The 134,678-nt window shown below is 44.5% G+C and overlaps 5 protein-coding genes, 2 long non-coding RNA genes, 2 other non-coding genes and 1 pseudogene across 18 annotated transcripts; 6 read left to right on the top strand and 4 right to left on the bottom strand.

Annotated features, from left to right (window-relative positions):
• The first annotated feature begins 1,778 nt into the window (after nucleotides 1-1,778).
• LOC138429556 (uncharacterized) lies at nucleotides 1,779-6,336 on the top strand. The gene is made up of 2 exons (XR_011252832.1): nucleotides 1,779-1,923; nucleotides 2,337-6,336. It is a non-coding gene; the product is annotated as an uncharacterized lncRNA (long non-coding RNA).
• A 1,965-nt stretch (nucleotides 6,337-8,301) lies between these two features.
• On the top strand, nucleotides 8,302-17,751 carry LOC138429557 (uncharacterized). 3 transcript variants are annotated; one of them, XR_011252835.1, is made up of 3 exons: nucleotides 8,302-10,569; nucleotides 11,288-11,398; nucleotides 14,834-17,751. It is a non-coding gene; the product is annotated as an uncharacterized lncRNA (long non-coding RNA). The 3 variants fall into 3 exon arrangements; XR_011252833.1 differs by having other exon boundaries at nucleotides 9,826-10,569; nucleotides 11,288-11,383; XR_011252834.1 differs by lacking the exons at nucleotides 8,302-10,569; nucleotides 11,288-11,398 and adding an exon at nucleotides 11,445-11,616.
• AZGP1 (alpha-2-glycoprotein 1, zinc-binding) lies at nucleotides 14,766-19,480 on the bottom strand. Its single transcript, XM_069571224.1, has 4 exons — nucleotides 19,108-19,480; nucleotides 16,936-17,196; nucleotides 15,937-16,212; nucleotides 14,766-15,303 (listed from the first exon to the last, which is right to left on the bottom strand). Exons 1-4 carry the CDS (start codon nucleotides 19,238-19,240, stop codon nucleotides 15,008-15,010), a joined length of 966 nt encoding a protein of 321 aa, XP_069427325.1. The 5' UTR covers nucleotides 19,241-19,480; the 3' UTR covers nucleotides 14,766-15,007.
• An 11,602-nt stretch (nucleotides 19,481-31,082) lies between these two features.
• Nucleotides 31,083-39,787, top strand: GJC3 (gap junction protein gamma 3). Its single transcript, XM_069571225.1, has 2 exons — nucleotides 31,083-31,158; nucleotides 36,141-39,787. Exon 2 carries the CDS (start codon nucleotides 36,142-36,144, stop codon nucleotides 36,970-36,972), a length of 831 nt encoding a protein of 276 aa, XP_069427326.1. The 5' UTR covers nucleotides 31,083-31,158; nucleotide 36,141; the 3' UTR covers nucleotides 36,973-39,787.
• Nucleotides 39,788-39,994: 207 nt separating this feature from the next.
• TRIM4 (tripartite motif containing 4) lies at nucleotides 39,995-60,401 on the top strand. Of its 5 annotated transcripts, none has more exons than XR_011252825.1 (7): nucleotides 39,995-42,610; nucleotides 47,818-47,913; nucleotides 48,591-48,821; nucleotides 49,828-49,850; nucleotides 50,106-50,203; nucleotides 55,988-57,483; nucleotides 59,152-60,401. XR_011252825.1 is itself a non-coding variant. In XM_069571186.1 (6 exons), the coding sequence occupies exons 1-6, from the start codon at nucleotides 42,218-42,220 to the stop codon at nucleotides 56,572-56,574; spliced, it is 1,428 nt and encodes a 475-aa protein (XP_069427287.1). In that variant the 5' UTR covers nucleotides 39,995-42,217; the 3' UTR covers nucleotides 56,575-60,401. The 5 variants fall into 5 exon arrangements, 1 of the variants encoding a protein (XP_069427287.1); XR_011252826.1 differs by having other exon boundaries at nucleotides 55,988-57,455; nucleotides 59,178-60,401; XR_011252828.1 differs by having other exon boundaries at nucleotides 55,988-57,455; nucleotides 59,183-60,401.
• TRNAV-CAC (transfer RNA valine (anticodon CAC)) lies at nucleotides 44,608-44,680 on the bottom strand. Its single transcript has one exon. It is a non-coding gene; the product is annotated as a tRNA-Val (tRNA).
• Nucleotides 60,402-67,548: 7,147 nt separating the features above from the next.
• Nucleotides 67,549-84,513, top strand: OR2AE1 (olfactory receptor family 2 subfamily AE member 1). Of its 4 annotated transcripts, XR_011252831.1 has the most exons (4): nucleotides 67,677-67,812; nucleotides 70,888-71,465; nucleotides 71,576-71,720; nucleotides 84,265-84,513. XR_011252831.1 is itself a non-coding variant. In XM_069571221.1 (3 exons), the coding sequence occupies exons 1-3, from the start codon at nucleotides 67,743-67,745 to the stop codon at nucleotides 84,351-84,353; spliced, it is 711 nt and encodes a 236-aa protein (XP_069427322.1). In that variant the 5' UTR covers nucleotides 67,633-67,742; the 3' UTR covers nucleotides 84,354-84,513. The 4 variants fall into 4 exon arrangements, 3 of the variants coding, with proteins under 3 accessions (XP_069427321.1, XP_069427322.1, XP_069427323.1); XM_069571221.1 differs by lacking the exon at nucleotides 71,576-71,720 and having other exon boundaries at nucleotides 67,633-67,812; nucleotides 70,888-71,439; XM_069571222.1 differs by lacking the exon at nucleotides 84,265-84,513 and having other exon boundaries at nucleotides 71,576-71,932.
• Nucleotides 84,510-84,614, bottom strand: LOC138429831 (small nucleolar RNA U13). The gene has a single exon (XR_011252919.1). It is a non-coding gene; the product is annotated as a small nucleolar RNA U13 (small nucleolar RNA).
• An 11,543-nt stretch (nucleotides 84,615-96,157) lies between these two features.
• On the bottom strand, nucleotides 96,158-129,029 carry LOC138429537 (cytochrome P450 3A28). The gene is made up of 13 exons (XM_069571179.1): nucleotides 128,688-129,029; nucleotides 123,917-124,010; nucleotides 122,041-122,093; nucleotides 119,691-119,790; nucleotides 116,297-116,410; nucleotides 115,946-116,034; nucleotides 114,494-114,642; nucleotides 107,755-107,882; nucleotides 106,598-106,664; nucleotides 103,379-103,539; nucleotides 100,739-100,965; nucleotides 98,283-98,445; nucleotides 96,158-96,683 (listed from the first exon to the last, which is right to left on the bottom strand). Exons 1-13 carry the CDS (start codon nucleotides 128,756-128,758, stop codon nucleotides 96,576-96,578), a joined length of 1,524 nt encoding a protein of 507 aa, XP_069427280.1. The 5' UTR covers nucleotides 128,759-129,029; the 3' UTR covers nucleotides 96,158-96,575.
• LOC138429819 (small nucleolar RNA SNORA70) lies at nucleotides 124,578-124,677 on the top strand (annotated as a pseudogene).
• Nucleotides 129,030-134,678: the final 5,649 nt, after the last annotated feature.

The raw sequence follows: 134,678 nt of genomic DNA on the forward strand, positions 1-134,678 counted from the left end.
GGCAAGTTTGATGCCTCTATTTAAAAACAGATAAAACTGACACTGAGCACAGCTTAGTCCTCCAGGATGGACGCCCTTGGGGGCGGGGCATTTCTGGTCCCTGGACAATGCTGTACCACAGATAGAGCCGTTGGGAAGGGAACTTACTTGAAAGAGCAACCATTCCCGCCTTAGTTTTACTTCCGGTCTTACCCGTCCAACAGAAGGACCACGTGGTCAAGAACAGACCGTGATTACAGAGCTGCTTCCAGAAAGAGGGTGTTTTCATGTTCCAGTCGGACCAGGAGAGATAAGTGATAGCAGGACAGAGCAGATCCAGGAAATAATGTTTCTCTATCCATTGCCTCAAAGGAAATTGGAAAACAGTGTGTATGAATCACTTCACTCTTGTAAATACGTTTATTCCATAGATGGGGTAAGAAATATCAGGGCAGTCTACAGTAAGGACAAAATCCCAAGCAAAGGATAGAGTTTTAAAAATGGCATTCTTGGCACAATCCTTCCCATTCGTCATTTTAAAGACATATTGTGGTTGTTTAGTTGCTAAGTGGTGTTTGACTCTTTTGCGACCCCATGGACTGTAGCCCACCAGGTTCCTCTGTCCATGGGATTTCCCAAGCAAGAATGCTGGAGATGGTTGCCATTTCCTCCTCCAGGGAATCTTCCTGACCCAGGGATTGAACCCATCTCCTGCTTGGCAGGCAGATTCTTTACCACTGAGCCACCAGGGAAGCCCCTTTAAAGACAAAGTTTGATGAAACTTTAGTTATGTTCGAAGAGGAACTTGAAGCCTGCATAGAAATAAAAACATCATCCTTTGCTTGGGGCTTTGTCATTATTACTGCAGACTGCTGTGATATTTTTTATCCCATCTATGTGCAAGATTGCCAGGAGAAATATCAATAACCTCGGATACACAGATGACACCACCCTTATGGCAGAAAGTGAAGAGGAACTGAAGAACCTCTTGATGAAAGTGAAAGAGGAGAGTGAAAAATCTGGCTTAAAACTCAACCTTCAGAAAACGAAGATCATGGCATCCGGTCCCATCACTTCATGGCAAATAGATGGGGAAACAGTGACAGACTTTATTTTCTTGGGCTCCAAAATCACTGCAGATGGTGACTGCAGCCATGAAATTAAAAGATGTTTACTCCTTGGAAGAAAAGTTATGACCAACCTAGACAGCATATTAAAAAGCAGAGACATTACTTTGCTGACAAAAGCCCATCTAGTCAAAGCCATGGTTTTTCCAGTAGTCATGTGGGGATATGAGAGTTGGACTGTGAAGAAAGCTGAGTGCAGAAGAATTGATGCTTTTGAACTGTGGTATTGAAGACTCTTGAGAGTCCCTTGGACTGCAAGGAGATACAACCAGTCTATCCTAAAGGAAATCAGTCCCGAGTGTTCATTGGAAGGACTGATGCTGAATCTGAAACTCCAATACTTTGGCCACTTGTAGGGAACAAGGTATAAGGAAGGTTGAGAAGTGCTTGCAAACGAGACTCTCAACCAGGGCTGAACATTCTTGCAAACGAGATGTTCAGCTAAGAATCCTCTGTTTGTTCCCGTGGGAAAAGAACAATTCTTGCACACAAGGATGTTTCTCTGATTCCTCAAAAGGAACAGACCCAGGGACAAAACGGATTCTAAGTTGATAAGGAAGTTCCCCCAAACAAAGTCTTAGCTGCAGTAAATAAGTTAAGGTAAAGGTTATCTCGCCCTGCGCCTGCGCACTGGATAGTCGCTGAGTTATGGTGTTTGGCAACTTGCCCTGTAGATTGTTGTGCAAAAGATATAAAGCAAAGCAGCTGTAAGAAGCAAAGAGTTAAAGTAAAAAGATTCAAACCACTCTGCAGTGTTGGTGTTTCATTCTGTCGCCAGCATCTGGCACCCAGCGCGGGGCATGACGGAACCGAAAGGGTAAGCACCCCGGGGCGAAACGCTGAAAGGGGAACTTCCGAGAAAAAGAAAAATAAGAGAAAAAGAACAGAAAAAAGAGAAAAGAAAAAGAAAAAACTATGGGGAATTCCCCGTCTTTAAAGTCACAATATATGGAGCTGGTTAAGGGGCTCCTGCATTCTGTAGGAATTAAAACGTCTCCTCGCCGCTTGAGTGAGTTGTTGTGTCTTATAGAGCAGCATTGCTATTGGTTTCAATATCAAACAGAAGTACAGCTGAATTTGAAGGAATGGAAAGTGGTGCAGAAAGAGTTAAGAAGGCAGCATCAAAAAGGAAACGTGATTCCTTTAAGGCTGTGGACTCTATGTAGCGCTGTAACGCAGGCTCTAAAATTAATGGCTGCTGATAGTGAGGCCGTCTCATGTTCTCTTAAGAAGGAAGATCTCCTGTATGAAGATGTGCCTGTGAGTGAGGAGAAGGAAGGCGAAGGTGAAGGGGGGGCTTCATCTCGGCCTCTGCCCAAACCTCCGGATAATAGTAAAGATTCATCCATCGAGACAGATAGAGATGTGAGTTCTGGGGAGGATTCAGATTCTGTAGAGGCAATGACTACTGCCTTTCGGAAGGTTTTATCAAATAAAAAACGAACTTCCAAGGCTGTTAAATCTTCTGCACCACCTTACGCATCCCTGTTTCCGGTGGCTGCCGACAAGGCTGAGGTAGGGAGAGAGAATCAGCGATTTACATTTCCTGCTACTATGTTCTATGATGATGATGATGATGATGATGATGATGATCTTCCAGCGCCCCCTGGAGGTTTTGTGGATCCACCTCGCCTCTTTCCCATTACACGTCAGCATGATGCACCGGCGGGAATGATTAATGTTCAATATATGCCTTTGGAGTATAAATTTTTCAAGGATCTTAAGGCCGCTGTTTCTCAATATGGTCCCCAGTCTCCTTTTGTGTTATCAATGTTAGAGAATGTGGGAACTTCTAAATTAATTCTTCCTCTTGATTGGGAATCTATAGCTCAAGCTGTTTTAGAAGGATCTCAATGGTTACAGCTTCGTAGTTGGTGGGAAGAAGAAGCCCGAAAACAAGCTAGGATTAATGAGGGACAAAATCCACACGGTCCCTTAGAAGATAAGTTGATGGGAGAAGGGCAGTATCGAGCCTTGAGGGAACAAGCTCAGTACACCGATCAGGAATTACAACAGATGCGTCAAGTTTTCTTAAGGGCGTGGCGTAGAGTGGTACCTAGTGGACAGGCTCAACCGTCTTTTGTGAAAACTATACAAGGTTCTAATGAGCCTTATACAGATTTTTTGGCCCGCCTTCGGGTGGCTGTTGAACGGACAGTCGGTCGAGATGAGATCTCAAAAATTTTACTTGATACATTGGCATATGAAAATGCTAATCCAGAATGTAAAAGGATTTTGGGACCTTTAAAAGGACAAGGGGCTTCTGTGGCTGAGTTCATAAGAGCATGCTCTGGGGTTGGAGGAGCTGAACATCAAGCCTCTGTTTTTGCAGCAGCTTTGGCAAAGGTTGTGAAACCTCAGAGGGGAGGAAACTGTTTTAATTGCGGGAAGCCAGGACATTTTCGAAAAGATTGCAAGAAACGAAAAGATGAGCCCCAAAATGAGCGATTGCCAGAAAAGCGACAGCCCCCAGGTCTTTGTAGGAGATGTGGCAAGGGAAAGCACTGGACTCAGGAGTGTAGATCCAAAACTGATCGGGAAGGGAATCCCGTAAGAGCCCCTTTGTCGGGAAACTTCCCAGTGGGCCTGAGCTCCGGGGGCCCAGGATCAGTAGCGGGAGCTCCTTGCCAGTTTCCTGCAACAGGTCAATGCCAATCTCGACAGCCGGTTGCCTCGAATGGTGCTCAAATGATGATTTCAGATTTGAAGCCTGCTACATTAGGTAGTGCAGCTGCAGATCTTCCATTAGCTGAAAATGTTCTTTTATCCCCAGGAGGAGCTGTTTATAAATTACGGACTAATGTTTTTGGCCCATTGCCAAGAGGAAATTTTGGGTTAATTTTGGGACGAAGTAGTGCAACATTAAGAGGATTGATTGTATTCCCAGGAGTAATTGATTCTGACTATGTCGGGGAAATTTTAATTATGGTCTCTACATCACAAACTCTTTCTTTACTGGCAGGGGAACGGATTGCACAACTTCTCTTGCTACCTTATCACCCATTTTCTGCATATTCAACTGAGAGAGTCAGTGGTTTTGGAAGTATGGGACAAAGTATATTTTGGGAAATGCTTATTAATGACTCTCGTCCTTTAATGTCACTGATTATTGAAGATAGACAGTTTGAAGGATTAGTGGATACAGGAGCAGATGTTTCGGTTATTTCTCCCCAGCAGTGGCCTAAAGACTGAAAAAAAGAGAAAAGTCCTCTTGTTTTAACAGGCTTAGGATCTGTAGCAGATGTGTGGAGAAGCGCTCAACCTTTGTCATGCCAATTGTCTAATGGAAAGAAAGTATTTATTTCTTTTTACATTGTTAATATACCTATTAATATCTGGGGAAGGGATCTTTTATTTTCTTTAGGAACAACGCTCACCATCTCGTCGGAAAACTTGTAGCCACTGCTCTGATTCCTCGAGCTCTCCCATTGAAATGGTTAACTGATGTCCCTAAATGCGTTGAGCAGTGGCCGCTTCCAAAAGTGAAGCTCGAGGCTTTAGAACAATTAGTAGAAGAACAGCTTCAATCTGGCCATATCAAACCTTCCACGTCTCCTTGGAATTCTCCTGTTTTTGTCATTAAGAAAAAATCTGGTAAATGGATAATGTCGACTGGTTTAAGGGAAGTTGACAAATGCATAAAACCTATGGGGGCTTTGCAATTAGGTCTCCCTTCTCCTGCCTTGATTCCACAGTATTGGTCTTTGATGGTTTTAGATTTAAAGGATTGCTTTTTTACTATTTCTTTGCAAATAAAAGATAGAAATAAATTTGCTTTTACTATTCCAGTGTATAATCATGGGCAGTGTCGGGTAACCTTACTATATGGACGGGAAATTTTACTTTGAATATTAATGATCCTAAAGGGCTATTTCAAGTTCATTTGCTTATTAATAAATCTTACTCTGCTATAGCATGTGTAAAATTTCCTTATTCTTTACTGTATGGGCAATGGATTTGGAATGAAATTTTGGGAGTTATATCATGTTCTGACTGTAACTTGACTCAATGTATAAACCGTTCCTGGTGGGAAAATGTTGAAAACAAGTAATTACTCTTTGGTCATTGTGAAAGCACGGACTGAACTTTGGTTGCCTGTTAATCTTACTTGGCCTTGGTCGGATTCTTTTGCTGTCACTCATCTTGTGAATGCTGTACAAACTCTTCTCCATCGATCTCGAAGAATGCTTGGCATTGTCATCGCATCAATTCTCGCCGTGGCTTCAGTAACAGCAACAGCAACTGTGGCAGGTCTTGCTTTGCATCAAGGCCTACAGACTGCTGATTTTGTCAGGAAATGGCATAAAGATGCTCATTTATTGTGGCAACAACAGCATGATTTGGACTCTCAATTGGCTACTGATGTATTGAATTTACAACATACTGTTTCCTGGTTAGGAGATCAAGTGACTGTGTTAGCTACAAAGAGTGTGTTAAAATGTGGTTGGAACTCATCTCACCTACGTGTAACCCCTGTTCCTTTTAATATGAGTGAGGGTTGGGAAAAAATGAAAAGGTCTTTGGTGGGACACCAAAATTTAACTGCTGAAATTATAGAATTGGAACAAACCATATTGTCAACTTTTAGTAAGACGCTGCCTAATATTCTTGGTTCTGATATACTGAAGAGTCTTCAAGAAGGATTAGATAACCTTAATCCTTTAGGGCATATATCTACATTGTTAACAACATCCTTTGTAAACTTTGTTAATTGTTGCTTCATGTTTTATTGCTTTTATAGTCTACTGGCGCTAGCGAAAAGGGAAACAATTGAAAGAAGAAGCTTTGCGTATTCAAGCGCTTATTCAGCACCTGCAAGAAAAGAAAGGGGGAGATGTAGGGAAGAAGGTATAAGGAAGGTTGAGAAGTGCTTGCAAACGAGACTCTCAACCAGGGCTGAACATTCTTGCAAACGAGATGTTCAGCTAAGAATCCTCTGTTTGTTCCCGTGGGAAAAGAACAATTCTTGCACACAAGGATGTTTCTCTGATTCCTCAAAAGGAACAGACCCAGGGACAAAACGGATTCTAAGTTGATAAGGAAGTTCCCCCAAACAAAGTCTTAGCTGCAGTAAATAAGTCAAGGTAAAGGTTATCTCGCCCTGCGCCTGCGCACTGGATAGTCGCTGAGTTATGGTGTTTGGCAACTTGCCCTGTAGATTGTTGTGCAAAAGATATAAAGTAAAGCAGCTGTAAGAAGCAAAGAGTTAAAGTAAAAAGATTCAAACCACTCTGCAGTGTTGGTGTTTCATTCCGTCGCCAGCACCACTTGATGCAAAGAACTGACTCATTGGAAAAGACCCTGATGTTGGGAAAGACTGAAGGCAGGAGGAGAAGGGGGTGACAGAGGATGAGATGGTTGGATGACATCATCGACTCGGTGGACATGGGTTTGGGTGGACTCTGGGAGTTGGTGATGGACAGAGAGGCCTGATGTGCTGTAGACCATGGGGTCACAAAGAGTCGAGATGACTCAGCGACTGAAATGAACTGACTGATGTAGTAAATGTAGTTTTTCTTTTTAAGCAAGCTTCAAGTTCCTCTTCAAACATAACTAAGTAAATAAATATTTGTACCAAACCATGTCTTTAAAGTGGTGAATGGGAAGGATCGTGTCAAGAATGCCATTTTAAGGTAAAAGGCAAGTGATGAAAGATACGGAACTGTAGCAAGGACATAAAGTGGGAGCTTGTGCACCCTTGTGAAAGGGTCTAATGTGGCATAATTTAATGGGAAACAGTGATGGCAGGCAAAGACAGTGAGCGCACAGTTCCCTGAGATGGTGAAGCCTCATCAGACGTGCCCTGCAGCCTTAACTCTTAGTTGCTACACAATCCACAGGGAGGGTGGATTCCGGGGGTGGGGCTGGGTGGTGGAGGGTGAAGAGAGGAGGCGGCAGGGTGCGTCCAGCCATTGTCCATACACAACATCTGGAAACTGAACCCTGGTAACCTGAGAACGACCCGATTTGTGTATACTTTGATCTCATCCATACAGCAGCCTAGTTTCTGATACTTGTTCATCTCTGCAACAGAACCACAACTATCATCCATCATATCCTCTCCTGAGAAATTCAGCAAAACGTAGCTTGAGACATTACAAAAGGACCAGAGGGGAACAGTGACCCGATAGTCTTAGCTAGACCATGACAGACAGCTTTAGCTAGACTACGTGTTTCTGGACTGCGAATTTGCTTATGTGTGCTTGGTAAACAGTGGAACTATTAATATGTTAGTATAAGGTGAAGCCCTATTGTTTCAAATCCAAGTTTTCTCAGCATGTTGCTGCTTTGAGTTGCTAAAGCACCAGCACCTGCAAACAAAGCACTCTGAGGAAGCTGAACTCGGCAGCTAAGGGCCAGCCAGGAACAGGGCGCGGCCCTTCTTCCCTCCCGTCAGCTCCTGAGGCCACACGCTTTGGTTTAAGGCTTATGCACACTTGTCCCTGTCTTTGTGTATCTGCCCGTGTCAGCCTAACGCTATAGCCTCATCTTTCCTCATAGCCCTTCCATCAGGCTACCTTTCCCTTTTATTTAAAAAATTTCCCCTAGTTTGACTGAGATATAATTATCAGTGTTATATTAGTTTCAGGTGTACAACATAATGATTTAGGTACATATTGTGAAATTACTACAATTAGTTTAATTAACACCTGTCACCTCAGTTAATTTTTTTTTCTTGCGATGCAAACTTTTAAGACCCACTCTCCTAGCAATTTTCAAATATACAGTATAGTATTAACTATAGTCACCATGCTATACATTATATGCCCAGAATTTGTTACCTTATAACCCAAAGTTTGTACCTTTGGACCACTTTCACTATTTTTAGAAATCTCTAGAACAGGATTTGTGGCCACACATTCTTTAATCTCCACTACCTGCAGAACAAACATTTACAAGAACGGGTGTGGAAATATTTACCAGTCTCTCTACCAGTCTCCCCACCCTTCCACCTTTGTGCTTTTGCACCAGCTCTATCTGGAATGCTCTTGGCTGGTGGGGCATTTCCACAGCTCCTCCTTCGAATACCACCCCCTCTGCAAAGTCCTTCGGATTTGATCTCTGCCCCCAAGCTCTGTCCCTCTCCATCTCTGGGTTATGATCTCACCTTGTATCAACAACACGTCAGTTCCCTTGCCAGGAGCATCCCAGGTCGAGAAACGCAAGACTCTAGCCTGATTTTTATTTCCCCTACACAGGAGAAGGCGATGGTACCCCACTCCAGTACTCATGCCTGGAAAATCCCATGGACGGAGGAGCCTGGTGGGCTGCAGTCCATGGGGTCGCGAAGAGTCGGACACGACTGAGTGACTTCCCTTTCACTTTTCACTTTCACGCATTGGAGAAGGAAATGGCAAACCACTCCAGTGTTCTTGCCTGGAGAATCCCAGGGACGGGGGAGCCTGGTGGGCTGCCGTCTATGGGGTCACACAGAGTCGGACACGACTAAAGTGACTTAGCAGTAGCACACTCAGCTCAATGCCCGGCTGATTAAGTGTATGTGGAAAAAAAGAACACGGAAGGTCGAGGGATCCAGCGTGCGTTCTTTGGTTCAACAACCCGACTTTCCACAAGGTCTTTTCAAAACGAGCTTCCATGGACAGTGCGAAGGACTTAAGAGCTGGCGGCGTCGGCCTGAAGCCCGCAACTAGGCAGGTTCCAAGGAGGCTTGAATGAGGGCGTCACAGCGTGGACCTCCCTCTCCCCGACGCAGTCTTTGTAAGTTAATGCCAGCGAGGGGCACAAAAGGAGCGCAGGACCCAAAATGCCGGAGTGGGAGGGGAGATGTGGCGACTGCGACTGGCCGCCGGGGTTTCTTCAGCCCCACAGGCCGAGACTCGCCCTGTGGGACCGGGAAACCCACACCTTCATCCTCCCGGGCGCAGGGATACCGGACCTCACCGCGCTCGGCCGCAGAGGCGTGCAAGGAGAACTGACCCCCTGGGGCTGCCGTCGACTGCGAAACACAAAGGCCGGAAGTACGTCAGCGTCAGCCTGGGCTGGCGCCCTCTCTAGGACCCTGGAGGCCCCACAGCTCAGTGGTTCTCCAGACCCGAAGCTGGTGGGCGGAGGGATCTGACCTGGGGATACCCAGGGTGTGTGCCCCCAGGGACGGCAAAGTGGCTCGCAGGAACACATTCGGAAATCGAATCCACAATTTACGTGTGGAAGAGAAACTCCACTTAAATGTATCCCGGCTTGTTTCAGCTAAGGGCTTTGAGCACAGAGGATTAATATCCTAGCTCCCTCAAAGGACGAGGATAAACAGGCCTGCAGAAAGCGGAGCAGAGCTCAGGGTCTTTCAGTGACTGAATGGGTCAGAACGCGGACTTGTGTGTGCCACACGGTTGGTGCACTTTCTGCTGCCAGGATCTGCCTCTTAACAGAAATGACTCCTATTAAAACAAAAACTTACTGCTTTCAACATGGTAGGAAACACGGAACAGTTTCAAAGCTGTTGATGGCGTGTGTGAGAACTCAGAGAAGACATACCCCAATACGATGGCTCCTATAAACCACCCCTCTCCCCCAACACAAAAGAACAAATGTTAGCAAGCATGTGGAGAAATTGGAACCCTTGTGCATGGCTGGTGTGCCTTTATGCAATGGTGCAGCCCCTGCGGAATACTGTATACACGAACAACAAAATATCTGAAAAAGAAAGAGATAAAACAATCACATTCACAATAGCATTAAAAACAATAAAATATTAGGGATAGATTTATTGAAGAGATGAAAGATCTGTACGCTGAAAACTATAAGACTGATGAAACTGAAGAAGTCACAAATAAATGGAAAGATATCCTGTGCTCATGAACTGGGAGAATTAACATTAAAATGTCCCTATTACACAAAAAGCATCTTTGAATCAATGCATTCCCTACCAAGATTCCAAGAGGCATTTTTTCACAGAAATAGAAAAAATCCTACAGAGACCCATAATCCAATGGAACAGAATCAAGAGCCCACAGATAAAATCAATTGATCTTCAACACGGTTGCCAGGAAGGGTCAATGGGAACAGGAGTCTCCCCAGTAAATGGTGCTGGGAAACTGAGTTTCCACCCGCAGAAGAATGAAACTGGACCCCTGTCTTACACCACTCACAAAACTATCAATAACTCGAAATGGTTTAAAGACTTAAATATAGGACCCGAAACCATAAACCTAATGAAGAATACACAAGACAACACTGGTCTTGGCAATGATTTTTTGAGGATGATACCAAAAGCACAAGCAACAAAAGCAAAAATAAACAAGTAGGACTGAATTAAATGAGAGAACTTCTGCTCAGGGGAAAACAGAGTCTACAAAATGAAAAGGCAACTTAGGGAATGGGAGAAAAGCATTTGTAAGAAACTCATACAACTTAAGAGCAAAAAACCTAGTAACCTGTTTACTGTATATTGGACAGAGGACCTGAATAGATATTTTCCTAAGGAAGACAGACAAATCCCCAACAGGTACGTGAAGAGATGCTCAGCATCACCAATCGTCAGGAAAATGCAGATCAAAACCACAATGAGATATCGCCTCACATTTGTTATAATGGCTATTATATATACATATATTTAATATAAATATTATATATAATATATATTAATTATATATTATATATATTAGAAATATAAAAGAGATAACAAATGCTGGTGAGGAAGCAGAGGAAAGGTAACCCTGGCGCACTGTTGGTGTGTTAGTCGTGTCCTACTCTTTGGGGCCCCATGGACTGTAGCAGTCCAGGCTTCTGTGTCCATGGGATTTCCCAGGCAGGAATCCTGCGGTAGGTAGCCGTTTACTTCTCCAGGGATCTTCCCGATCCAGGGATTGAACCTGTGTCTCCTGCATTGCAGGCAGATGCTTTACTGTTGGGGCCACCAGGGAAGCTGTAAATTGGCATGGTGACCATGTAGAGCAGTATGGAGGTGTTTTTAAAAAACTAAAACTACAATATGATCCAATAATCCCACTTCTGGGTAGATATCCAGACGAAATGAAATCAGGGTCTTGAAGAGATACCTGAGTTCCTGTTCGTTGCTGGATTATTTGCAACAGCCAAGTATGGAAGCAGCCTAAGTGTCCACTTAGGGATGAATGGATAAAAACGATAAAAACGCATCTTCTTCTAAGACGTGGGATCATTCAGCCACGAGAAAGGACATCCTGCTATTTTTGACCATACAGATGGGCCTTGAGGATATTGTGCTAAGTGAAGTAAGGCAGAAGTTTCTGGAGTCAACAGCCATCCTGGATTAAGCTCAGCTCTGCTGCTGTCCTCAGGTTCGTTCATCTTGAGTAAGGATTTCCTTCCTTTTTAAAGTTGAGTAATATTCCTCTGGGTAGATCACATTTTGTTGATCTGTTCATCCTGTGATGGACCTTTGGGTTCTTTCCACCTCATCTTTAAGAGGGAAATGACATGATCTTGCTGTGTGGTCAGAGCACTGAGGATGGTCAGAAAGGAGGCAGACTTGGGAGGACTGTGAGTTCCCGACGGAGGTGCAGCAAGACAGGTACAGGCTGCGGGGAGGAAAGGGCTGGACTCCACACAGTTTGGTGACATCCTTTCATCCATGGGAATGAAAGGGAGGGGCGGGAGCCCAGGGTCTTAGTTTGGGAAGTTGGGAGGAGACACTCAGAGAAGAAGGAGCAGAAGGAGGAGAGAAGGATGGTGAAGGGAAGCGGTTTTGCTTTTCTTTGGGGATAGGGTGGAGCAGGGAAGATAATGCTGGAATTGGGAGCAGGGAAAATAATGCTGAAATTGAGACATCCAGGGTGCAATGTTTGAGGATAGGAGTGAAAATGGAGTAAGGTGACCCCATAATTATAAAAGGGACCAACAGATACGGTGGAAGAGAAATGTCCTCCTTTCTCCTCTCACCCAGAACTCTCTGCCAAGCCCTGCACGTTCTTAAAGCTGCTGGGAGAACCTCTCCCAGCCTCTTAGCTGGACATATAGTGCCCTCTCGTGGCCATTACATGCAGCTGCAACTGAGCCTGCACATCCTGAAAGCTGCAGTTGTGGCCCATTAGCCTAAGAAGGAACTCTGACCCTTATGATGGATTTTAAGATCCTGCACATAAGGACTGGGTACTCAAAGGTCCAGAGAAGCTAACTGCCCCCTCAACATGTGCCATGACCCTAGGAGGCAGTGTGGGACAACAGAGGAGACCAATAATGGGAGGTTCACATCTAACTTAGAGGAGTCCTATGCTTTTGGTATAAATATTATTGTTTATTGGAAAGCATTCACATAGAGGGAGCCTCCTAAACACAAGGCGGTGAGAGTTCCTTTATCCCTGTGGTCCCTTGAGGGTGGCAAGGCCAACATCGTGATTCTATTATCTTTCTCCGCCAGGCCCCTTCCATAGCCCCGGCTCTTTCTGAGACCCCTGCCTCCCAATCACACCCATTTTCGAGGCCTGGGATTTAACACTGAGCAGGCCTGGCCTCTTATGAGTGTGGGAAATCTGAGCAGCACTCCCAGGAGCTCTGATTCCCTCCTCACCCCCGCCCTCCTCCACCAATTAGGAAAAGTGCTGTGTCCATCCTGATCTCTGGTATGTGAGTTTTGAGGTGCCCAGAGCTGGCTGCACAGCCTGGGGATGCGGAGCAGAGGAAAGAAGGGGAAGAAGGCAGCACAACAGAACCCAGGGAGGTGGGCTCCACTGAGCTTTGCTCATGAATCCTCAGCACTCTCCCCTGTCCTGTTAGGTACAACAAACCACCATCTTTTCCTGATGGGGAGGGGCCTCCCATGGCTTTGAGTAAACGGTGGCCTGGTTCTCAGAGCTCCGGGTCTCCGGCTGAGTCCTCTGCACAGATGGAGCCCAAGCAGCCTTTCCTCCTTCCTCTCCTCCCTCCGTTCTCCTGGGACACAGCATCCTCTGCCCCATTGCTCCAGCCACGCGGGTACCAACTTGCACTCAGAACTCAACCTCCTGATCTTGTCAGAGGGTTTGCAGGCTGGGTCAGGGCGGGTAAGGAGAGGATACTAAAAGGAAATAGCTTCGATATGTCTGATGATAAGCCATAAGGTCTGATTGGCTGGAACTGCAAGTTCTAGCCTTGTTCAGCCAGATGGAAAAGGGCATTAGCAGAGAAGGTATTTCAGCCCTATATCCAGTTGGTGTCTCCTGCCTAACTCGGAGCATGCCATCCCTTCACTCCAGCGGAGGAGCTAGCCCCAGAAGAGTCCTCCAGAGAGGGGTAAAGTGGTACTTAGGGACTGAGGAACTGCTGACAAGGAGATAGCTTGTGGCAACGAGCCCCTCCTGGGGTGGGACATCCTCAAACTGCACTTGAAGATGGTCCCACCTGCTGGAGAATCTGTTGGTAGGTCTTTGCTGGGTGGGCAGGAGGTGGCTGTGGCAGGACCACGCTTGGCTCTCTGGACCCCTCCTTCCTCCCTGCAGTGCCCAGTCGCTGCCAATGGCCACACCCTGCCCTTGGGTTGCTTCCCTTTGTCAGGATCTTGCCACCCTTATATCTTGGCTGTCTCATACCCAACTGGTATGAGACAATCTTTTGCCTCTTCTTGGTAAGCTGTCTTAGATTTCCCCTGAAATCTGAACCCCTCCAGCAGGTTTCTCTGGGTTTATCAGCAGCTCTGTGCCCTCTTCTTGTCCCCACACTTGGCCAGGACTCAAGTCTTCTGAGGTTTCCTCCCCCTTGTCCAGCCTGGCCCATTGGTCCTGCCATAGGTGGGGTGGGTCTCACATTCCAGTTGGCCTCAGCCCTGGGCTGTTCACGGGGACCCTGGGTCTCCTCCTTGATCTAAATATTTCTTCCTATCACATGTTATGCTTTGTTCCAGTCTCATAATGTGTTGCAATATCAATTGCTACATTTTTACCCTTTTGACTAGTTGGATTTTCTTTGTAGCCCTCCTATTGGTCAGACTGGCCTTTTTTTTTTTGCACGGGGGTGGGGGTGGGGTGTGTGGGGTGGGGTGTGTGTGTGGGGGTGTGTGGTATCACATAGACTAAAAAAGCTACTTCTTGGCATTGATTTTCAAATTGGATCAAAGAATTAAGAAAAAAAAAAAAAGGAGAATGGTCCTTAATTTTAGGTTAGGTCAAGAAGGAGAGGTAAGCAAGTGGGCTCAGAATTCTGCAGGCAGGGAAGGATCTGTCTAAGGAGCTCAGCTTGGAGGACTGACTCAGTAGGAAGTGGGAGGCTGAGGCGGGGCTGTGAGGGAAGGTCCTGCCTGGGCAGGGGAGGCCTGGTAATAAGATTAGGTGAGTTCTGCTCTGTCTTTGGGTCTTAAACCTGTGGGTGGGGGTGGGTGACACAGTTAAAAAAAATAAAAGGAGGGAGGGAGTCCAAGAACAAGAGGGCCGATTCTGTGTCCTGGATGGAGTATGTGGTCCCAGGCCAACAAGGTGTGGGGAAGGTCCAGGAGCTGGAGTGAAGGGTGGTGTCTACCGGGAGCTGGACTGCTGGGGAAACAGGTACAGAAGAGGCTTGGATTTGTATTAAAGAGACTGCAGAGTTCCACGGCCTTGTGACCACTGGCGACATCCGCAGTGGGCATGCGTGAACAGTGCCCCTGGGACCAGTGGTCCAGGCCATGCTATGGTGGTGAGACACCCAGTAAACGCTAAGAATTTCAGATGAATCCAGTGCGCGGAGAGGCAGGACTAATGACAAACTCTCACATTTCTAGAGCACTTTGCAGTTTAAAAATAATCATTCTATAAGGCGATGATGCTGATTTGATTTTGCAGATTACATAATGGGTTATTTGCAAGGATGGTTGGCCGTGAGTCGGCTCAGCGCTCCGCATTCAAGTCTTCCCTCTCAAATCCACCACCCGGAATCCACTGCCGTCCCCTAGGCCTGGCCCACGATGTTGACAGCGGCTCGTAGCGCCCACCTCTCTCATGGCGCAGAAAGGGTGACTATTTGGCTTGCTGCTGTGGGTCCCACGGGATGGTGAGGGGCTGGGCCAGGCTTCTGTGCTCCACCTGGCAGGAGTAGGGGGCTTGGTCCTCAGAGGGGACCCCCACCACCACCCAGGACTGGTAAGTGCCATTGCCACTGGGGAGCACGTCGCCCCCTGACTCAGCCTCCTTGGCGTCGCCTGCCCGAGTCCATTGCAGCCCAATGCTTCGTGGGTAGAAGTCGTAGGCCAGGCACTTGAGTGTCCTCTTGTGCCCCGGAGCCGCGTGCCCGGTGACCGACACAGAGGGAGACTCTGTGGAGGGACAGGGTGTGGGTGCCGAGGGCTCGGAGTCTCCCTGCCCACGGCTCCCCACCCCGGCATCAGGGGTGAGCAGGGCTTCTCCTCGAAGGCCAGGGTCCCCCGCCACCCTTCCCGAGACCCTTCCCCACTGCGCCAAGGGCCCTCTGTGGCCACGCTCTTCCCCGCCCCGCTTGCAGCATGTATGACTTCCAAGGTCAAGAAGTTGTGAACGGGCCAAACGTTTTTCTGTTCTCTCCCCCCAGACATCCAAAACGGGCTCTGTGCCCCCCACCCCTGGCCTCAGCCCTGCCTCTTAGTTCTGTCTCGGGCTCCATCCATCCACCTCATCATCCTTCCGACCCTTCCCTGCTCAGGGCCGCGACCCTCTTCCTCATTGCTTCTCCAGTCAGCCTCAGCTCATGCCAGCCGATCCTGGTACCCTGTTTCCATCCTTGCGGGGCAGGCATTGCACACACCTGCCTTCTCTCCACGGCCAAGCTGGGCGGTGGCATCACCGGGAGAAGGGACTGCAGGGTCTGCCTGGGACAGTTTCCTGGGCACCCACCTGCGGTTGCCCTGGTCTTTCCCAGCAGAGCAAGGGGAGGTTGGGGCGAGGGAGGGCGGGGCGTAGGCAGCAGCGGGTACCTCGTCGGTCCAGGTGGGTCCTGCTGTAGGGCAGGTACCTCTGCAGCATGCCTGGGCACTCCTCTTCCAGGTAGGCCTTGGCCCGCTGCACGTAGACTGCCTCTGCTTCCCACTTCCGCTTGGTGTTCTGAGCTGCTGGGTCCAGAGGGACCCAGGCTGGGATTTCTTTGTCGAACTTGATGAAGTCCCGGCCATCGTAGGCGTACCCCCAGAACGCTCCACTGCTTTTGTTATTCCGGAGCCCACAGCCGAATGCTCCCTGAAAGGTGTGAGACCCTGCGCCCTCCCCCAGCCCCGTGAAAGTCAGCCGGCCAACCAGGCATCAGATATGCCTAAAGAGCTCTTCGTCTTGCACGATCTGCCACCAATAGCCTAGATAGCAGGGGCTTCCCTGGTAGCACAGCAGTAAAGAACTCGCCTGCCAATGCAGGAGACACAGGTTTGATCCCTGGGTTGGGAAGATTCCCTGGAGAAGGAAAGGGCAACCCCACTCCAGTATTCTTGCCTGGGAAATCCCATGGACAGAGGAGCCTGGTGGGCTACGGTCCACGGGGGTCGCAAAGGGTCAGGCTGGACTTAGGGTCTAAACAACAACAATAAGACTAGGCAACCGAGCAATGTGTCCATGGTCAAGTAGCTCCTGACTGGGGGAGCCACCGCGTGAACCCAGGACGCACCACAGGCTGCCTCACTCTCCACCCCACATCCCTGGGCAAGGGTGAATCTGGCACACAAAGAGGGACCCGCCTTGGATGGATGGGGGTGTGGAAGGGAGAGCTCAGAGGTGGCCGGATTTGTCCTGACTCGGCCCTGGGAGTGAGGATGGGGAGTGCAGGCAGGCAGGTGAGTGTGGGATGCGGGAGAGGCATGCAGAAACTGTGTGTTTCCGCTTGTGCTTCCTGATCCTCCTTTGGGAGGGCCTGCTTCCATCCCGCTCACAGTTGCGGGGCTGCCTCTTGAGCGGAGCCCCTGCACCCCCGCAGCCCGTGGTCCACTCACCTTCTCTGTCCTTGTAGTAGTCCATGATGTCGCTCAGGGTCTCCATGAAGATGTCCTCCCTGGCCCTCTGAAGGGCGCTCTCCTTCTCCCAGTCCTCCATTCCTTCCACCTGGCTCCACGGCGCCAGGGGCTTGGCCCTCCTGCCTTCGCTATCGTAGTGGAAGAAGGGCTGGTCATTGAGGTAGGCAATGGCCTGGAAGCTGGGGAAGCCCTCACGGGGCTTGGACAGCCCGGTGTAGAGGAAGCTCAGAGAGTAATTCCCTGTGAAAGACGAGGAGGACTTTGAGGAGGAGCGTCCCTGCAGGTGAGTCTGGTGCGGGGCAGCAGGGCACCAGGAAGGGAGGGCACTGGGCCTCCCCTCCTCAGCTCTGTCCACCCGCTGTCCGCCGCAGACCGCCGGAGCCTCCCCAAAGAGAAGGGGCAGCCTTATGTCCCAGGGATGACAGTTCAGAGCCCATTGTGGGCCTTCACTGCATCTTGTCTTCTTGACAAATAAGCAGATTGTATCTCTCAGCCTCCTTGTAGGTGTATTGGGACCAGGTGGTTGAGTTCTGTCAAAAAGAAGTGTGAGTGGGCCTGATATCTTTTGGTCCAAGGCCCCAGGGGCTGGTTTGCTCCATCTGTCTCTCCCCCTTTAGGCGATGGCTGTGGAGGCCACAGGATGAGACAGAAGAATCCCAAGATGTAAACGGGCTGGATCCCAGAGTCATCCTGTGGAGGAGACTGCCTGATCTGTCTTCAGTTTTACATGAGGACGTGTCTGATCTGTATTCAACTTCACATGAGCAAGAAATAAATATCTCATGGATTAAGCCACCCCGAACTTTGTTACTGGAGCATAGCCTAGTCTAACCTGACAAATACATGTAGTTAGAAAGTGTCAGAAGGAGAATTTGCTAGAAAACTCAGGGAATGACCTAGAGTAGCTTGGTACAGGGTAAGACCAGGATGGATCTCAGAATTCCCAGGGCTGTAACTTGCCTTCTGGTGTGAGGTGGAGACTGGGAGATGGGGGAGCATTCCCACAATCGATTCCATAATTGATTCATCCTTTATAACTTACACGGGTGTTAATCATGTTGGAGGTTCTACGGCAGAATCCTAGTTCAACTATTATTTTTGCTAATTAGTTTCTAAATGTGATGACTGTTTAGCTCAATAGACCTCAAGTAAAACAGATTACCCTCCATAACGTGGGTGGGTCTCATCTAATCAGTTGAAGGACCCAAGGGGAAAGACTGAAATCCCCTAAAGTAGAAATTCTGCCTCAGGTTGCCTTCAGACTCAAGACAGCAGCATCAGCTCTTCTCTGGGTCTCCAGCCTACTGACCTGTCCTGCAGGTGTCTGACTTGCCAGCCCAGCCCCACAGCTGTGTGAGCCAATTCCTTAAAATAAGTCTTTTTCTCCAGAGTCCTATTAGTTTTGTTTCTCTGGAGAACCCTGACTGATACAGAGTTTGGTGTAGAGGGTGATTAACATTTTAAAGGTGATTGATTGTTGTAAAGTTAACATAAAACATATTTCTGGCAGCTCATACAATGTAATGGATTTTAAACTTGCACGGTTTTATGTTATGTTTATTAATCCTGAAATTCTATATGCCAGGGCCAGACTCATTTTGCTGTCCTGGAATAGGCCCTTATTCCTCTCAAGTTCCAGCCGGCTTCTTTCCTAGTCACCCGCCTGCCTGGCCCAGAGGAGTAATATCTGAACCGTGGAGTGAGAGATGAATTTTCTTCTGGAACCATCTCTCCAGTTAATCTGCCTTCACATCTGCCCCTTGGGGTCGCTCTCTCTCCCTTGAGTCTCAGACAGGTCCATCCAGTGGTCAGAGCGAGGAAAGGGATGAGAAGTTCTGCTGGTGTGGCTCCTGCTTGGTTCGGGCTATGTGACCCTGGGCAGGTCACTCCACATCTCTGGGTCTTAGTTTTGTTTATCCTGTAAATTAAGAGTTTTAGATTCTGACTCCTTAAGGTCTTACTTTGCCTGAGTGCAGAGGCTCCCTGAGTGCTTTTGGAAGTGTGTGAGTTGAACTAGTGAGCAGCCTGGGACACCCGTTCCTATGTACCCTTGAGAGTCCTGGCCACCTGGGGACCCTTCTTGAGCCCATCCGTCCAGTTCATTGCCTCCCCTCCATTCTTCTCCAAACCCACCCCTGCTTCCCCACTCACCAGCCTGGGTCTCCTCGGGGGCTGCAGGGCCCAGAAGTAGCAGCAGGAACAGCAGGACAGGCACCATCGTGCTCACCGTCCAGCTGGAAGGTTCTGGACTTCCCCCGGTCCTGGAGCAGGCAGCAGACAACATGGAGAATAGAGCCAGGTGTAGCTATGGGAATGGCTGGGCTTTGAGCCTGGTCAGGGGTGGGGCCAGGGAGGGGCGGGAATCCACAGGCCAATGAGAGGTGTCAGAGAGGGCTGCGAGTGAGAGAAGAGGGTGCACAGGCCTGGCTGGGAGGGTCTGTGCTCAGCGAGTCTGCAGACCATCTGAACACGAGAGCTGAGACGGCTGATCTGGGGACCAGGGCTTTGGGCACCCCAGTGTGGAAGAATGCCAGTGGGCTGGGTGTGTGTGTGGCAAGTGGCAGATGACTAGGGCGTGTGTCATCCTTCCAGCCTCTCTGACCTCCCCACCCCGGGGTTCGTAGAGGGAGCTGGGTATTGTCAAGCTGCGCTTCACCCTTTCCTGCTTCACCCCTCCCCGTTGGTGGCCCTGGGTAGACCCCAGCCCGGGTGTAACCCCCTCCCCACCCCACCCACCCCCGCTACTCTGCCGGAGCTCTGCCTCCTGGCCTTCTATGCCTGGGGGAACCCCAGCATTTCCATCGGGGAAGCGGGCACAGCCAGAGGCCCCTTGTGCAGCACCCCCAGCAGCAGAACAGGCGCACGTGGCCCAGGCTCAGGGGAGCAGCTGCTCTCTCCCTGGACACCGACTCAGGGGTCAGTGAATCAGAGAAGCAGCCGCAGCAGACGACCCGTCCTGGGGGTCTTGGTGGCTCCCGGGGGCAGTGGGGCAGCAGTAGCCCCGGGGGCGTCCAGGTTTCCCTGTGGTGTCTGGTGGCAGGACAGGTGTACCCAGGACCAGTTGCATAGTGCAGTGCCTGGCAGCAAGAGGACAATCAATGAACATTTAGGAAAACAGATCAATGGATCCGTGAGCGAAGACAAAAAGAGAAGGCACCAGACCTACTTGCGGGGCACTGAGGCCGACTTGGTGGAAACGGATCGAGCAGTTGGGCAGTGGGATGGTAAGTGCAAAAGGGAGGCTTGAGTCAGAGTTTTGGGGCACAGTCCTGTGGGCGCCCAGTGTCCAAGGAATGAGGCACATTCCTTGATCGTGTCTTTTCAGTCTCCGTCTGTGTTCTCTGCACACCCGTCCCTCTAGGTCAGTAGTTCTTAGTCTTTTATGCCGTCTACTCAGGCTTCCCTGGTGGCTCAGATGGTAAAGAATCCACACACAACACGGGAGACCTGGGTTTGATCCCTGGGTTGGGAAGCTTCCCCTGGTTGAGGGCATGGCAACCCACTCCAATATTCTTGCCTAGTCCTGTCCCCATGGACAGAGGAGGCTGGTGGGCTACAGTTCTTGGGGTCACAAAGAGTCAGACACGACTGAGTGATGAAGCACAGTACCGCACAGCCACCTACTCCCTTGCTAGTTATTCTCAAGATAATTATTATTTTTTAATGTTAAAATTTTATTTATTTATAAAAGAAATTTTATGATGCTAAAGCTGAAACTCCAATGCTTTGGCCACCTGATGCGAAAAGACCCTGATGCTGGGAAAGATTGAAGGCAGGAGGAAAAGGGGACGAGAGAGGATGAGATGGTTAGATGGCATCACCACTTGATGGACAGGAGTTTGAGTAAACTCTGGGAGTTGGTGATGGACAGGGAAGCTTGGTGTGCTGCAGTCCATGGGATCACAAAGAGTCGGACACGACTGAGCGACTCTACTGACTGATAAAATAAATTAAAAAATTTCCTTCAAGGTAAATTTTTTTTTTTTGGCTGCTCCATGCAGATATTAATTCCCCAACGAGGGATTGAACCTGAGCTCTCAGCAGTGAGAGCACAGAGCCCTAACCACTGGACTGCCAGAGAATTCGCAAGATAATGTTTAATGCATAAAATAAAACATAGGATACAGAGAAAGCCCATCACATGCAAAGGCAGGTTTTCCCATGCACTCCTCGGGGTTGATGGGCTGTCTGCAGTGGGGTCTCTCAATACAGAGGAACACGCTCTTCTAGAAGGGCTGAGAAACTATTGAGAAGGAGGTAATTTGTGGCAACGAGCCCCTCCTGGGGTGAGGCATCCTCAGCTGCACTTGACGATGGTCCCACCTGCTGGAGAATCCGTTGGTGGGTCTTTGCTGGGTGGGCACGAGGTGGCTGCGGCAGGACCACACTTGGCTCTCTGGACCCCTCGCTTTTCCCTGCAGTGCCCAGTCACTGCCGATGGTCCTGCCCCGTCCTCGGGTTGCTTCCCTTTGTCAGCATCTTGCTGCCCTCATATCTCGGCTGTCTCACAGTTGGCTGGTCAGGAACAATCTTTTGCCTCATCTTGGCAAGCTGTCTTAGGCTTCCCCTGAAATCCGAACCCCTCCAGGAAGTTTCTCTGGCTGAGTGGCTGTGTGCCCTTTCCTTGTCCCCACCCCTGGCCAGGACTCAGGTCTTCTGAGGTTTCCTCCCCTTGCACCCCGGCCCGCGTCTCCTGTTGTATAGGTGGCGTGGGTCTCACATTCCAATTGGCCTCAGCCCTGGCCTGTTCACGGGGGCCCTGGATCTTCTCACTGATCTAAAAATTTCCTCCTGTCATGTTATACTTCGTTTGTTCAAAGGTCAGAACAAATATTGCTTTGAAATATCACTCGCTGTGTTATTTCCTTCTGAGTTACTTGGTTCCTCTTCCATGACTAATTATTGTTATTCTAAACATTTCTCAGTGCACCAGCCCTGAGCACCCTGTCTCATGCAATGAACCTGGACTGGCGGTTTGTTTCACATATGATAATATACATGTTTCAATGCATGGCAAAACCACTACAATATTGTAAAGTAAGTAGCCTCCAATTAAAATAAATAAAAAATTTCTTTCTTTATTTGGCTGCATTGGGTCTGCATGCAGCACGCAGGATCTTTAGTCTCTGTATGCAAACTCTTAGTTGCGGCATGTGGGATCTAGATCCCTAACTGGGGATTGAACTCAGGCCCCCTGCCTTGGGAGCACAGAGTCTTACCCCTGGACCACCAGGGAACCCCCATGACTAATTATTAAGGATGGCATTTCCATGTATTGTCTACCGAGTACGGGTTGAGAATAAACACTGCTATGAGACAGACTTAGAGGACCGCGGTGTTTATCCAGGCCAGTGTCTCCCTGGGGAGCTCAGGACAGGGACCAAATCCAGATGTAGGCCTTCTTCTTCTTTTTAAAAAACATTTATTTATTTGGCTGAGTTGGGTCTTATTCGTGGCACCCGAGATCTTTCGTTGTGGCGCACGGACTCTAGTTGTGGCAGGGGGCTCGGTAGCTGTATGGGGGCTTCGTTGTTCCTCGGCATGTGGGATCTTAGTTCTCCGACCAGGGATTGAACCTATGCCCACAGCAGTGAGAGCACGGGGTTCTAATCACTGAACCGCCGGGGAATTCCCGCACATTTTTTTGATTTAAATAAACGTCCACACTGTTACTTCCAAATACATGATCTTTTTGCAATTCTTCCCTTTTCCCGTTAATTATTTTTCAGTCAAAATTCTTTGCTTAAGACCGTAAGCATTTTTTTCAGTGTTTGGTTTGTGCAAAGTCATATGGTTTTTAAAAATTTTTCCCCCTTATTTTTCACACAGTGATTTTTTGTATCTTCTAGCTGGTTGCTTTGAAGACATTTACCTCCTTGTCTCTCAATGCTTTCTTGACGTTTCATTATTAAGTCAACATCCTGGAAAATGATGATTCTCCTTCATCCTTTCCTAGCCTTCACCACACACCTCCATTTCCCATCATCCATCTCCCCAATAAAATACCTTATATGAAAAAAAAAACCTTATAGATCTTCATTATTTTCATTATTATGACTGTTAATACATTCACAGCTCTGCTGCGTAGTGAGCTATAATCATTTTACTTTCTCACACAACTTTTTATTTTTAATGGAGCTGATGGTTATTACTTTTCTATGTTCTTATTCAATTGCCTCACCAGTCACATGAATCTCATCACAAGACATTCAGGAATCTTGGGTTTAGACAGGTTGCTCTCCACACCTGGGATCTCCCTTCATCCTCGTCACCCTGGGAACTCCACCTCGTACCTGCGTGGTACTTTCTATGTCCCAGAGATCATATACACCTTCCCAGGACCAGCCCATCTGTCTTCTCTCTAGGTCACGTAGTCTCCCAGGTCCGGCGCCGTGGAATACGATTCTTTTCTTCTCCTGACTCCCCCTCCACCCTCGTTCCTGGTGGTCTCTCTCACTCTCCCCCCAAGCAGACAGGTCCATCCAGCTGTGGAGAGAGGGAGGGAGGGAGAGAGAGAAAGAAGAAAGCTTTCTCCTCCCACCACTGGGAGGGGGCAGAGAGGCCAGGCCTCCTTCTACCCCCCACCCTTGGGTGACCCCTGCACCCCGGGCACCCTGCTGCTCCAGGGCTTGGCACGTTTTGTCAACATACAGCTGTGGGAGGAGGCCGGTCTCATCTGGTGGGAGGAGGGAGACAAAGAAGGCCTTGTCTGGTGGAATAAAGAAGGGGGATGACTTCTCGGCACCCCTGGGGGCTCCCTTCCTGGCACCAATCCTCAGAACTTACTGTGAAAGAGCAGTTTGTCTTGGTGCTTTAGGGTCCTGTCAGAAGCTTAGAAAGAATTGGGCAGAAGCCCCCTCCCCCAACCTCCAGCACCAACCTTAACCTCCTCCCCTGATACCCACACTGCCCGGGGCACTGTGGACATTTATAAATGGAGCCATTGAGGAATCCGGAGAAATCCAGGCAACTTTGAAAAGTGTGCCTGTTCCCCGAGTCCTGTGTTTCTCCCCACCTTCCACCCCCACTTCAGTTAGACAAGGACTTTGGTCACTGGGTCTGGACCATCTGCGAGGCCCCGAAAGGTGGGTTTCCAGTTCTGATTTTCCCAGGAGGTGACCGCATGCCATCAGCAAAGACGAGCTGAAGGCCCCTGACGCAGAGGCTCCTTCTTGAGACGCAGCTTAGCGGAGGGGGACGTCAGACTCTAGAGCCACCCTTGGTTCCCACCCTGCCTCTTCCACTTGCTGCCTGAGTGACCTTCACAAGTGATTCAAACTGTCTGGACCTTGGTTTCCTTGCTAGTCACCTAACTCTGTTATTAGGAGTGTAAATGTTTAGGGTTTGATGAACTGGTCCCTTTATAATAATGGAATGGCCACTTTATCCCTGGTAATATTTTTGCTATTACCATTAATATTAATTGATATTAATAACGCCCCCCTGGATTTCTTTTGCTTTGTGTTAGCATAGTATATGTTTCCATCCTTTTACTTCTAATTCACATGTGAAATTAAAAAGTGGGTTAAGGACTTCCCTCGTGGCTCAGAGGTAAAGAATCTGCCTGCCAGTGCAGGAGACCTCTGTTCGATCCCTGATCCAGGACGTTCTCACCTGCCGCAGAGCAGCTGAGGCTGTGCACCGCCACAGGGGCAGCTACTGCGGTGAGAAACCCGAGCACCGCAACTCGAGAGCAGCCCCCACTCGCTGCCACTAGAGAAAAGCCTGCACAGCGGCGGAGGCCCAGCACGGCCACAAATAAGAAAGAAAGTTAAAGAGCGGGTTATTTGCACTTAGCATATGAGTAGGCCTTGCTTTACTCAGTCTGTCTCTCTGCCTGTAAATTGAAGTGGCTTGACCATTTACACCTCATGTGGTTATTCACATGGTTAAATTCAAACCTCCCATGTTGCCATCTGTTTGCTGTTTGTCTCACCTGCTTTATTTGTTCCCTTTCTCTCCTCTTCCGCCTTCTTTTGGATGAACTGATCATGTTTATTATTCTACTTTGTCTCCTTGGTTGCCCATTAGCTACAATCCTTTCTTGGCTGTATAATACTGTACATTTTACATTTTCACCTTATTGCAGTTTACCTGCAAGGAATGTCAGCCCATCACACACAGTATAAGAATCTTACAAAACATACTCTGATTTTTCTCCTCCTGGCCTGTATGCAACACGGGGTCACGGCATACTCTGCCATGCTCTCTCCACAGGTGAAGTCTATAAAGTAAATCTATAGACTTACCAAAGTCAGTCTATAAAGTCTGGAAAAGGAGGGAACTCTTGAATTCCCGGCTTCATGGCCCCTATGTTATACACCTGAAACATATAATAATGTACAGCAACTATACTTCAATAAAAAAAGGAAGAAAGGAAAGAGTTTAACCCTAAACACTTCCCTGGTACAGCTACCAAAGGTTGTACTTCAAGAAGAAAAAAATTTAGCACACCTATGTTCATGACATTGTACAGGAGACAGGGATCAAGACCATCCCCGTGGAAAAGAAATGGAAAAAAGCAAAATGGCTGTCTGGGGAGGCCTTACAAATAGCTGTGAAAAGAAGAGAAACGAAAAGCCAAGGAGAAAAGGAAAGATATAAGCATCTGAATGCAGAGTTCCAAAGAATAGCAAGAAGAGATAAGAAAGCCTTCTTCAGCGATCAATGCAAAGAAATAGAGGAAAAGAACAGAATAGGAAAGACTAGAGATCTCTTCAAGAAAATTAGAGATATCAAGGGAACATTTCATGCAAAGATGGGCTCAATAAAGGACAGAAATGGTATGGACCTAACAGAGCAGAAGATATTAAGAAGAGATGGCAAGAATACACAGAATAACTGTACAAAAAGGATCTTCATGACCTGGATAATCATGATGGTGTGATCAACCATCTAGAACCAGACATCTTGGAATGTGAAGTCAAGTGGGCCTTAGAAAGTGTCACTACGAATGAAGCTAGTGGAGGTGATGGAATTCCAGTAGAGCTATTTCAAATCCTGAAAGATGATGCTGTGAAAGTAATGCACTCAATATGCCAGCAAATTTGGAAAACTCAGCAGTGGCCACAGGACTGGAAAAGGTCAGTTTTCATTCCAATCCCAAAAGAAAGGCAATGCAAAAGAATGCTCAAACTACTGCACAATTGCACTCATCTCACATGCTAGTAAAGTAATGCTCAAAATTCTCCAAGCCAGGCTTCAGCAATACGTGAACCGTGAACTTCCAGATGTCCAAGCTGGTTTTAGAAAAGGCAGAGGAACCAGAGATCAAATTGTCAACATTCGCTGGATCTTCGAAAAAGCAAGAGAATTCCAGAAAAACATCTATGTCTGCTTTATTGACTATGCCAAAGCCTTTGACTGTGTGGATCACAATAAACTGTGGAAAATTCTGAAAGAGATGGGAATACCAGACCACCTGACCTGCCTCTTGAGAAATCTGTATGCAGGCCAGGAAGCAACAGTTAGAACTGGACATGGAACAACAGACTGGTTCCAAATAGGAAAAGGAGTACATCAAGGCTGTATATTATCACCCTGCTTATTTACCTTCTATGCAGAGTACATCATGAGAAACACTGGGCTGGAGGAAGCACAAGCCAGAATCAAGATTGCTGGGAGAAATATCAATAACCTCAGATATGCAGATGACACCACCCTTATGACAGAAAGTGAAGAGGAACTAAAAAGCCTCTTGGTGAAAGTGAAAGAGGAGAGTGAAAACGTTGGCTTAAAGCTCAACATTCAGAAAACGAAGATCATGGCATCTGGTCCCATCACTCCATGGGAAATAGATGGAGAAACAGTGGAAACAGTGTCAGACTTTATTTTGGGGGGCTCCAAAATCACTGCAGATGGTGACTGCAGCCATGAAATTAAAAGATGCTCACTCCTTGGAAGAAAAGTTATGACCAACCTAGATAGCGTATTCAAAAGCAGAGACATTACTTTGCCAACTAAGGTCCGTCTAGTCAAGACTATGATTTTTCCAGTAGTCATGTATGGAAGTGAGAGTTGGACCGTGAAGAAGGCTGAGCGCCAAAGAATTGATGCTTTTGAACTGTGGTGTTGGAGAAGATTCTTGAGAGTCCCTTGGACTGCAAGGAGATCCAACCAGTCCATTCTGAAGGAGATCAGCCCTGGGATTTCTTTGGAAGGAATGATGCTAAAGCTGAAACTCCAGTACTTTGGCCACTTCATGCGAAGAGTTGACTCATTGGAAAAGACCCTGATGCTGGGAGGGATTGGGGGCAGGAAAAGAAGGGGACGACCGAGGATGAGATGGCTGGATGGCATCACTGACTCGATGGATGTGAGTCTGAGTGAACTCCGGGAGATGGTGATGGACAGGGAGGCCTGGCGTGCTGCAATTCATGGGGTTGCAAAGAGTCAGACACGACTGAGCGACTGAACTGAACTGAACTGAACTGATGTTCATAGCAGTGTTACTCACAATAACCAAGAGGTGGAAACAACCCAAGAATCCATGAATGGATGAATGGATAAACAAAATGTTGCACATACATACATACAGTGGAATACCATCCAACCTTAGAAAGGACTGAAGTTCTGATAGATGTTACAACATGAATGGACCTGGGAGACAGAGAGTTGGACTATAAAGAAAGCTGAGCACCGAAGAATTGATGCTTTTGAACTGTGGTGTTGGAGAAGACTCTTGAGAGTCCCTTGGACTGCAAGGAGATCCAACCAGTCCATTCTAAAGGAGATCAGTCCTGAATATTCATTGGAAGGACTGATGTTGAAGCTGAAACTCCAATACTTTGGCCACCTGATACGAAGAGCTGACTCATTTGAAAAGACCCTGATGCTGGGAAAGATTGAGGGCAGCAGGAGAAGGGGATGACAGAGGATGAGATGGTTGGATGGTATCACTGACTCAATGGACATGGGTTTGGGTGGACTCTGGGAGTTGGTGATGGACAGGGAGGCCTGGCATGCTGTGGTTCATGGGGTCGCAAAGAGTCCGACATGACTGAGCGACTGAACTGAACTGAACTGAACTGAAAATAAGCCAGTCACAAATGCTATAGGATTCTACTGATGTGAAGAGTCTAAAACAGTCAAATTCATAGGAATAGAAAACAGAATGGCGTCGGGAGGGCGAAATGGGGACAAAATTCCAGTTTTGCGTGATGAAAGAGTCTTGGAAATCCACTGAACCATAATGTGAATATATATTTCACATGATTGAACTGAACACAAAATAGTTAAGATGAACACACACACACACACACACACACACACACACACACACACACGTAAAAGGAGAATAAGATTTAATCCAGAAGGAAGTTATGATATTCAAGAAGCAACCGGAGCAAAGAAACTGGTAAAGATGTTGTTAAATTTAAATAAGAATTGAGTTAAATATTCTGTCTACAATGCTGCGAATGGATTAGGGGTAGACAAGTCTAAAAACAGAAGCCATTTCAGTAATTCAGTCTTGAACTAAGGCATCTTAATTCAAGGGACAGAATCTCCACAACCAGTAGACTAATAAGATGTGCTCAATGAAGGAGAAGCTGTCGGTGATGACATCAAAGGTTTTGGTTGGGACCAGGGTGGGTGGCAGAATTAGAATTAGTCATTAAGATGTGGAAAATGTAAGCAGAGGATTTTTATTTTCATGAGGATATGAAATTATAGTGGATTTACCATTAATAGGTCTTTCAGTTCAGTTCAGTTCAGTTCAATTGCTTAGTCGTGTCCGACTCTTTGCGACCCCATGAATTGCAGCACGCCAGGCCTCCCTGTCCATCACCATCTCCCGGAGTTCACTCAGACTCGCGTCCATCGAGTCAGTGATGCCATCCAGCCATCTCATCCTCGGTCGTCCCCTTCTTCTCCTGCCCCTAGTCCCTCCCAGCATCAGAGTCTTTTCCAATGAGTCAACTCTTCGCATGAGGTGGCCAAAGTATTGGAGTTTCAGCTTCAGCATCATTCCTTCCAAAGAAATCCCAGGGCTGATCTCTTTTAGCATGGACTGGTTGGATCTCCTTGCAGTCCAAGGGACTCTCAAGAGCCTTCTCCAACACCACAGTTCAAAAGCATCAATTCTTCGGCGCTCAGCTTTCTTCACAGTCCAACTCTCGCATCCATACATGACCACTGGAAAAACCATAGCCTTGACTAGACGGACCTTTGTTGGCAAAGTAATGTCTCTGCTTTTGAATATGCTATCTAGGTTGGTCATAACTTTTCTTCCAAGGAGTAAGCGTCTTTTAATTTCATGGCTGCAGTCACCATCTGCAGTGATTTTGGAGCCCCCCAAAATAAAGTCTGACACTGTTTCCACTGTTTCCCCATCTATTTCCATGAAGTGATGGGACCGGATGCCATGATCTTCGTTTTCTGAATGTTGAGCTTTTTTTTTTTTGAATGTTGAGCTTTAAGCCAACTTTTTCACTCTCCTCTTTCACTCTCATCTACAGGTCTTTAAAGGCTGGTAATTTGAAATATGAGCAGGCTAGCAGCATAGTAGAGTTTAGGGGTTTGCTATCTACAGCCAGATTGCTTATCCAAATCCCAGCTTCTCCATTCACTAGTTGGTTGACCTTTTATAAGTTACTTAACTTCTCAGTTCTTTATTACTCTCCTCTATAAGAGGGTAGTAGTAGTATGTACTTCATAAAGTTGTTATGAAGTATGAGTTAATAACCATTTAGCACTTATAATATCCATCACTTATTATGCACTGAATAAATGTTGGTGTAAGAAGATATTGGAAATTTAGACTGGGATTTCAAGATGCAGTGTTTTGGAAAATATAATATGTAGGACATTCTAAAGAGATTGCTAGTCTGTGATGCAGTATTTCAAAGGAAAACCAAATGAACAGCAGTTATGTCACTCAAACTCTATGCCCACATCTAAGTTTGGCTGAATTGTTGGAAATTAAAGGCAAAGAGGGCTAACTCTGGAGAGAAGCTACTTTGTTTTTGTTGTTGTTATCTTCAGTTTAAATTTTTTATTTGGCCACACTGTGAGGCATGTGGGATCTTAGCAGTTCCCCAGCCAGGGACTGAACCTGCAGCCCCTGCAGTAGAAGCACGGAGTCTTAACCACTGGGCCGCGAGGGAAGACCCTGGAGGGAAGCTACTTGGGAAAGAGATGTGTTTTTAGTTCTTCCCAATGGAAAGGGCTGGGAGAGGATGCTCCCTCCCGCCTGCATCTCATGCCCAGTGAGAGTCCAATGTGTGGGCCCCAGACTGATAAATCAGAGAGGCAAGAGACAGGATGTCCAGCAGATGAACGGAAGGCAGTGTGGTTGCGCTGGATATGGCCTATGTGCCCAGAGTCTTTGGGCCCTAGAGATGCATCAGTATTTCCTGTGGACCAGATGTGAACAGAAGAGAGCCAGTGAGAGGTTTCTGAAGTCCTGCTGAATAGTATCCCCTGGAGGAGTGAACAGGCTTCCAAAGTAAAACACTCATTTGAGAATTCTCTGGTGGTCTAGTGGTTAGGCTGCCATGCTCTCACTGCGGAGGGTTCAATCCCTGGTCCGGGAACTGAGATCCCGAAAACCATGCAGTGTGGGCACCACCCCCACAAAAAAAAACATTCATCTGGAAAACTGTAAAAAGATCAAATGACTTAAAAGGTGAAGATTATCAAGCTGGACTTGAAGTTCTCTGTAATAATATTAAATGCTAGAAAATAGTGGCACGATGCCCGCATCTCCACAGGCGCGGTATCTGGAATTCGGGTGTTGGAATTCTCCCAGGGTTTGGGCTCCCTGAGCTGCTGAGAGGACGAGGAGCAGGCAGATGCCCATCGGGCTATGGGGGAGGCCCGTGCTATTTCTCCCAGCCAAGACAACCCTAGCGAATGCTCTCTGTTGTTGCCTGCCAGCCCCTGCACTGAAAAGATGCCAAAGCCTCTGCCTCCTTTTGGATGATCTCCCCATTTCAGTTCACATAGACGATGTACCCCGACCCTCGACAACAGAGGGTTGTTCTCCGGAGTCCATTCTTTAGCAGCTGGGCTGCCTTGGCCTCTGGCTGCATTTCTTTGACCCTGCAGAAGGCTGCCAGGAATGACAAGGGGTGGGGGAAGGAGTGGGTGGTGGAGGGAGGCAGGGCCTGGGGGAGAGCGAGGACCCTGCAGGCTCGGCCCGGAGGACGCTTCTGTCTGCCTCTTTCCTCTGCTGCGGGTGCTTTGGCTCCAAGCTGCCAGGTGAGTGCTGGGGCAGCACAAGGCTGGGCTCACCCAGGGTCTAGGGTGGCGGAGGGAGCCACCCTAGGCTCTGGGCTGCACAGTTGCAATTCTAATGCACACACCCACTCTGGGATATCATTAACATTCAGACTTGACTCGCTAAGCCTGGGACGTGGCCTGAGGTTCTGCATACCTGGTGATGCCAGGGCCGCTGCACCCTTCACCACCCTTTAGCAAAAGATCTAGAATGTTTTCAAGGCCAGGTGGGGTGAGCTGGTGGCAGGGGGCTGGGCCCAGCACTGGCCTCAGTGGACACCCTTCGCTCACGGCCATGTTGAGTCTTAACTCTCTCCAGAGGTGGCTTCTGCCACCTGTGGAATCCTGGAATTTTTCTCCCCCCACAAAAAAAGAGATGCTCAGAAAAATTCTAAACAAAATCATGATGGAATTAAAAAAATATGTTTATATATTTGAAAATCTCCTCAAACTCTGGGCTTTCCTCTTTCTCCCAACTCTTGAGCTCGTAGGAACTACTTCTAATATCTTGACAGGGTTTAGATTCTGCCAACCCCCTCTTGAATAAATTGATTTGCCAACTATTTCTCCCCTTCCAGTAACAGAGTGGTCTCTCGAGCTGTCTCAACAGTGCTGAGCCCTCAGCTCCCTGGGTCCCATAGTTTGGCCTGGGGTCTCTGACCCGCTGTGGGCAAAGATATGTTTCTGGGAGGAGGCAGAGGGTCTCAGAGAATGAGAGGGGTGGGCAGGGGATGGCTGGAATAGATGGGGAAAGCAGGGGGTCCCAGGAAAGCAGGGGAGGAGGGATGGCTATATTTTGGCTCCAGTTTATCAGAAACTTCCCCTGGTCTGCAGACTTAGAAAGATGGGGCAGGATATTTACTGCCTACACCCTCTAGGCCCTGGAATGCATGTGGAATAAGCCCTGTGCTGGCGGTAACAGCCGTGGCGTAAAGGACATGGAAGGGTGCTCCAAACCAGGGGTTCTCAAGCAAGCCCTCTTGTCCTGCTTTTTCCTGTTCTCTCCCTCTGTGCGGAAACCTGGAGACCTCAGCTCAGTTCTGAGAGCTCCCAGAGAACATCTGGGTCTCTGGCTACAGCTCTGGGGTAGGCATGGGCGAGAGAGAAGAACAGAGACAGGGCTTCTGGAAACCACTCAAACTCCTGATGCTTGGAACATGCCAGGGCTGCTTTCTGTTAAATCCCAGGTCTGCTGGGGAGATGTGTGTTTGGAGCTGCACTTTGAAATGAGACGAGGCTGAGAGTTTACTAAATTAGCCTTTAGTCTGGCGACTTGCCGGGAGAGATGAGGCAGAAACCCTTAGAGCTCAGTGCTGCCCACCCCTGCAAGTGCTGGGACCCTTTGAACTTAGTAGTGGGAGGGGCTGGAGGCATCGTCACAGGAGGGTGTACGACCGACCTAGAAATGGGCCGATGATCTGCCCTGCAAAAGCCCTTGGAGATGCTCTGGTACAGATTTCTTGCTTTACGAGCTGGTAACTGAAGCCAAGAGTGGACAGGTGATGGATCAATGCTACCTGAAGGCAGTGGTTCAGCCGGGAGCGATTTGCGCCCCAGGGGACACTTAGCAATGACTGGAGACCATTGTGGGTTGTGTGTGTGCACTGCTGGCATCTAGTGAACAGAAGTCAGGGGCGCTGCTAAAGGTCTTACAGCTCATGGGCCAGCTCTCCTTTGACAGGCCGCACATTAAAGACACAGGCCCCAAATGTCAACAGTGCTGAGGCTGAGAAACCCAGGACCAGCCTTGAAACTTGACCTCACTTTTGGTCCGCTGTGGAGCTCAGTCACCAAACAAAACTGAAACATTTATGGAGAAATCACTCCTTTCTAAGGAAAGCTTCCACTAAGCTTTCCCGTCTAATACATCTAGCGACTTTATTGTTGTCTTGATTTCCAAATTATAAACAGATTTTCAGTTCAGTTGCTCAGTTGTGTCTGACTCTTTGCAACCCCATGAACCACAGCATCACCAACTCCCGGAGTCTACCCAAACCCATGTCCATCGAGTCGATGATGCCATCCAACCATCTCATCCTCTGTCGTCCCCTTCTCTTCCTGCCCTCAATATTTCCCAGCATCAGGGTCTTTTCCAATGAGTCAGCTCTTCGCATCAAGTGGCAGTATTGGAGTTTCAGCTTCAACATCAGTCCTTCCAATGAACACCCAGGACTGATCTCCTTTAGGATGGACTGGTTGGATCTCCTTGCAGTCCAAGGGACTCTCAAGAGCCTTCTCCAACACCACAGTTCAAAAGCATCAATTCTTTGGTGCTCAGCTTTCTTTTTAGTCCAACTTTCACATCCATACACAACCACTGGAAAAACCATAGCCTTGACTAGATGGACCTTTGTTGGCAAAGTAATCTCTCTGCTTTTGAATATGCTGTCTAGGTTGGTCATAACTTTCCTTCCAAGGAGTAAGCGTCTTTTAATTTCATGGCTGCAGTCACCATCTGCAGTGATTTTGGAGTCCAGAAAAATAAAGTCAGCCACTATTTCCACTGTTTCCCCATCTATCTGCCATGAAGTGATGGGACCGGATGCCATGATCTTAGTTTTCTGAATGTTGAGCTTTAAGCCAACTTTTTCACTCTCCTCTTTCACTTTCATTAAGAGGCTCTTTAGTTCTTCTTCACTTTCTGCCATAATGGTGGTGTCATCTGCATATCTGAGGTTATTGATATTTCTCCCGGCAATCTTGACTCCAGCTTGTGCTTCTTCCAGCCCAGTGTTTCTCATGATGTACTCTGCATAGAAGTTGAATAAGCAGGTGACAATATACAGTCTTGATGCACTCCTTTTCCTATTTGGAACCAGTCTGTTGTTCCATGTCCAGTTCTGTTGCTTCTGATCCATATCTATGTACCTTTTATTTTTTTTATTTATTCATCTTCTTCCTCTGAATTCTGAAAGGATTATCCAGGGTGCATTCTAGCATGCTGACTTAGTTTTCTCCAGAATCTTTCCTATTGCCTTCAAGGACCAATCTGATGCTCTTCTACTCTCTTTGTAGTGGGTGCACTCATAAAGATCCATTTACTCTCATTTTTGAGGAGTGTTAGGGATGAGAGGGGATAACCTTTTATCTTCAATCTGCCATCTTTAATCACGGGACCAGTTTCGCACCTTTCTAGAGACTGGAATAAATTTCTCTTAAAATTTTAACCCACTTTTACCGAAAAGAATTTTCAGCAGCCTGATATGCTTGGAGTTTTCACAGCGTGTGACGAAGAAGGAAGACAGGGACTGAGGGGGCAGGCAGAGGTTCAAACTTGGATTCTGAGTGGCTCAAAATATGGCTTTGCACAGTTGGTGGATGGTGACATAATTCTTTGGTCAATTGAAGCCCTCAGAACTGTGTCTTGGAGGCATCTCAATGTCTCTTTTGATTGCACAGAAGTGACCATTCTCCCTAGGTTCTGGCATATGGCCCATTCTTATCTATAGTTTATAACACAAATAATCATTTAAGATTGTTTTGCGCATCTCCCTGGGTATTATAATAGCTGATATGAGAGCAACTAGCCATGTTGCACTTGCTGCCATATTAACTTAGAAATTCGGGTTACTAATATTGGACTTAACTGGAAGAAACTGAAGCCAGTTCAAAGTCAGAGAGGAAACAAGCACAGTCAGAATTACAGGAAAGGTAATTTGGGGGTCAAATCCTCAAAGAAGCTGGAAGGAGTGCCCCAGGGACACAGATTTGAAAGGGAGGGTTGCCTTGGACAAGTGGAAAGACACTTGTTTCTCGAAGATGCTACAGCAGGACGTGACTGTGAAGATAAGTAGCTGCAGGGTTTCATGTTACAGTCTTTATTTTCTCTGGAATAAGAGCTTCGCATGGTCTTCTGTGAGTCAGGGGAACCAGGTGTGTGAGAGTTCGGGCTGATGGAGGAGAGTTAGGAAGAGCAGTTGGATGTTGAGGGCTGCTGAGAGGACAGAGACAAAAGGTGGCAAGCTGGCCTCACGGTGTGATGGCATTCTGTCCCAAGAACTGAAGGAGTTCTGCGGGCTGTCACGTCTCACCACGAGGGAGATACAAGCCCAAGGAGCAATGACAAGGCAGGGTCGAGTTTCGAATTTTGTCCAGTCAGTTCTGGCTTTGGCTCAAACCCCGTGACATTTAACTAGTAGGTTCTGCCGGGTCTCCCGCCACCTGTTCTCCTTTCCTAAGCTGCTTGGAACATCAGACCTGACAAACCTCAACGCTCACTCTGTTCACTGGACCCCCACTGACCCCCGCCCCCCTCCCCGACCTAACCTCATCTCGGTCTCCCCACTGTCAGTGGAGCAGAGGCTAGACGGGCAGCCTGTGAGCACCGGGGCCTGGGGAGGCAGCGGTTTTTAGAGGACTCTGACTATTCAGCCTTTGAGAAGCTAGAGAGGAAGGGAGGGAAAGAGAAAGACAAAGACAGGCTCTGCTTTCCCTGCAGGTCCAGAGTTCTTTTCCCCTCCAGCCCTTCCGTTTAGGTCTCTTCCCACTTAGAAAGTCTCAGCTTCTGCAGAGTTATGGATACCTGGCTCCCTTGTGAAGGAAACCCTATGATCAGCTCTTGGTCCAGACATCCAGTGAGTGGGGGTTTATCTCCATGGCAAATTAAAGGCTGTGGCTGCGAATCCAAGAGCCATGGTGGGGGGTGGGGGGCGGGACTGGCGTCTGAAGCTTTTCCTTGGAGAGTCCTGTCGTGGCTTCTCACCGGAATTCCCAGCAGCACTGGAAGGGGCCAGAAGAGAAAGCCACAGCCACACTCACTCCCTATTAGTATTTTAGAGAGATGACTCCGTAACTATAAAGAGGTGCAGTCACGTCCTGGTATCTGATCAACCAGGTTCTCGGGGAGGAGCAAGCAAGCCTGCCCTACCCATGCTTGGATCGGGAGTAAAGAGGGGGCCCGGCGCTTCTCCTGGGGCCTGGCGCGCAGCGCACCGACGCTCACCGCTGCCTCTGCTTCCTAACAGGATGTGCGGCAGCTTCCTGAGGCGGGTGGCCGCGGAGGAGAGCCGGCACCCCACCCCCGTGGGCCGCCTCCTGCTTCCCGCGCTCCTGGGGCTCCGCCTGGTGCTGCTGGCCGCCGGCGGGACGGGGGTGTTCGGCGGCGGTGAGGAGCAGAGCGAGTTCGTGTGTCACACCCAGCAGGCGGGCTGCAAGGCCGTGTGCTACGATGCCTTCCACCCCCTCTCCCCCCTGCGCTTCTGGGCCTTCCAGGTCACGCTGGTGGCGGTGCCCAGCGCCCTCTACATGGGTTTCATTCTGTATCACGTCATCTGGCACTGGGAGGCATCGGAAAAGGTGAAGACGGAAGAGGAGGCGCTGAGCCGCCCAGGGGAGAAGGGCGGAGAGGCCTCAGCGGCTGGCAGCTCCAGGCTGCTCTGGGCCTACGTGGCACAGCTCGGGATGCGACTGGCTCTTGAGGGGGCAGCCTTGGGGGGCCAGTACCACCTGTACGGGTTCAGGATGCCCAGCTCCTTTGTGTGTCGTCTAGAGCCCTGCCTTGGTAGTACCAACTGTTACCTCTCTCGCCCCTCTGAGAAGACCATCTTCTTGAAGACCATGTTTGGGGTCACGGGGCTCTGTCTCTTGTTCACGCTTTTGGAGCTTGTCCTCCTGGGCCTGGGGAGATGGTGGAGGATCTGGAGGCACAAATCCCCCTCTTCTAATTACTCCCCGACTTCAGAGAGTGCCAAAAGACGCAAGGCACCCACTGATAATTTCCCAGTGGTAGAAATAAGAGAACGGCCTGGAGAAGCAGGCGAGAGGGGGTCTGAGGTCCCTCTTTCTGCCCGCCCCTGATGTATGGATCCTGAAGGTCCCTCACCCTCTGGGGAGCACAATGCCCCCATAAGCTATAAAATAGAAAAGCAGGTTCTCAGCAAACGTGTCCTGACCACCCAACAGCTGGATGGTTCCTTCCAATGAATCAGGGCCAGAGTGCTCAGCCCATTTTACCTCCTGCCCTTCCGTTTAGGTCTCTTCCCACTTAGAAAAAGTCTCAGCTTCTGCAGAGTTATGAAGACACCTGGCTCCCCTGTGAAGGAAACCCTGTGATCAGCTCTTGGTCCAGACATCCAGTGAGTGGGGGTTTATCTCCATGGCAAATTAAAGGCTGTGGCTGCGAATCCAGGAGCCGTGGTGGGGTGGGTGGTGAGACCTGGTGTCCGAAGCTTTTCCTTGGAGAGTCCTGTCGTGCCTTCTCATGAGAATTCCCGGGTGTCAGCATCACAGCTTTCACAGGCTTGTTTCCAGAGTTGGCCAGCAGAAGCCTCCATAAGACAGCGCCTTTCCCCATCCTGCACAATAAATACTGACCACTGAGCTGGCATTCCTGTTGCTGAGGACAGTCCTCTTTCCTGTCTCAATGGGTCTCCTCCTCTTTCCGTCCACGTCCTCTGCTCCCCCCACCTTCGAAGTCCTGTAACCAAAAATGCCCCCAGTCCCTGGCTTTTCACACATACATAACCCAGGGCCCTTTGATATGTAGATTTGATGTATTCAAACACTTGGCTATACTCTTTTGGAAGATTATATGACTACTTTTAAAAATTCATAATCCTCAATATAACACAGAAATCATTACTGCTGATTCAGGGCTAATCGTAAGGGACATTTATATCACAGTATGATTCAGTAGGTAATCTAATGCTGAGTATCAGGCTGCTTTTTTCTCGAGTCTCTCAGTCATTTTGGTCTAAAAGCTTCCCAGTCTTCCACCTTTTTGCAGAAACACCTCCTTTCTCAGTTCTTCCTTGTCCTCAAATTCTCAACAAAGAGCGGTTTCCAGGTTTGGAAATGGAATCTCAAAGGATCCTCCAGTAAATTAGGAAGGTTTATTCCAAAGGAAAGACATCTGGTTCCCCAAAGACACTCTGGCAACAGCTCGCAAAATAATAATGTTTTCTTTCTGCTACACAGTGTTTCATAAAGAATCCAGTATCTAGTAGAGCCAGAGCCCAGCCAAGTGACCAAGGACAGAAAATAGCAACTGGCATCATTCTGAATCTCTCCTTGATGGTGTCCCTTTTTAAATAGCTTTATTGAGATGTAGGTTACATATCATATAATTCACCCATTTGAAGTATACAATTCAATGACTTTTAGTATAGCTACAGAGCTGTGTATCCATAATGCCAACAGTTTAAGAACATTTCATCAACTCAAAAAGAAACTCTAAAATACTTAGCTTTTACCCCCAAATCCCCATACCCATCAGACATAAGCAATCACTAATCTACATTCTGTCTCTACAGATTTTCTTAGGGTGGGCTTTACATACAAATGGAATCATACAGTATGTGGTCTTTTGCGCCCGGCATCTTTCACTTAACATCATGTACTTCATTCCTTTTATGACTGAGTATTATTTCATTGTATGGCTATACGACATTTTATTTATTCATTTTTAAGGCAGTGGACATTTGGATTGTTTCCACTTTGGGGCTATTATGAAAAATGGTGCCATGAACATTCATGTACTAGCTCCTGTGTGAACACATACTTTCAGGTCTCTTTGGTAAATACCTGGGAGTGAAGTTGCTGGGGCCTATGGTAACACTTGTTTAACCTGTTAAGGAACTGTTTAATTTTTTTCCACAGCAGCTGTACCAGTTATTCTTTTATATTCCCAGTAGCAATGTATAAATGAGTTCCAATTTATCCACATCCTTGCTAACATTTCATATTATCTTTTTTCCCTGTTTGATTTTTAAATTCTAGCCATCCTAGTGGGTGAAATGATATTTCATTGTGGTTTTGATTTGCATTTTCCTAATGACTAATGTTGTACAGCTGCTTTGGAGGAATGTTTATTTAAATTCTTTGCCTATTTAAAAAAATTGGGTTGTTTGTAATTTTGTTGTTGAGTTCTTCTTGTGTGATCCTCATCACAAGTATGATTCCAAATATTCTCTCCATTCAGTGGGTGGTCTTTCACTTAACTGACAGCATCCTTTGATGCGCAGGTTTTTAATTTTGATGAAACCCAGTTTATCAATTTTTTTCTTTTGTTGCTTATGATTTTGGTGTTATAGCTAACAAGTAAGTAAGTAAGTAAAGTCACTCAGTCGTGTCCGACTCTTTGTGACCCTGTGGACTACAGCCCACCAGGCTCCTCAGTCCATGGGATTCTCCAGGCAAGAATACTGGAGTGGGTTGCTATTGCCTAATTCATGACTATGAAGATTACATCTACCTTTCCTTCTAAAAGTTTTATAGTTTTAGCTTTACATTTAGGTCTTTGATTTTGAATTAATTTTTGTATATGTTATGAGACAGGGTCCAGCTTCATTCTTCTGGACCGTAGATATCCAGCGGTCCCAGCACTATTCGTTGAAAAGTTTATTTTCCCTACATATAATAGTTTTCGGCACCATTGTTGAAAATCAATTGCTTGGGGATGTATGGCATTGTTTCTGTACTCTCAATTCGATTCCATTGATCTATATATCTATTCTTATGGCAGCACCACGTTTTGATTACTGTAGCTTTGTAATAATGTTTGAAATTGGGAAGTGTCAATCTTCCTGCTTTGTTCTTCTTTGTTAAGATTGTTTAGCCAATTGAGATCCCCTGAAATTCCATATGAATAAAACTGTAAATTAGGGAGCCTCAATATTTTCAGTAAAGAAGGATGTTTATTTCAGAAGTATGGCAGGATTGAAGACACAGAAACATTAAGGAGATATAGTTCAATACAAAGGCAGACATACAGATACACAGACACTCACACCACAGATACTCGTGTTTGCATCAGTAACAGATAAGAGCACCTCTTCTTGGTTGGCTCATATTTACGACTCAGATTCCTTCTCTCTTTTTTTCCTTCTTTTTTTTTATTTTTGGCTGCACTGTGTAGCGTGTGGGACTCAGGATCTCAGTTCCCCCCACCAGGGACCAGGAATGGAACTTGGGCTCCATAGTGTAGGTGCAGAGTCCTAACCACTGGGCAACCAGGGAATTCCTGCAGATTCCTTCTCAATATGGTATTCCAATTCACAAAGAAAATGCAGCTATGCATTTTATAATTTAAACATTTAAGACATTCTGTAGAACTTCCATCAAAGCCCCAAAACAGTGATCACGGGAACCCCCTTTCCAAATCATCTGATCATACCGTCAGTAACCGCTTATGGAGCATATTACAGGAAAGGCAGTGTCTGATTTTGGGACACAAGAAGAATGAGACATTTCTTCCGTAAGAAAAGGAATAGAGTGGGAAGAATAAACAACTGAGCACCTCAGAAACACAAGATCAAAACTCCATCGAGGAGAAACAAATAGTTCCCCGAGACAGGCAAGCATCTTGCTTGTTGAAAGCCTCAATGGATGCTCCTTTGGAGAGCAAAATGGTTGCTGTCTTCACGTTGGGTACCAAAAGTCAATTCATTTGTGCTTCTGAATCTTTTTTTAAAAAATTATTTATTTCATTTTCGGCAGTGCTAGGTCTTGGCTGCTGCGTGGGCTTTCCTCTAGTTGTGAAGAGCGGGTATTACTCTCTAGTCGTGGTGCCCAGGCTTCTCAATGTGGCGGCTTCTCTTATGACAGAGCACGGGCTCTAGAGTGCCAGCGGCTCTAGAGTGCCAGCTTCAGTGGCGGCGGTGCATGGGCTCAGCAGTGGTGGGCCCCAGGCTCCAGAGCATAGTTGTGGCGCACCGGCTTAGTGGCTCTGAAGTACGTGGGATCTTCCCAGACCAGGGATCAAACCCATGTCTCCTGCATTGGCAGGCGGATTCTTTACCAGTGAGCCACCAGGGAAGCCCCCCATGCTTCTGAATCCTAAGCGCTCCCATTTAAACACCTGATTTCTTTCCACTCTCCCGGTCCCATTAGGTCTTTCACAACATCCTCACCACAGCTACAGCTTCAGCTCCACTCTCCAGGTACTGCTCTCACACCCTGGTCTTGACCTTCTCAGGTGGGAGGGTCAGGAACAGCTCTAGCACCAGCAGCTACTCCTTCCTAGCATCTTAGACAACAGCGGCTCACAGATCACCCACAAGCTGACACAGAGCATCCTCAGCCTACAGACTTCCTCTGCATCGAACCACCTAAAATACTGCTTGGAAGTCTCAAACCTGGAGGAAACCATCTAACCCTAGGTTCTTCCCCCTAACTTAATTATTAGAACCACTATCTGCACTGCTGAGTGTGCCCATGCCCTGAGGTTGGGCTTCCTCTTCCTGGTGTGTCCCCTGTGCTGGGGAAGAAAGAAAAATCAGGGTGGTAGGGTGATCAGATGGCTCCCCACTAGGTCGTGGGGGCTAAATATTCCCTTTCCTGCTCGCCTCCCAGAAAGCTGGCTCTCCAGTCGGCCCAGGAGACTCCAGGAGAGTTGAGCTTTGAGTGGGTGGGTTTTGTGGGAGTAGCAAGAAATCCTGCCTTTTGAGCATCTCAACTAGACCTCGGGGTTGGAGGTCAAGAGCGGGTTCCTTCCCTGTGTCTGTGTTTCTGTACGTCTGTCTTTGTATTGACAGAATGAAGCTGAACAAAAAAGGACAACTTCAGAAAAAGCCAGCCTGTGGGGCAGGGCGCCTCCTTAGCCCCACTTCCAGCGGGGCTGCACAGACGCCCCCAGCCCCAGGTCCTTCGCCTGGCCCGCCACGCCGCTAGGGTGTACCTCGCCCGGAACGCCCTTCTGGGCAGCAGCTAGCCTAGGATTCTAGACCCTAAATCTTCTGGGAGCAGCCGGCGAACCGGAAGGACAAGTTCATTAGCGCCTCCCAGTTTGGTTCCACCAGCAGCAGCTGCAGCTGCGGTAGCACCACCATCCTCCCGCGCGCCCCGCAAACCGACGCGCGCCTCGAAGCCTCTCTAGGCTTCCCGGGGGACTTCCGCTTCGCTCTTGTTGGTCCCGTCGCAGCCCGCCGTCCTGTCACTTCCCACCGGCCGTCTTCGTGCGGAAACCCAAGGGCCGCCGCCCCCGCGCAGCCCCGCAGCCCCGCGCCCCCGCTGGATCGCGAACCCCGGAGGAGATTCGGCGGCCGCGGGTCCGAAGGCCACCGCCCGCCGCCCGCAGGCGTCTCATCCGGGACAGAGGGGCGGCATGGAGGCCGAGGACTTCCAGGAGGAGCTGACCTGCGCCATCTGCCTGGACTATTTCGCGGACCCGGTGTCCATCGAGTGCGGCCACAACTTCTGCCGCGGCTGCCTGTGCCGCACTTGGGCGCCGGGCGGCAGCCCCGTCCGCTGCCCCGAGTGTCGGCGGCCGTCGGCGCCCGCCTCGATGAGGCCCAACTGGGCCCTGGCCCGGCTGACCGAGAGGATGCGGCGCCGGCGCCTGGGCCCCGTGCCCGCGGGCCTGTGCGGCCGCCACTGGGAGCCGCTGCGGCTTTTCTGCGAGGATGATCAGCGGCTCGTGTGCTTGGTGTGCAGGGAGTCGCAGGAGCACCAGGCCCACACCATGGCCCCAGCCGACGAGGCCTGCAAGAGCTACCGGGTGAGCCGGCCGTTTTCGGGGCTGGGCTGCTGGTATATGCCCTGGGAACCTTTACTGTCTGCACTGGAGGCATAAACCTACCCTCACCCCCAACCCTGACAGGCTCAAAAAAGTTAAGAGACTCACAGATCAGAGCTGGAGTTTAAAACTGGAATCGGGAGGGCGGTGGGGGCTCAGTCATCACCGAAAAACTTTCCAGGGACTGGCCTCCCGGCAGCTCGGTCATCCTGAGAGGTTATACACCAGTGCTGTCCAATAGAAACAAAAGGAACCAGGCACATCTGTTATTCAAAGTTTTTCTAGTGGTGAAAAGAAACAGGTGATGCTAATTTTAAACTCATTTATCCAAAATATCCAACATCGATATGAAAATTATCAATGTGATATTTTAACTTTTTCATGATGGGCCTTTGAATCTGTGTGTGCTTTACATTTACACACATCAGTTTGGGCTCTCCATATATCAGGAACTCACATGGCTAGTGGATGCTGTATTGGACCGTACAGGTTTGTGCCTACAGATGTCATCAACAGCTGATGATTTGGAAAAAGCCTGGCTTGGAGGGATAAGTCTAGATTTTGTTACTAGCTTTATCAGTTGGGAAGATCACTTAATGTTTGAATTTGGAGATTCCCTGTTCTACCTATCTTATGGGTTAAGAAGCTTCAGTTAAATAAATCAGTTTATCATACTCTGTTCCAGCCACCCTGGCCTTCCTGCTTTTGTTTCAAGCCTGTTCTCTCTCTCTACCCATACCTTCTGTGCTTTAGATCCTTTTAGATTTTAGCTTGAAGACCTTCCTTGATCATCCTTTCCAGACTAGCCCCACCCCCTTCCATTACTGAAGGTGTCACTCCAGTGGTCTCCATCTGAATTGGTATCTAGTAAGTACTCGTTGAAAACATGAATGTAATGATATAAGTTAAAGTGTATTGTAAACTGTCAAATGCTGTTCATTTTTATCAGCTGACTATAAACAGGAAACATGCAAAATTAGGCTAGAAAGTGTATATTCATTTCTTTATTCAGTAGCCTTTATTGGTGCTTCCTGTATGCTGGGCGTTGTTCTAGACTCTGGGCATAAATGGATGAGAAAGACATGGGTCTTGTCTTGTAGGGGATGTAAGCATGTAGACCAGTCATTTCAGTGTGAGTTATCAACACACAGAAGGTCTGAGATTAAGAGGCATCAGACAAGAGTGAGGATCACCTTTACAGAGGAGTGAAACATGAGCCCGCTCTTGATGGATGAGGTTGCTCTTTGCTCTAGGAGGGTGGCACATGGGAGGGAGGCTGGTGGGACTTGAAGCTGAAGAAAGAGACAGGGTCTGCATTGTGGAGGATCTTGTTCACCACACTGAAAAGCCTGAGTTTCTCTTCCACCAAATCGGGATCACTGAAGGATTTTAAGGCAAGGGAAGCTATGATCGGCTCTCAGTTCTTTTGTTTTACCAAGTTCATTGTGGCATCCACGGGGGATGAATGCGAAAGACCCAGGTAGGTTGTTGTTGCACCATTTGAAGCAGGAGGCCGTACGGCCTGAACCAGTGCAGGACAGGGGTCCTGGAGAAGAGGAGGGTGTGAATTAATTACGAGCTGGACTGAGTAACATTGTGACTAATTGTAGTGATGGGTCAGGCAGAGAGAGGAGTCTAGGACCTCAGTCCGGATGTCTGGTGCTCATTGGGGACACGGTGAGAGTGAAGTAACTGTGACATGAAATCCAGGGAGCAGGGACAGGAGACAGGGGACATAGGAGACTAGAAACACAGCATTTTAGAATTATCAGTCTATCCTTTTTTTTTCTTAGATTATTTTATTTTAGATTATATATATATATATATATATTAGATTATATATTTTTAAGCTTTTGCTTTAAAAAAAATTTTATTTATTGTTGTTTAATTGGCTGTGCCAGGTCTCAGCTCTGGCACATGGGATCCTTGATCTTGGTTGTGGCACGCTGGATCTTTTATTTGTGGCATGTTTGATCTAGTTCCCTGACCAGGGATTGAACCCGGGCCCCCTACATTGTGAACACAGAGTCTTAGCCACTGGACCATCAGGGAAATTCCCAGGATTGGTCCTTTTCTGCACCTTCTTCTGCGTAATCACTGCCGTCAACCCACATTCATCCCCACCCCAGCTGGTGCTCGTGGTAAAGAACCCGCCTGCCAGTGCAGGAGATGGAAGAGATATGGGTTGGATCCCTGGGTGGAGAAGAGCCCCTGGAGGAGAGCATGACAACACACTCCAGTATTCTTGCTTGGAGTACCCCATGGACAGAGGAGCCTGGTGGGCTACAGTCAGTAGGGTCTCAAAGAGTCAGACACGACTGAAGTGACTCAGCACATACACATCCTCACCCCGAGTTAACTTGAAAAACATTGGGTTGCTCTTGGGTAAAGCTGCCCTGTTTCCATCATCCCATTCTCAGCACGTGCACTGTGTCATAAATGTTTGGAGCTCCCTAAGTCTGTGGAAAATACCCCCATCTGTGCCCACACCTGAGCCCTGCAAACAGTGCTTTCTCTTAGGGTCTGAGCCCCTAAGCACCGCATCCAGGAAACCTGCTTTGATGAATTCCTAGCCCACTCTGCTTGCTCTCTTGGGGGCCACACCAGTGGCTCAGGATACACATTAGAGCCACCTGGAAGCACTTTTAAGACATTCTGATATACAGATAGGATAGAGACCATGGACCTACATCTTAGTACCTTCACAGAGGGAAGTATTCCAGAGCAGAAGTTGCCTTTCATGGAGTCGTTGATGGTGGGAGAGAACGAGAGAACACATAGAGAGAAATAGCTTCATAAACTTCAGGGAGCAAAGTGTTTTTTTGGAAAAGGCTTCCAAGCCCAGCATCTCTTTACTTCAAGCCCACATTTGGTCTGTTGACCCTGGGAACTAATCCCTTCGTTGCTATTAACTCATTTAAGAAATACTTCTTGAGCCGCCCGTTTTGTGTCAGATGCGGTACTATAGTACCAGACCCAGGAAAGGAACAGTGCTGAAGAGACCATGGGGCGTGCAGTCTGCCTGGGGTTGGGGCAGGAGGTAAACAGTAGACAGACAATCACAGATGATGATATGTGCCATGAATAGTGTGCCACGCCAGAGACGAGACGAGGGCTCAATAAGGGCACAGGCAGTCTTCTCTGAAGAGGTGGCCTTTCAGCTGAGGCTTGGTGATCAGCTATCAGAGGAACTACGGGAAGCGCATCCCAGGCAGTGGACAGCAAATTCAGACCCTGAGGCTGGGAAGAGCGGGACATCCCCATGACACGGAAGCAAGAGCGATGCCCCCGAAGCATGATCAGCAAGGGGAAAAGTAGCGCGAGATGAGTTGGGAGATGCAGGCAAGGGTGGCGTTCTGTCGGACCGCGGGGCGGCTGAATTTCTCGGTGATGAGGGAAGCCAGTGGAGAAGCTCAGCAGGGGACTGACGTGACGTGGCTGGTCTTAGAAGATTCTGGCTACTCTGAGGACATTGGCTGAGAGATGAGCAAGACTGGAAATAGGGAGACCGGTCATGAGGCTGTTGTATTGATAGCTGTCCGGACAAGAGGTGGTTTGAACAAGGAGGTGGCTGGGGGTGGCAAATAGGCAGATGGGCAGATTTGACATGTATTTTGGAGGTAAGACCTACTTTCTTGGATTGGATGCAGAGGTTACAATGATTGAAATTCACAGAACCTCAGAGCTGGCATGGTGTGTAAGAGAAGACCATCTACTGTGGTTGCCTTCATCTTCTAGGTAAGGAAGCTGCAGCCCAGGAAATGTGTGAGACTGACTTAACCACAGATCCATAGCTAGTTGGTGAAGGCCTAGACTGAAACTCAGATCTGATTTGAAGTTTTGTGTCATTTAAACTACATGATCACAAGTCAGAAAATGTCTTCATTCTATAAATGTATGTTCTTTTGTTGTAGTTCTGTATAAACACAAAAGTCTGAAGTTAAATGAAGAAAAAGTGATTTTTTTGAACTTGTGGGTCTACCCAGCTTTGAAATGCTCTGTGTTGCCCTCCCGCCACCTTGTGGCAATTTCTGTTACTGCAGGGAAGAAGTTTTCTAATCTCCCCAAAGGGTTTTCTCAGGGGACCTCTTTAGAGCCCAGCTGTGGCAGGATACACACATGCATAGGCAGAGTCTTGGGTAAGGGGACAGCATAATTCACGCACACTGGAGTTGCTAAGGGCTTTTAAAAATGGAAAAATTCTGTTTCAAATATATTTTCATTAGCAAACAAAAGTGAAAATTTAAAAAATGTTCTTAGTCACATTCAGAGGAGCTGTTTATCTCATTAGAGGCTTCACACGCACATGAGGTTTGACCCTGATATGTGCCGTCTCTAACCTGTCTGCCTCTGCCTCTAAGGTCCTGCCTGACATTCTGCTACTAGCTGCCCTGCAGCTTACTCTGTTGATTCTAATTGGCTCGATTTTTTTTATAGCTTATTTGGTTTTTTTAAATTACAAAAGGATATATGCTTGTAGAAATCCAAACAAAACAAGTTTATTAAATTTCTAGTTCTCCCTCCGACTCCCTCCACCATTCCTATTCCCTAGAAATAAGCAATGTTAATAATACCTAGTTATATTTCTTTCCAGATTGTCTTCTATTCAATTATAAACATACACAGTTACACAGACACGTGTATATTTGTTTTTTTCAAAACAGAATTATAGCAAGAGCTGAAATTGATGTAGAGTATCAGTGTATCATAATTCCCCACTGATGGATAATGAAGAATGCTGCAATAAACATTCCTATATATATTATTTTTACTAGTGTTTTATTGGATATTATTATTAGAAATAGGATTATTGCATATTTTAAATACTATTAAATCTTGCCAATTGCCCTTCAAAAAGGTGGGAACTTTAAAAAAAAATTTATTTCTTTATTTTAATTGGAGGATAATTTCTTTACTAGATGGGATCTTTCTGTTTTCCTACTAGTATGGTGCCAGAGGCCTTCTCCCTTGCTGGCGCTGGGTACTCATTAATTTTTGTCTACTTAACGACCAAACTTGATGTAGTGTTTTGATGACTTGAGAGCAGCCTAGTTCTCTGCATTAGCCTGTGGCTCTTCAGCATCTTCTCAGTCTCATCCCATGTTTAGCCGAGGTGACTTTTAGCTCTTGAACAAGCAAGGTGCTGGAAGAGATGATTTTTTACTTAGGCATGCTTCTTCTGCTGGCAGGAGAAACTTCTGAAGACTCAGTCTAGTCTGACAGCCAAGATGAAGAAAGTCATACATTTTCAGGACATGGAAGTGAAGAATGCTGCAGAGTGGAAGGTAATAGCAGAAGGAGCTGGGTATTTCTTGCCCTTGGTCCTTTCAGCCTGAGGCTGCTCAAGGGCTTTGGCTGGGAAGAGCTCACAGGGTCTCACCAGGTGTCAGGCTGACAGAACAGGAAGCATTGATCTCTGCCGTGGCTTTGGACCACACGCGTTCCACACCCTTCATCCTCGGACCTCAAGGGTGGTGCCCCCTTCCTTCCTGCAGTCCTTCTGGGTTGGCTTCTGAGGTGGGTGTTGATTTGGGTCTATGGCATTGTGGAAAGCAAATGAACTTTCCCCCCAGAGCTGTTGTCCCCAGTTGGGAGGTATGATGTGGGTACGCACCTGTATGTCTAAGATTTACCACCACTAAACCCTAGGTGTTCTGAGGGCTAAATTAAATAATAGGTGTGAAAGTGCATTTTAGTTTAAAAACTATATGAACAAGGCCTGACGATCAGTAGTAGAAACTCAGATACTACAAAGAATGAGTTAGTACTGTAAAGGCTAGTACAAAGATAGTAAGCAGGCGTAGAGAAAGGAGTGGAGGAAATTTGTAGGCCGTGAGCAGGAGCTTTTCTGGAGGAGGTGATTTGGATGAAAGGATCCTGGACTATTGGGGAGTCACATGCAGGGAATTTAGGAGGAAGGACCAGGCAGAGAAAGGACTGAGCCAGTCTCTTGTGGCTGCAGGAGAAGATGAAGAATCAGCGAATGAGAGTCATCGCGGAGTTTGCAAAGCTGCACGTCCTCCTGACTGAAGAAGAGCAATTGTTTCTTCAGGGACTGAGGCAGGAAGAAGAGGAGACAAAGAAGAGGCAAAGTGAGAACATATCTAGGCTCAACCAAATGATCACTTCTTTGAAGAAGCTCATCCTAGAGGTGAAGGAGAAGAGCCAGAGCTCCACCCTGGAGCTGCTCCAGGTGAGACCAGCAGGGAAGGGCATAGTCTCTGTCTTGATGGAATTGCCCACATCACTAACTCATCTCCCTCTTGTCTTTAGAGCTGAGTGTCCTTCCTGGTGAGTGGGTTTAGTAGAAGACATGTTTTTTTCTCTTTTGCTAATTGTGTTACTATTTTTATTATATAATTAAAGAGTCAAAGATTTACTTTCCAAAGGAAATTAATGTGAAGTTTAGGTTCGATGAGCTCAGGTAATATGAGATACTTAAATTCCAAGAACTGTCTAGAACGTTTACAACTTGCTTGAGCAGTGGAGCTCCAATTCCATATCCAAACATATATCACAGCAGAGTCTTTTGAAATAACACATTTCTTTTGTATGTGAATTCTTTCATTTAGCATGATGATCTTGAGGTTCATTCATGCTGGAGCATCGTATCATATTTGCATTCCCTTTTTATTCCCAAATAGTATTCCATTGCAGAATATACCACATTTTGTATACCTGTTCAGCAGCTGATGGACATAACCCAAATGTCATTATGAAGGGTTCTGCCTTAATATTTGTGTGCCATTCTTTGTGTGGACATATGTTTCCATTTCTCTTGGCTAAGTAGTAGGAGCAGAATTGCTAGGCGATATGGTATATTTATATTTAACTTTTTAAGAAACTGCCTTTTTCCAAAGTGGCTGAACCATTTTGTATTCCCACCACATCCTCACTAACACTTGTCTGTGATTGAAAGAGTGTAGATGGAGAAGTAGACGGAGAGCCAGGAGACAGCTCATGTCTTGGTGCCAAAGGAGGAAGGGGAGGGTTTCGAGGAAAGGATGGGTCCACATTGTTAAATAGGGCAGAGGGCTCACACGAAAAAAAGACTGCCTCGTGTTAACCCTGTTGGGCTTGGCAGCAGGTGATCATGTGTGATGCTCACAAGAGCAACTGACAGGAAAATCCCTGCTCACCAAGTGGAGTAGCAGATCTCACAGGAGGGCACATAACTCCTTTCTTTCTTCTCTTCACAGAATCCAGCAGAGGTGTTGACCAGGTGTGAGCGCTTTCCTTCTTACGGGTGGTTGAGCAGATTGTAAAGATACAGGCCAAGCAGAGGGGAAAGGAGGCACCAAGCAGAGGGTCCGTGGGCACCGACGTGAGGGGCCGAAGGGGAGGAAGCCTGCGTGCCTGCACCAGGAGGAATGGGAGGGCAGTCTGAGCTCTGGGCTGGAGCCTTCGGGTGCGGGCTGGGGGGTCTTGGCCGTCCTGTTTGTCTCCTGAGAAGAGCAGCCTTCTGCGCTTTTCCTAGGTGTGAGAATCAGGACGTGAGCTATTCCTTTGAAGACCTCACGGTGAAGACTGTGTGCCGGCTTCCGATGATGAAGGAGATGCTGAAGCGATTCCAAGGTGAGCAGTTTCAGGGAGCTGGAGCTCGGAGAAGGAACGAGAGGGGTCTGCAGAGGGAGGAGGGAGCAGAGCGCGCAGCCAACAGGAGGGCCAAGAGAACGGTAAATAAGCACTTAGGGATGAAAGAATATGCGCTTCCCTGAAGAGCCATCCGTGTAAAGGCAAAGGATGTTAGGATGTTAAAGGTGCTAGTTACACAAAAAGCAAGGGACCTGTTCTTTCTAAGAACACAAGCAAGCTGGGGAGACAGACATACCGCTTAGTGCAGAACAGCGGGGCCCCACGTGTGCCAGTGGCGAGTGAAATATCCCGGAAGTGCAGATGACAGCCTCTCTGTTGGGGCAGAGTGAGGAGGTTTTCACGGCACAGGTGTCAGTTGTTTGGGACTTTGAAGGATAAGTAGGAGTTTGCCAAGCAGAAAGTGAGAGGCAGCTTCCAAACAGAGGTGGCAGCGTGAGCTGAGACGTGGAGAAGATAGAGGGGAGGGTGTCTGATAAGACTCAGCATAAGGGGCATACGGGGAAAGGCAGGAACGAGGTTGAGAAGGGGAGGGTAAGAATGACCGGAGGTAACCTGACCAGCTCTCAGAGAAGCGCCAAGGCCTGTGCGTGACATGAAGCTGCATTCTCAAGTGCCCATCCCTGATCAGGAGCCACGCTGTAGATGCCCACTTCCAGATAAAATGAAGCGACAGGGCACTGGACTTACTCCTGAGATGTAGTTGACCAAAGATATCCAAAATAGGCAATACATGAAACCACAGTTTTTAAAACACTGAACAGCAGGCAATGAAGGACAGTGATACACGGGGAATGTGAACCGAATGAGCCGAGTCCTACGACGGCCCCAGCCTCCAGCCTTGAGGGTTTCCAGGTGACCTCAGGGAAGGTAACACAGGGGGAGCCAGGTGGACTGCCTGAGTTGAGGAGTGGTGCTGAGGGTCCAGAACAAAGCAGTGGGAGTTTCCAGAGTGCTGGAGAGGAGAGAGCTGGACAGGGAGAACCCTGGTGGTTTACAGAGACGTCCTGTGAACATTCAGGAGAGGACTGATCAGCACGTGCTTGTGAAGAGTTACCCGAGGTTGAAGGAAATTTTCAAATTGGTTAGAAGAAGCAGTTCCTGGTGCTCTCACAGGGCCAGGAGCAATGTCTGTTCCTACCAGCCCCTGGCAAGCTCTTAATTCATGGGGCACTGGGTAGAGCACTCAGGAAAATCTTGCCTCATCAGTGGGGATAATTAACCCTTCGCTGAGCACTGCTCTGGACCCACTTTACATGTCAGGAAAGCAAGACCCAAAAGGATGAAATTATTTCCAAGTAACTGCATCCCAGGACAAAGCTCAAGAAGGTGGATAGGTATTTTAAAAATGAGTCTCCAGCAATGTACAGTCACAATGTCTGGCATCCCATCAGAAATTACCAGGCAGGCAAAAAGGTAGGAAACATGACGTGGTGAGGAGAATAATCAATTGAAATTGACTCAAGATTGACCAAGATGGTAGCATAAACATAGAAGAACATTAATGCAGTTATTGCAACTATTTTGTAAAGATGCATATTATGGACAGGGGAGATATTTAAAAAAAAACAACCCAGGTCTGACTTCTGGAGATGAAAACTATGAGATGAAGAATAAGCTGGTTGGGGCTAATAAGTGATTGGACACGAACTTGAAAAGATGGAGCAGTCAAAACTATGCAAAATGAAACAGAGGAAAAAAAAAATGAAAGCCTCCTCAGTGAGCTGTGGGCCACCTTCATGCAGCCTTTTGTCTGGTAACTGGGATCCCTCAGGGAGAGCAGAAGAATAGGGGTGAGCCAGAAAAACAGCTGGAGAAACAGTGACTCAGCTCTCCAAATTTGATGAAAACTGTAAGCACACACATCTAAGAAATTTAGCAAGTTCTAAATGAGGAAGATGATGAAAACCACACCAAAACCAGTGACAAAGGTGAAATTTTAGATGCAACAACTAGAAAAGGACATGTTACATACTGTGGAACAAGGTGGAACAAAGATAAAGATGACATCCCAGTGCTCATTGGAAGCAGTGCTAGTGAGCAAGAACTTTAAAAGACTGAAAGAAAAAGACTGTTTACCTAGAATTTTATTCCTGGCAAAAATACACTTCAGAAACAAAGGTGAGATAAAGATGTTTGCAGATATCCAGAAACTGAAGGCGTTTACCAGACCAGCACTGTAAGAAATGTTAGCGGAAGTCCTTCAAGCAGAAGGAAAATGATACTGGATAGAAGTCAGATCTATACAAAGGAACAAAAGGTCTTCCAAAGTGGTAATGATGTAAAGAAATATCTATTTTTGTCATTATTTAAGTCTCATTAAAGGTGATAGGGATGGCTAATGCCTGTGGTAATTTGATTGGGTGCTCAGATATTTGGTCAAACATTGTTTTGGGTATTGCTGTGAGTGTTTTTAGATGAGGTTAACATATAAATCAGGAAACTGGAGGAAAGCAGATTGATTTCCATAATGTTGGCAAGCCTAATCTAGTCAGTTAAAGGCCTGAGTAGAACAAAAGGGCTGACTTTCCCCCATGAACAAGGGACTTTTACAGCAGACTGCCTTCAGACTCCATCTGCAGCTTTGGTTCTTCCTGCCTTTGGTTCCTTCCTGTGGAAGGAACTGGAACATTAATTTTCCCTGAGTCTTTCTGCTGTTACACACCATGGATTTGGACTTGGCAGTCAGCATGATCACATGGGCCAGTTCCTTCTAATCTCTACAAGTACCCACATATCCTATTGGTTCTATTTCTATGGAGAAGCTTGACAAATACAGTAGTTGTTTAAACAAGCAGAAAAATAATATATTCTTTTATTTTATAACAACAAGAACATGAATGTTGGGAGGGGAGAAATGAAGGTATACTGTTATACATTCTTACATGTGAAGTGGTACAATATCACTTGAAGGTAGGTTGTTAAGTGAAAGGTGTACCTTTGTAAACTTTATAGCAACCACTAGAAACGAAGTTATAGCTAATAAGTCAACAAAGTAGATAAGGTGGAATCATTATTAAAAAAATACTTGGTTAATCAGACAGAAGGCAAAAAAGAGGAAAAAAGGACAGGTAGAAAATATAGCAAAATGATGGGTACGAACCTAATCATATTAAGTATAAATGGTCTGGATATCCTAATTAAAAGGGAGCGACTGATTGGACTGGATAAAAAATGCAAGACCCAACTAACTGTATGCTGCTAGAAACACACATTAAATACAAAGACCCATACATGTTATGAGAAAAGATACATCATGCTAACATTAGTCAAAAGTCTATTGGTTATATTATTATCAAATAGATTTCAGAGCAAGGAATATTACCAGAGATGAAGAAAGTCATTTCCTAATGATAAATGGGTCAGTTTATCAGGAGGATATAACAGTTCTGAACATTTATATAGTTAACAGAGCTTCAAAATATATTAAGCAAAAACTAATAGAGCTGCAAGGAGAAATAGACACATTCACAATTGCAGTTGGAATTTTCAATACCTTTTAAAAATAAATTTTAGAACAAGCAGGCAGAAAATCATCAAAGACAGACTGAATAAAACTATCAGTCAACTTGACCACCCTGTTATTTATAGAATACTGCCCCAAACAACAGCAGAATACACATTCTTTCTGCATGTACATGGAACATTTCCCAGGGTAGAACAAGGTGGGCCATAAGACATCAGTATTCAAAGGGCTTCCTTGGTGGTTCAGATGGTAAACAATATACCTGCATTGTGGGAGACCTGGGTTCAGTTCCTGGGTTGGGAGGATCCCCTGGAGGAGGACATGTAACCCACACCAGTATTCTTGCCTGGAGAATCCCCATTGACAAGGAGCCTGTGGGCTACAGCATTCAAAAGGATTCAGGCCGTGCAAAATATGTTCTTTGACTACAGTGCATTTTGAAATCAGTAAAAACAAAAAGAAAAAGCTTTGATAAGTCCCCAAATGTTAGGAAGCTAAATGACACACTTCTCAATAATCCATGAGCTAAAGGTGAATCAAAAGGCAAGTTAGGGAGTACTTTGAATGAAAAGGAATTTGTGGGGTACCACTAAAGCAATACTTAAGAGGGAATTTATAGCACTAGTCACATGTAACACAAAGGAATTTCTTCAACCAGTGATACCAGCTTCTACCATAAGACATTAGAAAAAGAAGAACAGATAAAGCCCTAAAGAAACAGGATGGAAACAATTAAAAATCAGAGCAGAAATTATTGCAATAGAATACAGAAAAACAGCAGAAAAATTAGTGGAACCAAAAGTTGTCTCTTTGAGAATTTAAATTTTATTGAAATATATTTTAAGCAGAATGACTGGAAGAAAAAAAGACATATTACTAGTATCAAGAATGAGAGGGGCATCATCACTACAGCTTCTGTAGATGCTAAAAGGATAATAAGAAATATTATGAGCAACTTTATGCTGATAAATCTGACAGCATGGAAGAAATAGACAAAGTCCTTAAAAGACTCAAATGACCAAAGCTAACTCAAGAGAAAATAGATAACTGGAATAGTTTTATTCATGTTACAGTTAGAAACCTTCCCAAATGGCTTCACTGGTGATTTCACCAAACATTTAAGAAATATTTATTCTATACAAACTCTTAACAAAAAATTGAAGAGACTATTCCCAACTTGTTCTATAAGACCTGCATTACCATGATACTAAAATCAAAGATATTACAAGTAAAGTGAACTATAGGTCAATGTCCCTCATGACAGAGGAATTTGAAAGAAAATTTTAGCAAGTTGAATTCAATTATGTATAATACATCACAACCAAATGGGATTTATCGCAGAAAAGCAGGTTTGGTTTAATATTTGCAAATCAGTGTAATTCACCACATTAGCACTTTAAAAAAGATCAATTTGATCACCTCAGTAGATGCAGGAAAAAGAAACCTTTGTCAAAATCTAACATCTATGTCGATTAAGAAAAACAAAACAAAACACAGCTCTCAGCAAACTGAAGAGATATGGAAGGTTTGGGAGGGAAGAGAATTAGGAGGCAGGCCAGGGAGGAAGTTACAGACACAGTTGCTGAAGGTCTGAAGGCAGACAATGGCGATGGGAGAGGAAGGGAAGAATCCGAGGGACCATCTCAGAGGCAGAATTGATAGGACTTGGTGATTCATTAGCCAATGAGGGTCAGAGGGGAAGAAGAATCAAATAAGGTTAAGATTTCCAAGTATGAGCATTTGGGTGAAGGTCATGTCCTTAAGCCTTAGAGAGCAGAGAAAACAAGATGTGTGCTTGTGAGGGAGGATTAGTCTCAAGAGAAGGGAGGGGGATTTTGAGGCTCTGAATTCGGTTTTGAGTTACCTGCCGGGGGCTTGTAGAGATGGTCAGCAAGCCACTAGAACCAGTAGAGAGAGACCTGGGATGACACCTGTGTGTTCCTGTACAAAGAACCAGCCAGGTGACAGCCTTGGTTCTGGTACGGATTCAGCAAGTCAGTATTATCGTTTCTTCAAATTTTATGTTGATGGTGAAGACTTGGGGCCGAGGAATAATAAGCTCCCATTTTCTAGGCTGTAGTCTGAGAGCCAAAGGGAAATGAAGACTTCAGGTTGCTAATGCAAACTGTGGCTTGCTAAGTCCAGCTGAGGAGCAGTTGAGGGGGCAGTGAGGTGTCTCATTCCTAACATCCTTGATAGGAGGAGAAGGATGGAACTGAAGCTGGGACAGATGGGCATTTCTGGAGCAGGGTTCGTGGTCAGCTCTTCATCACTGATCTCAGCTCTCATTTTCTCTGCAGTGGCTGTAACTCTGGCTGAGGACACCGCTCATTCCAAACTTGTCTTCTCCCAGGAAGGGAGATACGTGAAAAACGGGGCATCAGCCAGTTCTTGGCCACTATTTTTTACAGCATGGAGCTACGCCACCGGATGGAGGAATCCGCAGAGGACCACAGGCTTTGTGGAGCGATTTCAGCACTTACCCTGCGTTTTGGGGAAAAATGTTTTCACTTCAGGGAGACATTACTGGGAAGTTGAGAACCGAGGCAGCCTGGAGGTGGCAGCGGGGGTGTGTCGGGAGGACATCATGGGGACCCCTGGTGGCTCCACAATGTGCCCCAAGGCGGGAATCTGGGCTGTTTGCTGGAGTTCTGCTGGCTGTCGGCCCCTGTCAGGCACCTCCGTGAGTCCTAGCAAGCGAGAGCCCGCTCTCCAGCGGGTGGGAGTTTTCCTGGATCACGGGGCTGGGGAGGTCTCCTTCTACAACGCCGTGGACGGGGAGCACCTGCACTCGTTCCCCTGCTCTTCTAGCTCGCGCCTCCGGCCATTTTTCTGGTTGAGTCCATTAGCATCTGTAGTCATCCCCCCAGTGACTGGTGGGAAATGAGGTGATTCTCTTCGCCTTGTACCCCAGGCTGGGGACACTCATTGCTTGGCCCTCATCTTTGACTTCATGCGTTTCCATCCTGGGTGGTTCATTCAGATGCCAGCCTCGTGTTCTGTTCAGCCCCCTGCATGTCCTGTGTGTAGGCAGATGTGGAAGACCCCGTGGGGTACCTTTCCGGTAGCCACTTTGAGCACTTTTCCCTCCCTCTCTTCTGCTTCCTCCTAATTGAACTGTTCGGGATGTGCACTCCACGTGCTCCAGGAGAGGCAGGCCCATGGGAGGGAATCCTGGCCAGTGAGGTCGGGTGAGAAATCCTTCAGGGTGCTTCTGGGGAAAGTTCTTTAGCTTTTAGAAAGAGATGTTTGGGAAGACATAGCTCATCCGACATCAGCAGCTGTACTGGAGTGAGAGGAGCATGGTAACCATGGACTCGGAAGGAGAAATGTGGTCTTTGTTGGCTCCATGCAGCAGCTGGAATCTCCCGAATCCTGAGTTGCTTGTTACATGGGACTGTTGCTCCTTGTGTGAGGCAGTTTCAGTTGCATTTTGGTCATTTGCAGGCTGACGTGTCCTAACCGGTGCTTACATAGCGCGGATATCCCACAGTGTAGGTTTATCTCACTTTTTTGCCAAAAGTTGATAGATTTATAGACTCTCTTTCTGTTCAGTCATATACTTCCTTTTCTTTCCAGTAAGTACCGGTATCTCGCCTTCTCCTGGATTGGAAAACTGAGGCAGCTTGCCCCTCTGCCTGGGCTGTCTCTTCACCCAACCACGTCTCTGCCTCCAAGCGTTCACTGTGCTTTCCCTTCGTCAGATTCGTATACTGTGTGCACAAGGTTATTAACATCATCTGGCAAATGTTGGGAAACACTTGTTAAGTATTTGCGCTGGGCTAACCCCACTCCAGTACTCTTGCCTGGAAAATCCCATGGATGGAGGGGCCTGGTGGGCTGCAGTCCATGGGGTCGCGACTGAGCCACTTCACTTTCACTTTCATGCCTTGGAGAAGGAAATGGCAACCCACGCCAGTGTTCTTGCCTGGAGAATCCCAGGGATGGCAGAGCCTGGCGGGCTGTCTTCTACAGGGTCGCACAGAGTCGGACACGACTGAAGCGACTTAGCAGCAGCAGCAGCAGCCTTTTCATGTAATGCCCCCATGTGACTTTCACAGCAGAGATGGAAAATTAAAAAGTACTGCTAATAACCACCGCTATTAACCATTTTAATGTGTTTCCTTCTCAACTTTGAATAGATGTTCTGGCAGTAATTTAACACAGCTTCTTAACAAAACTTCCAGCCCCCTCCCTAACCCCTCTCCCCTCCTATGTCCCAGCCCATCCTGGCTTGTCTTCCTTTTCAGCCTGAGCAGTGCCCCTCATTCAGTGATCTCTGCTGAGTTCTCCTTAACTCTCCAAGATACTTGCTCTTATGAGTTGATTTCTGTCCTCCAAAGAAAAGGATATCACAGATAGGACTCACAGTCCTAGCTGTGAGTGTGACCTCATTTGGAAATTAAGATGAGGCCATTAGTGTGATGGCCTGCATGGGAAGGAAATCCAAAAAAGAGGGGACATACATATACATATAGCTGGTTCCCTTTGTTGTACAGCAGAAACTTAACAGTGTAAAGCAATTATACTCCAATAAAAATTAATTAAAAAGATGAGGCTGTTAGGGTGGGTCCTAATCCAATATGACTGATATCCTTAGAGGGAATCTCGTAAACACAGATGCTCGCACGTGGAAATGCCACGGGACACAGAGGGAAGATGGCCGTGGAAGAGGCCGGAGTCATGCTGTCCCAAGGCAGGGAAAGCCTAGGGCTGCCAGAAGCTGGAAAAGGCGAAGAATCCTCGCCTTGAAGCTTCTGAGGGAGCTTGGCCCTGCCAACATCTTGATCTCAGACTTTCAGCCTCCAGAATTGTAAGACAGTAAACACACTTCTTCACCGGGGAAACTAGCTCTGGGAGGAGCAGTGAAGCCTCCCCAGAAGACAGTTTGGCAACCACTGTTTATCCTGTGCTTTCTCAAAGTGATTTTTTTTTTTTTTCTGGCTGTGCTCTCAGCTTGTGGGAGCTTAGTTCCCCCACCAGGGATTGAACCCAGGCCCTTGGCAGTGAGAGGATGGAGTCTTAACCACTGGACTGCCAGGGAACTCCCTCGAGGTGCTGTTGACCATCTCCGATGCTGACCGAGCCTTCCCCTGCCCCCCAGAATCGGTGGGTCCATGCACTGGTGCTGTAAGCTGCCCACTCGCTGGGGCCCTGGATAAAGTTCTGCCAGAGCCTTTTCCTCCGGAGGCCAGCCTTTGTTGTGGAAAGCACTGCGCACAGATCTCCTGGGCTTTCTGCTCCTCTGCTGCTAAGCTGCTAAGTCACTCCAGTTGTATCCGACTCTGTGCGACCCCATAGACGGCAGGCAGCCCACCAGGCTCCCCCGTCCCTGGGGATTCTCCAGGCAAGAACACTGGAGTGGGTTGCCATTTCCTCCTCCAATGCATGAAAGTGAAAAGTGAAAGGGAAGTCGCTCAGCCATGTCTGACTCGTAGCGATCCCATGGACTGCAGCCTACCAGGCTCCTCTGTCCATGGGATTTTCCAGGCAAGAGTACTGGAGTGGGGCGCCATCGCCTTCTCCGTTCCCCCCTGCCTAAAGCCAGGAGGGGATTGTTCTCAGCTTTTCACTCTGAGAATCTGGTGGGGTGCCTGGAGGCAAAATCCAGGAAAATAGGCAGCTCTCCCAATACTGCAGCTCCCCCAAAGCTTCTTACTTTTAAGCTAGACCACACTGCGCTACCAGCAGTCTGTCAAAACTGTCATTTAAGTATGCCCACTAGGTGATGGCTCCGGTGGATTTTGGTTCTCTGTTAAGCAGATCTCAGCTTCGAGTCTGTGGATTTGTCTGTCTTTCCAGATTTGGGGGTGCAAGTTTGCCATGCAACCTCAGTTCTCTGATGGGCCCCCCAAAAGCCAATGATTTTCAGTCTTTTCATCTTTTTCACATCATAATGATGTGTTTATGATTTCCAAATTCTTTACATGTCAGAGCTGAAACTGGAAGTATTCTTTTATGATATTAAAATAGGTGGCTCATAGAGCACTGTAATGGTTAGTTTTATGTGTCAACTGAGTTAAGGGATGCCCAGAAAACATTATCCATTGGTAAAACATCTTTTGGTGTGTCTGTGAGGGTGTTTCCAGAAGAGATTAACATTTGAATACACAGACTGATTGAAGAAGATTGCAGAGACCATGGCAGGTAGGCATCGCCCAGTCAGTTGACACCTGAACAAAAAGTCAGAGGAAGGGCCAATTTATTCTCTGTTTTAAACTGGGACATTCATCTTTTTTTGCCCTTGGACATCAGTGCTTCAGACTTGGGCTGGGACTTACATCATCAACCCTCTGATTCGTGGGCCTCTGGACCTCAACTGGAACTTATGCCATCAGCTCTCCTGGTTCTCAGGCTTCTGGACGTGGACAGAATTAAACCACCAGCTTTCCTGTTTTTTAGCTCTCAGCAGGTTGTGGAACTTCTTGTCCTCCACGAGCACAGGAGCCAGTGGCCAGTGATCTATTCTATTAGTTCTGTTTTACTGAAGAACTGTGACTAATACATCCTCATATAGTCGAGTCTTGCTTTTTTTCCTAAACAGTGTGTCAATTCTTAACTGTTACTTTTAATCCACTCACCTTTAAAGTTACTATGTATAGTTGGATTAAAATATACCATTTTGCTAGCTGTTTTCTGTTAGTTTCTTCTATTTCTTCCCTTTTCTGCCTTCTCTAGTTTTATTATTTAAAAAATAAAGTTGATTTTATCTCACTTATTTTTTGTACTTCTTTTAAAAGCTTTTGAGTCAGGCCATAGAGTTTACAATATACATTTTGAAAAATCTGAATCTACCTTCCAATAGTGTTATTTCCTGTGTGCTGAAAGACTTGGAAACAGTGTTGGTTCCCGGTCCTTGTTCCCTTGTCATTATAGATTCACTCTTAGGTGTGCAATAACCACCCAATACATTGTTACTATTAATGCTTTAAAGACTTGCTTTAAACATCTTCCTTTGGTATGCTGAAAAATGTTAAGGTGGTATGAAATGACCAAAAAGAGTAGAAGAAATCCAGGTAACTGAAGAATCATAAGAAATTTTGGAAAGATGTTTGTAATAGAATACCCATCCTGATGACCTAGAAGTTATCAGCATTCAGGCAGCCAGTAGAGACTCTCAGGAAAGAAAGAAAATCAGAGCTCCTCTGGAGTCTGGATGCTGAGAGTACAGCCCTTAATTCTTGGTGACCTAGATAGTATTGAAAAGCAGAGACATTACTTTGCCAACTAAGGTCCGTCTAGTCAAGGCTATGGTTTTTCCAGTGGTCATGTATGGATGTGAGAGTTGGACTGTGAAGAAGGCTGAGCACTGAAGAATTGATGTGTTTGAACTGTGGTGTTGGAGAAGACTCTTGAGAGTCCCTTGGACTGCAAGGAGATCCAGCCAGTCCATTCTGAAGGAGATCAACCCTGGGATTTCTTTGGAAGGAATGATGCTAAAGCTGAAGCTCCAGTACTTTGGCCACTTCATGCAAAGAGCTGACTCATTGGAAAAGACTCTGATGCTGGGAGGGATTGGGGGCAGGAGGAGAAGGGGACGACCGAGGATGAGATGGCTGGATGGCATCACGGACTCGATGGATGCGAGTCTGAGTGAACTCCGGGAGATGGTGATGGACAGGGAGGCCTGGTGTGCTGCGATTCATGGGGTTGCAAAGAGTTGGACATGACTGAATGACTGAACTGAACTGAACTGAACTGGGCTCCTTTCAGGGCTGAAAGAAAGAATGCAGGAGATGGGTGATTCTGCAGTGGGAAAGATCTCCTGAGTCAAGGGGACCGTGGTCCTCTGAATGAACCCGTTCTTCTCCAGTTCTGCCGTTACTGGTGTCGTGGTGCAGGCCCGCAGAATGCTTGTAGACAGGTCTCATTCTTGGTTTCTCATTCAGCACGATGCACACACTTTCAAGTTGTGCTTCTTTATCCATTGTAAAAACCTCTGGCTTTTGGTCTGAGGTTGTCAGACCACTTTCAAACAAGTTGTCACTTTGTGGGTAGTGAAAGACTTTTTGCTGCTGCTAAGTTGCTTCAGTCGTGTCCGACTCTGTGCGACCCCATAGATGGCAGCCCACTGGGCTCCCCCATCCCTGGGATTTTCTAGGCAAGAATACTGGAGTGGGTTGCCATTTCCTTCTGCAATGCATGTCTTCACTTAATGAAAATGGATATTTTGGAATTTGCTTAAATCCCCGCCCCCCCCCCCCCCCCACCCAATCCGGGACTTCGCTGGTGGTTCAGTGGTTAAGACTCGGCTTCCCAATGCAGGGGGCGTGGGTTCAGCCCCTGGTTGGGAAACTAAGATCCTACATGCTGTGCAGTGCAGCCAAAAAGAAAAATTAAAAACAAGTTTTTCCTTTCTGTTTTTTTCTTTGTTACTATTTTCCTGCCTTCTTTTGGTTTAATAAAATATTTTAAAGTTTTACTTTATTTCAGTTATTGGATCTTTAAAGAGCTATACCAAGTTTAAAAGTAATTTTAAATTTGGCATTTTGGTTAATTACTTTTCAATACAGTGGGGAAATTTATAAGCCTTTTCAATAAGTGGTTTTTGGAAAACTGGATATACACATAAAAAAGAAGAAATCAAGTCCTTATCATAGACCACATACAAAAATCAACTAAAAATGGTTAAGTAGTTAAATGTAAGACCCCAAAGATAAAAATTCTAGAAGAATAGAGAAAAAGCTTAAAATTGGCTTTGGTAATGACTTCTTGAATATGACTCCAAAAAGCACAGGCAACAAGAGCAAAAACAAACAAGAAAGATTATATCAAAATAAAAAGCTTCTGCACAGCAAAGGAATTAATCAACAAAATGAAAGGGCAACCTGCAGAGAGAGAGAAAATATTTTTGAACCATAATCTGATAAAGGATTAATAACCAAAATATATAAGAAATTCCTACAACTCAAAAACAAGATTAAATAAATGACCTTATTAAGGATAGGCAAAAGGTCTGAAGAGACATTTTTCCAAAGAATATTTTTAAACCTCAATCTGATAAAGGATTGTGCTCAGTCACTCAGTCATGTCCAATTCTTTGTGACCCCAAAGACTGTAGCCCACCAGGTAATATCAAAATATATAAGGGATTCCTACAACTCAATACCCCAAATTAAATGATCTTGTTAAGGATGGGCAAAAGACCTGAAGAGACATTTTTCTGAAGAAGACATTTTCCCAAAAATCATTTACAAGAAAAGATGCTCAACATGAACAATCATCAGGGAAATGCACGTCAAAACCACTAAGCTCACACCTGTTTGGATGGCTCTTATCAAGAGAATAAAAGATTACGACAAACAGAAGAGGTTCCTCAAAAAAGTAAACATTGAACTACCATGTGATCTAGCAATTCCACTCCTGACTCCATGTCCAAAGGACCTGAAATCAGTACCTCAAAGATGGACCTGCACTCACATGTTCACCGCAGCATTACTGACAACAGCCGAGACACGGGAGCAGCCCAAACGTCCGTTATCAGGCGAGTGGATAAAGAAAGCGTGGTGTGTACATACAATGAAATGTTATTCCGCCTCACAGGAAATCCTGCCATTTGTGACAGGATGTATCTTGATAAATGTTTCATATGCACTTGAAAGATGTGTATTATTCTTTTGTTGAATGGGATGTTCTCAATTAGGTCTAGTTAGTGAATAGCGCTTATTATTTCTTCAAATATTTTCTCTGTCCTTTTTCCTCTCTTTCAATGCTCCAATTATACATATATTTATTAGGCCATTTGAGGTTGTCCTAAAGTTCACAGATACTCTGTTCATTAATTTTTTAGTTTTCTGTCTTATTTCATTTCTTGCAGCTTCTATTGCTAAGTCTTTATGCATCAATGTTTCCTTTCGCAATGTCCTGTCTGCTGCTGATCCTCTAATGTGTTTTTCATTTCTGACATTGTAGCCATTAACGCTAGCAACTTGTGTGTGCGTGCTTCTGTTTTACCTTTTTTAAAATGTCTTTATTAACATATTTAATCTTTCCTCTATCATTTTGAAAGTATGGAATATGTTATAATAAATTATTTAATGTCTTTGTCTTTTTTTGCTTTTGGCTGTGTCCTGTGGCCTGCAGGATCTCAGTTCCCCTACCAGGGATTGAACCTGGGGCCATAGCAGTGAAAGCCTGGAATCCTAACCACTAGACCACCAGGGTTCTGTCTGATCTAATCAATATAGTCAATAGAAGATTGCAAATTGTCTATTGAGTATCAGTTCTGAGTAGACTTTAAGTCACTGATTTTTCTATTCACTTTGTTTAATTGCAAGCCTGGTTATTATTATTATTTTTTATTGAATGCTAGACATTGTAAAATTTATCTTGTGTGTTAGATATTTTTGTATTCCTAAAAATATTCTTGAGCTTTTTTTTTTTTTTGAATGCAGTTATTGGGAATCTGATCCTTTTGGGTTTTGCTTTTGGGATTTGTTAAGTAGAACCACAACAGGGTTTAGTCTAGGTAGAATTGTTCCTTACCATTGAGGCAAGGCTCTTCTGAGGATTACACCCAGCACTCCAAACTGGTTTTCCAGTTTGGCTGGTGGGAATAGGCACTCTTCCTGGCCTGGCTTGGGTCCAGGTCAAGGAAATTCTTTTCCCCAGCTTCGAGTGGTTGTATCTTGATGCTTCCTTATTTTAAAACTTTCTAAGAGCTCACATTTTTCTTTGAATACAATTTACTGGACTTTGCTTTTTTCCCTTCCTTTCTCCTTTCCCTTCCTCCTCCTCCATTTCTTTGGTTTTTCTAGCTTCCTTCCTTCCTTACCTCTCCCTCCCCCCCTTCCTCCCCGCCCTCTTTCTTCCCACTTCTCCTCATGCTTATATCCATCCTGGCCTCTCCTACTTCGCTCTGCAATTGCATCCACTGTCAGACTGCCTTCTTTTCAGCTGCTTAATTACATCAAGATTTTTTTTTTTCAACTTAAGGATTTTGTACATCCTTGACTTTATCTGGATCTCTTTTTACTTTCAATTTTCTGGATAATCCTTATCTCAATTTAGAGATCTCAGCTTAGATGGCAGTTTAAAAAGAGGCTTTCCTTTGTGACCCAGTTGGTGACAGTGACTTCCCTGTTTTACTGTAGCATAGTAAATTCTTCTTTATCATCATTTAGCAATGGATATGCATTGTTTCGTCTTTCACGCTCTCCTTGCCTACTTCTAATGTCACCCCTTCACAACCACACTTTCTTTGTAATACTACTCCATTCCAAATCTGTTTCCCTTGTTCTATCACCACCCCACCTCTCCAACCACTGCAAGAGACAGGCACCTGTGCCAGGGAGGTCTGTCCTTTTACTGCAGGCTCTGACACAGAGCGATGGCTCCAAGAGGGTGGCCACAGGGCTAAACTGCTGGACAGATTTCTTCCCTGGAGTTTTCTCAATTGGAGGTGGAGGAGTATTGTATTTCAAGCTAAAAATATGGCATGAGAGCTTCCAGCTGTATGGATACTCTCCATCGAAAAATGTCTGAGAGAATGAGATCAGAGACCCAAGCCAAGATGAAAGATGGGAAGAGAAGGCATTGACATGATTCAAGTAATTGGCTCTAGCTGGTGCACAGATGAGTTCTACCCCATTCACTGCTGTGATCCCACAACCTTCCCTTAAGATAGTGTAAGTTTTGTTAAATGTCATTGGCATTTGAAGAATGTTGACTAATATAAACCGGTAAGCCAACATGATGTAGTGTGTCTGTTTACTTGTTCTCTCTCTCGGTCTTATGGGGGAAGAGCGCATGCTTGCTTGTTCGTTACTGTACACAATACAATGCTTGGGACTTAGCAGATGATCACCGAATACTGGTCAATAAATCAATACATGAATGCTGTAACCACTTTAGCTAGAAGGATATTATACGCTCGTAAGAATGAGAGCACCAAGTAAATCCTTAGAAGTTTTGAAGAAAGTGGTGATACAATGAATCTACTCAAAGAATAAACAAAATAAACTCGGTGAAATAAGACATTTCAGTATCTGAGTTGAGAAAGAGAAGCAAAGGATATCTCAATAGATCCTTCACCTCTAATGGTAACGGTAATGGAGAGGAGGGCTTCCCTTGTAGCTCAGTCGGTAAAGAATCTGCCTGCAGTACAGGAGACCCGGGTTCGATCCCTGGGTTGGGAAGATCCCCTGGAGAAGGAAATGGCAACCCACTCCAGTATCCTTGCCTGGAAAATCTCATGGACAGAGGAACCTAGTGGATTGCAGTTCATGGGGTCGCAAAGAGTCAGGCATGACTGAGCGACTAACACAATGGAGAGGAAGAGCCGAGCATAACTGAGATGGGAGTAAATGAGGAGATGTATAGCTACACCACTTTAAAAAATTCTGTATCTGGTCTTTCCACATGTTATACCGATGTAGTCTAAGAAACTGGAGAATAACCAACAGCAAGGATGGGAAGTGTTACTGGTAATCACCACTCTCCATTCCTTACCTTTTCTCCTGTGCGATGGCACATGGGGAAACCCTCCACTGGGTCCTGTGGGCAACAGGGACTCGATCTTTCTCAGATTGTTTTCTCCAAACGGTTGGATGGAAAGGGGCAAGAGAGTCTGGGTTTCAAGATGGTAAAATAAACCAGGGACTCTAGGAACTGTTTCTCTCCACAGTTAACTAGCCCTTGGAGATGAAATTCCCATGTTATCTTCTGAGCCACAGTCCTCAAAATATTGCAGTCCCCTGACCCCTACAAACAAACTTCAAGCAAAGCCCTTTGGGAATGCTTATCTCATGCACAATGCAAGCCTAATTGGCATCCTGAGTAATGGTTTCCAGAAGAGATTTAGGATGTGTCCTTTGGGTGGGAATCCCTGATGCCATGTACTTAGTGTCCCCCATTTGCCTCAGCTGACATAGATCCTCTGGGTTTAGGGAAGTTTTATTTCTCACAGATGATGCTCCTCTTTCTTCACGATTGGCTCACATCAGGCCAAGTCTTTCCTTGTTCTAGCTGTTATGATTCCTGCTGAGGAAATGTAATGTCATCAGGAAGGGGCTTATTCTCAAAACACCAGTTCTAGAGCCAGATTTTTACTTCATTAAATGGGAAAGGAGGTGTAAAGCTAAGAAGAGAGTGCCTTGAAAGATCCAATAGAACATGAAATCCAAAACATTTTTCTTTTGACTTTGGACTCACTGATGATGACGCTGGTATTAAGTATAGCTTGTTAACCAGGAAACATTAATGTAAATTGTTATGATTCGAGTGCTCATTGCTATCTTTGGATGGAGAGGTGGCTGATATGTTTGGGGGCAGAGAAAGCATATGCATGATTCAAAGTTTCAACTAACAGATTAAAGAAAAGTTTAGTTACTTAATTTGTGCTGATGCATGATGATGGAGTTCAAAATCTGAACACATTTTGCAAGAGTGTTCCGGAATTACAGACTGTCTTGCTCCTGCTGACGCTCTGTCATTCAAAGATTCAGTGTAAACAACAAAGACTGTGTAGATGATATCCTCTATGCTGTTCCTCAGTAAATGGCAGTGTTAAGAGTTATGATGGGAATCTGATCAACATCTCAGAAAGGCCCTGTTTGGATGTTCAGTAGCTAATGTGTGTGGCAGTGTGGAACTATTCTGCACCCTCTATTTCACTACTGCACTTGTGTTCCCCACAAGAAACTTTTCCTTGAAACTAAGGCATCCTCTGGCGTTGTCAGCATATTACTGGAACCCTCAAGTTAGAGGGTGGCGATTGGTGATTCCGTGAGGAAAGCAGTCTGAGAAGGCAGAGGAAAGTCTCTTGAGGGACATAAATCAGACTAGGGAAATCACTAGTGAAGTTCCTATGGGAGGAAGAGAGACATGAATCAGACAATGGGAAAATTTATGATGCTATGGAGATTTACAGAGAAATACAGAAACCAATGAGGAAAGAGGGAAGTATATGGAGCCTTAAGTAAGGGAAATGTGTGGATGTGCTGATGGGGCTGGAATGACCAGAGAGAATGTGGGGAACACTGGGCTGTCAGACCACAGGAAGCTAAGTTTGAAATAACAGTGTAAGGCCCTAAAGATGCTCCTCTGCTGCATGAAATGGAGAGAGATTACTGGTCAAATTACACCCTGAAGAATACATCCAATCCCGAGTTCTTCACTCTCAAAAGTAAGTAATCTGGAATACATGAAGATCCAGGAAGATGCTTAGAAGGAAAAACACAAAGAGGGATAGGGTGGGTATTTGGGGATTAATTTAGACTATTTTTTTTTTGAAGTTCACTTTCACCGTGGAGATTGAGTTCTTATTCCGATCAGTATTTATGTGAGAATTAGATAAAGGGCCTATTGGGAAATCTGGCAGATTAAATGTTGTGATCCTGGCTTTATCAGCCTGATTTGTAATTTTCATGCTCTCAGGTCTTCCTGGGTCTTATCTTTCCTGTTTTCAGATACATAATTATGGTAGGTTTGTTATGTGTCGCCTTGGCACCCATGCACCTCTCTTTAAACTATACTTAATCTTCAAACAAAGACAATATCAACATACCCTTCCACCTACCTGGATACAACTATCCCATGTACAGCTAAAAACCATGTAACCCTCTCCAAAGAGGAACAAATAAAACACACTAACCTTTTTCCCATAAAAAAGGTGAAATTAATTTTACTCCTAATTCTTACTCTCCTTTTATGTCCTGTAACTTAAATACTGAGATATGAAGCTAACCATATTAATATATCTCATGGTAGACAAAGGGATGACTGAGTGGAATAAACAGAAATATTTAGTAAATATATCTATACATAAGATATTCACATATCAATAAGTAAGAAATGCCTATAATATTGTGAGTTTTCATTCTGCAGCTGCTCACACAGTCATGACTGGTTTTTCTAAATACCTTCTTTCACAACCCATTCCATATTCCCTTTGTTTTCAGTGGGTCGTGGTTACTTGTTGGGTGGGGAGCAGCCCTAACTTTCACTCCTGAAGGATCTGGGCCATTAGCAGTCTTGTCTGAATTGGGTTGTTGTGATTTTCCACTGATTTTCATCACTGGACATTTGAATACAGAGTGCACCCCAGAAAATCTGAATTCCAGACTTGTTCCTCCTTATTCCCATGTAGTAGCAACTCAGTTTTCCCTTGCTAGTCAGGATCTATCACAACCACTAGCAGAGTAACTTTCTTTGCCTGTTGATTCAGTGATAAGAAGAGTCCAAAGTGGCAGTCTCAGTTCTCAGTAAATGAAATTGTGTTGCCTGATGAAGGAATTTCTTCCTTTGTAACTAGCAGAGCCTAAAAGTGTGAGGGTAAAAAATTTGGCAGTGGATCCTAGTTATAAATGGTACAATGGGGGACTCATTCCCACTTCCACCTCTTGATTTCTGTCCCATGAACTGTTGCAATAGAAGAAAGAGCACCATAAGTTGATAGAGAAATTTAGAACATATACCACATCTTAGAGGACAATGCCCCAGCAATATGAGGTGTTGTCAACTACCAGTTGCTGTAACTGAGTCTTCAGAAGTCTGTCTGGTCAATTGTCTCTGGATGCTGGAGAATATGGAATACACTAATGGATTCCTTCAGCGTGGGCCCATCCCCACATTTCATTTGCTGTGAAATGAGCTCCTTATTCAGCAGTAATAACATTACTTCACGGAATAACATGGTGAACAGAGCATTGTGGATGTTCATAGGTGGTCCTTTTGGCAGCAGTGCTCTAGGGAAAGGAGGCAAATCTGTATCCAAAGTGTCAACTCCAATAAGAAAAAAGTAAAGTCCCTTCAATAATGGAAGCTATCCAGTATCATCAGTCTACCACCAAGTGTCTGAAAGCACTATGGGATGATGTCATATCAGGGGCTCAGAGCTGGGGCTCTGTTGGCAGATGGGCACTCAGTGGTGGCTAGACTGGCCGTGGTGACTACAAGTCCATGTTGTTGAGCCATGTAGAGCCTCTATCCATGCTGCTATAGCAACTCTGGGAGTCCATTGGCATGAACAGCACTGAGAAAGAAGGCCGGCATCCACAGAAGAGGTTAGCGGTTGGAAAGGATGACTCATTTTGTGGACCACAGTAGTGGATCTTTCTTCCTTTCTTTGCTGTGAATATTTGCATATTTTTGGTGGTGTGCAGGATAGTTACATGAGCAGAAGGATGGCTGTGTTGTGTTTATTTGGGGGCGATGTGTCATTTAAGGAGATGTGTTAAGTGTATGTTTGCCAAATATACTGAAGATGAACTCTGGAGTTTTTTAATAGGTCATCTTGGCTAGGATGAACTACATTTACTAGAATTCCCATTGCCGTGAGTTTCTGGTTAAGGTGGGCCACCTGAGAGGTTCTCAGGAAGATTGAGAGGGCAGGGGGAAGCATCCGTTGTTGCTGATGGGCTGACTCCCCTCACTGGTGTGAGGCGGCTGTGAACCGGCAGTTACTCTGCCTTCCCCTGGATCTTCCTCTAGTTTCTCTGACTCCGGGGCCAGGACTGTGCATTTAGCCTTGTTAAGCAGCTCCAGTTTGTGCAAGAGAAACTATGCCACCAGTTTCAGAGGCAACAATAATGACATGGGTGTCAGTCTGCCCTTGTGGGATTTATGTCATGTTTGTGGGTTCCAGCCTGACCTTGAGCTACCACGCTTTTATACCCATCTTCCCTTTCTGATTGCTTGCCTCATGGAGTTCAAGTTCTAGAATCAGATAGAAAGGTGATAGCTTTACATAGACTGCTTAACCAGCTTTCACAGTCAAGTAAGGCCAAATTTCTATACAAGACATTAAATGTGTATGTATGTAAATCTCTTGGTGGTTCAGCTTTTCTGGTTAAACCCTGACTGATGTAAGAAAAGATCTGTATATAAATATTATATTTATATCATATATAACATTTAGAGTGTATCTATAAAGTGTATATACTTCAAAAGAATATATGTATATATACACATATAAATGTATATATCTTCCTTATTGAGGAGAGACTTGTTTAGAAGTCTAGCACTAATAGAGTCTAGGTATTCTGAAATTTCAGAGTGATCATTCATATTTGTGAGCAGAGATCTGAAGTTCTCTTATTTAAAAAAAGAGAAATTTCAATAATCAGAGCTGTTGAATAATTAGAACCAGAAAAATATTATTCTTCAAAATTCTTCTGTGGATCGAAAGAGGCTTATCGTCAGGGTGGATGAACCCCAGTATTCCTGATACCACATTTCATCTCCACTTCCTGTTTCCCAGGGGCTGAGGACCGGGAGACGTGGCAAAGGAATCAGTCCTCTCTGGCAGACTTCGTCCTGGAAGGGCTCTTTGCTGACTCTCTCGCCCACCTTTTCCTTTTCTGCTTGACCATGGTGGTCTTCCTCATTGCTGTGAGCGGCAACACCCTCACCCTGCTCCTCATCTGCGCGGACCCCCGGCTTCACACCCCCATGTACCTCCTCCTCAGCCAGCTCTCCCTCGTGGATCTGATGCACGTCTCTACCACCATCCCCAAGATGGCGACCAACTACCTATCTGGCCAGAAGTCCATCTGCTTTGTGGGCTGTGCGACCCAGCACTTCCTCTATCTGACTCTGGGAGGTGCGGAGTGTCTTCTCCTAGCTTTCATGTCCTATGACCGCTATGTTGCCATCTGTCATCCACTGCGCTACACTGTTCTCATGAACGGAAAGGTGACGCTAATGATGGCCGCCATGTCTTGGCTGGGAGCATCCCTGAACTCCCTAATTTACACGGCAAGCTTGATGCGCTTCCCTTTCTGTGGGCCTCGACAAATCCACCACTTCTACTGTGAGTTTCCAGCTGTTGTGAAGTTGGTATGTGGAGACATCACTGTGTATGAGGCCACAGTGTACATCAGCACCCTCCTCCTCCTCCTTCTCCCCATCCTCTTGATTTCTGCATCCTATGTCTTCATCCTCCACAGGGTCATTCGGATGCGTGCAGCTGGGAGTAAGAGAAATGCCTTTGCCACTTGCAGCTCTCACCTCACTGTGGTTTCCCTCTGGTTTGGCGCTTGCATCTTCTCATACATGAGGCCCAGGGCCCAGCGCACTCCACTGCAAGACAAAGTGGGTTCTGTGTTCTACAGCATCATCACTCCCACATTGAATCCATTGATTTATACTCTCCGGAATAAAGATGTAGCTAAGGCTCTGCGGAGGGTGCTGGGGAGAGACCGTATCACTAAAAGATCACGAGTGCAGTTGTCCTGAGGACGTTAGTGGAATTCCCATCAGCTCCTTAAATTGTTCTCTGTAAACTAAAATGATATTTTCAAGGGTCCAGAGCCTTGCTGACTACTGCGAAATTGAAGTGGTTAACAAACATTTCCAGGCATCGATGCTCTCAGGCATCGAAGCCCCATACAGTACCATCTTAGTCCCTTTGGGCTGCTATAACAATAGTACCAAGACTTGGTGACTTAGACAACAGACATTATTTCTCACAGTTTCAGAGGCTGAGAAGTACAAAGATCAAGTCTTCACGGTGCTAGACACTCTTTCATTTCCTTTTGATCTCTTTTCAGATGGAATCTTGCCCAAACTTGCCTCCCTGATGAGCCTATTTAAAGCAGCCTCTTCACTCTTTGTCCCCTGATCCTACCTTATGATCATACTTCTCTGATATTGCATAACAATCTGTTCTTACTGTCTGCTTCCTAGAGTGAAATTTTCAAGAGGGTAAGGAGTTTTCCTTTGTTTCCTGTTGTCTCACCAATGCCAAGAAAAGAGTCTGACATGAAATAAGTACTCCATAACTACTTGTTTATGGATTAATAAATGAAAGGGACCTACATTGTCTTACTATCTCACGTGACATGAAAGATAGCCACATATTAATCCTATGTAGATGCAGAGACTTGACATCTCAGTGAACTTTCCTGGAGTCTAGTGGGCTGAGGGATGCCAGGGGATCTTCCCGACCCAGGAATTGAACCTGGGTCTCCCGCATTGCAGGCAGAAGCTTTACCATCTGAGCCACCAGGGAAGCCCAGGGACACCAAAGCCACAGCCAAATATCTAGCTCTTGCTTTTCCTACTAGTTATTCAGGCCCGGGACCATCTTCAGAAGAAAAATACTTGATGCTTGAGAGCAAAGTTCTGCTTTCTTTGATGCGTATTTTCTCTTTGAGAAACAGCTTTTCACCATTCTGTAATAAGATGAGCTGCCCATCCTGAGTAGGGTGCTATGTTATACACAAAGCCTTAAGGTTGGATTTGTGTTGTAACACTCCAATATCAAGTAGACAGAATTTTCAGAGGTGTGATGCATGCATTATTCCTGAAGGCACAATGGTCTGATATAAACAGCGAGCTCACAAGCCTAGTTACCGAGAGTGGTTGTTCTTCTGCTACACCCACCCCTACTCTCTACACACATACACGTACAACTACGACCTTGTCCAGGATGCTATAGGATTATTTGGGAATGAAACAGTCTGAGCTAAGCTGATGGATGGTTATTCATGTAATGCTAACATCTGCCAAAGGTAAATAGTATAGCGCATTGTGACCTCACTTTGAGAAGAGTTACTGTTGTTCATTGTTCAGTTGCTTAGTCGTATCTAACTCTTTGCGACCCTGCAGACTGCAGCATGCCAGGCTTCCCTGTCCTTCATTATCTCCTAGAGTTTGCTCAGACTCATGTCCATTGAGTTGATGATGCCGTCTAACTCTATAACTGTAATTATTTTTGATATATTCTAGATATTAACCCTTTATCTTATATAGGGCTTACAAATATCTCTGTCATTTCATTGGTTGCCTTTTACTCTGTTGATTGTGTCATTTGATGAACATGTTTTAAAACTTTGATATATTCCCATTTATTTATTTTTACTTTTGTTGCCTGGGATTTCTGTGTCATATCCAAGAAAACACTGTAAATGCAATGTCATGAAATTTTCTCTCTGTGCTTTCTTCTAAGAGTTTCATAGTTTTAGCTCTTACATTAGGTTTTTGATATATTTCCAGTTAAATTTTGAAAATGGTATAAGGTAAGGGTCCAATTTTTTTCCACTTACTATAGAAATCAAATAGAATAAAATACTTAGGAATTAACTTATCCAAGAAAGTGAAAGATCTGTACACTGAAAACTAACAAACACTGCTGAAAGAAGGTAAAGATATGTAAATAAATGGAAAGATATCCTATGTTTATGGATTGGAAATATTTACATTGTTAAGACCTCTTTATTACCCAAACTGATCTACAGAGCCAAGGCAAAACCTACCAAAATCTCAGTGGCATTTTGTTTTCAAAAAAAGAAATATCTATCCTAAAATGTATATGGAATTAAGGGACCTCAAATAGCCAATGCAATCCTGGAAAAGACTAAAACTAGAAAACTCACACTTTCTGATTTCAAAACTTACTACAAATTTATAGTAATCAAAAAAGTGTGATACTACCATATAAAGGGATGTATAGACCAATGGAATGGAATAGACACCACAGAAAAAGATCCTCATATATACAATGAGATTATTATCATCAAGGATACTAAGATCATTCAATGGGAAAAGGACAATCTTTTCAATAACTGTGCTGTGAAAACTGGATATCCACATGCAAAAGCATAAAGCTAGACCCTTACCTTACGCTATACAAAGCATTAAGTGAAAATGTATCAACTATCTAAATGTAAGAATTAAAACCATTAAACTATTATTTTCTTCTTAGAAGAAAACATAAGGGAAAAGCATCCTGATAAGAGGTTAACATCCAGAATATACAAAAATGACTACAATTCAAAGACGGTCACAATAAAATAACCTAAACATGGGCAAAGGACTTGAAAAGACATTTTTCCAAACAAGTTATACAAATGGTCAACAAGCACATGAAAGGATGCTCAACCTCACAAATCATTTGGTGTATAATTTATGAAAGTCATCTCAAACAGGATTAATGGCTTGAAAGTAAGACCTGAAACTGCAAAACTCCTGGAAGAAAACATAAGGGACAAGCTCCTTGACATTAGTCTTGACAATATTTTTTAGATATGGCACCAAAAGCAAAAAGAACGAGAGCAAAAAGAAACAAGTGGGACCATGTTAAACTAAAAAGCAAAAGATTTTCACAGCAAGTGAAGTGAAGTGAAAGTCGCTCAGTCGTGTCCAACTCTTTGTGACCCCATAGTCCATGAAATTCTCCAGGCCATACTGGAGTGGGTAGACTTTCCCTTCTCTAGGGGATCTTCCCAACCCAGGGATCGAACCCAGGTCTCCCACATTGCAGGTGGATTCTTCACCAGTTGAGCCACTAGGGAAGTCCAAGAATATAGGCGTGGGTAGCCTATCCCTTCTCCGGCGGATCTTTCCAATCCAGGAATCGAACTGGGGTTTCCTACATTGCAGGCAGATTCTTTACCAACTGAGCTATCAGGGAAGCCCTTCACAGAAAGGGAAATCATCAAAAAACGTCAAGTCAACCTAGAGAATGGGGGAAATAGTTACAAATCATTTATGTGATATGGGCTTAATGTCCAAAATATATCAGAAACGCACACAACTCAATAGCCAAAGCACACACGCAAATCAGATTAAAAAATAGGCTGAAGAACTGAAAAGACTTTTTCCAAAGAAGACACACAAATGGCTAGCAGGAATATGAAAATGTGCTCAATATCCCTAATCATCAGGGAAATGCAAGTCAAAACCACAGTGTGGTATCACCTCATACCTGTGAGAATGGCTCTTCTCAAAAAGAACAGAGACAATTGCTGAGGAGGATTTGGAAAAAAGAGAATCCTTGTGCCCTGTTGTTGCTGTTTAGTCACTAAGTTGAATCTGACTCTTTCAACCCCATGGACTGCAGCATGCCAGGCTTCCCTATCTCCTGGAGTTTGTTCAAACTCACGTCCATTGAGCTGGTGATGCCATCCAACCATCTCTTCCTCTGCTGCCCCCTTCTCCTCCTGCCCTCAATCTTTCCCAGCATCAGGATCTTGGGAATGTAAATTGGTAGCGTTACTATTGAAAAAATATTCAGGTTCCTCAATAATTAAAAATAGAACCACATTATGATCTAGGAATTCCAGTTCTGGGTAGAAATCCAAGTAAATGAAATCTCTGTCTTGAAAAGTTATCTTTCCCCATGTTCGCTGCAGTATTATTAATAGTAGCCAAAATATGGAAACAACCTCAGTGTCTGTCTATGGATGAATGGATAAAGAAAAGGTGGCATATATATACAATGGAATATTAGTTCTATAAAAAATAAAGAATTCTTGTCATTTGTGACAACATGGGTGGACCTTGAGGGCATTGTGCTAAGTGAAATAAGTCAGACAGAGAAAGACAAATACTCTATGATATCGCTTGTGTGTAGGATCAAAAAAGACCCTCCACTTTTAGATACAGAAAACAGATTAGTGATTGCCAGAGCTGGGGCTAGGGGTGGGGAAAACAGGAAAAGGTGATCAAAATTTAAAAATTTCCAGTAGTAAGATAAATTAGTTTGAAGGGTATAATATACAGCATGGTGACTATAGTTAACAGTATGAATTGTATATTTGAAAGTTGCCAAGAGATTACATCTAGGTTCGATGCAGGATACAGGATGTTTGGGGCTGGTGCACTGGGATGACCCAGAGAGATGGTATGGGGAAGGAGGTGGGAGGGGGGTTCAGGATTGGGAACTCATGTACACCCGTGGCGGATTCATGTTGATGTATGGCAAAACCAATACAGTATTATCAAGTAAAATAAAGTAAATTTAAAAAAAAAGAAAAAAGAAAAAGCTATAACTACTTGAGGCAAATTAACAAAACTCATTTTGGTAATCATTTTGGAATATATACATACGTTGAATCATTATCTTGTACACCTTGAACTAACAACTAACACAATGTCAAATGTCATTCACATCTTAACAGCAGTAGGAGAAATGAATCTCACTCTTTAATAAAAGCAAAAAAAAGCCATGATGAGATACCACATCGTGCTCATTAAGATGCTTACTACTAAAGCAGCAGAGATGAGCAACTATTGGTAAAGATGTGGGGAAACTGGAAAGCTTGTGCACTGTTGGTGGAATATAAAATGGTGCAGCCACTCAATAATTTGATGGTTCCTCAAAAGATTAAAAAAAGAAAGACAATTACAGCAATTCTATTTCTGGGTGTATGGCCAAAAGAACTGAAAGCAGGATCTCAAGGCAGTATTTATACACCCTGTTCACAGCAGCATAATTCACAAGAGCCCCAAAGTGGAAGCAATTCAAGATTGATGAATGAATGGATTAACAAATGTGGCAAATATATATACAATGGAATCTTATTCATCCTTGAAGAGGAAGGAAATTTTGACATGTACTACAATATGGATGAAACTTGAGGACATTATTCTATGAGAACTAAACCATTTATTAAAATACAAATGCCTAGAAGAATCAAGTTCAGAGACAGAACCTAAAATGATGAATGCCAGGTGATGGGAAATTCTTTCATGGGTGTAGAGGTGTAGTTTGGGAAGATAAAAAGAGTTTTGGAGATTTGTTGCACACAATATGAAAGTACTTAATACTACTGAACTATATATTTTAAAATAGTAAACATGGTAAGTTTTACGTTATGGGTATTTTATCTCAATTAAAAAAATTGTGTAAAAACTTTTTACATAATTGGATTGAACTGTACGCTGTATTCAAACCTGGATTGAATACAGGGTACTCTCATCATTAATGATTTTTAAAAAGCTATAATCCCCAAATGTACCACAAACATACATTTTAATGGGAAAAAACCCATTAGAAACATTTCCAAAACTAAAGATACAAACCTCACAATTACTGCTACCACTAAGCATTGTATTAAAGAATACTGCCTATACATTAGGAAAGAGTTAAGTTATCCTGAGCAGAAAGAATCTTTACACTATTTTCTGTACCTTGTTGCTGCTGCTGCTGCTGCTAAGACGCTTCAGTCATGTCTGACTCTGTGCGACCCCATAGATGGCAGCCCACCAGGCTCCCCTGCCCCTGGGATTCTCCAGGCAAGAACACTGGAGTGGGTTGCCATTTCCTTCTCCAATGCAAGAAAGTGAACAGTGAAAGTGAAGTCATTCAGTCGTGTCCGACTCGTAGCGACCCCATGGACTGCAGCCTACCAGGCTCCTCCATCCATGGGATTTTCCAGGCCAAGAGTACTGGAGTGGGGTGCCATTGCCTTCTCCATGGTAACTCTCCTCTGCTCTCACCAAACCTCCATCGGCTGTAAAAGGGACCAGCCACTGCAATCAGCTGGGGCCACTCTATAAAATCAAGTCTATCAGCCCACTGGAAACACTCTGGGTTAGAAATATCCCACATCTCTTCAAAGTCAGAAGGACAGAATCATTAAAGCAATACTTCTATACACTTAGATTGAAAAGTTTTGACTTAAAAACAACAAAAACCAGAGAAATGTTTTAAAAGCTGATCAGAAATGGTTTCCTTTTCTTGTCACACATTATCCCTAGTCCTTCTTTGAAAAGGATATATTAAATCCAAAGTTTATATAAAGGAATTTTGGCTTTCAGTTAAAAGTGAATAAAGTCGCAAAGAGTCGAACGCAACTGAGCGACTGAACTGAACTGAACTGAGAGCATATGTTGAATGAGAAAGAGAGAGAGTAAATGAATGAATTTCAAAGTGGACTCACTTTCTAGTTTTCCAGCTCAACATGGAAAAGATGGGGAGATGCCACAACTACAGAAAGAACAAAGGACAGTGCAATGAAAACACGTGCCCTGAGTTTTCACTTCTGTAAGCAACCTAGATGTCCATCAGTAGATGAATGGATAAGAAAGCTGTGGTACATACACACAATGGAATATTACTCAGCCATTAAAAAGAATACATCTGAATCAGTTCTAATGAGGTGGATGAAATGGAGCCTATCGTATAGAACAGTCTTTTGGACTCTGTGGGAGAGAGCGAGGGTGGGATGATTTGGGAGAAAGGCATTGAAACATGTATATTATCATATGTGAAACGGGTCGCCAGTCCAGGTTCGATGCATGAGACAGGGTGCTCGGGGCTGGTGCAATGGGATGACCCAGAGGGATGAGAGGGGGAGGGAGGTGGGGGGGGTCCAGGATGAGGAACACATGTACACCGTGGCGGATTCATGTCCATGTATGACAAAACCACTACAATATTGTAAAGTAATTAGCCTCCAATTAAAATAAATGAATTTAAACTTAAAAGAATAAAAAATATAAAGTAGAAAGTGAAAAAAAACACCCCCAAACAAAACCTCCTGTAGCTAAGTTTCTGCTGGGATATCTGATGGTTTAACTATGCAAAAAAAAATTCCAGCAATGTGGGTTTGGGGTGCATCTACTAAAGGAGTTCATCTGGGAAAGGTGGAGAGGAAATTAGGGCTTCTTCAGAGGGAAAGAAAGTTCAGGAAGTTCTGAGGCAGTAATGAGACAGTGAAGACCTCTGTTGGGAGAATCAGTATCTGAGAAATAAGCCTCATGTCTGCAGGACAGGAAATCTGAGCCAGAGAGCAGCCTGCACACAGGGCTTTGCCTCTGAACATCTGGACATAACTTACAACCTTCAGTTCAGGGCCTGGGCCCTGGGGGAGGCATCAGAGCTGGATGAATATCAAGGCTTGGTTAGAATTCACAGTCCATTTGCCACCTGGTACATTCCTTTCAGTTAAAATTTTAATAATTTTGCCAAATCACATCCTTTCTAGTGATTTTATATAAGTGATTCTGCCTTATTTTTTTAAAGCCAATTAATTTCATAGATAAATATCTGAAGTCGAAGACAGCCATCATCTTGTTTCTGTTAGATGCTCACTCACTCACTGCAAAGACCCACACAAGAGGTGCCTGCTTTGAAGGCATAGAAGTAAAGCAGGAAGTTCTTGTTTCAGCTCTCAAATCCCCTCAGTGGTCACCAGTTACAAGAGGTGTATGGAAATAACTGTCGGTGTTTGCAGTTCTTGAGGGAGCTCACATATGTGCCAATTACTCAAGGGTGAATATGAGGGTTGTCTTAGAAAGTGAAGTTTCCAATCAATCCAGAAGAAATTTTTAAAAAGGGGGAACCCACAGCATATGCTGGCAACAGGAAAGTCTGACTCTAGTGTATTCAGCTTAACGAGTCATGACCGGGCACCCCCCTCATTCTTTTCTCCTAAGGGGGATTGTGCCTTCCTGAGAATCTGAATCTGGCAGAAAGAAAATCCTCTTCACAATACTCACAAGATGGAACATCAAGTCCTGTATTGAATCAGTTAGAGAACTCAGCTGTCTGGGGAGGCAAACCTGAGCTCTTAGCAATTGGCAGTGGGGCCACGGGATAACCTTGGCCGTGTGCTGAGTAGAGCCTATGATGCCACTTCTAGAGAGCTTGAAACCTCATACCTTCTTCCTAAGCAGGGGAATTTTTATTATGGAACTCACCTGAGATTGGCAACCATAAGAAGCAAAGCTGGAGCTCAAGTAGCACGCACCTTTTTGTAGGACAGAATATTTCCAAAATAAGGCAGAGGTTTTGGTCCAGGAATCCCCAGCTTCTTAAAAAATCCATGTGAATAAGTCCCATATCTATAAAGTGAAACAGAAAACCAGGTCACAGAAATTGTGGACTGTTGGTGCCGGAGCTGCCAGTCGCTGATTCAGAACTGGAACTGTCAAATTAGCGAGGTAACATGTAGGCAATAAATAATATCAGCAACTCCAAAAGTGATATTACATTCACTCATCACCTCCTTTCCCACCTCCACTGTGAGACTCACAGGAAGTGATGATCATTAGTTAAAAGCAGCTGAAGTCTTCATGGGACCAATCCTAAAATGGATACTTGATAAATATTTCCAATTTGAGTGGTCCTGAGAGGTTCAGGCAGGAATCCTTTCAGGGAATTACTCATGTTTATGAGTAAAGAATCCACCTGCAATGTGGGAGACCTGGGTTTGATCCATGGGTTGGGAGGACCTGTTGGACCAGGGCATGGCAACCCACTCCAGGATTCTTGCCTGGAGAATTCCTATGGACAGAGGAGCCTGGTGGGCTACAGTCCACGGGGTTTCAGAGTCAGACATGACTGAGTGACTAAGCATGCACGTACTTGAGACATCACTTTGCCAATAAAGGTCCATGTAGTCAAATCTATGGTTTTCCCAGTAGTCATGTATGGATGTGAGTCTTGAACCATAAAGAAGCCGAGTGCCAAAGAATGGATGCTTTCGAACTGTGGTGTTGGAGAAGACTCTTGAGAGTCCCTTGGACTGCCAGGAGATCAAACCAGTCAATCCTAAAAGAAATCAACCCTGAATATTCATTGGAAGGACTGATGTTGAAGCTGAAGCTCCAGTACTTTGGCCATGTGATGGTAAGGGTTGACTCATTGGAAAAGACTCTTATGGTGGGAAAGATTGAGGGAAGGAGGAGAAGAGGAAGAAAGAGGATGAGATGATTGGATGGCATCACTGACTCATTGGACATGAGTTTCAGCAAACTCAGATGGTGAAGGACAGGGAAGCCTGCCTGGTGTGCTGCAGTTCATGGGGCTGCAAAGAGTCGGACACAACCTAGAGATCGAACAAAAACATGTATTACTTGACTCATGATTTCGAGATTCTCATTCTAGGTAGAAAGGGGAAATATTTTTGGTAGTTCCTAAAACTTTAATAACATCCTATCTGTTAACTTTGATCTTCAAAACAGATAGGGAAAGGGAGACCTGATTACCACCCCAAGTCCAAGATTCCAGAGGAGAGGAGTCTGAACAGTTACTCACAAATAGAGGAGCACCAGACTGGTAACCAGGAGAACCCAGGATTCCGTGGAAAAGTACGGGATCAAGTCCATGGAAACTTTTTGCTGAGAGCCTCTTCTCTGAGTTTCCTTTCAGCTGTGTGTGCTATTCTTTGCAGGCCTTTGAATGTGGAGCTTCCTTTCCTGGATAGTGGAGACCAGTGAGGCTGGGAGGTTTAAGCGATGAGAAGGGGGTGGGGCTGGAGCTGCAGCCAGTAGAAGGGCCACCTGGCTCCACCTGCAGGAGCCCTCTCTGCTTTGACAGGTGGCAGAGCATCACAGACACTCATTTGGTTTTGTGTTCTGTGGGAATTCAATAACAGCTCAATCAGTGTCATCAGTAAGCCCAACCATTACAGAAACTCTCATAAAACTATTGGCCGTGTCTCTTCTAAATTATTCTTATCTTCATAATTTGTGCTCAGTCACCCTGTGCTCATGCTTTAAAATACCTGAAATTCTCCCAGTGAGCTAGGTCTGAAGATCTTTGCCCATGCAGCTCCCCCTGCCTAGAAACGCCTCCCCTTTTTCATAAGTCCCCTGCTCATCCTTCAAATCCCAGCGCAGACAGAATCCCCTGTTTTAGATTTTCCTGACCAACTCCCTTGAACAGATATAACCCCTTCCTCTCCTGGCAAACTTCTGTCCTCTGCACACAATTCTATTATCTCTAGCACCATTGCGGGATTCCTCACCTAGTTCCCCTGCCACACTTATATTGTGGACATAGGTAGGTATTTGTCACCATTGTGTCCATGGGCTTCCCTGGTGGCTAAGATGGCAAAGAATCTACCCACAATGTGGGAGACCCAGGCTTGATCCCTGGGTTGGGAAGATCCCTTGGAGTAGGAAATGGCAACCCACTCCAGTATACTTGCTTGGAGAATTCCATGGACAGAGGAGCCTGGTGGGCTACTCAGTCACATGACTGAGTGGCTAACACAACAGACTTGTCCCTGGCACCAAGAGAGTGCTTCCTGCCAAGCAGGAATGAGAAAGGTTGGTGGACTTGAGTTGGGTGGAGGTAAGACCACTGGGCGGCGGCATGTCCTTTTCAAGTGGTTCTTGGTGATCACACCATCTTCTTGAACTGTTAACACAATCAGAGGGCCTGGCTGGGCCTTTGGTTACTGTCCCCGTTCATTTAGGAGGATCCACCAGGATTCTGTTAATGAGAGGGCTCCTGAAGGAGACACAGGACATGGAGGAGGTGGTGATGGCGGCACCAACGGTTATCAATTCAGGCTGATTTCTGTCCTGCCCTCAGAGGGGCCTGCAGTAGACAGCAAGTTACACAGATTCTAGACCAAATAGCGGTTGTCTCTCTCTCTGAAAAGGCTGCAAGTCCAAGATCAATGGGTATAAAGAGGAGAAAGCAGCCCGATCATCACGTGGACCCCACCTCTTTATCCACAAGTGACGGGGCACATACAGTGCACGTACGCGACTCCAGAAAGAGGGCATGAAGCTTTTCTCGGGGGCAAAATCGGGTCAGAGCAGATAGTCTCCTGCTTTGTGACAAATAGGGACTCTATAACGGGGCATGAGGACATGGCAAGGAGGAGGATTCTATTAGAAGTCGGTGTCGTCAGTCAGCCTTCACTCCATTCCTGATGAGAGAAGCCCAAGGACTGAGGGTCTGGAAATTGCAAGGCCTTATTGGCATTACTCTGACCCCATATGTCCTGGGACTTCTTGGTCTGGGAAATCATGAATTATGTGAAAAACTAAATCTATAAGACTCTTAAAATTAATGGAAACACAAGACGTGTAAGCTGTGTTTGTGGACTTCTTTCTCTGTTTATCCTTTCTCACTTTCAGTTCATCTGCAGAAGGTAGCACTCACCTTTCACCTACTCTTTCCCTCATTCTGGCCTGAGAGTTTGCAGGGCTGTTGGATGGCAGCCTGAGTGTGTGGATATTTCACTGGTAAATTGCAGTAAGTCCCAACTATGTCTCCTGCCCTCTTTCATTTACTTGGGAACTTATCACACAGCATGAAATTTCTACCATCATAGCCTGTCAACTTTTGGTTCAGACTTTCTCCCAGAGGCACCTGTTATAATCCACAGCTGCCACTGTAAATATAATGCCTGAATATATCTATTCGTTTGTCCATTGACTCAAGGACAAGTAGGTGAATATTAGGTACAGATACTGTGTTGGGCTGTGGGCTAGAAATCCATATAGTCCCTCCCTTGGGAGTGGCCTCCTGGTGGAGGGAGTGAGACACACAGCCAAGGTCAGTATGGGGCATACCTCTGAAATTTCTGGGAAAATGGAGCCCTACAGAGGGGTAACAAAGGAGAGAAATGGAAGCAAGCCTGAGTATCAATGAAGGACAGACCTGGGAAGCTGGAAGATGATCCTCAGGAAAAGTAGGATAGAAAGTCCCAAGAATTCTGATGTGTTTTTGCTGCCTCTTGGTGCCTTCTCTGGGCACTGTTAAGTAGCTTAATGCTAATATTCCCAGTTATAGATGTAGAAACTGAGGCTCAGTGACTGCAAATGCCTTCCCAACAAATATTGATCAAAACAACATGTTATAAATAAGCTAATATGAGAAATGGCTTCCCTGGTAGCTCAGATGGTAAAGAATCTGCCTGCAATGCAGAAGACCTGGGTTTGATGCCTGGGTTGGGAAGATCCCCTGGAAAGGGGAATGGCTACTCACTGAATGACTAACACACACAACACTCACTTCAATATTCTTGAGAAAGGTGGCAAGTCATTTGCTCTGAAATGCCAGTATTTCATGTCTGCTGTTTCGTGATAAGGGTCAGTTTGGGAAATAGTGAGACCCAAGGCTACAACTGCAAATTGGATAAAATTCTGGCCTCTGTCTCCACAGCTACCCCTGCCCAGAGGCTCCTCCATGGGTCTCCAGAACCAAGGACTCCATCTCACCTCAGCAGGAGCAAGGACAAGCACAAGTCATGAGGACTCACCTCACTATGTTCCTGACTGAGAGATACCCAAACTACCTCCCACAGGGACAACTGGGGTGATATCTGATAACTACTGACAACTTAATTCACTCAACTAACCCACAGCCTTTCTTCTTCTTGAGAATAAAACTCTTTTTTTTTTTTTTCACGTCAGACGGGTAATGTGCCGGTGTCGTAACAAGGTTTGCGGGGAGGCACATGTCACGCAGCAGCGTGAACACCCAATCATCACGCTCATGAACTACAAAAGGATCTGAGAATAAAACTCTTGTAGGAAGTATATGCTTTTATCTTCTTACAAAGCATATACTCAGCTCTGATGACTTTCTCACTAAGCCTTATACAACCATCACCTGCCCTATTCACCGCAGGGCCAGTCTAGCTGGTTGGGGTCTAACCCAAAGAGGTAGACTAGTCATTTCCTGGGAATAAAATGTAGCCAGAGTCACATCCTAGCAAAGGCAAATGGCCTTGCTCTGCAAGGGGAAATAATAGAAGGCATGATCTTTGTGTTCCTTCATTCCACAGCTGCTAAGACCTCACGGGAAGAGACTCACGTTCTGACTGCGAAGAAAGACCTGTGCACGAAGAGCACCCTCTTGCATAGTCATTTGTGTACGAACGGCCTCCGCACGTACTTTCAAAGCTCTGTTCGCAGTGCTTAGGGTGCAGATGCGACTAAGATCCAGACATTATTCAGAGACAAATAAACAGGCAGTTATAGTACAGCCAAGGAAAACTTACTACGCAGGCATGAGAACACAGTATCCTCAGCAGCTCTAAGCAGATTATCTTCTTTCTCACAAGTCAGCAATCAGTCAAAGTTGAAAATCAAATAACACTCAGGAAAAAAAAAAAAACCACACTCAGGGAAGACTCGGAGACACAAGAGGCCCCATCAGCCTGCTATTCCCATCCTTCTATTTTGTTAGCTCAGTTGGTTCCTCTTCTGGGAAGTCAGTCCTGATTTCCACTGGCTGAGAGAATCGCCCACAATATGAGAGGCAGTGTTGGTCTGGAGTGATTTATGTGTTAGATTCAAATTTCACAGGTTACACTCTGGAGTGTGCAAACAATGAAAGCAAGATGATATACTTGTGATATATCTCTGCTCCCATATCCTTATTTCTCTCAGGACAGCAAAACTTGATCTTGCCATTTGAGGTAATAAGTGATAGCTAAGTTTTGGTGGCTGGGAGATGGAAATAGACAAACTTTCTGGGTCTCCTTGTTACTGAAAGTGGAGTCCAGCTGCTACCTACTCAAAATTCAATAAAGCTGCTGCGGCTGCTTCAGTCATGTCCGACTCTGTACGACCCCATAGATGGCAGCCCACCAGGCTCCCCCGTCCCTGGGCTTCTCCAGGCAAGAACACTGGAGTGAGTTGCCATTTCCTTCTCCAATGCATGAAAGTGAAAAGTGAAAGTGAAGTTGCTCAGTCCTGTTGAACTCTTCGAGACCCCGTGGACTGTAACCTACCAGGCTCCTCCGTCCATGGGGTTTTCCAGGCATGAGTACTGGAGTGGGTTGCCATTTCCTTCTCCAATCCAATAAAGAGGCCAGGCTGATGGAAAGTATGCCTTGCTTTATTTTGGATGCTGGTAACTGGGGGTGGGGGGTGGAGGGGAAGGCAGATGCCTGTCCAAAGGCTGACTCCTTCCCCTCGCCCCCAATCTTTGGGCAATCAGGGCGCAAAAGCTTCACCTGCAGAAACAGCACAGTTGGCTCTGAGAGTCATCTTGAATTAGTCATTGGTGGTCTGGTCTGATCAATGTCATCTTGATTGTTTTTGTGTGTGTGGGGGGGTCTTAGTTGCAGCATGTAGGATTTTGCGGCCTCATGCGTGATCTTTCATTGCCGTGCATGGACTCTCTAGTTGTGGCTCTCAGGCTCAGTAGTTGTGGTGTTCGGGCTTAGTTGCTCCACAGCATGTAGGTTCTTAGTTCCCTACCAGAGACTGGACCCACATCCTTAGCATCGCAAGGCAGATTCTTAACCATGGGGCCACCAGAGAAGTCCCATCTTGATTGTTTTAAATATAGTTACTCTTCAGATCCAGGGGCTGTTTGTTTCCATTTCTTTGAGGCCAACTCTCAGAATTGTGGCAGCTTATGTTGTGGCTACATCACAGTCATCATGTACGTAAATTCTTCCACCTGGTGAGGCTTCAGTATCTACAACACAGCTCACAAGATATGGCTCAGAATTGTATCTATAGTCCTTGAAAAGGAACTAAAGGTCCTTGACAATGCATAATCAGTTCAGTCGCTCAGTCACGTCCGACTCTTTGCGACTCCATGGACTGCAGCACGCCAGGCTTTTCTGTCCATCACCAACTCCCGGAGCTTACTCAAACTCATGTCCATCATGTCAGTGATTTCATCCAACCATCTCACCCTCTGTCGTCCCCTTCTCCTTCTGCCTTCAATCTTTCCCAGCATCAGGGTCTTTTTCAATGAATCTGTTCTTCTCATTAGGTGGCCAAATAATTGGAGCTTCAGCCTCAGCATCAGTCCTTCCAGTGAATATTAAGGACTGATTTCCTTTAGGATTGACTGGTTGGATCTCTTTGCTGTCCAAGGGACTCTCAAGAGTCTTCTCTAACACCACAATTCAAAAGCATCAATCCTTCGGTGTTCAGTTTTCTTTAGTGTCCAACTCTCACATCCATACATGACCACTGGAAAAACCATAACTTTGACTAGATGCACCTTTGTTGGTAAAGTAATGTCTCTGCTTTTTAATATGCTGTTTAGGTTGGTCATAGCTTTTCTTCCAAGGAGCAAGTGTCTTTTAATTTCATGGCTGCACTCACCATCTGCAGTGATTTTGGAGCCCAAGAAAATAAAGTCTCTGACTATTTCCATTGTTTTCCCATCTATTTGCCATGAAGTGATGGGACCAGATGCCATGATCTTAGTTTTCTGAATGTTGAGCTTTAAGCCAACTTTTTCACTCTCCTCTTTCACTTTTATCAAGAGGCTCTTTAGTTCTTCTTTGCTTTCTGCCATAAGGGTGGTGTCATCTGCATATATGGGGTTACTGATATTTCTCCAGGCAATCTTGATTCCAGCATGTGCTTCATCCAGCCCAGCATTTCTTATGATGTACTGTGCATAGAAGTTAAACAAGCAGGGTGACAATATACAGCCTTGATGTACTCCTTTCCCGATTTGGAACCAATCTGTTGTTCTGTGTCCATGTCTAACTGTTGCTTCTTGACCTGCATACAGATTTCTCAGGAGGCAGGTCAGGTGGTCTGGTATTCCCATCTCTTTCAGAATTTTCCACACTTTGTTATGATCCACACAGTCTAAGGCTTTGGTGTAGTCAATAAAGCAAAAGTAGACATTTTTCTGGAACTCTCTTGCTTTTTCAATGATCCAGTAGATGTTGGCAATTTGGTCTCTGGTTCCTCTGCCTTTCCTAAATCCAGCTTGAACATGTGGAAGTTCATGGTTCATGTACTGTTGAAGCCTGGCTTGGGGAATTTTGAATATTGCTTTGCTTGTGTGTGAGATGAGGGCAATTGTGCAGCAGTTTGACCATTCTTTGGCATTGCCTTTCTTTGGGATTGGAATGAAAACTGATCTTTTCCAGTCCTGTGGCCACTGCTGAGTTTTCCAAATTTGCTGGCATACTGAGTGCAGCACTTTCACAGCATCATCTTTTAGGATTTGAAATAGCTCAATTGGAATTCCGTCATCTCCACTAGCTTTTTTCATAGTGATGCTTCCTAAGGCCCACTTGACTTCACATTCCAGGATGTCTGGCTCTAGGTTAGTGATCACACCATCAGCCTTGTGTAGTTCAATGAAACTATGAGCCATGCCATGTAGGGCCACCCAAGATGGACAGGTCATGGAGGAGAGTTCTGACAAAACATGGTTCACCGGAGAAGGGAATGGCAAACCACTTTATCCTTGGCTTGAGAACCCCATGAACAGCATGAAAAGACAATGCATAATAACTACACTATTATTATTTGGTTTCCTTTCACTGATTTCCTTTGTTTCTGCATTTTCTCAGTTCTCCGATTAAGCTTATTCTTTAGCTAAAGTTTTTCCACAGAGAAAAGGCAGGCTGAAGACATGGAGGGGCGGCAGGGACTATACAGACCTGCTTTGCTTCAGTTTCTCAACTGCGATTGCAGAGACAGGGGCACACCGCCTACCACCGCCCCCCACCCCTGCTCCCTGAAAGACCTAGCCTCAGGCAAGGAAAGCTAATAATTCCTGTTCTGAGCACTTGGCCTGCATTAAGATATTCAGTCTACCCCATAACCCTGTGAGTTAAGTGTTGTTATATCCCCTCTTCTACAAATTAGCAAGAAGGGACACATAAAGGTGAAGTGACCACTCAAGTATGCATCCCTAACTACTCAAGCAGTTGAGATTCAAATTTAGATCATCTAGCTTTAGAGCCCAAGGTGTTAACCAGGCTCAGCCTTGCCCAGGAATATAGTGCATGTGTGTGTGTGTGTGAGGCGGGGGGGCGTGAGGGGGTGGGGTAGAGGGGGGTGGGACTGTCACTAAAGCCTGGATCTTTTGAGAGGGTAGGCACCCAAACCAGAGACAAGATGGCTGGGTTGAAGTAGGAGAATTGTTTTTCAGACCCACACACATTGCCCCATAGAGAAATCCCCTCCCCCTCCCAGAAGCAGAGGCACTTTTATAGACTTTACAGCAAAGAGGAGGAGGAGGACTTCCTTAGAGTTTGCTCACTCTCTCTTCTATCCCTGAATCTCTTTCCTAATAAACTAACCACTAACATCTCTACCAAGGGCTTCCCTGGTGGCTCAGTGGTAAAGAATCTGCCTGCCAATGCCGGGGATCTTCCCCTGGGGCCAGGAAGATCCTCTGCAGAAGGAAATAGCTACCCACTCCAGTATTCTTGGGCTTTCCTGGTGGCTCAGAGGGTAAAGCGTCTATCTGCAATGCTGGAGCCCCACGTTCAATCCCTGGGTCAGGAAGATCCCCTGGAGAAGGAAATGGCACCCCACTCCAGTATTCTTGCCTGGAAAATCCCATGGACTGAGGAGCCTGGTAGGCTACAGACCATTGAGTGACTTCACTTTCTTTCTTTCACTTTTCCAATATTCTTACTTGGGTAACTCTATGGACACAGGAGCCTGGTAGTGTATAGTCCATGGGGTTGCAAAGAATTGGACACATTTTAGCAACTAAACATCTTCTCAACTACACCATATAAAGTTCCTTCGTGTCTCTCTTAACTGATTCTTGTGAAAACTCTGTGAGATAAACAGTGTTGGGGTTATTTAATTCCCGCTTGACAGGCTGGAGAAGAGTCCCACCCAAGCAGTTAAACTATGAATCCAGAACACAGAGCCAGAACTTGGGATTCTAAATTCTGCCTGTTTGCTTAGATTCAAGGGGCCTTCTGAAATAACTCTGCAGGTGGTGTCATCTTCCTGTGGGATAAATATTTCCTTCCATACTTCCCATCATGCTCCCACTCTTGTTGCAAATGCTACAAAGCCAGTTATGACCACAAAGATGATATGTACTTCCTTCGACCCATGACTATGTTGGGTATTCACTGAACTTTTGGTGTCAGATATTAGGGGATGTTGCAGATGGTTCAAACATGTCACTATCAGAATCATTTGGGTTTCCAGAAGAGCAGAAAGTGATGAAAAGGAGTAAAAGAGGAATCAAAGAAGAGAGGGATATATCAGACAATCATATAGAAGGGAATTAATGAAACAAGAAGTGTGAGATGAAGGGAAAAAACAAGTGTCCTGGGGTACATTGCAGAAGAAAGGCAAAGCACTGGCCTCTCCTCATTGCTTCAGTGACTACTAACAAGTTTTGCTTGACTCTATGCTGGCCTCACCCAGGTGATTCTTTTTTTCTAAAAAATTAATTTATTTATTATAATCGGAGGCTAATTACTTTACAATATTGTGTGTGTGTGGTTTTTTTTTTTTTGCCATACATTGACATGAACCAGCCACAAGTGTACGTGTGTCCCCCTGTCCCGACCCCCCTCCCACCTCCCTCCTGGTGATTCTCTTCTTAAACCACAGACCGAGCCTGCTAATACATGGATCTTGTAACATTCCTCTGTGGTTCAAATCCTTACAACCACCTTCATCATCCCCAAGATAAAATCTTAGTGCCTCAGGGTAGAATCTCAAGACTCTTCTTCATCCGGCTAAGAGTGGCTTCTTCAACTTGGCTTGACCCATCTCGTCATGCATTTGGCCAGAGGGAGAACAGGAGAGAGGGCATTTCAGGCTGTGAGAATGGCTGATCTTATCCATCATTATCATTGTTGAGTGTGCTTCTCATTTCTTAGTTGCAAAACACAGGGTCTAAATCAGGCCAACTTTTTACTGCTATTAATAATAAGGAAATGATTGAATCCCAGACCCAACTAGGGACCCTCCTCTTGTAAGGTCAAGGTTTCACCCTGGTCTGGTCAACAGGGCTGGCCAGTGTGCAGGGCCTCTGGAAAAAGCCACTGGGCTTTGCAGGCACCATAGTGACCTATCTTATACTTGTTAGGGTACATCACTGGGATTTGAAAATTTTCGTTGAGGTAAAATTCATATGACACAAAATCAAGCATTTTAAAGTGAACAATTCAGTGTCACTTACCACATTCACAAAGTTGTGCTACCAACAGCTCTATCTTGTTCCAAAATATTTCCATTATACCACAGTAAAATTTGTGCCCATTAAACACTTTCTCCCCACTCTCTCCTCTCCCTAGGCCCTGATAACCACCAATGTAAATTCTCTCTTCACAGATTTGTCTATTTCTGATGTTTCACATAAATGGATGCAGGTAATATGTGGCCTTTTGTGTCTGGATTCTTTCATTCAGGTTTTCAAGGTTCATTCCTCTTACAGCGTGCATTCAGTACTTCACTCTTGCAATGGCTGAATACTATTCTATTTGTGGATGAAAAAATTAATGGTCCATCCAAGAAAGAAACAGAAAATTTTCTTTGAGCCAATCTGAGAATTATAACCCAAGAGACAATCTTTCAGAAAGTTCTGAGGACTGTTCTAAACATTTGAGGTCAAAGCAAAGTTAGGTAAATTTTTGAGTGAAAAGGTTGTGTATCAAATGACATATTGACAGTTTATGCGACCTAGATCTGCACCCTTACAAGATGAAAGGGATTGTTGTCTCTAGGAAGTCATCTTGCTGTCACCAGAGAAAACTGCTCTTGACATGAAGCAGGCATTCTTATGTCTTCTAAGAGGGCTGGTTAATGCATGTGCACGAGGTACCCTAAAGGAGAGGGTGGCCCAAATGTAGAGAAGGAATTTTATGTATGAAAATTTTTTCTTTTTTTGTTGTTGTCAACCTTTTTTGTTCAACCCTTTTATTTAAAAAAATCGGGATATAGTTGCTTTATAATATTATGTTTAGCATAGGGAGCTCAGCTTGGTGCTCTGCAGTGATCTAGATGGGTGGGATGGAGGCCCAAGAGGGAGGGGATATAGTATACAAATAGCTAATTCACTTCACTCTACAGCCAAAACTAACACAACATTGTAAAGCAACTATACTCCAATTAAAAAAAATTTTTTTTGTTTTGCCTTAAAAAGAAGTTTGTATCATTCTGTATGGATACACAACAATTTGTTTATCCATTCATCCACTGATTTTGTTTCCACCCTTTTGCTATGGGGAATAGCACTGCAATGGATATGAAGATACATGTATTTGAGAAACTGTTTTCAGTTCTCTTAGACATCTATCCAAAAGCGCAATTCTTGGAGTCATGTGGTAATTCTATGCCAACTTTGCAGAGGAGCTGCCAAACATTTTCCATGATGGCTGTACCACTTTACAATCCCACCAGCATGAACGAGCCATCCAATTTGTACACATTCTCACCAATACTTGCTTTTTACCTTTTTTATTTATAACCATCGTAGTGCTTGTGATGCAACAAGATTTCTAAAACTTTGATTTTCTGTAACTAAAATAAAAAATCCAAATGGTTAAGAATCTATAAGAATTTGCCAGAGATTGTTGTTGTTCAGTTGCTCAGTCATGTCCAACTCTTTGTGACCCCATGGACTGTAGCATGCCAGGCTCTCCTGTCCTTCACCATTTCCTAGAGTTTGCTCAAACTCATGTCCATTGAGTCGGTGATGCCATCTAACCATCTCATCCTCTGTCATCCCATTTTCCTCCTGCCTTCAATCTTTCCCAGCATCAGGGTCTTTTCCAATGCATGGCTCTTTGCATCAGGTGGCCAAAGTATTGGAGCTTCAGCTTCAGCATCAGTCCCTCCAATGAATATTCAGGGTTGAATTCCTTTAGGATCAATTGGTTTGATTGCCAGAGATAGAGGGGGAGAAAGGAGAGGAAAGAGTGTGGAGGGAACCTACTTCAGGAGGCCCCTGAGCCTTCTACGTGCTCCAGGGACACCTACGCTCTCTGCTATATAGACAGTTGGCTAGTAGGGATCCACAGAGCATGACTGATACGAAGGCCTTGGGTGAGTTATTTAAACCTTCTCAACCTCAGTTGCCTAAACTATATAATGAGAGTTAACAGCTTTCCTCCTAAAGGAGTGCATACCAGACCAAACAAGTCCCTGATCCATGACCTAAAGGGCTTGGGTCCTGGATCTCCAAGCTGGCCTTCTGGTGGCTTTGACTAAAGAGAACATGTGACCTCACCCATCAGATACCTGATCCTTAGCAGACCCTCTAGAAAGGTGCACTCATATGAGTTCATAAACCGTTAATTAGTATCAAGACTTCTAGAGTAAATACAAACTATTGAATGTCTTTTGTCAGCAAATTACAGTGAAAAATAATTAAAATTATTAGGAGTTTGCTGAGTGTGAACTCTTCATTTTTTCACTCCTTATTGGTTGTGTTTAAATGGCTCATTTACCACCTGCTGTGTATGGAGATACTGAATCAAAAATGTTTAGGACAGTATTTCCTGGATTCTAATTGGGGTTAGGGGTGTCTGTCCTGCTGTGTGAGTTCAGGGCCCTGAGTGGGACCTCCAGCCCCACGTTCCCCAACCCTATAGGTGCCAAATACCCCTGGGTTGAAATCCCTCCCACTCTCCTCCTCCTGGCTTGGGGTAGCAATTGTTTCTAGAAAGTTCCCAAACTTGAGTCCACTGTTGGTAAGGAAAAGACAAAATCCCAAAGGAACAAACAGGAGTAAGAAGAGCACATTCCCTACTTACAGACACAGAGTATTTATAAGATTCAGTCAAGACTTCCAGGCAGTTACCAGATTCCTTTTCCTGGGCTGAGTCATTCATTCCCACCCTGAGTCACTGGGAGTATTGGATGCTACTCATAACAGGCCACCCAAACTCTGGATAATCTCCCTGGGCCAAACTAAAGCTTATTCACCTGGGAGTTTGTACATCCTGGGAGATAGGACCAGTCTATGATGGGGTGCAGAAAGCTGGTTCTGCCCCCAACTGGGATCCACTCTGGATTACAAATCTGTCTCAGATTCCCTGTGGGACTGGGCTCTGCAGAAACCACATCTTCAACTCAGCTTTCCCTTCTGCCCTACTCAGGTCCCCGCATCCCTTTACTTGAGATCGCTCTCTCAGTATTTGTGCCAGAACCCCTGTATCAGGTTCTGCTTTTAAGGAACCCAACCTAAGACAGTGACTGAGTCCAAGCCAATGTGTGTACAGTGACATTCAGCTGAGGGACATAGAGGTCTTGAAATTCAGCGCAAAGTCTTTAGTCTAAGCAATGCAAAGACCACATTTACCCAAAGCCACTTGTCCTCATTTGCCCAAAGCTGCTGATGAGTCTAGACTCAGTCCTGGACAGTGCTGGGATTTTAAACTTAGGAGCTCCAGCTTCAGAGGCACCCATCTCTCAGTCAGAGTGTGGTGCTGCCTCCTTATAATAAAGCCAAACAAAGAAGACCAGGGTGAGAGATGGAGAGAGCTATGTAAGCCAAAAGGAGCCCTTGTGACCACGAGCCTGAACAAATAATCACAAACCTATGGAAGAGTCTGTTGAAAGATCTATTTTTCTTATTCATCTCAGAGCAAATTGCCAACCTGATAATTCATACCCCCGTATTACCCACAAACAACATCTCCTATGTGACCACAATATGACCTACAAGTCCGGAGGTTAATGCACATCACTAGCAGCTAAACTCAGAGCCCCAGACCCCCACCTGCCCAACCACGTCCTTGTAGCAGAAGGGACCACCTCCTGAACTACATTAGGACATCACCTCTTTGTGGTCTCTTTCATCTGCAACGTGTTCAGTCCATCTCTGGTTTCCATGATGTCGCCTCTTTCAAAGATTCCAAACCAGTCACAAACCAGGAGGAGGATGCTCCCCTACTTGAGTTTGTCTGACTCTTCAGATTTCCTGCCTCCTTGGCAGGATTATCACACAGGTGAAGTGAGTTCTCAGTGTGTCCCATCAGGTGAAGCGCCAGCTATTTATCCCATTCCTGATGCCGCTGTCTGATCCCTTGATGAAAGGGGTGTCTGCCAGATTTCTCTGCTCTGATGCTCCCCTTTCCCTCTATAATTAGTGGGCATTTGGAGCAGCAGTACTTTGAAGCTGTGAGTTTCCTCATGAAATTGCAATATATATGTATATTCGTACATACATATACATATGTATATACATAGTCCCCTCAGCTTGGCTCAGTGTCCTTTCAACACGTCCCCCTCAATGTTTACATTTCCCTGCTTTCTAGCCCAAGATGGTCCATCGTCATCACATACTTTCCCAACCCCGGAATCAGCCTTTTCTTTAAGGATCCCTGGTTCATTTCAGTGGAAAACGATATTTCTAATCCAAGGTCTGGGCACAAAGTGTGCTTATGGCTAAGAAGGTGTCCCTGTTTCTAACACACATTAGTGAAAAGCAGTAGGTATTATGTGTTTCATAGTTACACAAACATGAACACATACCTACTTGTCTATATCTGTATCCATCTGTATGGAAAAGCAGGTATTTACCTGATAATTCAGTTTCAACCCCTGACCAACAGGGTTTCTTCTAGTTTCTCCGCCTCTGAACCAGTGACTCCTTCTCTGACAGTGAGAATGCTGGCCTCCAACATCTTTCATATGTATTACTTGATCAGTCCTTCGCTATGAGCCCAATCCATGATCCATCCCTTTCCACTCATGATGCCCCCTCACCCTACAGGCCACCCTGACAAGTGAGCATTTTGGGTTCCCTCACCCGTGCCCGGCTGCCATCCCTGCGAACACCCTCCCCTCCCTACTCGGTCTCTGATTTGGAGCCACTGTCCTCCTCTCTGGCCCCACCCAGACGTGTGAGGCTGCCCACTTTCTGTGGCCCACCTTCGGGTTTAGGACTGGATTGTCCAGGAAGAGATGGCAGGCAGGGGAAGGAGAGGGGAGGGAAGGGGCAGGAAAGGGAAAGGAAGGGCTGTGTGCAGCTTCTGACCCCACTGAAACTGACCAGTGCACGTAGCCTGTCTCCCCAGTCAACCATCTTTTATTCCATGTTTACTGTGTTAAGATGGTTGGGGGTTGAGGGTGGAATACAAAGAGGTATGGAAAAATATGTGCTCCAAAAAAAGGTAGATTTAAACTAAAAGGGTAGATTTAAAAGGTAGATTTCTAAACACTGGGCAAAGTCGTAGTCAATTAACTCTTACCTATTTAATATGTTAAGATGGAGTTTTGAAAATGGCCCCGCCCACCAGCAATTGTGATAGTCAAAAAGTATTTGGTCACTGCATCCCCAGACTGAGCTGTACACTTCCACCCTAATGCGCACAAAGGCATCAGGTAATACTCTTGTAAACAGATGCTTATTGTCTTGCTCAATATAATGTTTTATTTAGCATATTCAAAATAAAATTTGTGATAGAAATATCATTCCAGTCACCATTTTAATTCTTATTTTCATTAAAGTCTGTTGATAAGATTGTTGAGAAATCTTCATTCTGACCAGTGCTCAGGAGGAGTAGATGGTACTAACTGGGGTGGATGGAGCGTGTCCTATGAGAACCCGTGAAGCTGAGTGGCACTTACTAATCGCCTCCTTTGTATGGCACATAGTATATAATGATCCAGGCAGGCAGTGAGAAAGCTGAATGATTATGCAGAATCCCTGCTCGCCATCAAGTACAGCAGGTGAAGTCCATCTTCATTTATTGGTTTTATCAAAGCAGGTCACGTCTCTGGTATTCTGAGATGCAGCTTCCTTCCAAACCAAAGTGAAAATCCTTAGAGAAAGTCAGGCTCCACTTGTGGTCCCAGGCCTCTGGGCACAACCTTTAGAATAACAGGTTGTTCTGGCTGCGTAAGTCCTTGAGTGTATAATTTCAGGGGGATCTGCAACAGTTAAACAAGCACATGAGAACCGATTAATGAAGCCCTGCTAACAAACAAACAAAAAAAAGCAAAGTCGACGAGAAACTGCTCTACAAATATCGGGCATGACTTAGCGACAAAAACAACAACAACAAAGCTTTCAGCATGATATATATTGGATTATTTTAAACTACTAGTTCTATATGTTTAGTAGATACAAGGGCAGATAAGGGGACAGCTAAGCTGTCTGTATTTCCTTAAATGAATTTTAATAGTTTACATCTTCGAGAGAGTTGGTTTATTTAACATATTTATAAAACATGTGGGAAGAAAGTTGCTCACAGTATTCCCTTATCATGTCCTATCAGAATTTAACTTCCACTTTTATCGAGATATAATTGATTTATAGCAGTGCATATATTTAAAGTATACAGCATAATTATTTATTTATATAGGTCATAAAATTGTTACCATGGTAAGTTTCGTTAACACTCATCATCTCATATAGAAAGAAAAGAAAAAGAAATAAAAATGTTGTTTCCCCTGTGAGAGAAGTCTTAGGATGCACTCACTTACATCATACGGAAATGGTAACAACAGCCACTGTGCTTTGCACGACAGCCCTGCTGCTGCTGCTGCTGAGTCGCGTAAGTCATGTCTGACTCTGAGCGACCCCATAGACGGCAGCCCGCCAGGCTCCGTCATCCCTGGGATTCTCCAGGCAAGAACACTGGAGTGGGTTGCCATTTCCTTCTCCAATGCATGAAAGTGAAAAGGGAAAGTGAAGTCGCTCAGTCGTGTCCGACTCTTCGCGACCCCATGGAGTGCAGCCTACCAGGCTCCTCTGTCCATGGGAGTTTCCAGGCAAGAGTACTGGAGCTGGGTGCCATTGCCTTCTCCGATGACAGCCCTAGTACTCATTTATAACTGAAAGTTTGTACCTTTTGACCGCCTTCATTCAATTTTGCTTGTCTATCTTTGATTCTTTATATTTATTCTGAGCTATGTCAAGAGGGATAGTGATAACATTCATCCCTCATTCATTCCACAAAATACCTATTTGAGCACCTATTCTGTATCAGGCTTGATACAAAGTCAGGCTGGCCTGTGTTCTTCTTGATTTAAATTTTAAGTAAACATACCGAGTATTTAAAATGTACCAGATTCTTAGGCATTATGGCAAAATTTTTCCATCAATTTTACTATGCAAGCAGTGGCTGAGACGTGCTGTCAGAAGAGCCTGTCTAAGTTCTGGTGGGAAGAGCATCACTGAAAAGTCACGATGAAAAGTCACTGCTCTCGTGACTGTGCACACACTTCCATCCAGTGAATTTGAAACCAAATTTAAAATCTTTCTTCCATTTACTGCATGGTGTGCAGTCCTGCCCCACTAGCTGCACTGACTCCAGATGACCTCTATAGTTAGGTCTTCATGGAGCTGCTGATTTAGCCCTCCAGTGATGATTGACAAGTAAAGGTTTCAGGTGACTCCAAACAGATTCTCTGGCTGATAGAAAAAGTTATCTTTTGAATTGATAACATGCCTGGATATATAGAGATCCATCAGTTAAAAAGCAACTCCCAATAAAATGTTATTAATGCAGAAAGTGAATTGCTGACCTGTGTTTCTTTACAAGGTATGAAGGAGAAGTTCTGAAGGATTCTGACGAGAGCGAGTTTTATGTTCATTAAAGCGAACCTCATGCCAAGGCAGTTTCGGGGTCCAGTTCCAAAAGGCAGGTAGACGTAAGGATTTATGCTGTCCTTGTTCTTCTTACTGAACCTGGATCCACAACAGTAGACGAAACAAGTGAATGAAACAGAAAAACCAGAAGAGCTGCAGGTCTGAGGTTTTAACTTAACTCTTGGACCAGTAGCATAAAGAGATTTCTGTGGGCTGGTGACCGAATACTGCTGTGGGGAGAAAGATAAGTTCCACTGTCTGGACCCTACAGAAGCTTTCACTCCTGTTGAGTTGAGGTAATGGTTATTTAAAGAAAATGTATCTTTAAACTGTAAATTTACGTTCAGGGTGGTGACATGTTCACTGTCTGAAAGGTAGTTAGGAAATGAATGTGACTGAAGGAAACATGGGTTCCTATCTCCAAGCACACTTACATCGCTCATGTGCTCATGGCGGAAGGAAGCAGGAGAAACATCTCTGAGGATTTAAATTGTTATATTTCATCTGCTTTCCCTCTTTTCCCTTCCAATCTCCATGTGTCATTGTCTCTCTGCCTCTCTCTGCCACACACAAAATGCTTAGGTCAGTAGAGTTATGTCAGCATGTGATGCCAGGCTTCTCTAGATAACCACTGATTTCCTTGTCTATCTGTTCCGCTAGCCTATAAATTCCTTGATGGTTAGATCTCTGTTTTACAAAAATTTGACTCCTCAGTATTTTAATATGTCAAGGAAAAATGTATATTTGGGGAAAGTGATAATAGCATTGTGGTGACATATATTTAAAAGAGTCCTTATTTTGAAAAACATTACGTAATATTTACAGACAATGTGACGAAATAATATGGAGAGAGAAGGGCAGCGGTGTCATGTGAATGGTGCACACATGGGTTGATGCTTCTTAAGCAGGGAAGAGACCCGTACAGATATACATTGTACAGCAGAAACCAACACAACTAGCAATATACTGCAGTAAAAACGGATCTCATAGGCTTGTGCCTATAGAACATATTTGTATATGTTTCAAATACACCCATACTTGTATATGTTTGTAAAATTCTCCATAATAGGCCTTTGTAAATATTTGGTTTCCCACTCCGTGGCCCAGTCCCTGACATACACAGGTAAGCGCTAAATCTCTGCTTGACGGCTGAGTGAATGAAAGGGAAGTACAGTGAGTGGTCTCTGGTTTTAGTTTCCTGATGCTGCAGGAGGGGGCGCTGCTGAGCTTGAGGGAGAAACAGCACCCCTGGTCCGGAACAAGTACTGTGTGTCACCGCTATGGTAGAACTTGGACGTCAGGGCAAACAAGACCACCTGTGGCCATCAGGGTGAAATGAAATGACAACCCATAGTCAGGGTGAAATGAAAGTCCAGATCCCAGCCAGTGCCTGAAAAGTTCATTCCAAACCTTGATCCCTGCACACGAAATGGGAGAGAATCAACTCTATCCAGAGTTCAAGCTGTGCCCAAACCAGACCTTCGCTCTTAATTCCTGAAAAGGATACTCAACAGCTCTCCAAGGAGGAAGTCTAGACGTCTAGAGAGCAGAGGACTTCTCTTTGGAAAGTCACTAAAGACTGAGACAGAAGGGAGCTGGCCCAGGCCTGCAGCCAAGACAGAACCAGGGCCCCTGGGTGCTCCTCCATCCTCATGGAGGATGCTTGAGCCACAGGGATGAGACCACTGGTCTCCAGCCTGTGCTCCCACAATAATAAGAGGAAACAGCAGCCAGTGTCTAAAAATTAGGAATGTGGGAACATGTGTGAATTCAGAGAGCTAGGAGAGAATAGAAAGGCTTAAAGGAAATAAAAAGCCTATACACCTGAAATAAGACAGTAGTAAGCTGGATGGCATCAGCAACTTGGACAAGAGTTTGGGTGAACTCCAGGAGGTGGTGATGGACAGGGAAGCCTGGCGTGCTGCAATTCATGGGGTTGCAAAGAGTTGGACACGACTGAGTGACTGAACTGAACTGAACTGAGCTGAAGGTAACTTATGGAATATGCATACAAACATATGTACATAGAATATTGTTTATAGTTTATTATTACATAAATTAAGCCATTTAGAACTAATATAGAAGAATACCACCCAAAGTTTCAAAAATCTATATATGCATAGAAAATTGTCCACAAGGACATACATTATTAATGAGGCCTATCTTACTGTATTAGGAATAAAGACAGCTAATAATTTTCTTTTTTCTAATCTAGTTTGAAAAATTCAACTCAAACAATGAACACAGTTAAAGAGAAAAATCTTTTAAACAATAAAAAGATATACAAGAAAATGGTTGCCTGGTTACCCATTTGACACCTATAATAAGAGTTGTCAAAACATGCAGGCACCAAGAAGGATGAGGGTGGGTGTCTCTTCTCCAGGGTCTGTACCTTTCGGGACGGAACTCCTCAGGCTCTGGCCAGAACTCTGGGTTGTTGTGAAGCACGAAGAGCGGCACCATCACTGTTGTCCCTTTGGGAATGGACACCCCGCGGATTTCCACATCCTTCTTACAGAGCCTCTCAAGTCTCCCGGCAATTGGAAACATTCTCAGACTTTCATTCACCACCATGTCAAGAAACTCCATCTGTACCAGGGCATCATAGGTGGGAGGGGCCTTGGAAGAGAATAACAGATTTTGACAAATTAAGATTTTGGATCAACTTTCAACTCCATCGATGTAGTCCTATTGAAATGTCAGGTGCTCCAGGGAATAATTTAAATCGATCAAGGACATTTATGGACATCTTAGTATCTATCATGTCCTTTGACCTCTCAAGGGCCCATTGAGATGTGGAATTGTGAGGACTTGGAAGATGCTGGGACAGTGCCCTAACCAGGGCTTGAAGTCCTGCACATTGTCATGCAGTGTATTTCTTTCTCAGGAGAACAAAAGTGAGCAATAGACTAAAAACCTTACTCTTAAGTGAAATAGGTCAAAATCACAGTTTCTTTTTGACAGTGAGGCCACGTGTAAGTACCAAGGAAAGACAATGTGTGAAAGAGCAAATCCCCTATTCAACATGAAGGTTCTCAGTTGAAGGCTCCTGACTGCTCATTCTTTTCATTATATGTATACAGTTTGGAAAGACTACATTAAACGAAAAGTCTATAAATAATTTTGGGAGAAACGAATTCCTTTCTAAACCAAATCTGCAAGTGAAGAATAAGACAGAGTGCTACCAGCAACACAGTTTCAGTTCTAGAGGAAGTTACAAGAGAATCAGAACCCTCAACTCCACCCTCTGTTGCTGCAAGAGTCCTCTATTGTCCCTGTAGGTGTGACCAGAAGGTTTGAAGGTCTAAATAAGCCACTCCAGCCCCAGGGGCCAGCTCTCCTCATACCACAAAGAACTCCAGTTTTTGCAGATATCTGAGACTAGTGAGGCTGGTATGTGGCTGTCACATGGGGTTATATTTAAGGGGCAACATTGTGGAGGATAAGAGTGGCTCAAGAGCCAACACCCTGGATCACAGCTTGACTTGATCACCACCAGGTACACGACTAGTGCCTGGAAGTATTTCATCTCCCTGTAGCTCAGGTATCTCATACGTTACATGGAGATAGATGGAGCTGACCGTCCAGAGGGCTGTGTGGCAGAGACACTCACTGCTCACCCAGCATCCATGTAGTCCCCGTATTTCCCAGGCCATCTGAAGTTATGGGAAACCAACTTTGCCAATGGGCTGTGAACTGAGGTGGTTATGTCAGTTCAGAGACAAAATATTTGAAAAGTCAGTGAGCAACTCTCAGGTTTCTATTCCCCAGATAACAAGAATGTTTCAGATAAGGCATTTACAAGCAGGTGGAGCCTCATCCTGTATCCCCAAGTGACTCTGCGGAGCAGAACGGCGTACTCATTCCTCCACTAACAATCCATGTTGGATGTATAGATGTGGGTTAAAAGTAAACCTTTGCTATGAAAGCCCCTGAGATTTTTAGGCTAATCTGTTACTGAGGCATAACCTAGACTCTCCTGACTAAGACTGAATTTTATGAAGGTTAGATTCATTCATAAATGGAAAGTGTTTAGATAGACCTAGATAGTAAGAAGTAATATTAGCCAATAGTGGTATTGTTATTATAAGTATTATTATAAAAAGAGGAGAACACAAAGCTTTAACTACTCTCTGTCTCTTAGTGACTTTTTCGTCTTATCGCACCAAGATAATCCCAAAATAAGATTTACCAGAGAAGACACAGCATCTGTAATTTAGGTAGGCACGACTATCTATCCTTATCTTGTATCTAACTCTGTGATTCCCTCCCATTCTCATTCAGGTTGCTCAGGTGGCTCACCTTGAATTAGTAGAAAGCTGGCTAGTGTGATGTGAGCAGCCTGTTTGAAAGTCACCCACAAGACTGGGCTTCTTGATCTTGACACCCACCATTGCCCTGAGCTGCAGACATGTGGAATACGAGACATGTGTAGAACATGTGTGGAGCTGAGTCAGCCCAGCTAGTTAGCCATGGCTAGCCTAGATCAGCCAACACCCAGGCCACAGCAAGTCCAGCCATAGTGGCAAAGTATCTGCCTGCCGTGCAGGAGCCGCAGGAGACACAGGATCGATGCTTGGGTTGGGAAGATCCCCTGGAGGAGGTCTTGGCAACCCACTCCAGTATTCTTGCCTGGAGAATCCTATGGAGAGAGGAGCCTGGCGGGCTACAGTCCACAGGGTTGCAAAGAGTCAGACATGACAAGCAAATTAGCATGCAGCATGCCTGCAAGCAGACACTAGAGCAATAGATGTTCACTGTTAGATGCCACCAAGATTCTGTGATTTTTTAACGTGGCATACAGTAATATGTGATATGCCAATACCAGCATTTTTTTCACAGTACCCACATTCCTGTGTGTGCAATGCATTATCTACGTTTCCCCTTTGTTTTGTACACCTAGATCCTTCTTAAATAGCACAGGTAAAAAATTTGAGGCTTATGCTTTCTGCAAATATGTTCAAGAAGCAGCAAGAAGGCATTTTTGCTAAGGCTTCACCTTCCCCCTCTCTCTGCAGGTATCATCACTCACCTTATTGGGGAAAGTCGCATCAATCTCCTCCTGCAGCTTCTGCTGGACATCAGGGTGAGTGGCCAATTCATATATAATGAAGGAAAGAGAAGTGCTAGTGGTCTCATAGCCACCAAAAATAAAGATAGTAGTTTGGGCCACGAGTTCTACATCAGACAGAGCTAAAAGGAGACAAGAGACATTTTATAGTATATAAAACACATCAATATAAAACATCACAGTTTAGATGATGAGAAATCAAATGAAACTGCCAAATGCATATGGGGAAAATTTAAAAGCAATTAGAGTCAAAATGGGAGTGTTTTGTATTCTCAGTCTTTCAAGGGAGGGGAAATACATATACCTATGGCCGATTCACGTTGTTCTATGGCAGAACCCAACAATATTGTAAAAAAATTACTGTTTATAATAGCCAGGACATGGAAACAACCTAGATGTCCATCAGCAGATGAATGGATAAGGAAGCTGTGGTACATATACACAATGGAGTATTACTCAGCCATTAAAAAGTATACATTTGAATCCATTCTAATGAGATGGATGAAACTGGAGCTGATTATACAGAGTGAAGTAAGCTGGAAAGAAAAACACCAATACAGTATACTAACACATATATATGGAATTTAGAAGGATGGTAATGATAACCCTGTATGCGAGACAGCAAAAGAGACAAAGATGTATAGAACGGACTTTTGGACTCTGAGAGAGAGGGAGAGGGTGGGATGATTTGGGAGAATGGCACTGAAACATGTATACTATCATGTAAGAAACGAATCGCCAGTCTATGTTCAATACAGGATACAGGATGTTTGGGGCTGGTGCACAGGGATGATTCAGAGAGATGATATGGGGTGGGAGGTGGGAGAGGGGTTCAGGATTGGGAACTCATGTACACCCGTGGTGGATTCATGTTAATGTATGGCAAAATCAACACAGTATTGTAAAGTAAAATAAAGTAAAAATAAAAATTAAAAAAAGAGAAAGAGACATGTGTACCCCAATGTTCATTGTAGCACTGTTTATAATATCCAGGACATGGAAGCAACCTAGATGTCCATCAGCATATGAATGGATAAGAAAGCTGTGGTACATATACACAATGGAGTATTACTCAGCCATTAAAAAGAATACATTTGAATCAGTTCTTTCTTTTAAAAAATATAAATGGATTTATTTTAATTGGAGGTTAATTACTTTACAATATTGTATTGGTTTTGCCATACATCAGCATGAATCGACGAGGTGGATGACACTGGAGCCTATTATACAGAGTGAAGTAAGCCAGAAAGAAAAACACCAATACAGTATAAGTAAGTAAGTGAAGTCGCTCAGTTGTGTCCAACTCTTTGAGACCCCATGGACTGTAGCCCACCAGGCTTCTCTGTTCATGGGATTCTCCAGGCAAGAATCCTGTAGTGGGTTGCCATTTCCTTCTCCAGGGGATCTTCCCGACCCAGGGATCGAACCCGGGTCTCCCATATTGCAGACAGACACTTTAACCTCTGAGCCACCAGAGAAGCCCAATACAGTATACTAACACATATATATGGAATTTAGAAAGGTGGTAATGATAACCCTGTATGCAAGACAGCAAAAGAGACACAGATGTACAGAACAGTCTTTTGGACTCTATGGGAGAGGGCGAGGGTGGGATGATTTGGGGGAATGGCATGGAAACATGTATAATATCATATAAGAAATGAATCGCCAGTCCAGGTTCGATACAGGATCCTTGGGGCTGGTGCACTGGGATGACCTGGAGGGATGGTACGGGGAGGGAGGTGGGAGGGGGGTTCAGGATGGGGAACACGTGTATGCCTGTGGTGGATTCATGTTGATGTGTGGCAGAACCAATACTATATTGTAAAGTAAAAAAAAAAAGAAAGAAAGAAGAGGCAAAGAAAGAGAAGGAAACTCTGAGTTGCAGGTAGAAGCAAAACACTGATGCTGCCTCAATTCAGTTTGTGGAGGGTGCTGGCTATTCCAGCATGCATCTCCTATAGTCTATTAATAATCAAACCATGTTGAAAAGTTAAAAAAAAAATAAAGGGAACCAGCTGTTTTTTGAAAAAACAGCTGATTCCAGAGCTACTCAGGGGTAAGAGAAACCTGGATTGTCTTACATCAGAAAGTGAAGAAGTTCTTAGAAAAAGATAATTTAAAGGACAGTGGAAACTCTGTATGCACTGATGGTGCATCCTTATATATTTGTCAAAACCCATGGAATGTGTAATACTAAGAATGAACCCTAAGGTCAACTATACACTTTGGATGATAATGATGTATTAATGTAGGTTCATTGATTCTAACAAATGCACAACTCTGGTGTGGTCTTTTGATAGTGGGGGAAGATTGTGTGTAGTTGGGGCAAGATGTATATTGGAAATCTCTGTACTTTGCACTCAATTTTCTTATAAAACTAACTATTCTAAAAATAGTCCATTAAAAAAAGATTTAAAATGAAGTGAGGAGAAAAGAAAAAAGAATATAAGATCCTACTTGAAAAAGCTCCAGTGGACAAACCAGAAAGAACTGGAGAATCAGAATGAGAAGTGATGTAAGAGAGTACATGAGATCATGCTATATAAATACAAATGAACAAGTAAGCCAGCAAGAGAGAACGGAGAGCTTCCCTACAAAAGAACATCAACTGATGAATCCGGAAGAATGATGGGATCAGAAAGTCATCATGTTATACCTGTCATGGTAACAATGGTTTCAGCCAGAAACCATCCATGTGTGATAAAATAAATAGGTGACAATTTGAAGAGAAACAGTGTATTTCCAGTCTCAAAGGCTTCTCTCACAAGTCATTTATTAATTACAAAAGGGAAAAAATAATCTCTAGAGTAGAGTAAGCTCTATACAACCTTAACCAAGAGTTCCAAGTTAAGGGCACCAACAGTGGGGCAATGTGGATCTGGAGCAGCCTGAGAATCGATATTAGAACAAAGCTCCCCAGAGGTTCAGCGGCAGGCGATCCGCTGACCATGACTCACTTCCGGGCCTGACATCCTTGCTATACTTGCCCTTTCGAGCTCTGAACAAAGTTGTGCCTGAAAACTTCCAGGAAGTGCCACAGTCTACTTTCTGTACAAGTGTCTTTCTTCAATTTGGCAGAAATTCTCACATGCTTGGAAAACTTCCTGCACATTTTGAGAACTGCACCCTACCTATGTGCCTTCCCATGGTGGCCCCTGGGAAGCTCTCCATGGTTACCTTTATGGGTGTCAGTTTCTTTGGAATTCTGAGAGTTAATCATTAGCTGAAGTAAATCCACTCGATTCTGGAAACAGAAAGAGAAATCAATTTTAGAAATTACTTGTGAAGATGGAAATAAATCAGGAGTGTATATTTAACTTCTTTCCTGAAAATATGGCCCCTTAAAGAGCAAGATCTAACTAATATTGCCTGAGTCCTCAGTGAACACAGCCACCCACCTACAAATCTTAGAGACCATGATGCTTCCCTGAGAGAAACCCAGCCATCACGTCCAACCGGTTTTTTGTCCTCACTCTCTCTGATCTTTGGTTTCTTTGACTTTTGAAACAGCTTCTTTTTTAAAAAATATAAATTTATTTAATTACTTTACAATATTGAGGGAGAGGGTGGGATGATTTGAAACAGCTTCTTAACCAGATAGTTATCTGCTGTCTCTCCTGTCACACCTGTTTGCTCAGGAACAGGTCCATGACTTCAATCCTTTTCTCCCCTTAACTTTAACTGTTAATGAATGGACACACAAATCAACTCCCTCACATTGCATAGGTCACCAGCAGATTTTGCAGAAGCATCTACAAACTCTTGACCCTCCCAGGACTCTACACATTCTTCAGTGACATCCTATAAGCAGCCCATCTCTCCTAACCTGCAGACAACTTTGTGCTGGCCTCACGGCCTCATGAAGGCCAAATTGGGTTAACCCACTTGCGGCTTCATTGGCCAGAGAAGACACCCGCTTGCTTCAGACTATGACAGGGCTCAACTTTTTAAAAGACTGCAATGTATCAGGCAGCTGATGGAGTCTTTCATCAGACAACCTATAAAATGTGAGGCTTGGCATTGAAGTAATTCTTTACCAAGCTAATATTTGGTGAAATATCAGTAAAATTATTTTTAATCGGTAACTCTTGTCTCTTATATACTAATTAGCACGCTTTTCACTGTATTTAAACTGCTCTCTGGTCATACTCTCATTTTCTTCCCCATCCTTTTCCTCTTCCATTGCCCCCCAAATTTATAGAACCATCCTATTCTATACTCCATAGTTTTCTACCTATCTTTTAAAAATGCAAAGATGCATATAAGTCAGATGTACACAGCGCAAAAAATTATCAAAAAGTGAACACCCACTTGTAACCACCACCAGACTTTACCGTTTGTTTATCTGTGAGGCGACTTTCTTTAATCTTCTTTACAGATTTTGTGAAAAAGTCCACAGTACTTTTTGGAAACATAGTAATGTTTAATAGTTCAAAAACTGGGTTGAGAAACGGAAATAATACTGCAGGGAAGGAATAAGATAAAAGGAAGCTCAGTGAAAATGCAAATTTTACTTTGCATTTAGCAAATGTAGTTTACCTTTAGCAAATATAATTTGCTCTATCAATCAAAAGAGTAAAACTACCAGGATATTCAATCATGACCCATTGCCTCTAGACCTTTGCTCAGACTTCCAAGTCAATGACTGATCAAGGCCAAGTCCACATCTAGGGACCATCACTATAGTAGTGAGATCAGTGGTTCCCTCTGCATCCTTGGACTGACCAAAGAACAGGATTACATTCCGGCACCTCATGGCCTTTAATTCTTGGACTAGCATCTCTTTGGATAAACCAGACCAAAATCTGTTACTTCAATTAATTGTGAAGTTTAAAGAAAAATAGTCATGATCAAAATAGTACAGTATGTGTTTTTCTACCACAATGGAATAGAATTAGAAATCAATAATGGAAAGACAATTAAGAGATACACAAATATGTGGAAATTAAATAACACACTCCTAAATAACCAATGGGTTGTAGAAGACATAAAAAGGGCAATCAAAAATTACTTTTAAATGACTGAAAATGAAGACACACTATATCAAATCTGATGGGACGTAGCAAAAGCAGTATTCAGGGAGATATTTGTGGCTGTATGTTTAGATATTAAAAGAACAAAGATCATAAATCAAGAAGCTCAATTTCCACCTTTACACTCTGAAAGGAGAAGCACAAACAACACTTAAAGTAAGTACAAGGTAGAAAATGGTAAAGAGAAGTGAAGACACTGTAATGAGTAGGAGATTAAAAAACAGTGGAGAAAACCAGTGAAACCAAAAGTTGATGCTTTGAAAGATTTTTTTAGCTAGACTGGCCAAGAAAAAAGAGAAAATACTCAAATTGCTAGCAACGAAAATAAAAGAAGGGAGATTACAAATGACATTTTAAAAAGTACGGAGACTATAAAGAAATCTTTGTATGCTCAATATCTTATAATAACCTATACTGGAGAAGGACTTGGGAAAGAATATGTGTGTATACACAGCTGAATTACTTTGCTGTACACTTGAAACTAACACAACACTGTAAACCAACTTTACTTCAATAAAAAAGTAATCTATAAACAACAGTATGAGAATAAATTAGATCATTTAGATAAAATGGACAGATTCTCAGAAAGACACAAACTGCAGAAAGTGATCCAAAAAGAAACAGACAATCTGATATATCTATTAAAATGGACAAAGTTTGAGTTAGTTATCAAGAAACAGCCCACAGCTTGGTGAAGAAAAGCTCAGGTAGAGGTGGTTTCAATGGTGAATACTACCAAATATTTAAAGGATTATTAGCCCCATTTTTAAACAAACTCTTCCAAAAAATAGAAGACATTGGAGCACTTCCAAAGTGTATGAGTTTGATACTAAAACCAGACAAAAACAGCCCAAGAATGTACAGACCAAAATACCTTATCCCATGGAGGCACAAATCCTCAACAAAATACTAGCGAATTGAATCTAGCAACACATAGGAAGTGATACACACCATGACCAAGCGGGGTTCATCCCAGGAATGCCAAGTTGTATGATAAACCATACCAAAGAAATTAAGAAACAATGCAGTCACCTAACAGATGCATAAAAAGCATGTGACCAACCTAACACTCTCTTGTGATAAAAACACTCAACAAACCGGAACAGAAGGGAATTTCCTCAACTTGAAAGTCGTCTACGAAAAACTAAGCTAACACCATGCTTAATAGTGAATGACCGAAACGTTCATCAGCTGATGAATGCGCAAACAAAATGCAGAATGTCCATATAATGAAATACTATTTGGCGTACAAAGAAATGAAGCACGGATACGTGCTACAATTTTAGATTACTCATGATAGGTGAAAGAAGTCAGCCACAAAAGACCACATATTGTATGATTCCATCATATCTAGTGTCTAAAATAAGCAAATTTGAAGTGACAGAACATAGATTGAGAAAGTGAAAGTCGCTCAGTTGTGTCCGACTCTTTGCAACCCCATGGACTGTCCATGGAATTCTCCAAGCCATATTACTGGAGGAGGTAGCCGTTCCCTTCTCCAGAGGATCTTCCCAACCCAGGGATTGAAGCCAGGTCTCCCTCATTGCAGGCGGATTCTTTACCAGCTGAGCCACCAGGGAAGCCCAAGGGAGTGCTTAAAGCTAAGCGGGGGTGGAAGGTGATAGGTACAGGGCTTGAGAGCTGACAAAAATTGACAGTAGTGATGGTTGTACATATATCTCTGAGAGTACTAAAAACCTTTCTTTTTCAATTGTATTATAGTTGAGATACAGCACTGTATTAATTTGGGCACAGCGTAATGACTAATAACTTAACATACATGTATTTTAAAATTACCCCATAAGTTTGCTTAATATTCCTCACCTGATATAGTTACAAGTTTTTATTCCCCTTGTGATGAGAACCTTTAGGATCTACTTTCTTCAGTTCTGTCAGTTCAGTTCAGTAGCTCAGTCGTGTTCGACTCTGCGACCCCATGAATCACAGCACGCCAGGCCTCCCTGTCCATCATCAACTTCCGGAGTTCACTCAGACTCACGTCCATCGAGTCCGTGATGCCATCCAGCCATCTCATCCTCTGTCATCCCCTTCCCCTCCTGCCCCCAATCCCTCCCAGCATCAGAATCTCTTCCAATGAGTCAACTCTTTGCATGAGGTGGCCAAAGTACTGGAGTTTCAGCTTTAGCATCATTCCTTCCAAAGAAATCCCAGGGCTGATCTCCTTCAGAATGGACTGGTTGGATCTCCTTGCAGTCCAAGGGACTCTCAAGAGTCTTCTCCAACACCACAGTTCAAAAGCATCAATACTTCGGCGCTCAGCCTTCTTCACAGTCCAACTCTCACATCCATACATGACCACTGGAAAAATCATAGCCTTGACTAGACCGACCTTTGTTGGCAAAGTAATGTCTCTGCTTTAGAATATGCTATCTATGTTGGTCATAACTTTTCTTCCAAGGAGTAAGCGTCTTTTAATTTCATGGCTGCAGTCACCATCTGCAGTGATTTTGGAGCCCCCAAAAATACAGTCTGACACTGTTTCCACTGTTTCCCCATCTATTTCCCATGAAGTGATGGGACCAGATGCCATGCTCTTTGTTTTCTGAATGTTGAGCTTTAAGCCAACTTTTTCACTCTCCGCTTTCACTTTCATCAAGAGGCTTTTTAGTTCCTCTTCACTTTCTGCCATAAAGGTGGTGTCATCTGCATATCTGAGGTTATTGATATTTTTCCTGGCAATCTTGATTCCAGCTTGTGCTTCTTCCAGCCCAGGGTTTCTCATGATGTACTCTGCATATAAGTTAAATAAGCAGGGTGACAATATACAATCCTAATGTATGCCTTTTCCTATTTGGAACCAGTCTGTTATTCCATGTCCAGTTCTAACTGTTGCTTCCTGACCTGCATATAGGTTTCTCAAGAGGCAGGTCAGGTAGTCTGGTATTCCCATCTCTTTCAGAATTTTCCACAGTTTATTGTGATCCACACAGTCAAAGGCTTTGGCATAGTCAATAAAGCAGAAATAGATGTTTTTCTGGAACTCTCTTGCTTTTTCCATGATCCAGTGGATATTGGCAATTTGATCTCTGGTTCCTCTGCCTTTTCTAAAACCAGCTTGAACATCTGGAAGCTCATGGTTCACGTATTGCTGAAGGCTGGCTTGGAGAATTTTGAGCATTACTTTACTAGCATGTGGGATGAGTGCAATTGTGCGGTAGTTTGAACTTTCTTTGGCATTGCCTTTCTTTGGGATTGGAATGAAAACTGACCTTTTCCAGTCCTGTGGCCACTGCTGAGTTTTCCAAATTTGCTGGCAAATTGAGTGCATTACTTTCACAGCATCATCTTTCAGGATTTGAAATAGCTCATCACCTCCACTAGCTTTGTTCGTAGTGATGCTTTCTAAGGCCCACTTGACTTCACATTCCAAGATGTCTGGCTCTAGGTGAGTGATCATACCATCGTGATTATCTTGGTCTTGAAGATCTTTTTTGTACAGTTCTTCTGTGTATTCTTGCCACCTTTTCTTAATATCTTCTGCTTCTGCTAGGTCCATATCATTTCTGTCCTTTCTTGAGCCCATCTTTGCATGAAATGTTCCCTTGGTATCTCTAATTTTCTTGAAGAGATCTCTAGTCTTTCCCATTCTTTTGGTTTCCTCTATTTCTTTGCATTGATCACTGAGGAAGGCTTTCTTATCTCTTGCTATTCTTTGGAACTCTGCATTCAGATGCTTATATCTTTCCTTTTCTCCTTTGCTTTTCACTTCTCTTCTTTTCACAGCTCTTTGTAAGGCCTCCCCAGACAGCCATTTTGCCTCTTTGCATTTCTTTTCCATGGGGATGGTCTTGATCCCTGTCTCCTGTACAATGTCACGAACCTCCGTCCATAGTTCATCAGGCACTCTATCTATCAGATCTAGTCCCTTAAACTTATTTCTCACTTCTGCAGTATAATCATAAGGGATTTGATTTAGGTCATACCTGAATGGTCTAGTGGTTTTCCCCACTTTCTTCAATTTAAGTCTGAATTTGGCAATAAGGAGTTCATGATCTGAGCCACAGTCAGCCCCTGGTCTTGTTTTTGTTGACTGTATAGAGCTTCTCCATCTTTGGCTGCAAAGAATATAATCAATCTGATTTCGGTGTTGACCATCTGGTGATGTCCATATGTAGAGTCTTCTCTTGTGTTCTTGGGAGAGAGTGTTTGCTATGACCAGTGCATTTTCTTGGCAGAACTCTATTAGTCTTTGCCCTGCTTCGTTCTGTATTCCAAGGCCAAATTTGCCTGTTAATCCAGGTGTTTCTTGACTTCCTACTTTTGCATCCCAGTCTCCTATAATGAAAAGGACATCTTTTTTGGGTGTTATTTCTAAAAGGTCTTGTAGGTTTTCATAGAACCGTTCAACTTCAGCTTCTTCAGCGTTACTGGTTGGGGCATAGACTTGGATAACTGTGAAATTGAACGGTTTGTCCTAGAAATGAACAGAGATCATTCTGTCATTTTTGAGATTACATCCAAGTACTGCATTTCGGATTCTTTTGTTGACCATGATGGCTACTCCTTTTCTTCTAAGGGATTCCTGTCCACAGTAGTAGATGCAATGGTCATCTGAGTTAAATTCACCCATTCCAGTCCATTTTAGTTTGCTGATTCCTAGAATGTCAACGCTCACTCTTGCCATCTCTTGTTTGACCACTTCCAATTTGCCTTGATTCATGGACCTGACATTCCAGGTTCCTATGCGATATTGCTCTTTACAGCATTGGACCTTGCTTCTATCACCAGTCACATCCACAACTGGGTATTGTTTTTACTTTGGCTCCATCCCTTCATTCTTTAGTAAATCACAAATATAGTAAATCACAGTAGTGTTAAGTATACTTACATTGTACATTACACTGGCAATACTTTTATGCTGTTGCTGAAAAATTGCCTCTTTTGAATACCTTTATTCAATTTCCCACCAATCCAAGCCACTCCTCTCCTAAAAACAATCTGATCTTGCTTTTATATGAGTTTGGTTTTCTTCTTCTTGTTTTTTAGTTTTGGATATTTAAAATTAATTTATTTTTAAAAATTTTGGTTGACTGTGTTTTTGCTGCGGCCTGTGGGCTCAGTTTTCTCTGTGGCATGTGGGATCTTAGTTCCGCAACCAGTGATTGAACTCATTACCTGAATTGGAAGCAGATTCTTCACCACTGGACTACCAGGGAAGACCTAGGTTTTTGTCTTTTTAAAAAAAATTTAATTCTATATAAGCATTCACCTTTTTCTGTTTGACTTATTTCACATAACATAATACCCTCAAGGTCCTTCCACCTTGTTGCAAATGGCAGGATTTTCTTCCTCTCCTGGTTGAATAATATTCAGTTCTGTGAATACACACACACACACATAGATATAATAGTCAATGTATATACTGAATGTTGTTTATAACTTCCATGTCCATTTCATTTGTTGATGTAAAGGTAAGATGTAAAAATGAATGAATTATACATTTCACACTGGTATATTATGTGGTATGTGAATTGCATGTCACGTATGGATGTGAGAGTTGGACTGTGAAGAAGGTTGAGAGCCGAAGAATTGATGCTTTTGAACTGTGGTGTTGGAGAAGACTCTTGAGAGTCCCTTGGACTGCAAGGAGATCCAACCAGTCCATTCTGAAGGAGATCAGCCCTGGGATTTCTTTGGAAGGAATGATGCTAAAGCTGAAACTCCAGTACTTTGGCCACCTCGTGTGAAGAGTTGACTCATTGGAAGAGACTCTGATGCTGGGAGGGGTTGGGGGCAGGAGGAGAAGGGACGACAGAGGATGAGATGGCTGGATGGCATCACGGACTCGATGGACGTGAGTCTGAGTGAACTCTGGGAGTTGGTGATGGACAGGGAGGCCTGGCGTGCTGCGATTCATGGAGTTGCAAAGAGCAGCACATGACTGAGTGACTGAACTGAACTGATACCTATTATTTAAAAAAAGAAAGGTGAAGGAAGGATTGAAAGAAGGAAGGGAGGGAGGAAGGAAAGGAGGGATGAAAGAAGGAATAAAGAATAAGAAATAAAGTAGTTCACATACTTATTGAAAGAATGAATGGATCGAAGGGTCTAAATTTTAAGAGGTTCTTGCTGTATTCCACAAAGGGATCGTGTGGGTTGTTGAGGGAATCAATATTCACTCCAAATGCTGTGCCAGTGATCACATCCATGCTGTAGGCCCCAAACATGCTGAGTGGAGAGAGAGACATGTTCAGGTAAAGTCAACACCTCTTTATCCTTGTCCAACATGTGCAACAAGAAACGCATGTAAAATCCGATGCCCAGGCAGACAGAAAAAGAGCCACACTCTCTCAGAACCACCTGCTGGATCATAGAAGAGTCTCTGCTACTATCACTCACTCCTGAGGTGTGTATGACATGTGAGTGGTGCAGCTGGCCCTCCGTTAGGGAGTTGGGGACACTAAGGCAACCTAGACCCCCAGCCGCTGAATTCGGGGATCTTGTCATAGAGGGACAAACACACACAATCAGACTGTAAGTACAGTAATGTGTTTTGACTATGGACAATAATGAGTGTGTAAGGACTGTGTTTGAGTAAGACAAAGTGTGGAATAATCAACTTTTCCTGGGGAGTCAAGAGAGGGGACATTGACCTCGGTCTTGCTTCACCATAAAATCTGTACTCAGGGCTGATTTCCCTTTAGTGCATTACGTAACAGCAGTGCCCTGAGTTGCCAGGAACATCATCCCTCCTTGTCTTACACTCCTGGCTAAGGCTCCTGAAAGACCTGTCTTCCTCAACCCCAGTGGTCTGTGGTTGCCCTGAGGGAAGAATCATTTCTGTGAACTATAAGAACTAAAAATGTTCTGAGTTTAACAAAAATCCTTCCAAACTGATTTAGGAAATCCCACGGCTAAGTGAGCATATGTCCTCAGCTTCCCTGGGACAGTCTTCCTTTCTATCTGTTATTATAGTATAGTTTTTTTTTTTTTTAAATCTCAGTTTAGACAACAAAAACTATGGTTACCCCACCCATAGCCTGTACAGGGCCTTCTCTCTTTTGAGGATGAAAGAAGAACAAATAGTGATTAAGAATTAATATTTAGTATTTTCTGTAGGAAAAGTGTGAAGAGATTTAAGTTGTTTCAAGTTCAATACTGTAAATTTACTGCCCAATGCACTACCTGCCAATATATGCCAAGAGCCTTCCTCTGCCACACCCTCTACACTCAATACTTTGGGATGATAATGTTCTCCTTTCAAAACTGTTTATTTTAGTCTTCTGGAATATCCATAAAGTCATAGTTAAGAAGGTAAGCCCTTTATGGCACACAAAAGACACTTTCTCTCCTGGCTGCCCAGCTTTCTTTGATGAAACACCATTCGTTCTGGAGTGGCCCATTAGATTTGTAACACGACCTACTTGTGTCTGTTCACTAGATTGACACAGCAGGTGGAATTTGACTCCACGGTAGGCAGCGAGAAGTTCTCAGTGGAGCTCAGAGGACCAGTAGCCTCAGCCCTACTTACTCTTTCATGTTGACAGGATTGCCTTTCTCTGCTTCCTTCCTCAGGTTCCTCGCCAACACATCTGCATACTGGCCAATGATGGGGAGCATCTAGACATGAAATATATCATCACATAAAGTCAAATGTGGAGACTCAAGTCCTAGGAGGACCTGGCTTTCCTAAGCATGGAGTAGTAACTGACATTTTATAAAAATCTTAAAAATGTCTCTCTAGGATGTAAAGATGAAAGACCAACGTTAGAAAACTCAAACTCAGCAGACTCCTCTTTGAAAAGAGACTATGACCTCACTTTCTACCTGTCCCAAGAGTCATTCTGTAAGTTTCTAGTTGAAAGTCCTCTTCTTTTCTTACCTCCTTGAGCTTTCCGCTGGTGAAGGCTGGAGACAGCAACGTCCGTATTCTCTTCCATTGTTCATCCCAAGCCAGAGAGATGGCATTTTTCATGATTCCCATTGGACCAAAAATCTAGAGTCAAAAGCAAAACATATTTACCCTGTATAAGTTTTAGAAGTCTCGGCAGTTGTGGAAGATTTCTTAAATAAGGACCAATTATTCAACTAATATTTAGTGACTGTCTACTTAGTAGCAGATCCTATGCTAGATGCTTAATAAATATTTATCCCAAATATCTAGGTTTCTGTGTGTGGAGGAGAGACATCCAGCCACTTGATGTGGTTTCCAAATTTCATATTTCAGTATCCTATTAAGTGCAAATGACCCATGTGGTATAGAAAGGGTTTTTCCAAGGGAATAGGCAGGGATAAGACCTAGTTCATCCTCCTGGTCTGTGCAGAATACAAGGGAACTAACTAGTGACAGAGAGCTGATAGCTTTGACAAACATATGTTGTCTCAGACCAGTTCTTTCTTTACATGTCTACAGCATGTGGATTCAAAACATTTCTTGATATGAGACTTTTTAAAAATAAAAATAGAATACATCAAAAATAAGGAGTCTATTTGCTATTCTGAAGAAATGTTACAATTGTACGAAAATACTTTTTTCTTCTGTTTCCCCCCCAGGACTAGAAGGAACCTAAAGGAAAGATATAATTCTGTTTCTCAGCTTGGGACAGACTTATCAAGCCAAATTGCTTGAGACATTTTTCCATATTCCAAATATTCTGCTTTAAAATTGAAACCTCCAACACCCATTCATGATAGAAATTCACAAACTAGGTAGGTAGACAAGAAAACTTACACAACATGATAAAAAGCATCTACAAAAAAAAATCTTATAGCTAAAAGCACATGAATGATGAAATCTGGAGTGATGTCACCGAGATGGCAGAGGAGACTCCAGTTTCTCTCACCCCACAAATAACAATTAGTGCTAAATAAATGAAAACAGGTCTAAGAGACCTCAGGAGTCCAGAAGCTTCAACAACATAGCAGTGAGAAAAACCTGAGAATAACCCACAGACAGGTAAAGAAAATAGCTTCATTTTGCCTGCATCATCCTGTCCCCCAGGCCAGACTGCTCAGAGCCAAGAGGAACCGCACCATCCCCCCACCCCCAGCCTGAAACAGTTCTCCTTACTGGAAAGAGGACAGCAGGATGAGTTATTAGATTCCCTAGCCTTTCAGAACACTGCACAAATGACCTGCTTTGGATTCACCGCACCCAGAGACTAGCAAAGCTGAGACATCCAGAGACAACTAGGAGCAAAGAAAGAAGGGTAAGGGCTGTCAGTGTCAACCACACAGCAGGAGTGACTGGGGTTCTCTGTATCCTGCTCTGCAAAAAACCCCAGAACCTTTACTATGAGGAAACCAACTGCCAGCACAGTCACTGAAGACCCCTGAAAATTTTGCTGCTGATCATACCCCAAGGTTCTACATTAGCAGACTCCAATTGCCTGAGTCCTGTCTTTTCCCTCCGCCCCCAACAGAGCTGCTCCAGCCAGTGACGTCCTGAGATCCAGGACCCACAGTAACACGTGAGTAGCTGCTCAGGCGCCTGGAGCCAGTCTTGACTCCTGTCACTGGCGGGCAATGCCACACGTGCGTGTAGCTCGTCCCTGCAGCTACATGAGTGCACACTGACAGCGCAGCACTCAAAGCTGCTTCTGTACCCACACTTGACCCAGTCCCAGCCACTGACCCCAGTCCTCATGTTGGGCATGTGCCTGTAGTCAGCTCACACAGAGGAGCATGCCCCCCAATTCTGGCTACCACTCTGCTGGCCCTGGTCCCTTAACAGTGGGCTTGGGTGTGCTGCTGAAGACCTCAACATCCCTAGAACCACCTCGGACTCTCCACAGTTATTGGTGTCAAATATCATGTAGCTGGTGGTGTTCTGGACCCAGGTGCCAAAGCCAATCATTTCCCCTTGGAACTGGACCCACCACGCCCCACCCCCCACCTTGGCACCCAATGCCACTAGACTGATGGCTTCAGCACAGTGTGTGTCCCATCACAAGAAAAGGTCTTCCTTATCAAACTTGGTTGATTAAGCCTAGAAAGAGTAACTGCTTCTCCAAAGACATAGACACCATTGAAAGATAAGCGATCACCAAGAATCAAGGAAACACGAAATGACCAAAGAGAGATAATAACTGTCCAGTAAGTCATCCCAAAGAAGTGAACATCTGCGAACTGCCTGAAAAGGAATTCAAAATAATTGTTCTAAAGAAATTCAGAGCCACAGGAAACACAACATGTGTGCTACGCGTGCTAAGTCACTTCGGTCGTGTCTGACTCTTTGAGACCCTATAGGCGGTAGCCTGCCAGGCTCCTCTGTTCATGGGATTCTCTAGGCAAGAATACTGGAGTGGGTTTCCAGGCTCTCTTCCAGAGGATCTTCCCAAACCAGGGATTGCACCCTTGCCTCTTATGTATTCTGCATTGGCAGGTAGGTTCTTCATCACTAGCGCCACCTGGGCCCAAAGGATAACAATATACTCAAATTTTCCAAGTACAAAAATGAAATGAGATGTTCACCAAAGAGATATTAAATTTGAAGTGTAGAAAATATGAAACTTTATAATACAATGATAAATGAACTAAAAAATGCAACAGCTACAATAGCAGACTCAAAGAGAAAAACAGAATAAATAAATAAAGGAATAAATTGACCTCATGAAAATAAAATTTTTGCTCTTCTAAGACCCTGATAAGAGGAAAAGACAAGCCACTCACTGTGGCTATAAGTGAATAGTTAAACAGGGAACCTTGGGATTCTCAAGTGGCACAGTAGTAAAGAATCTGCCTGAGAATGCAGGAGACACAAGAGACGAGGGTTCAGTCACTGGGTCAGGAAGAACCCCTGCAGGAGGAAAGGACAACTCACTACAGTACTTTTGCCAGGAAGATTCTATTCCACGGCCTACAGCCCATGGGGTCACAAAGAGTCAGACAGAACTGAGCATACACATACACACAGAGGGAGCGTATGGGGATGGAAGGTTTCTGTACATTTACTGTGGTGGTGGTTACACAAATCTACCTCTATGATAAACTTCCATAGAGCAACACACACACAGACACCTTCCCTCACATCAAATGAATCCACATAAAACTGATGAAATCTGCATAGGCACTGTGGATAGTATCAGCGTCGACTTCTGGCTCTGATGTACTCTAATTATGCAAGTACTAACCACTGGGGGAAACGGGATGAAGGGAATAGGACACAGTGCCTTCCTGTATTTCTTCTCTCGACAGCATCTTGTAGACTTAAAATTATTACAGAATAAGCATTTAATAAGCAAACAAAATTTAAAGCTAAAGAAATGGATGCTTACCCTCCGGTTTGTGAAGACAGAATAACATTCTTTCACTAGTACTGTTTTGATTATATCTGGATCTGTGATAACCAACATAGGTTGTCGACCTTCATAAAACCTGTGCAAGGAAAGGAGATCTAATTAAATTTACTGATACAGATTCCCCAGCTGGAGCCACACTGTAAGTCCAGACTATCATTCTGATATTATTATAGATAATCCTTACTTCTAGAAATTGTCGTTAGAAATAATATTAGAACATTTGTTTGGTCTAAGTGTTATGTACGTGGGTATTTCCTACACTAGTCTCACTTTTCTAAGTTTAAAATATTTCAGTATTAGTGAGGAAGTTAGCTTAGTAAATAAGCCAAGAAAACTGTTTAAGAATGAAAAAACAATTAATTAGGGAGAGCCTACCCTTTAATTTTTGAAGATATATCAAAAGCATGAAAAAGGCATATGAAACTTGTAGACACATTGATCCTAACTATGTGACAATCATCTGCAAACAGATTTGGACTGCTCCACAAGTGATAATAGGATTGTAAAAGATTTTTCTATTCTCTAAAATTTGCTTACTTTATAGTTTACTTTAAAGGAAATTATTAATTTTTAATTAATTTTAAAAAAGAAAAAATTTTCTTTCCATTACTTTTATTTGTTCTTCTGCATGGGTCTCATGGGCCTCAGGCTCCATGTAGCTGATATGTATCAGCAGCTCGGCAGGCCCACGTTTGACCCACCTACCACACAAAGCTGAGTCCTCAGATATGACACGTCCCAATTTGGCCTGATCCCCTGACTGTCAGGATGCCTGTTCATGGGAATGGGCCACTGGCATGAGGTTTACTCTGAGTTATTTACACTATCTTCTGGCAATTTCCTTCCACTGTCAATCATTTGCAATGGCTAGAACAAATTGGAACATTTTCTACAAGTCTCCTAGTCCTCCCTTGACTTCACAGATGAATTTCAAATGGTTTTGTGATCAGATGTAAAAATCGCTGAGAACCACTGCACTTTTTTCTGCCCATTTCCAAAAACCATTCTAAAACCCAGAGGGTCTAAGTGGGTGTCAAGAGCATTTAGTGCTCAAGCAGTGACAGAAGGGATTGAGGAGGCACTTAATCTGCTCTTCCACCTAACTGACCCTATTACTTGGATGATTCCCTTCTTCCCATCATGCTTTTTAAACAACACCTGGGTGGAGAAGGGCTAGTGTTTTGGGTGACCCTTTATATTCATGACGTCACTCCAGCCTTAGTATTTCCTTCACTACCAGTTAGAGTTTAGATTCCTGGGCCTCACCCCAGGTCGTATTGATTTGCTGTACTGATGAGGGGGCTCAAAATCTGTATTTATAACAAGCTCTCCCAGGTGGTCCTCATTTAAATCCAAGCATGAGAAAATTTTTCTAAGGAGAGATCTGGGATCTATCATGAAAAAGTGACTCCACCCAGAGCTCACAAGCGGTAAAGGCTGAAGGGGCAGCTGGAGCTGGGCCAGTGGTGGCCCAGTGCTATATATGCTTCTCATTCAACCACATTACCGTTCGGCATCATGGCAACTCAGTAGGGCCCTATGGTTTCTGAGGACCCGATCAGAGAAGATGAAGAGGTCCAGAGAGGGAGGGCCTTCTTCAACTTGCTTTTGGCAAAGAAGCACCAATGACACCTCTCCTGCTGCTCCCACCAAACCTCCAACAGATCCTAAAGTACATCAGCCCATGTGACCCACTCTGGCTTAGATATACCCCACATCTCTTCAAAGTCAGAGAAAAATGCTAGATAAAACAATAACTGCAATGCTATTGGAACGTCTTGGCTGAAAATTAAAAACGAAACAAAAAATACCCTCCATACTCGTACAGAAAACAAAAAGATGAGAAGAGATGGTATCCCATTCTTATTACCTGTAACCTCCAGCTCTTTCCCCAAGAGAACATATTAGATCCAAAATTAAAAAAAAAAAGATTTTGTCTTTCAATTTAAAGTGAATCCTATGGAAAAGGGTTATAAAATGCATTTATGGCATATATTAGAATGTTCTGGAATAATGCATATTATGCAATTAAAGGTAACATTAGAAAGGAAAATATAAAAGGGGAGAAGAGTGAGATACTGGACAGAAAGTGATGCTAGGAGTCTCTGGGCCTCAAAGTCTGGAGAAAAGCGATGACCTGTGATTCTGCAGACCAGATTCAGCCTATGGGCCTGGTGACATCTGGGATCCCTGGTAGAACAAACCTCCAAAAGCTTTAAAATAAATGAATTCATCCCAAGAGGCTCTGGACTGAGCCTGTCCTCCACACCACAGGGGGTGCCTCATTATAACAAGTTTATTCAATGGAAGCTTCCAGAAAACTCACCCCCACATTTTCCCATACTTTTTAAAACACTGATTGTCAAACTCTGGAATACCCTGCAAAAAGAAACAAAATTTGATTATTAATCTAAATGCATTGAAACCTACCTCTTTGGGGATAAAAATGTTTGAAACATTTAATCAGGCTTATTATTTTCTTGGGTAGTTGGAGGGAAGTTCTTATTCAGAGACGTCTCAGAGGAAATAGAGTGGATATTGGAAATAGAAATAAAAATGACTCCTGCATCTTCTCTAACTACTATAGATACTAATTGCTTAACTTGCCTGTGAATACTAAGTACTTCCTTGTCTTTGGTGAGAAAACTGAAGCTGAGGGAAAGTTAGAGTGGCCTGTACATACTTGCATCTCCTAGTTAAGCATACTTTTCATTTATCTCATGAGACCTCTCTAGAGTTTTAGCAGAATTACAAGTTAAAGACACCAGTAACCTTTTTCATCCAGCACATTTAAATAACTCTAAGGCATGTGTGTTGAGTGAGAAAATAAGTGAATGAATGAACAGATGACAAGTGGACTCACCTTCTAGCTTTCCAGCTAACACAGAAAAGATGGGGAGAGGTCACAATTACAAAAATGACAACACCAACTAAACAACCTGCCCTGAATTGTCCCTTCTGCAACTAAAAAAAAAAGTCACCTTCCTGTCATTAAGTTTCTGCTATGATGTTTGATGGTTTAACTATGGTAATGAAGGTCTCAGAAACATTGGGCATGGAGTACATCTACTAAGGAGTCATTGGGAAAGATAGAAAATAAATTATTGCTTTTTTAGAAGGAGACAAGTTCAAGAGTTCTTAGGCAGTAATGTGATAATGAAGGCCTCTGTTTGGAGAATCAGTATCTGAGAAACAAGCCTCTTGTCTGCAGGAAAGGAAATCTGAGGCAGAGAACAGCCTGCAACAGAGCTCTGCCCCTGGACATCTGTACATAGCTCACGACCTTCAGTTAATATCAAGGCTCAGTTAGAATTCACAATCCATGTACTACCTAGTATATTCCATTGAGTTAAACTAAATTTCAATAATTTTGTCAAGTCATATACTTTCTAGTGATTTTGTTCATGTGATTCTGTCTTTTTTTTTTAAACTCCATAATATATTTAGTGGTTAAATATCTGAAGTAACTAGACAACCACCATCTTGTCTATGTTAAACCTACTCATGGTTCAGATATATCCCCAAAGTGCTTCCTCTGGATACACAGAGGTAAAGCAAAAAGCTCTTGTTACATTCCTCGAAATGCAGATGACATCAGGGCGAGCAAAAGTTGGGGAGAGCCAGGGAGGTAACAGCAGGAACTACCGGATAATTCAAGTATGTGAAAATTACCTGATCATGAATTTTTTTTTTTAACCATCAGAGCCACCAGAGAAGCCCCATTGAATACACAGGCTGCCTGAAAAACTGAAGTTACCAAACAGTCGAGGAGGAAGAAAAAAATGCAACCAAGAGCTTCTGCGACCATTAGGAAAGTTCTGACTCGAGTGTGTGCAGCTTAATGAGTCATGCCTGGGCACCTTGTTCAAGCCTCCCTCCTAATACAGTGAAGCCTGTGTCTTAATGGGAAACCTCACCTGGCAGGATGCAAACTCTTCGCAGTCCGCACAAGATGGAACACAGTCCTCTGGTGAATCAGCTGAAAAACCTGTCTATCCGACTGAGACAAAATCTGAGGATCCTGACAGCTAAGAAGAGAGGTGTGTGGTACACTTGGCCATGTGATAGGTGGGGCACATGATATCACTTCTTGAAAGTATAAAGTCTCAGAACTTCCTTCTGAGGAGGGACAGTGTTACCATGAAACTCAGCTGAGGTCTGCAACCACAAGAATCAAAAGAGGGAGTTTAAACGACACATACCTTGCGGTAGGCCAGAATACTTCCAAAATAGGGCACAGGTCTTGGCCCAGGAATCCCCAGCTTCTTAAAAAGTCCATATGAATAAGTCCCATATCTATAAAGGGAAAGAGGAAGCCAGATCACAGGAATTGTGAAATAAGTCCTGGAGCTGGTCAGTCACTGACTGAGAACTGGAATCGAAAAACTAGGGAGGTAACATGTAGGTGATAATAATATCAGCAACTTCAAAAGTGATATTACTTTCACTCATCTTATCCTTGCCCACCACGACTATATAACCCATAAAAGGTAATGGCGATTAGCTAAAAGCAGCTGAAGTCTTCATGGTTCTAATCCTAGAGTGATTACTTGATAAATGTTTCCAATTTCAGTGGTCCTGAGGGGTTCAGGCTGCTATTCACTCATATTTATTTAGTAACTTGACTTTTAGATGATTTGGAGATTCTCATTTTATGTAGAAAGCAGAAATTTATGCATTTCAATAATGAGATTTTGCTTAAATTCATCCACAGTATAACTCTTACTGCAAGCCCATTGTGACATTGTTCTTAACATCTGCGTGGAGATTTTTACTCTTTTCTTTCCCTCTGTGTCCTGACCACATTTTAGGACTTAATTCGTCTTAAATCTAATCAAGTCTTAGAGAATAATAGTGTTCTTATTTCTGTAAAATACGAACTGTGCCCCGTGGAATGGCTGTAAACAGCAGCTTCCTCAGTAGTGTACCAGCCTGGTTGCCCTAAGGGACCTTGGAGCCAGACTTTTCCAGTGGACATTTCATGACTGACATGCTGGCTTCAGTCTAAGCTCCAGACAGGTATGTATCATGTCTTTGGAAAGCCCAGGGCACAGTGGCCAGGGTCCACATTGGCTGAGTCATAGTGTCCATCCACACCAACCTGCAGAACAAGGAGCATGTGAGTGAGGCTCTCTGCAGGACCAAATTCAAGTTCACTGGTCACCAAGAGACCCATATCTCCAAGAGGCGGGCTTTTTCCTAAGTTAACTACAGATGAATCTGAAAATTTGGTGGCAGAAAAGCAGTTCATCCAGGGTGGCTGTGAGGTCAAACACATCCCTAACCCTGGCCGTCTGGATAAATGACAGGCCCTGCACTTATCAGAGCCTTGGTGCTGTCCTCTCCTTACTCATGTCCATCAATAAATCCTACTATCTTATTAAAAAGAAAAGGACAAACCTATCAAGACTTCCTTTGGCATCATGGAAATATAGGCAACTTTCAGTTACACTCAAGTCTCTCTTGTCAGGCAATTTGGTGGACATGCCCTACAGACCAGGGTGATTGACTTTCCCACCACTGAATAGAACTGTATAAGTGAAACAATGACTAAAGGATCCATTTCAGACCATTCTTACTCAAACGGTATCTGGTCCTCCAACCTGTGACACTCACCTGTAAACTTAGTGCAAGGCACATTCTTTTTTTGGGGGTTTTGTTTTGAGATGCTCAATCACAGATTACTTTGTTTACTCCTCTGTATATCAACTCTCAAAAAGCCATAAAGCCTGGTGCTTTCTATGACTGGTATACCTGAAACTCATCTTCCCGTGTCCTGTGTGGAATCTCACAACACGGGGTGTGGAATCTTGCAGGTCTTTCCAATCTGCTGTTTCTGAGAACTGGCAGAGTGGAGGAGAAGAGGGGTTGAGGGGAAAAGTTGCTGGAAATGGTTTTAATGCTCAAGTTTGCTAGGCCTCCCAGGCTAACTCTGTAGAGGCAAATTAGAAAGGTATGACGGAAAAGCGTGGTGTGTATAAATGGTCCAACATTCCCCTCCAAGCGCTTTTAGTGAAATGTGGGCCTTCCAAATTTCAGGTACTTTCCTGCAGTGAAGAAAAGAGGTATTGTGTAACACAGAATAAATAAACAGAAAATGTCCCAGAATGTTTAATTTCCTCTATGAAGTTTACCATTTAAGGTCTTACTAGTTCCAAATATTCTGTTCAAATCCACCAAATCTTATATGATAATGCGGTAATAAATGTGATAAAGGAAACCCCGAAACTGCCTGAAGGAGACTCTGCTTGAAGACGCAGCAGGTGCCCCTTGGCCAAGCCCAGCCGGATGTTTGGATCCGTCCTCCAGGGCAGGTGGGGCGGGTATGGACACTTACTCTCAAAATGGGGTTGACGAGCTCTTTCCACCCCAGTTCCTTCCTTTGCCATCACAACAAGAGCGAATCAATTTTCCTTCTGTACTTTCAATGTGTTACAAAAACTGTCAAATTTATGCTGATGTTAAAGCTCTCAGAGAGGGGAGGAATAGCTGAAAGAAATGAATATAATCTCAAGGTTTCTGCCAAGTCTCCTCTCCACTAGAGATTGCTCATTTGGGGGTAGGTGGTTCTGCATAGTGCAGGTTGAGGGAATTGAGTCTTGGCAGGGAGTGTCATGGGAAGGATGCCTGGGTCCAGCCCTGGTGGATCCAGGGTGATTCGAAGGTGGGCACGGAGTCGGCGTCCTTGGAAATAACTTACTTAATTACAGATAGAGAGGGATTCGAAAATTAGCAGAGAAAAAGAGGCTGAATAACTTGGTTCACATGGAATACCAATCACCACCTACATAGGCCATAGGCGTCTTTCCGTTCTCCCGAAGGAGAGGAGGCACTGAGGCCCCCCTGATCCGATCTTAGAAGCCCAGGCAAAATTAGCAGGCTTGGTGAGTACCCACATTCCAGATGGAAATTCAGCCAGAAGGGGAAAGAAAGAACGACATGGGGGAACCAGTCTTTCCGGAAACTGATCTGATTTCTTTATTTTTGGGTTTGCTTATATACCTTTTGTTACACATAGGGATGAATGCAGAGTCACGCAGGGGTCAGCAGTCCTGCCCTTTATCAAAATCAGGTGCTTCACATAAATGTATTAAAAAAAAGGTTTTAGGGGTTTTACATCATTTTATGGCCATGAGACCTGCTGACATTTTACGACCCTTTCTTTCTGATAACCAAAAAACTTATTTTTTCCAAGGGTGATTTTTCTTAAGCCAGGCACCACCCTCCAAATAAAGTTGCATTCCTATAGGGTGAGGGTGTAGTGAGTTACAATCAAGAAAGGAATTCATTTAACCCAAGGTTAACGTGATTAATCTTAAAGGTTAATACTTATTTCTCCTATATGCTAGCTATATTCATTATAAGGGCAGGGAATATGGAGATTTAGCAGCAAACATCAGCCCAACAAGTGAAAATCCTTTCCCCAATGTTCCCCTTAAGATCTATTTAGTCTTAAGATAGTGATAAAGTTACATTTTTACATAGCAAGGACACAGTGATTTATAACAAAGTACAGTGATCTATTACAAAAGAGAAAATTCATTAACTCAAAAAGTGTAGTATTGCTAACCTTAAAAACTACTATATTTCCTTTTCTATATTCCAAATACATTGATTAATATATTCCCAGGTGCCTAAGGATATGGAGGCCTGGCAGCAATCATTGACTCAACAATGAGAAAAGCCCTATGCTAATTAAGACTTTCAAAATACTCCAAACTCTCTGTGCTGTTTATGGTTGAGAGGTAGTAAACAATCATGTGTGTAGTGGCAGGAGTATGGATAATCCTGTCACACAAGCTAGTCTGTCAGCAGAGAGGTTTGACCTGAGACACCCTTGTCACACCCAGGGCAGGGAATTAGCAGCAATTATTGGCACAACAAATGAAAAACCCTTCACCAATATAATTCCTAACCAACCCACTATACTGACAATTTCCAACTTCCCAAAGGAATTTGCCTTTAGTAAGTCTAAAACATCTCGTGCCTCTCAGGTTGAGAGGCTGTAAACAATCACATGTGGCTGGAAGAACCTATATAGGCGGGCTAGATAACCTTCAGAGGAGTCCGTAAGCTGAGACACTCTTGTCATGCCCAGGAATTTTTATTGACTTGGAGCTGCAAGTTAACTCCTTCTCCGAGAGAAATGGTGATGGGGGAGAGACCCCCGTAAAGTCAGAGGTGTAGGTGAGAGCATAAAACAGACTCTGGTTTTGGGGTTAGATGCTCAGGAACAGGGGGTTTCCTGAGGCTTGATCACACCTTTGTGTATGCCAAGCCTCCTTCCTCATGACCTTTGCCATGGGGGGAGTTCTTCACGGTGGCCCCCGGCAGAAGGGCATATAAAAAGGGGAAGAGCTGATCTGAAGGGTGATCAGTCTCCAGCTCTGGGTGACCAGGTGCCTTGTGTAAATGACATCTGGGGAGGGAAGGAAGGGAGCAGGAACCCCTTGAGTGACAGGGGCCATTCCTTCAACACTTTGCAGCAGATACTGAACCCAGAAGGTGAAGATAAGGAGACAAATCCCAAGTTACTTTATGTCTCCAGGATCCCCAGAACTAGAGAAGGAGAGAGTATCCCACTGCACCGGGACTAGTTTCTTTAAATCTTCCCCTGGTGGATTCTTGTCGATTAGTCTGGGTCTATGAAAATTAGTAGTCTATCATCCCTGGGAACAAACAAAATCACTAAACTCTCTGTGTGAATGCTTAGTTGCTCTATTGTGGCTGAGTCTTTGTAGTTATAGAAAAGACTGTAACTGTAACTGCCAGGGCTGGGGGCTAGGGTTGGTTGCTTGCTCCTTCAACAGAACTGAGTTAAGATCCATAGTAACCCCATTGGTATCTGTAGCATCCATAGCTTAAGCTACTTCTGCTCCATAAACTAATCCTCAAAACACTAAAGGGAAAGTGGGACCTCATTACCATGCAAGTCCAAGGTTGCAGAGGAGATCAGACTTGACAGTTACTCACACATAGAGGAGCACCAGGCTGGTAGCCAGGAGAGCCCAGGTTTCCACGGAAAAGCTTGGGATCAGCTCCATGGCCCCTTTCCGCTGTGATTCCCTCCTCTGAGTTTCTTTTCAGCTCTGTGTGCTACTCTTCACTTGCTTCCTTTCACACTCTGTGATGATTCAATGCAGCAATGAAATGTTTATGTGCTGGGAAGTGGGTGGACCTGAAGCTTCAGCCAGTGAAGGAATACCTGGGCTCCACCTGCAGACCCCTTTCTGCCTTGATAGTTGAGAAAGCATTATGGACATTACACTTTGACCTCCCTTGTGTTCATGTTCTCTGGGAATTCAATAACAACTCAATCAGTGTTATCAGTAAGTTCAAAGGTTAGGAAAACTCAAATAAAACCATTAGCAATAAATATCCTCTAAACTCTCCTTATCTCTGTAACTGCCTGAACTTTAATACCTGAAATCATCCAAATCATCCAAACCAGTTAGGTCTATTTACCCAAATACCTTCCTCAACCTTGATACCCTCGTTTCCCTATGAGGCACCAACTCATCCTTCAAATTCCAGCTCAGAAAGAACATGGTTTTGAGACTCTGCTAACCAACCTCCTTAAACAAGAATAACCACTTCCTCTTCTGGGCCACTGTATCCCCTGCACACAATTCTATTATGGTTCTAACGTTCTCCAGAACCACTGTCGACTTACACATCTGTTCCCCTCAACGTATTGAGACCTTGGTTACAGCCTGAGTAAAGTGGTCATGGGTTCTTGGTTGGCAGCAGAGCGCTTTCTGCAGAGTGAAAGGTTGGCAGACTTGAGTTGGTGTAGTGAGAACCCTGAGCCTCTGTGTATCTGTTTCCCGTGGCTGTTTGGTGACCACACCATCTCCCAGGATCAGTAACCCAACAAGAGGAGCTGGCTGGCCTTGGCCAGCATCCTTGCACATCCAGGTGGATCCATCAGGATGCTGTCGACAAGAGGGTCCCAGAAGGAGAGGCAGGACATGGACCATGTGGTGATGGCTGCACCAATGGCATCGATTCAGGGTCTTCAGTGTACAGCAGTTACACAGATTCCTGACCAAAGAATGATCCCCTCTCTCTGGAAAGGCCACAAGTCCAAGATCAATGGGTATGAGGAGAGTGAAGTGGAGGAAGCCGCCAATGACCAAGTGGACCTCCAACCTCCTTATCCACCAGGGATGTGGCATATAGACGCACAGGAGTCCACAAAGATGACATGATGGTTTTCTACAGGGCAAAGGGGGTGGTCAGAGTAGTTACTTACCTTTCATTGATTAGACTGAAAATTATTAACGGGAAGCAAAGAGTTAGTAAGGAAGAGGGCTAGAGTAGAGGTCAGTGGCATCTGTGACCCCACCCATTCTAATGGGAGGAACAATAGGACTGGGGGTCTGAAATATACACTGGTCCATTGTCTTCACTCTGATCAAATCCTATATCTCTTTGGCCTGAGAAGCTCTGAATCATATGAAAAATAAAACTTCAAACGTTCTTAAAACTCAATAGAAACAAAGAACATTTCACCTGTGTTTGTACACTTCCTTCTCCCTTCATCTTTTCTCATTTTCAGTCCTTATGGAGAAAATGATATTCAACTCTCACTGATACTTTACATCCTTCTGGCCTGAAAGTCCCCAGGCTGCCCAACACTGGCCTGAGTAGGTGGATGTCTCACTGGTGAACTGCAGTAAGTCCCAACTCTGGCACCTGCCCTTTGGATTTCCATGGGACCTTGTCATGCAGCATGATGTTTCTACCATCATAGCTTATCAACTTTTGGTTCAGACTTTTTCCCGGAGGCCCCTGTTAAAATCCGTAGCTACCACTGGAAATACAATCAATACCTGAATATATCTATTCATTCATTCATTGATGCAAGGCTAATTTGTGAATGTCAGATGCAGGTATTGTGCTGGACTGTGGACCAGAAACCTTTATAGCCCCTTCCCTTGGGGGAAGCCTCCCAGAGGAGGAAGTGAGACACACAAGCAGCCTCACTATGGGGCATACCTTTGGAATCTCGGATAACGGAGCCCTACAGACAGGTAGCAAAGGAGAGAAGTGGATGCAAGCTTAGTACCAACAAAAGATAGACATGGGAAGCTGGAAGATGATCCCCAGGAAAGGTAGGGTCAAAAGTCCCAGGAATTCTGATACATTACTTCCTTCTTCTGGTGCCTTTTTTGGGCCTGTTAAGTAGGGTCAAGACTTAATTTCCAGTTTACACATGTAGAAACTGAGGCCTGGAGACTGCAAGTGGTTTCCACAAAACTTCCAAACAAAATATGTCGTAAAGACACTAATGTAGAGAAAGATTGGCAGGTCTACTGCTGCATGAAAATGCCAGTATTCAAGGTTTGCTGTTTCATGATGAGGGTCACCATGTGTAATAGTGAGACCGCAGCCTGCAACAGAAATTGGTTAAGGTTCTGGCTCCTACCTCCATGACTACCCCTGCCCAGGTGCTCCCCAATGGGTCTTGAGAACCAGGGACTCCATCTCATTGCAGCAGGGACAGGACAGGTGCAGGCCATGAGGATCCACCTCTCCATGCCCTCGACTGAGAGGTACACAAACATGGCACGTTGGGGTGTCAATTAAGTACTGACCACTTAACTGACTCAATGAAGCTAAAAGCCTTTCTTATTCTTCTGGAAACAAAATCATTGTGGAACCTATATGCCTTCATCTTCCCCGAAACACATTCTCAGTTACAGTGACTTTTCTCACTAACCCAAATAGGACCATATGCTGCTCTGTTTACCTCAGGGCCTGGTCCAGCTGATTGGAGTCTATCCCAGTGGTGACAGGCTAGTTATTGTTGAGGACTGAAATTTAGGCAGTGTCATGTTCTAATTCCTTGGACAGCAAGGAGATCAAACCAGCTAATCCTAAAGGAAATCAACCCTGAATGTTCATTGGAAGGTCTGATGCTGAAGCTGAAGCTCCAGTTCTTTGGCAATCTGATACAAAGAGCCAACTCACTGGCAAAGATCCTGATGCTGGGAAATATTGAAGGCAAAAGGAGAAGGGGGCGGCAGAGGTTGAGATGGTTGGATGACATCATTGACTCAATGGACATGAGTTTGAGCAGACTTTGGAAGACAGGGAGGGATAGGGAAGCCTGGCGTGCTGCAGTCCATGGAGTCGCAAAGAGTCAGACATGACTGAGCGACAACAACAGTGTTCTAATCAATGCAAATGACCTTGATCTGCAAGGGGGAGTAACACAGGGCATACTTGTGCCCCTTCATTCCACAGCAAGGAACACCTAACTTTAAAATTCTCATATACTAAGATTGTTAAGGAAGAGACATGTGCCTGAAGAACATGCCACACTTCATGGTAATCTATTCATACCTATTAAGTTAATTGCTGCCAAGAATGGTGTGGATCACAATAAACTGTGGAAAATTCTGAAAGAGATGGGAATACCAGACCACCTGACCTGCCTCTTGAGAAACCTGTATGCAGGTCAGGAAGCAACAGTTAGAACTGGACATGGAACAACAGACTGGTTCCAAATAGGAAAAGGAGTACGTCAAGGCTGTATATTGTCACCCTGCTTATTTAACTTATATGCAGAGTACATCATGAAAAACACTGGGCTGGAAGAAGCACAAGCTGGAATCAAGATTGCCGGAAGAAATATCAATAACCTCAGATATGCAGATGACACCACTCTTATGGCAGAAAGTCTTCAGGAACTAAAAAGCCTCTTGATGAAAGTGAAAGAGGAGAGTGAAAAAGTTGGCTTAAAGCTCAACATTCAAAAAAAAAAAAAAAAAAGCTCAACATTCAGAAAACTAAGATCATGGCATCCGGTCCCATCACTTCATGGGAAATAGATAGGGAAAAAGTGGAAACAGTGTCAGACTTTTTATTTTTGGGGGCTCCAAAATCACTGCAGATGGTGATTGCAGCCATGAAATTGAAAGACACTTACTCCTTGGAAGGAAAGTTGTGACCAACCTCGATGGCATATTCAAAACCAGAGACATTACTTTGCCAACAAAGGTCCATCTAGTCAAGGCTATGGTTTTTCCAGTGGTCATGTATGGATGTGAGAGTTGGACTGTGAAGAAAGCTGAGTGCCAAAGAATTGATGCTTTTGAACTGTGGTGTTGGAGAAGACTCTTGAGAGTCTCTTGGACTGCAAGGAGATCCAACCAGTCCATTCTAAAGGAGATCAGTCCTGGGTGTTCTTTGGAAGGACTGATGCTCAAGCTGAAACTCCAATACTTTGGCCACCTCATGAGAAGAGTTGACTCATTGGAAAAGACTCTGATGCTGAGAGGGATTGGGGGCAGGAGGGGAAGGGGATGACAGAGGATGAGATGGCTGAATGGCATCACTGACTCGATGGACATGAGTTTGGGTGAACTCTGGGAGTTGGTGATGGACAGGGAGGCCTGGCGTGCAGCAGTTCATGGGGTTGTAAAGAGTCGGACATGAGTGAGCGACTGAACTGACTGACTGAAGAACTGTGGGCTTCCCTGGTAGCTAAGCTGGTAAAGAATCCACCTGAAATGCAGGAGATGCCAGTTCAATCCTGGGTTGGGAAGATCCCCTGAAGAAGGGAATGGCTACCCACTCCAGTATTCTGGCCTGGATAATTCCAAAGACTATAGAGTCCATGCGGTCGCAAAGAGTTGGACACAACTTAGCGACTTTCACTTTCTTTCCCTTTCAAGAACTGTGAATAACATTAGTTCAAATATCACAAGCAATGGGCTAGTTCCTAGGAAAACATAACTGATCAAAATCAATCCGAGAACAATAGAAAGTTAAATAGTAAAAAAATAAAAAAATAAAATAAAATTACATGGAAGTCAAGATCTACCCCAAAGGAAACTTCACATCCAGCGAGTTTTACAGTAACTTTCAAGGAACACATGTGCTTTAACTTGCTTTCCCATAAAAGGGAAGCCTGAGATATAGACTTTTGTGCTACTATCTTATGACAAATTTGATCCAGGGGTGGAGGGTGAAGGAAAATAGGAACAAAGCAAGGAAGAAGAGTCTATACAATTCATTAACCAACCTGGCCAACACTTGAGATCAAAGGCAATCAACTTTTTGATCAACAGACCATTTTCTGAGAGGCCATATGACCACTATCTACAGAGCAGCCCATCCAAGGGAAGGAAGGGAGAAGAGGGTATCCACTGGTTCTCCTTTCCCTTTGGGAAAATTTTCCTCCCACAGGGAAGTAATTCTCTAAAACTTCTGTATTACAGATGAATTGCTACGTTGAGAGGCACAGTCAGGCTTCCCTGCACAAACTCAGTTGGAATTCATGCAAAGATGGTCCCTGCAGTTGTTGCAAGAACAGAGACCAGAGCAGGCACACTACCTGTCTACAATGTTTAGCAGATTATCCCCAAATATAACCCCTTGAGACAATGAGCATTTGCCATGTCACAGCTCCTTGGGTTGGAGGCCAGGTGTGGCTACACTGGGAACCTCTGGCTCAAGCTCTCATGATGTTACAGTCCTGCCATCAGGCTGGGATGAGTCTCATCCAAAGTCTCAACTGGGGAAGGCCCTACTTTCAGGTCCTCCAGGTGGTCTCACAGAGTTCAGATCCTCAGTTCAAGGACTCAGTTCCTTGCTGACTGTGGCCCAGCAGCCCCCTCAGATCTTGGCCACTGGGGGCTCTCCACAGGACAGCTCAAAACATGGCAGCCACTTTCCCCAGAGTGAGGGAGCAAGAGGGGGTGCCCGAGATGGAAGTCACAGTCTTTTTATATCCTAATCCCAGGAGTGGCATCCCGTCTCTTTGGCCATATTCTATTTATTAGAAGCAACTCACCAGTGAGTTGCTCACTGTGAGTTGCTCACCAGTGAGTTGTCCCAGCCTCACCAGTGAGAGGGGGTTAAACAGGTATATAACTACTACAAAGGCGCTTACCTAGGTGGGGTGCTCTATGCATGCAGACACCTCCAAAGGCATCAGGAGGATGGGAAAGG

The sequence above is a fragment of the Ovis canadensis genome, chromosome 24 (genome assembly GCF_042477335.2).
Source record: "Ovis canadensis isolate MfBH-ARS-UI-01 breed Bighorn chromosome 24, ARS-UI_OviCan_v2, whole genome shotgun sequence".
NCBI classification, from domain to species: Eukaryota; Metazoa; Chordata; class Mammalia; order Artiodactyla; family Bovidae; genus Ovis; species Ovis canadensis.

What these genes read in the sequence shown, in the direction of transcription:
- AZGP1 (XM_069571224.1), bottom strand. Translation starts at nt 19,240, where the DNA reads ATGTTGTCTGCTGCCTGCTCCAGGACCGGGGGAAGTCCAGAACCTTCC. An exon ending in CCCCGAGGAGACCCAGGCTG is followed by an intron (nt 17,197 to 19,107) that starts GTGAGTGGGGAA and finishes CGTCTTTCACAG; the next exon opens with GGAATTACTCTCTGAGCTTC. An exon ending in GACCCACCTGGACCGACGAG is followed by an intron (nt 15,304 to 15,936) that starts GTACCCGCTGCT and finishes GTCCCTCCACAG; the next exon opens with AGTCTCCCTCTGTGTCGGTC.
- GJC3 (XM_069571225.1), top strand. Translation starts at nt 36,142, where the DNA reads ATGTGCGGCAGCTTCCTGAGGCGGGTGGCCGCGGAGGAGAGCCGGCAC.
- TRIM4 (XM_069571186.1), top strand. Translation starts at nt 42,218, where the DNA reads ATGGAGGCCGAGGACTTCCAGGAGGAGCTGACCTGCGCCATCTGCCTG. An exon ending in AGAATGCTGCAGAGTGGAAG is followed by an intron (nt 47,914 to 48,590) that starts GTAATAGCAGAA and finishes TTGTGGCTGCAG; the next exon opens with GAGAAGATGAAGAATCAGCG. An exon ending in GATGCTGAAGCGATTCCAAG is followed by an intron (nt 50,204 to 55,987) that starts GTGAGCAGTTTC and finishes TTTTCTCTGCAG; the next exon opens with TGGCTGTAACTCTGGCTGAG.
- OR2AE1 (XM_069571220.1), top strand. Translation starts at nt 67,743, where the DNA reads ATGGAGAGAGATTACTGGTCAAATTACACCCTGAAGAATACATCCAAT. An exon ending in CGAGTTCTTCACTCTCAAAA is followed by an intron (nt 67,813 to 70,887) that starts GTAAGTAATCTG and finishes CCTGTTTCCCAG; the next exon opens with GGGCTGAGGACCGGGAGACG.
- LOC138429537 (XM_069571179.1), bottom strand. Translation starts at nt 128,758, where the DNA reads ATGGAGCTGATCCCAAGCTTTTCCGTGGAAACCTGGGCTCTCCTGGCT. An exon ending in GTATTCTGGCCTACCGCAAG is followed by an intron (nt 122,094 to 123,916) that starts GTATGTGTCGTT and finishes TTCTTTTTGCAG; the next exon opens with GGTATTCCAGAGTTTGACAA. An exon ending in TCCATTCATTCTTTCAATAA is followed by an intron (nt 107,883 to 114,493) that starts GTATGTGAACTA and finishes CCTTCCCTGCAG; the next exon opens with TATTATTTCCGTTTCTCAAC.